This window comes from Notamacropus eugenii, chromosome 3 (assembly GCF_028372415.1).
Source record: "Notamacropus eugenii isolate mMacEug1 chromosome 3, mMacEug1.pri_v2, whole genome shotgun sequence".
In the NCBI taxonomy this organism is placed as follows: Eukaryota; Metazoa; Chordata; class Mammalia; order Diprotodontia; family Macropodidae; genus Notamacropus; species Notamacropus eugenii.
The window spans coordinates 130,783,211-130,927,389 of record NC_092874.1 but is presented as its reverse complement, the minus strand read 5'-3'; the positions used below and the strand labels follow the sequence as shown (position 1 = coordinate 130,927,389).

The following is a 144,179-nucleotide window of genomic DNA, read 5'->3' as shown; positions in this document are numbered from 1 at the left end:
AAGAAATGATGAGAGAGTTGGTTTCAGAGAAACAAGGGAGGACCTTTATGAACTGATGCAGAGTGAATGAACAGAACCAGCAGATCACTGTGCACAGTAATAATAGTATTGTAATGATGATCAACTGTGAACCCTTAGCTACTCTGAGTCATAGAGTAATCAAACACAGTTTTGAAGGACTCAATAAAAAAAAAGATTATCCACCTCTAGAAAGAGAACAGAAAAACTTTGAGTGCAAATTAATGTACAATCATCTCATTTTCTCTTTTTCCTGATTTTTTTTGGTGATATGGCTAATGTGGAAATATGTTTTACATGATTTCACATGTATAATTTTTATATTGCTTGCCTTGTCAGTGAGTGGGGGAGGAATGGGAGAGAGAGAGAAAATTTGGAACTCAAAAAAATTTTTTAAAATAGAATGTTAATAAATATCACATATTTTTCAAAATAAAAAGAGGGTAATAATGGCACCTATGTCAGAGCTGTGAATATCAAATGAGTTAACGTATCAATTGCTTTGCAAACTTTGAAGTGCTATATAATGCTATTATTATCCTTTACCCCTACACACATTCCATCCTTTATTGTGTATAGCTTTCATAAGCTCAACTAAACAAAAGCTAACATTTGTTCCTACTTCTGACCATGACAAAGAGCCCACCATTTCCCTACAATCCTGTCTCCAGATCCTCTTCCTACCCACCTAGCTGTATCCTCCCAGTACCCATTGCTGGTTTATCCTCCTTGGTTTTCAATAAGACAGTGACCTGGGACTTTTTCTTTCCTCTTTCCTGTCTCTCTATACTCCCTTCTTTGGTGATTTTATGCCCTCCTATATGTTTAATTTATATATTTAATATGTTTAATTTAATTATTACCCCCATGAATGGCTCCAAAGTCTAAATTATCTAACTCTAACATTCCCCCAGACGTCTCTTCCTGCTCCTCCAGTTACCTTCTGGACACCTCCTCCTGGCTATCACCACCTCAAATCCTATACTTTTAAAACAGAACTTGTCTCGTTCCTAAATCAGGGATTTTTTATTTGTAAACTTAATTTTTAAATATTTTGATAAATGTATTTCCTTTATAATCTTTGTACTTTATTTTATGCATTTAAAAACATTATCCTTAAAAGAAATCAATAGAATGCACCAGATTTTCAAAGAGGTCCATAACACACACACACACACACACAGTTAAAAATCCTTGCCCTAAATCTAGACTTCCCTCAAACTTCCCTATTTTTATTTATGGTACAGTATCCTCCCAGTCTCCAGGTTCTAATCTCAGAGTCACCTTTTACTCTTCACTCTCCCTCATCCCCCATCCTACAATGAATCAGTTGCCACAGTCTGCCAGTTCCACTAATAGAATCTTCACGTCTACTGGCTTCTCATCACAGACATGGCCAGAACCTTGGTTCAGGCCCTCATCACCTCTTGCCTAACTATTGAAAAAGCTTCTTAACTACACTCCCTGCCTCCAGCTTCTTCCTTCTCCAATCAATCTGCCAGTCAACTGACATTTAGTAGGCACCTATTTTGTGCCAAACATTCTGCTAAGTAGTAGGGATCCAAAGATAGTCTCTCCTCTCAAGGAGCTTGTAGTCTAATGCGGTGATAACATGCAAATCACTATATACAAACAAGCTAAGTAACAGATAAATTAGAGATCATTAAAAGAGGAAAAACATTAGCATTAGAGATCAGAAAAGCTTCCTATAGAAGGTGAGATTTTAGCTGGAACTTCAAAACAGAGAAACCAGGGAGCAGAAATGAGGGAAAATATTCTAGGTATGTGGGACAGCCAATTAAAAATTCCCAGAAACAACAGATGAAATTTATTATTCCAGAAATATCAAGAGGCCAAAGTCCCTGGATTGATAAGTATGTATATATGTGTATGGGGAGGTAGGGGTGGTAAAGTGTAAGAAGGTAGGAAGGTAGGTAGGAACTAGGTTATCAAGGCTTTGAGCACCAAATGATTTTATATTTGATCTTGGAGCCACTGAAGATTACTGAGTAGGGAAAGTGACATGGTCACACGAGTGCTTTAGAAAGATAACCTTGTCAGTTGAGTGGAAGATGGACTATAGTGCAGTACCCAGCAGCCTATTGCAGTAGTCTAGGTAAGAGGTGATGAAGGCCTGTACCAGGCAGGTGGAAGTGTCAAAGGAGAGAAATAAATGTATATTTAGTAAGTGCTATAAAGTTAAAATCAACAGGATTTGACAAATGATTAGATGTAGGACTTGAGAGAGAATGAAGAGTAAATGATAACACTAAATTGTGAGCCTGAGTGATTGGGAAAATGGTGGTGCCCTCAACAGTAATAGCAAGGTGAAGAAGGAAGACTTGGTTGGGAAGATAAGAAGTTCAGTTGTGGACATGTTGAGTATAAGACATCTAGTTTGAGATGTCCAATAGGCAGTTGGAGATGTGAAACTGGAGGTCAAGAAGAAGGGTTAGGGCTGGATAGATAGATTTGAAAGTCATCAACACAGATGATAATCGAATCTGTGGGAGTCAATGAGATCATGGAGTGAAGTAGCATAGAAGCAGAAAAAAAAGGGGAATCTATCTAGGAAAGAGCCCTGAGGATTAGCTGGTTAGCATGGTTAACTGGTCTGAACTGGATATTCAACAAAAGACTGAGGAGTAGTTAGGTAGGAGAACCAGGAGATAAGAGTATCAAGGAAAAGAAGGTGATTGACAGTGTCAAAAGCTACAGGGGACAAGATGAATGAGTATAGAACAAAGATCATTAGATGTGGCAATTATAATATTGCTAGTAGCTGGAGAGAACAGTTTTGGTTGAATGATAAGGTCAAAAGCCAGACTGTAGAGAGCTGAAATGAGAGTGAGAGGAAAAGGAGTGGAGGCACCTGATGGAAACATCTTTCTCAAGGAACTTAGTCATAAAAGGGAGGAGAGCTATGGAATGATAGAAGGAATGGTAGGGTCAAGTGATGGTTTTTGAAGACAGGAGAGATATGGGCATGCTTATAGGTCATAAAGAAGCCAATAGTAGACAGAGAGATTGAGGATAATTAGAGTGGGGATAACAGAGGGGGAAATCTGCTGGTGAAGATGAAATGGAATGGGATCACATGCAGGCAGAAGGGTTCGATTTGGCAAAGGAAGAGATAATGGTAGAAGGCATCTGAGTGATGTGAGAGGGGGGTTGGAGAGGATGTTCTTAATGAATGACATCAATTTTTTTTTAGTAAAAGATGAGACAAGTTTCTCGGCTGAGAGAGTGGGAGAAAGAGAATCATGGGAGGTTTAAAGAAGGATGAAGATGTTTGAAAGAATTGCTCTGGTAAGAGAATGAGCTAATTAGGGGGGGTGTAAACAGGATTGCCTTGCCATAGTGATGGCCCAGTTGAGGTTATGTAATATAAATTTGAAATTTATTTCAAATAATGGTCCAAATCAGCAATTTCATGATTTTCTCCAGCTTCATTCAGCAGCACATGTGTAAGAGTGATGGTAGCATATGGTGGGGGTGATCTGTACCTAGACTTGACAGGACAGCATCAGCAATAAATATAGAGGCAAGAGACCCAAGAGAAGCCCACAATGTAAATCTGAAATGGTTCACAAAAGGGTCAGGATGGAGAAGGGAGGAGAATATAGATACTACAGGGGTCATGGCTTGAGAAGGGTTGAGGAATTGGAGATTGGTGTGAAGGAAATGCTGGGTTTGGAGTTTCGAAGCAGAGGGAGAGGTAGAATGCCAATAGTTTCTTATTAGATAAAGATTTCTAAGTTCATGAACATGGAAATGGTGCATCTGTGGGTCAAAAGTATGATCACATTTGTGTGTGACTGAGGTGAAGTAGAGCAGTAGGTCATGGGAAATGGGTAAGCTGAAGAACTTGGAGGTTAGGGTGTTTGAGGGAGTATCAATATGTACATTGAAGTCCTCTAGTATGAGGGCATGAGCTCTGAAGGAGAGAAAGAATGTCAGTCAATGAACACACAGTTGCCAAAATAATTGTTCTAAGAGGCAAATCTAACCATGTCATTTCCTTCCTAAAAAAAAATTCAATAGCTATTTTTCCTTTCTTTCTTCCTTCCTTCCTTCTTTTCTTTCTTTCTTTCTTTCTTTCTTTCTTTCTTTCTTTCTTTATTCTTTCTTTCTTCCTTTCTTTCTTTCTTTCTTCCTTTCTTTCCTTCTTTCCTTCTTTTTTTTTTTTGAGGTAATCAAAGTTAAGTGACTTGCTCAGGGTCACAGAGCTAGTACATGTCTGAGGCCAAATTTGAACTCAGGTCCTCCTGACTCCAAGGTTAGTGCTTCTAGAAGCCCCAGATAGCTGTCCAGCTATTTTGAGGATAAAATACAAACTTCATAAGTTAACATTTTGGCTCTAACCTACCAATCCACTCTTATTTCATATGATTACATACTATCCACCCTTAGCCCCTTGCCATGGACTCTGCCTTTCAACTATTAATGTTCTCTGAACTCAACATGCTGTCTTCTAGCTCTGATCATTCAGATAGACCATACTCCATGCCTGTCATTTACTACCTTCTTTCAGTATCCTTAAAGTTTTTAAGATTCACTTCAGGTACCACCTCTGAAAGTATTCACTCCCTCCTCCAATTTTCCTAGAGCATTTTGTCTGGACCTCTTCTTTGCCCTCATCACTTCCTTACTTCTATCATATTCATCTGTGTATATACAATAAGCTCCTGCCATTCCCAAGAAAGGCATTTTTTGTATCCTCAATACATAGTATTTGTCTTGTACATAAGAGATAATACAATACAAAACAATAATGTTTGTTGGGGACATCAAGGTGGCGCAGTGAATAGAGTGCCAGACCCTGAGTCAGGAAGACTCATCTCCCTTAGTTCAAATTTGGCCTGACATCGACTAGTTGTGTGACCCTGGGTAAGTCACTTAACCCTGTTTGCTTCAGTTCCCTAATCTGTAAAGTGAACTGAAGGAAAGGCAAACCACTCCAGTATTTCTGCCAAGAAAACCCTAAATGGGGTCACAAAGAGACATGACTGAAAAATGACTGAATAATAACAATGACAAATGTTGTTAAATTGAACTAGTAAGGTTAAAGTCCAAGTCAGCTACTTCATCATGGTATGGAAGGAACCTTGGTATATGTGTATGTATATCAACAAATCAATTAACATTTATGAAGCACCTATGATGCGCCTGGCACTGTGTTAAGCTCTGTAATATATATACCTATGAATATGTAAAGGAATATATAAACGGTGAATGTGACACATAATAGTTGCTTAGCAAATACTTATTGATTAACTGACTGATAGTATTATGACTGAAAGGCTATATGACTTAGTCAGTATGCCAGCTCTTTATCAACTTTGTCACACTGCCTCTCACAAAACATTTATTTCTATTCTATTAGCAGACAGATAGGTATTGTGGTGGGCAGAATGCAAGATTTGGAGCCAGGACAATCTGAATTTAAAACCTGTCTCAGAAACATGCTAGCTTGGTAGCACTAGGCAAGTCACTTAATCTCCCTGTGTCTAAATTCCTCATTTGTAGAATGAAGATATGATGGTACCAACATCATAGGATGGTTGTAAGGATCAAGTGAATTAACACAGGTAAAGTGCTTTGCACAGACTTAAAGTACTATATAGAGGGGAGTCATTATTATGTATACAAGTTAACTATGTCTATGCTCTTTCTATAAAACTCTTGCTTACCTTTTTTTTAGGAGTCTCAGTCAGTTGGAAACTATAACACTGGCTCCTTGAATATTTCCTATAAAATATACCAAAAAAACCCCCAAAACAACAACCCTTTGAACTTTTGCATTTTTTTACTTTAACAAGACTTTTTTCTTTTGCTGAATACGAAACATGAAAATCATCTTTTTGTCCCTAAGAACTCTACAATTATCCAATTCGATGGGGGGGGGGCGGTCTTGTTTTCTAACTACTTATGGATTCATGTTAATTTTCAGATGACCATTATCTGAATTAAGCTCTCTAAGGATAGGAACTGGGCTTATATTTCTATTATCAGTGCTAGAAAAATGCCTGACTCATGGTAAGCATTTAAAAAAATGCTTTATTCTTCTTTTTACCAAATATAGACGAAGCTGTAACTTTTAGCAGCTAAGGAAGAAGCAATGTATTCTTGGGAAAGAATACATAGCTGCCAAAAGAATGTACAGATTTAATGTCATTCCACTGACTAAAAAAAAAAAAAAACAAATAAAAAAACTTCAGTGGTTCCTCATTCTCTCTAGCAGAAATTGACCAACTTTTTTGATCTCACATTTCATTAAAAAAAAACACTGAGCATGCACCTCAGTGAACACAGATCCCAATGAGTCTATTGATTTGTAAATTATATGTAGGTACCACTTTGATAATAATTATATGCATCATAAACCTTACACAAAAATGTTCATTTTTATAAAGATGAAATAATATTTCATTCTAAGGAACTCTTAGAGTCTGTTGAATTGGGGAGTGACATGGTCAGACTTGTACTTTAGGAAAATGCTACGTGGAGCAAGGATTGGAGTGAGTAGAGACCTAAGGCAGGGAAGACAATTATAAAAGCTATTTCAGTAGCCTAGGCAAGAAATAACAAAGGCTGTTTTAGTAAAGAGATAACAGATATGAGAGACGTGGAGACAGAAACAAGATTTGGGTACTTTTTTTTGTTGCTTATGTGATGCAAGGAATTGAGGATAATATTAAGACTTCAATACCAAGAGACTTAGCAGAAAACAGGAAAGTCCTCAAGAAACTTCAGAACTTCTTTGGGGTTTGGGGGAGAGACAATGAAATAATTTTTATAATGCATAATACGTGATCATCCCATGTGACTCACTTTCCCAAACAAAATGAAAAGTAGGAAGGGCTCATCACCCCCTTCTCTCAAACACAGGGTTCAGAGTCTGTCCTTTCAAGGGGTGCCTTCTTCAGCTACTAAGGGATTTTGGGGTGGGGTATAGGTATGAAGGCAATGATTTTGCCTGCTCAATTTCTGGTGCAAGTTGAGGATTGCAGATAGCTTATAGCCACCCTGAGGAGTCAATATTGAATGGATGAGGAAAGAGGTTGGGAACTTGCACAGCACTGGAAGTCAGGATGGGGAATGTTGGGCACATTATGGGTTGGTTGGTTTGTTGGTTGGTTGGTTGATTGTTGTCCTTCATTTTCAAAGAGGACCAAAATGACTTCACCACGATAAAGTGAATTTTCAGTGTGTCTGACTGTGGTTAATTGACCAATAGGACCTCAGAATGCTCTACCACAGGTTGGACACAGATAGTCCATATGAATTTTGGGAGTGGATACTCCAAATTTGTGCATCCTACATTTACTTTGTGTTGTCTAAATTCTGCTTTGCTCATAAAGTACAGCGCCCTTACTGATGTGGGTACGCCATGCTGAGCAATCCTGTGCCAGTGTCTCCCATGTTACATAGTCAAATCCAAAGTTCTTGAGACCTTGAGAGTGTCCTTGTGTCACTTCTTCTAATCACCATGTAATTGCCTGCCCCGTGTGAGTTCTCCACAAAATAGTCTTTTTGGCAAGCATATATTTTACATTCGAACAACATGGCCAGCTCATCGGAGTTGCGCTCCCTGAAGCATAGTTTGAATGCTTGGTAGCTCAGCTTGAGCAAGGACTTCAGTGTTTGATACCTTATCCTGCCAGGTGATTCTCAGAATCTTCCTAAGACAGTTCAAATGGAAGCAATTCTGTTTCCTGGCATGGCGCTGGTAGACTATCCATGTTTCACAGGCATACAACAAGGAAGTCAGCACAACGGCTCTATAGACCTTCAGTTTGGTAGTCAGTCTAACACCTCTTCTCCCAGACTTTCCTTTGGAGCCTCTCAAACACTGAGCTAGCTCTGGTAATGCATGCATGTCAACGTGTACATCCCTGGAAAGTATACTACCAAGTTAAGTGAACTTATCCACAGCATTCAAATTTTCCATTTGTTGTAATCTGTGGTTCCACGTGTGGATGGTGTGGCTGATGGAGCACCTGTGTTTTCTTGGTGTTGATTATTAGGCCAAAATTAGCACAGGCAGCAGAGAATTGATCCATACTTTGTTTCATCTCAGCTTCAGAGGCTGCATTGAGTGCACAATCATCTGCAAACAGAAAATCATGCACCAACACTCCCTCCACTTTGGTCTGGAGCTTCTAGCCTTTTCAAATTGAAGAACTTACCATCAGTATGGTAGTTGACCCTTAGGCAGGGTAGGATGCAACCCATCTTCCCATCTTCTTTTTGGTTAATCCACATTTCTTATAGTCATGCCACAGTTCCCCATGATGCTGGGTCTCCTAATTTGGTGATCATTGGACTAGGAGAGCAATTACAAATTCATTTACGTATCATCCAAGATCTTCCACAAATGAGTTCCAATATTTCCAGACTTTATTCCTATTCATTCACTCTATATTGGACTACTAGCCATCCCCTAGTCTTATCCTGCTTCCATGAACATGCTAAAGGTGTCACTATATCTGTCATATACTCCCTTGGTATACATACCTTTATAAATCCCAATTCCTTCTGACCCTAATCAAGTGCCACCTCTTCCATGGAGCTTTTCTCCATTCCCCACCTAAAAGTGTTCTCTCTCTCACATTTTTAAAAATGTCTAGATCTTTCCTTTTCCTTTGTTATAACCTATCTTTTATTACAGTCATTTGTGCCTATGTCCCTGCCCCTGTACCGTCAGATTGTGAGCTCCTTGAAGGAAAGAAACTGTGTAACCACTATACAGAGTATCTTATATGTTGTAGGAACATTGTAGGTGTTTGTTGAATTGAACTGAATATGTTCTACCATTATGTCTCTAATTTTATTTCTCATTTTCATTGTATTAATACTGTGGTTATGGTGATGTCCTTAACAGAAACAGGAAATTCCTCAAGAAACTTTGGAACTTGTTTTGCAGGGGAAGATAATGAAATAATGCTTATAATGCAAAATACATCATACCCCAACTCTCAGAAATTATATTAGAATGACAGGAAGGATGGTTACTTTCTTGATGCTTACAGTTTGAATTAAACTTCCAATTTTTTTGGTGAACATTAAAATGGCATTTAGTATTTGGCCAAGTGTAAGATCGTCAGGTCTAATGGCGCATAGCTTTCTATCCAGACAGGACATCACCTCCCTTAGTGTCACGAAAGCTGGCAGGCATTCAGTAAATGTCCACTATGACTACAGTTAAAAGTTCCCATAAAATTGTATTTACTGGACTCTTTCTCATTGTATTTTATGTTATGTTTTCTCCTTTAGTTTACATAAGGGGTAGGAACTCAACCCGTGGTTTCATTGACATAAGTATCTCCCAGGTAAGGAACTCCCTCTGTCAATGATTATTGGCTTCTTTTCTGCAAATCAGTATTTAAATTTTTCTAATTTAGTAATTATACTTTATTTTTAAATCCCTTTTAAAAAAATTTAAGTTCTCAGTTCTCTCCCCCTTTCTAGTTCCTCCCCCACTCATTGAAAAAGCAAGCAGTATATTAGTTATACATGCAAACTCATGCAAAACATATTTCCATGTTGCAAAAAAAAGGAAGAAAAATAAGTAACAAAAATGTTTGCTTCGATCTGCACTCAGTTCGTCACTCCTCTCTCTAGATGTGGGTAGTAGCTTTTAATAAATACTTTGAAATTGCCTTGGATCATTGTTTTGATCAGAGTAGCTAAGCCTTTCACAGCTGATCATTCCTACAATATTATTCTTACCGTATACAATGTTCTCCTAGTTTTGTTGACTTAACTTAGCATCATTTCATATAAGACTTCACAGGTTTTTCTAAAATCATTGCCTTCATCATTTCTTATATAATAGCATTCCACCACAATCACAACTTGTTTAACCATATCCCAAATGATGGGGATCCCCCTGATTTTCAACTCTTTGCCATTTCAAAGCAGTTTTATAACCCTATGGGTACAGTTCTACATTGTTCTCCAGAAGGGTTAGAGCAGTTCACAATTCAAACAGCTGCAAATTAATTTTAGAGGTTTACCTAAAGCACTGAGGAGTTAAATGAAGTATGTCAGAGGCAAGAGGTGAATTCAGGTTTTTCAGAGTAGAAGCCTTGCCCCACTGTCTAATACCCCACACTGCCTCCCTCAATTTTTGCTAAAAAAAGCAAACTCACAGAATCTCAGGTTTGGAAGGGACTTTAGAGGCCAACCAATCCAGCTCAAACCTGAACACAATCCCCTCTACAACCTACCCAGCAAGTGGTTGTAGGACTTTTTTTTAAGCCTTCCAGTAAAGCACAACCCATTGACATCTAGGACAGTCCATCTCACTTCTGGATAGCTCTTCAGAGGAGGAGCTTTCTCCTAAAATCAAGTCTATATTTTCTTTTTTTTAAATTTATTTTTAAGTCTATATTTTCTGCTTTTAAAAATTATACTAATTACTTGTTGTGTTGCCCTCTGCAGTCAAACAGAATGGGTTTAATTTTGCTTGCATGGGACAGCTCTTCAGATGTGTCCTAATTTGTCAATCTCTGCCAAATCTTCTCTTCTTCAGGCAAAATAACTCATTTCCTTAAACTAGTCCTTATACGGCATGAACTCCGTGGGACTCTTATACTACGTACTTAATAAATGTTGATTTTTTTTGAGCAGCCAAGGAAGACCTTGTGTTGAGTCTCGTAGAGCTCAATCAGGTACATTCAGAGAAACAAGAAGAAATGACAGTACTAATTAAGTGAATAGGGAATCAAATTGAACTGGAAAAACATAAACTGTTTTGAGGTCCCTGAAAAAATTAGGCAGTATAATTAAAGAATTGACCTCAAACCTAGGGTCATCTGTATTCAAGTCCCACTTCCTAAACATACCAACCATGTGACCCTGAACAAGACCCTTAACCTCATACCAAAGAAATAAAGAATTTTAAAGAAGTAAAAAGAAATCACTAAAAGCTCTTGAGCTCACTCAAAAAAAAAAAAAAACCCATGATAAATCCAAGGTAGTAGTTGTATTCTTTGGCCTCAAGTGAAATTTGGAATTTCACTCAGACATTTGTAATGTTTGGCTGAATGCTTAAGCTGTGCTGCAGAGCCAACTGGTATCCCCCTGATAGATTCAAGAATTTCTCAGTGATCTCAAGCCTCTGTCCCAGTGGCATTTGATTCCATTAATTGCTTTATTCATTCACTTAATATTTACCAAGCACCTGTTTTGTTAATATCACTATGCTGAGCTTATGGAGAATAAATAAAATAATTCAACTCGTACCATACAAAATACTATCATGCTATATAAAATGGTGTACTAATGATCTTTTCTACTTCCAATTTCCACAGAAAGTTGTGGGAGAAGAGAGAAGGTCTAGAACTGAGTAAGAGGAAGCAAATCAGGTGACTTGTACAGGTATACTCTAGAGAAATATGCTAGAGGTTGGATTTAAGGGAAAATATAGCAAAATTTGAGAGAAGCCTAGAAAAATGTGAAGGATAAAAGTCTCCAAGCCCAGATCCTGATCTAAATTCTGCCTTCCAGTTGAAGGAAAAAGCAGCATCAAAGACATTTAAGAAGGAAATAAAAGGTTCAAGGAGACAAAAAAGTAGAATCTGGATAAATTGATGAAAGGGGTTATATAACTGTTGTTAGTATCAAACTTTGTAGCTGATGAGGCAAATATAGAGGTTAAGTGACCCATCCAGGGTCACACAGCTAGAACACGTCTGAGGGCTGATTTGCACTCTGCTCTTCTTATCTCAGGACCATACCATTATCCCCACCTAAATGTCAGCTGAAGGGGAAGAGGGTACGTTTGTGGATGCTGAGCTATTGAGACAAAGGATAAAAATTTGAGCAGGGAGATCTCATAATTAAGAGGTGATAGTTAGCTGTAAGTCTTTGATCAGGTGCTTAGCTTAGAGATGATCTGTTCACACCTGCAAGTAGTTCAAAGAAATAAGGCTGAAAATCTGAACCCTTAATAAGAATATGGGAAATCATACAGCAATTTACATCAAGAATATAATGTTTCTATTTCTGCCAAGATACTAGTATCTGTGTTCCAAGTGCAGGCTGATCTCTCTCATGAAAGATGTGAAAGAAATTAAAGAATACCTTGCCAAGTGTAAGGGAGAATGAAATATTCTTAAACAATGAGGCTTTAACATGAGGGAAAGGGAAAAAGAGAAAGGGAGACTTACCCCTTTTCAGGATGATAAAGAATGGGACAATGCAGGAGAAAGAGAAGAGAGAGAAGAGAGGGGACAGAAGCACAGTTAAGGCTTAAAAACAGATTTGAGACAATAAACATATAAGAAGTGCCGATGTACCACATGCCAGGCATTGTGTAAAGCAGTGGGGATACAAAGACAGACCAAAAACAATTCCTGATGTAGAGGAGCTCAGGAAGGAAAGAAGTTGCATGTCCTCTAAACAATGGAACAGTAAAGCCACCTAAATCATCGTGCTAAGATGGAGTTCCAGAAGGAACATAAAAGTATTTCAAGTGTTTATGACGTCTTGGGCAAGAAACTGAAAACTATAAGCATACACAGGTTGTGTTTTCATCTCTGCTACCCATTGAAGAAAATGGGGTGAATAGAAGTTTTTTTTGGAAAGTGAACATCTGGCTATGAAAATGGTGTCTGAGAATGAGATTTGGATTTCTGCAGTATAGTTTATGCACATTCAGAGATAATTCCTAGACAGACGAAGCACAGCTAACAAAGGCTACTAAATCATGTGAAGTCATCATGATGCCAAGTGATTTGCAAATCTAATCAAAAGCATTGTCAGCTACAGTGATTGGAAGAGGGAGTAGACCATAGACATCCCCCAAGTTAGATCCCCTAGAGGGTAGCCATAAAGGAGTAAGATCCAGCATTTCAGCCAGACTAACCTCATTTCATTTTTTTGATGGGATTACTAATTTAGTAGATAAATGAAATGTTGTGGATATGGTTTACTTATATTCTAGTTGTTGTGGTTTGTCCTTTGTTCTCCATAGACCATAATATCAGGAAGATAATACCCAGACTTGCAAGTGAATTGGATTTAAGCGAGGGAGGGCTGTGCAAAGTCGTCAGTCTCACTTTCTCCTCTGAATTCATCTGGGTCCAGTGGCCAGATATAAATCAGGATGACTGGAGATGGCCCTACCTATTTTTTAGGAAAGATTTTTATAAGGTATCTCATGCTATTCTTGTGCAAAAGATAGAAGGATATGGATTCATAGATACCACAATCAGACTGATTGAGAACTGGTCCCATAGCAAGACTCAAAGCGTAGGTATTAATGGTTCAATGTCAGTGTGAGAGGAGGTCTTCAGTGATTGGTCCTTCACTATTTACCATTTTTATCAATGTCTTAGAAAAAGTTTAAATGGTATACCACTCAAATTTATGGGGGATGAACTTATTAAATGTTTATTGCCCTCTCTTCTTCAGAAACGTTTCAAAATTGTTTTTAGACTCTGAGGGTGTTGCTGTCCCCTTACTTCTCAGTCTGTTACCCTGTTCAATTCTTTACCATTCTCACAAGGGTCCAGTCTCCCTTCCTCTATCTCAGATCTGGAAGGGATAGCTATTAGGCTGATTCTAATAAGATAAATTTCAATAGAAGTAAATATAAAAGTCTTGTATTTGGGTACAAAAAGTCTTCACATATATAAGATAGAGGAGGAATAGTTATATAGAAGTTGCGTTGAAAACGCATGGCCTATGGCCAACTGACTAATGAATTCCTCCTCCTTGGAGACTTTCAAGCAGAAGCTAGATGACAATTTATTGGGTATGTTGTAGTAGGGATTCCTTTCACACATAGGTTAGGCTAGATGGCCACTGAGGTCTCTTCCAACTCTCAAATTCTTTGATTCTGTGGTTATCCTTGAGGAGCTTACCTTTTAGTAGAGTGACAAGACAAATGCGGTGAAAAAATCAAATAACATTATAAGGTATACATAGATGTCAAATGTATTATGTAAATATCAAAGACTATTAGATCATACGAGAAAAAGTCACTGTGGAATGACCAAGGATGACAATGAAAGAGATAGGACTTGAAGTGGTCATTAATAGATGTAGAGGGAACAGAAGGATATGAAAGAAAGATAAATGGAGGAGGTTTTTTGAGAAGCGTCTAATAGACTGAGACAAAGCTCAGAGCCAGGATTATACAGAATAATTTAGGCAACAGAGTAGACAAATCTTGCTGGAGCAGAGTATTGATGTTTAGAGTTAGTTGTTATTGTGGATTGGTGATTGGAACCGAGGTACAAGTAAGAAAATTCCCTTAACAAATGCAGATGAGTTCTTTTTCTGCAAGTTAAAGTATTAGGTAGTTGCTTAGATCTTTGAGAGGTTATGTATCAATCAGCAATGGAATGTAAATCCGGCCGGCTTTCTATGCACTATGCAAGCATTATTAAACTTTATGTTCTCTTTACATCCTTTAAAAATTTTGAGGACAGTTGCATACTCTTACTTAAAATAATATTTTATTTTCCCCCAATTACATGTAAAAACAATTTTTAACATTTTTTAAAAGTTCTGAGTTCCAAATTCTTTCCCTTCCTCCCTCCCTATTCCAGTCCAGAGTAAGCAATTTGATATAGGTTACATGTGTACGCAATCATGCAAAACATTTCTATATTAATCATTTTGTGCAAGTAGACTCAAACAAAAAAGAAAATGAAAAATAGCATACTTTAGCATGTATTCAGATAGTTTTGTATGCTTAAAAATTATTGAGAACCCTACAGAACTTTTATTTATGTAGGTTACACCTATTTTACTGTTTTCAAAATTTAAACACAAAATTTTAAAATAATTTGTTAGTTTATTTTAAAATGAACCCATTGCATATTAACAAAGCATATTTTGATGAAAATAATTATATGTTTTTTAAAATAAGTGAATTGTGGCTTTATGTGACAAACTTTTACAATATTTGTCTTAGGGGAAGAAAACTGCATTCTCTTATTGGCTTCTGTGGTTCATTTGTTGTAATATTTTTTTTCTGGTTGAAGTATATGAAAATATCTGATGTCACAAAAATATGTAGTTGGAAATTGGAGGAGTATTTTAATAGTCAAATAACAAGTTGATATTATTATGAAAAGGAGCAGCTAGGTGGCACAGTAGATAGAGCACTGGGCTTTGGAACCAGAAAGGCTCCTCTTCCTGAGTTCAGATCTAGCCTCAGACATTAGCTGTGTGACCATGTGCGATTCACTTAACCCTGTTTGCCTCAGTCTCTCATCTGGAAAATGAGCTGAAGAGGAAATGGCAAATCATTTCAGTATCTCTGCCAAAACAACAACAATAACAAAATTGGGTCATGGAGAGTTGGACACAATTGAAAAATGATTTAAAGTATCGTGAAAATGGTTTTGACCTTGCAGACCCCCTGAAAAGGTATTCGGTAATTCTAGGAGTACAAGGGCCACATTTGAGAATTGAAGTACTGCTTCTATCTTTGTTAAAAGTCCTAGGATATAATGGAAGAAAGGTAGTTTGAGTAAGACTTATTGCAATTCAACAAACATGTATTAATTACCTACTATATGCCAGAGACTGTGGAGGGATTTTGATAACAGTCTAATGACTTTGGATTTTATCTTGTTCTTATGCTGCCTAGCTCTACACTGAAAGCTGACCTAACAGCACTGAGGACATATAATAGCACTTTAGAAGATTTATCTTGAAATGGTATGCAGGACATAATGGAAAAGACAAAATCATAAGAGGCCAGGAGGTCAGTTAGAAATCTATTACAATAACCTAGGCATGAGATGAAGAGGGCGGAGACTAAACTATAGGTAATGGGAATGGCTTAGTGTAAGAAATGTTGCAAAGAAAGGATTGATGGGATTTGGTGACTTGGAAGTAGAGTTTCATTATTCAAACAAAAAGAAATTAACCTTTTTTTTCCTTCTTTTTTTAACAAGGGAAGGACTGCGTTTCTATAATAGATTATGAAAGGCAGACAAGAAAGGAAAAGTTGGAGACCACTTAAAAAAGATAAGTAAGTCAAGAAAAGGCTCTCAGATTCTTCACAGGTGTACATAAGACACATATAGGATACTTTATATTCCCTTTTTCTCTCTCCCTCTCTCTTCCTCATCCTATTCCTTCTCTCTCTCTCTCTCTCATTTCCCTCCCTCTGTCTTTTCTCTCTCTCTCCCTCTATCTCCTCTTCCTCCTCCTCCTCTCTCCCTTCCCGTCTCCATTTTTTTCTCTCCCCTCCCTCTCATGTGCAGAAATATCTTCTCTGTTAATTTGTCTCTTTTCTGCCCACACAACCAGGGCCCATCTCCAGTCATCCTGATCTATATCTTGCCACTGGACCCAGATGGCTCTTGAGGATAAAGTGAGACTGGCGACCTTGAAGAGCCCTTCCTCGCTTAAATCCAATTCACCTGCAAGTCAGGGCATCATCTTCCTGATGTCAAGTTCCTCTTCTAGAACAAAGGACAAACACCACCATTCACACAGCCATCACCCTAGTTCAGGCCCTTATAGGCTCTTTCCTGAACTACCGCAACAACATCCTAATTATATTCCCTGCTTTCAGTCTTTTCATTCTCCAATTAAATTAATTATGTACGCAGTTTAATTTTCTTAAAGCAATGTCTGACCATGGCACTCCCCTGATAAAGAAACTTTCTTTAGTGGCTCTCTAGGATAAAATTCCAACTTTTCACTTGAGCCTTTAAAGTCTCTCACAGACTCTAGATTACCTTTCAGGGCTTTGCTCCCTGTTCTCTCGTTCACAAATTCTCCATTCCAGCCTAACTGGCCTATTTGTAGTTCCTTAAACTTGGTATTTGTCTCCCACCTCCATGCCTTTGTATAGGTATATAATACCTAGAATATACACCTGTCTCTTTTCTACTCTTAGAATCCTTAGTTTCCTTGATGGCTCAACTTGAGTGCCATTTCTTGATGAAACCTTTCCTGATCTGCATAGTCATTGGTGCTCAATCCTTCCTCTAATCGTTCAGTTGTGTCTGACTCTGAGTGACCCCATTTGGGATTTTCTTGGTAAAGATACTGGAATGGTTTGCCATTTTCTTCTCCAGCTCATCTTACAGATGAGGAACTAAGGCAAACAGAAATGATTTGCCCAGGTCCTTGATTACATTGTATTTATTTATGTGTTTCTATGGTTTAACTACCCTCAATGAATGGAATGTAGGGTCTTTGAGAGCAGGTACTATCTTTAAATCTGCTTTTCCTCATCAGAGCTTTCTATTACATAGGATGAACGAATGAATGAATAAATGAATGAGTAAAATATGGGAATGTAGAAGTTGTTCTGATTTTTAAAAAAAAGAGGAAAAGTGGAGCCTTCCAACTATTCCTTGTATGCTTGACTTTAATTCCTGCCCTAAATTTACGGTATATTATTAAAGGATAATTTCTGAACAGAAAATGGAAGGGGTGATCACTAAGAGTTACATGGGTTCATCAAGAACAGGTAGCTCATGCCATACTGACTATATACCCTTTTTTGACAAGGTTACAAGGTTGGAATAGATTAGAACATTTTAGCCACAGCCTACGTGGGTTTCAACACATTTAAAAAAGCCTTTTTTGAAATCTGAGAAATGTGGGCTAAATCTATGATCGAAAGACCCCTTTCTAACCTAAACACATGATCAAAATTGCAGTATTTATATGCAGTCAATAAACAGTTATTAAGCACTTACCATGTGCCAGGTACTGTGCTAAAGTCCTGGTGATACAAAGAAAGGCAAAAGGACAGTTCCTACCCTCAAGGAGCTCAACAGAAGTGAAAAGGAATGGGGGGTGGAGGCGAATGCAGCAAGGTACCTACCTTAGGGGCATGATGAAATCTAAATGCAGCCTTGTAGAAAAGGAAGATATCCCTGGCCTTGGCTTCCTTCTTAGGTGGAGGTTCTGGCAGGAGCTTTCTGCTTTCTACCCTCCAGTCTCTCCTGTTAGAAGAAGGAGGGGAGGAATCCCAGGGCAGGGGTACCAATGAACTGTGAATTGCAGGGTTGATGCAATCTCTCAGGAAGATAAGGTTTCTGGATGCAGGATTAAATCCAAAAGAGTGAAGCCAGATGGGAAATGAATGAAAAGCACAGAATAACAGCACCTACCTCCCCATTTCATTGTGAGGATCAAATGAACTGATAATTCTAAAGTGCTCAGGACAATGCCTGGCACATCAGAAGCATTATAGAAAGGTCAACTATTATGATGATGACAAAAAGCTACCATGAATTTGGTAACACAAATTTTTAGATTTTATTAATATGAAATTTGGAGACAGGTGATAAAGTAGATAGACTTTTTGGGCCTAGAGTCAGAAGAATTGACTTTAAATCTGGCCTTAGACACATACAAGTATGATCTTGGGCAAGTCACTTTAATTCTTGTTTGCCTCACTTTCCTGTTATGTAAAATGGGGCTAATAATAGCACTTATTGTTGAGAGGATCAAATGAGATATTGTAAAGTGCTGAGCCCACAGTAGTTGCTTATAAATGCTCCCTTCCTTGTTAAACACAACAGCAGGTATATTTGAAAAAAGAGCTTGTGTGTGTGTGTGTGTGTGTGTGTGTGTGTGTGTGTGTGTGTGTGTGCGCGTGCATGAGTGTGCCCACATGTGAATGCACATGCACAAAACCTTTCTTCAGTTCATAGAAGCTAGATTCACTTACTGTACTAAGTCATTTAACGAGCTGGCTGGAACTGTCTCATGGCTTTCAGGGATTTGAAACCTAGTTTAAAGCAATGCAACTTTGCACCTTAAATCTGGTACCATATCCAACTTGCTTCAGTATTGAAATTTCTAAACTACAAGCACAGAAATTCTACTTTCACCACATTGTGGGGAGGGAAAAACTTCAGCTACCTCTCAGCTTGAGTTAGACAGCAGAGGATACTTAGGACAAATGTGGCCAGAACTAAGCCAAGTACTTCCTGCATGAAGATTACTTTTAAATAACTTTAGCCCTATTAGGCACAAATGATGCATCAATAATGAAAGCCTGTAGACACAAAATCCATTATTCACACTGCATATATTATTGTAGGCAAATTGATTTTTAAATGAAAATACTTGCTGTAGTTATAGATTTTTGAAACTCTTGCAACAACTCTGAAACTCCTGGCAGCTGTAGCCCATAGGTTGTGAACCAACAGTCTTGGCTGGTAGTCTCCAAATTGGCAGGGCCTGACCCCAAGGGAGTCATCCAATGAGAAGGTGGGAAGGTGTGCTGAATCCCACCTTTCCCACATTTGATTCATCATAGAGCCTGACTCCAGTACAATTATACCTATGCTTATATCTACCCCTACTCTTGCTCACCTCTCTTAGTAATGCAAATTTTAACCTTTTGAAGCCCTCTTCAAAATTCTTGAATTCCATCTGAGCACTAGCATTCTTCTAGAGTCCCAAATCTATAACCTTGTTGTCATCGTTTACTCCTCAATCTCCCTCATCCTGCACATACTCAGTTGTCAAATCTATTATTTCTACCTTGCCATCTCTCACATTTGTCCCCTTCTCTCTATTCTCCCAGACACCATATGTGTTCAGTACTTGGACTAATGCTACAGGCCCTTAATTATTCTCCCTTCTCTAGTACATGCTCCATATAATTGCCAAAGTGAGTTTCCTAAAGAGAAGGTGTGACCATGCCTCTGCCTTCTCAGTGGTTCCCTATTGACTCTAGAGACAAACATTATTTCATCTTTGTCTCATCCCTCAAATATATTTATTTTATTTTTCCTCTACATGTAAAACCAATTTTTTTTACATTCGTTTTAAAAATTTTGAGTTCAGAAAAAGAACAAATTGAAAATCCCCAAGTAAATACCAAATTAGAAATACTGAAAACCAAAGGAGAGATTAATAAAATTGAAATAAAGAAAACTATTGAATTAATAAATAAAACCAATAGTTGGTTTTATGAAAAAACTAATAAAATTGATAAACCTTTGGTTAATCTGATCAAAAAAAAGAAAGAAGAAAACCAAATTACTAACATTAAAAATGAAAGGGGTGAACTCACCTCCAATGAGGAGGAAATTAAAACAATAATTAGAAACTACTTTGCCCAACTTTATGCCCACAAATTCGACAATCTGAACGAGATGGATGAATATTTTAAAAAATACAAATTGCCCAGATAAACAGAAGAGGAAGTTGAATACTTAAACAACCCCATCTCAGAAAAAGAAATTGAACAAGCCATCAATGAACTCCGTAGGAAAAAATCTCCAGGGCCAGATGGATTCACAAGTGAATTCTATCAAACATTTAAAGAACAGTTAATTCCAATACTACATACACTATTCTTGAAAATTGGGGAAGAAGGAGTCCTCCCAAATTCTTTCTATGATACAAATATGGTTTTGATACCCAAACCAGGAAGAGACAAAACAGAAAAAGAAAATTATAGACCAATTTCCCTAATGAATATAGATGCAAAAATTTTAAATAAGATTTTAGCAAAACGAATACAGCATCTTATCACGAGATTAATACATTATGATCAGGTAGGATTCATACCAGGACTACAGGGCTGGTTCAATATTAGGAAAACTATTAGCATTATCGATCACATCAACAACAAAGCTAACAAAAACCACATGATTATCTCAATAGATGCAGAAAAAGCTTTTGACAAAATACAACACCCATTCCTACTAAAAACACTGGAGAACGTAGGAATAAAGGGAACTTTCCATAAAATAATAAGCAGTATCTATCTAAAACCTTCAGCAAGCATTATATGCAATGGGGATAAGCTAGATGCATTCCCAATAAGATCAGGGGTGAAACAAGGTTGTCCATTATCACCACTATTATTCAATATGGTACTAGAAATGTTAGCTGTAGCAATTAGACAAGATAAAGATATTCAAGGAATTAGAATAGCCAAAGAAGAAACTAAGTTATCACTCTTTGCAGATGATATGATGATTTACCTAGAGAATCCCAGAGATTCAAGTAAAAAATTACTTGAATTAATAAACAACTTTGGCAAAGTTGCAGGGTACAAAATAAACCCACACAAATCTTCTTCATTCCTATATATTAGCAACAAAGTCCAACAGCAAGAGATAGAAAGAGAAATCCCATTTAAAGTTAGGGTAGACAGTATAAAATACTTAGGAGTCTACCTGCCAAAACAAACCCAGGGACTATATGAACACAATTACAAGACACTTTTTGCACAAATAAAGTCAGATTCAAGTAAGTGGAAAAACATTAGTTGCTCATGGGTAGGCCGTGCTAATATAATAAAAATGACAATTCTACCCAAATTAATATACTTATTTAGTGCCATACCAATTAAACTATCAGACAATTACTTTCTAGAGCTGGATAAAATAATATCAAAATTCATTTGGAAAAACAAAAGGTCCAGAATATCAAAGGGACTAATGAAAAGAAATGCTTGGGAAGGTGGCCTAGCGCTACCAGACCTCAAACTGTACTATAAAGCAGCAATTATCAAAACCACTTGGTATTGGCTAAGAAACAGAGAGGTAGACAAGTGGAATAGACTTGGCACTCAAGATGCAGTAGGCAAGGAATATAGCAACCTTCTGTTTGATAAACCCAAGGACCCCAGCTTCTGGGATAAGAACTCATTGTTTGACAAAAATTGCTGGGAAAACTGGATAACAGTGTGGCGGAAATTAGGCATAGACCCATACCTGACACCGTACACAAGAATAAAGTCTAAATGGGTACATGATTTAGGTATAAAGATTGATACCATGAATAAACTGGAGAAGCAAGGAATAGTGTATTTATCAGATCTATGGAGAAGGGAAGAATTCTTTACTAAAAGAGAGATAGAATGCATTATGAAATGCAAAATGGATAACTTTGAGTACATTAAACTGAGAAGTTTTTGCACAACCAAACCCAATGCAACCAAAATCTGGAGGGATGTAGTAAATTGGGAAAAAATTTTTACAGCTAAGCTCGGGAATAAAGGCCTCATTTCTAGAATATATAGAGAACTGACCCAAATGTATAATCATACAAGTCATTCCCCAATTGATAAATGGTCAAAGGATATGAACAGGCAATTTTCAGAGGAAGAAATTAAAGCTATCTATAATCATATGAAAAAATGCTCTAAATCACTATTGGTTAGAGAGATGCAAATCAAAACAACTCTGAGGTACCACATCACACCTATAAGATTGGCAAACATGACAGAACAAGAAAATGATAAATGCTGGAGAGGATGTGGGAGAGTTGGAACACTAATTCATTGTTGGTGGAGCTGTGAGCGCATCCAACCATTCTGGAGAGCAATTTGGAACTATGCCCAAAGGGCTACAAAAATGTGCATACCCTTTGACCCAGCAATATCGCTACTAGGACTATATCCCCAAGAGATCATAAAAATGGGAAAGGGTCCCACATGTACAAAAATATTTATAGCAGCACTCTATGTAGTTGCCAAAAACTGGAAGTCAAGGGGATGTCCATCAATTGGGGAATGGCTGAATAAATTATGGTATATGAATGTAATGGAGTACTATTGTGCCGTAAGAAATGATGAACAAGAAGACTTCAGAGAGGCCTGGAAGGACTTATATGTAAGTCCTTCACTCTGATGCTGAGTGAAAGGAGCAGAACCAGGAGAACTTTATGCACAGCAACAACCACAGTGTGTGAGAGTTTTTTCTGGTAGACTTAGATTTTTGTAATAACACAAGAACTTCTGAAAAAAAAAAAAAAAGATCCCAATGGTGGACCTCAAGGCAAAATGCCTTCCACACTCAGAGAGAGAAATATGGAAGTCACTCACATAATGTAGCAGATCATGTTTGTGTATGTGTATCTGTTTGTGTATCATGTTCTGATTTGTTATACGGATTCTTTCATTTATCTTAGTCTGACTACATAGCATGACTATAGTGAAAATATACTCAATAGGAAAGTATATGTAGAATCTATACAGAATTGTATGCAGTCGTGGGGAGGGAGGGGGGAGTGGGGGGTATGTGGGGGGGATAAAATCACAATTGTATGGCAGTGATTGTTAAACATTACAAAATAAAAAAAAACAAAAAAAAATTTTGAGTTCTAGATTCTCTCCCTCCCTCCTCAGGGAGAAGGCAAGCAATTTGATATAGGTTATATATGTGTAGTCATGCAAAACATTTCTATATTATGTTGTGAAAGAAAACAGACCAAAAACCAAAAAAGAAATAAAAAATAAAGTTTAAAAAAAGTATGCTTCCATATGCATTCAGACTTCATCAGTTCTTTCTCTGAAGATGGATATGATTTTTCATCATAAGTCCTTAGGAATTGTCTTGAATTGTTGAATTGCAGAAAACAGCTAAGTCATTCACAGTTGATCATTGTACAACATTGCTTTTACTGTGTACAATGTTCTCTTTGTTCTTCTCATTTCGCTTTGCATCAGTTCTTGTAAGTTTTTTCAGGTTTTTCTGAAAGCATCCTGCTCATCATTTGTTATAATACAATAGTATTCCATCACAATCATATACCACAACTTGTTCAGCCATTCCCCAGTTGATGGGCATTCCCTCAATTTCCAGTTCGTTGCCTCTACTTAAACAGATGCTGTAAGTATTTGTGCACATATAAGTCATTATCTTAAAAAAAAAAAAATCTCCTTAGTATACAGATCATCTAGTGGTACTATTGCTGGATTAAAAGTTATGCATGCTTTTAGAGCCCTTTGGGCATAGTTCCAAATTGCTCTCCAAAATGATTGAATCAGTTCACAACTCCACCAAACAATGCATTAGTGTCTCAATTTCCCACATCCCCTTCAATATTTGTTATTTTCCTTTTCTGTCATATTAGTCAATCTGATAAGTATGGAGCAGTACCTCAGAATTGTTTTAATTTGCATTTCTCTAATAAATAGTTATTTAGAACAATTTTTCACATGACTACAGATAGCTTTGATTAACCTTATTTGAAAACTGTCTGTTCATATCCTTTGATCATTTATCAATTGGGGAATGGCATGTGTTCCTATAAATTTGATTCAGTTCTCTATATATTTGAGAAATAAAACCTTTATCAGAGAAACTTACTGCATATTTTTTCAGTTATGACTCCTAATTGTACATTTCCTTCCATCCTATTTTCCCCTCTATTTATCCTATTTTCTCTCTCCTTTCACCCTTTCCATTCTCAAAAATGTTTTGCTTCTGAATACTGCCTCCCCCAACCTGCCCTCCCTTCTACCAGCCTTGCCCACTTCTCTTATCCCCTTTCTTTCCTACTTTCCTGTAGGTAAGATAGATAGATTTCTATACCTAACTGAGTGTATGCTATTCCCTCATTGAGTCAAGTCTTATGAGAGTAATATTTAAGCATTCCCCACCCCCAAATCAGTTAGATGGTTCAGTGTATAGATCACCAGTACAGGAGTCAGGAGGACCTGAGTTCAAATCTCACCTCAGACACTTGACACTCACTAGCTGTGTGACCTTGGGCAAGTCACTTAACCCCCTTTGCCTCATCCTGGGTAATCTCCAGTCATCCTGATGAATATCTGGTCACTGGATTCAGATGGCTCTGGAGGAGAAGTGAGGCTGGTGACCTGAACAGCACTCCCTCACTCAAAACAAAGTCAAGTACAAGTCATGCCATTATTCTCTGATGGCATGGTCTCCTGGCAACGAAGGACGAACACACACCTATCCTCTATGTATACTCCTTCTAACTACCCTAATAATGACAAAATTCTTAGAGTTACAAGTTATCATCTTCTCATGTAGGAATATAAACAGTTTAACCTTATTGATCCCATGTGATTTCTCTTTCTCATTCACCATTTTATGCTTCTCTTGAGTCTTGTATTTGAAAGTGAAATTTTCTATTCTGCTCCCCGAATGGACAGGGTAGAGGGGTCACTGTTCCAAGCTTCAGATCTCTCTTACTGCTACTCTCAGAACTAGTTCTGGGTGTCTGTAAAGTTTTCAGTTCTTCCAAAAGGTATGATCTGGGAAAAATGTGTCTTTCCTCCTCTCCTGGCCTATGCTCTGATGTGTGAATGACCACAAGCACTCTTTTCTGCCCTGGAACTGCGACCAGGGTCCCTGCTCCCATGCAGCCACAAGTTCTAGTGTGCTAGTGCTCCTCCATGCCCTGGGATTTTGACCCAGGACTTGGTCCCTAACCAGCATATGGTCAATACAACAGAGTCCTGAACCTAGTGACAGTAAAGGGACCCTTGTAAGATTCTTCTTATCAGTTGTCTGACTTCCCTCACTTAATGCCTGTGGGCTGAGGGCTCCAGAAGCCACCTCTGCCACCATTGATGCAGTTACCCCCAAGGCTCACTGCAGGTTTGCAGGGGCACAGCCCCCAATGGAATGCACCCCAGTCTCACCCAATGCAACAGATCTTGCCTGCTGACCTAAGTTTTCTTCTTTTCCATCCTTATGTGAGTTTTGCTGTTCCAGAATTTGTTTTGAAATATTATTTAAAGTTTTTTCAGAAGGAAATTTGAGAAGGCTGCAGTGAGTCCATCCTTTTTCTCCACCATCTTGTCTCCACCCCGTTTCTCATCCCTTTAAAATATAATTGATTTCCTTTGAAAGCCTATGTATTTTATTTAAAAAAAAAAACAAAACAACATGATTCTGAGAATAGGTCTATAGGTTTCAGCCAGACTGCCATAGGGATTCATGGCACAAAAAGGTTAGAAACCTCTGTACTATATAATCTCTGGGATCAATTTAATCCACATTTTCAAAGTGCTTACTATATATGCAAGTAGTCTGGCAGGTCTCTGGTGATACAGAGACAAAAAAGACCAAGAATGAAACAGTTCCTTCCCCTCAAGGTACTTATATTCTACTGTAATGAAATGATGGATGTATACATAAATATATTCAAGGTTGTATGAGGAGGGAGTAAGCACTAATAACTGTGGTGGTGGTGGGGGAAATCAGCGAAGACTTCATGGTGAAGTGGCACTTGATCTGAGACTTGAAGGATAAGTATTCTGGGAGGAAGAGTACAGTTCATCAAACATTTATTAGTCACTATGAGCAAAGTATTATGAGATGTTACAAGAGCAATTCTTATCCTCTGGTACATCTTCCTAGAACAGGTGTGGGAAACCTCAAGGCCACATGTGGCCCTCTAGGACCTCAAGTTTCGCCTTTTTACTGAATCCAAACTTCACAGAACAAATCCCCTTAATAAAATGATTTGCTCTATAAAACTTGGGCTCAGTCAAAAAGTGGCACCTGAGGACCTAGAAGGCTACATGCAGCCTCAAAGCTGTAGGTTGCCCACCCCTTTAAGGATACAGTACAAAAACTGATGTAAAGAGATGTCTGTGGTCACTGTAAAAGGAATCCAGAAGACACTGCATTCTAAGCATTAAGGGGACAGCACGAAAGTGGTAGATGGAGTATTGAATATGAAGAACAGCTAGTAGCCTAGTTTGACTGGAATACAGAGTGCATGAAATCAAGCAGTGAAGAATAAGGCTGGCAAAGTGTGTTGAAGTCAGACTATGGAGGGCCTTAAATGCCAGGATAAGAAATTTATATTTTATATTCAGAGGTAATGGGGAGCCATTGTAAGGATTTGAGCAGTTGAATAATATAGTCAGACTTGTGCCACAGGAATTTTAAGCAGATATTTTGAAGAGGAGAGAAAGCAGAAGCAAAGAAAACAAAACAAAAATCAATTAAGAGAACAATATTCCAGAAGAGAAGTCATGGGGACCTGCATTAAGGTGTTGGCCCTGTGGGGATGGGGGAGGAGTTGGATCATTGGATCACAGATTCTGAGCTGGAAGGGACCTTCTAGACTGACAAGTCTCACCTGCTCATTTTGCAGATGAGCAAATGGGGACTCAGAGGATTTAAGTGACTTACCCAGGGCCACATAGCTAGAAACTGAGGTAGTCAGGGTTTGAGCTCATCTTCTTGATTCTCCTGCTCTATCCCTAATACCTAGCACCTTGAAGGAATTTGGGGACAGGTTCCTTGTTTGTGATTCTGTTTGAAATACAAAGAGAAACAATAAATATGTCCTGTCCTGTCCTGTCTAGGAACTCTTCTTTCACAGCTTTAGAATTTCATACTATGAAATTCCCAGTTCCGACTGAAAGAGAAGATGCCTAGGAAAGAAATGATAGGATTTACAGCCCCTAGAAGTTGCAGGTGCCTGCTCTTGGAGTTAGAGGATTTAGTTCTTAGCCTTTTTACCTCAGGTATCGTGACTTCAGAGAGCAAAGAACAAAACTCTGCAGGCCTAAAAATAAACAGCTCACAGGAAATTAATCAGTAACTGTGTTTAAAAAAAATTATCTTGAATTTTGATTTCTAAACTAGAAACAAGTGATTCTCAATGGAGATTTAAGCATATTGTAGGTTGACTCACTCTTATTTATGAAACACTTCCCCCCTTTTTCCTGTGTGTATATGAACTCGTCCTCCCTAATTCCCCCATACCTTAAAATCCTCAGAGCCCTGGTTAACACTTTTTTTTTTTGCAAAGTATCAAAATATGAACTTATTGAGCTTTATCGAATTTTGTTTGATCTCTAAAAATTCTGACAGATCTGTTACTTCAGGTTGCTACTGTTGTTAGTGCCCTTTAAAAAAATCTGCCGCAAAATCTGGTTTTTTTTTAAACTAAGTTCATTTATAAAACAATATTTGATTCTAGCTTTGTGTTGTTGTTTAGTTGCTTCAGTAGTATCCAATTCTTCAAGAATTCATTTGGAATTTAATGGTTTGCCATTTCCTTTTCCAGCCCATTGCAGGAGGCTAACAGGATGAAGTGACTTGCCCAGGGTCACACAGCCAGTAAGTATCTGAGGTCACACTTGAACTCAGGTCTTATGGACTCCTGTCCCAGGGCTATTCTTTGTTCTCCTACTTTTTCTCTGGACGGTTCTTTTAGCCAGTCTGGGAAACTCTTGAGACTGCTTTCCTCTCCTGTCTTCAGGATGTACTTGGCTTCTCCTTTCTACTAAATGTCATGTAGGGGTTATAATCTGCATCTGTGGAGTACATACTCATTTTGAAGAAATCAAGAACCTTTTGGAATTTTGAAGGAGAAAAATAGAAATCTGAAAAATTAACCAGAATATGAAAAGCATGAGGAGCTAAAATTTTAAAGGTAAGGTCAATTTAGCTTTCCTTGAATTGTGTCTTTAAAAAAAAAATACAAGATTAATGAAAGTTATGCTTGAAAGTAAATAGACATCTTTAAGTTCCTTTTGAATTTTTCTGAATAAAGGTACACATTCTTAAAAGGTATTCTCAGGCTTTGGAAAAGCTATCATTTTTCTTCCTCTTGTATATTTTCTCCAGGATTTATTCCAACAAAATTGTAAGAATGATATTAATAAGAATAGGGAGACAGAAATTACCATTCTTTACAAAAGGTTTATTGAAACTTGTTTTATTTTCTTTCAAATATTCCATTGAACATAGTACACAAAATACAGTAAAATGCACTTTTCCCATTTCAAATAAATATATTCTAACTTTTGTAGAAATCTCATAATTTGTGTAACCCCAGTGTCTTAATTGAAGTAATATAGCAAAAAAAAAAAAAAACAAACCTCTAATCCAACAATATTTAATTTATTGAAATTATACCCCAGGCATGTCACTGGTTAATAAGAATAGTATATTCTACAGACTGTTTGAGGACAGTAATAAGCATTTGAAAATGTGCTGGTTTCATGTAGAGCCACAGTTTGGAAAGGTACAGCTCTCAAGTCATACAGTATAAACTCAGTTAAGTAGAAACTGCCTTGTTAAAAATTTTCTAGTGACAGGACCATAGTCTGAAAAATAATGATACCTATTTATCACACTGGTGACTTTCCAAACATAGTGATATTTAATAGTTATAAAATATAGGGCAGAATTTTTAAAATCATCTTATAGAAAAGGCTAAAAATAAAGGTGCTGTGCAAAGGCAATGTTGTCCTTTTCACAATTGTTTTAACATTTATTAGGTGAAATCTACTAAAATATACAGACTTAACACAAAAAAAACAATCATTTACACAAATATCCCTGATTAGTTTTAAGACATTGGGTTAGTTTTTTTTTTAAGTGGTAAAATTCATTTTAGAAACTTTAAAGAAAGTCACATTTAATTGGTAAGCAACACAAAATTTTCTTCTGTAAAATCTTTTCAACACCTTCAAAATAATTCACCATCAAAGAGTATGGATCATTAGTACTGTCTACCTTCCTATATTAGTAATTAATCAATCAGTGCTTTTTAATCTAAATAGCCTGTGGATGTAAGTCAAATTTACCATAGTTAACTCCCAAACATAACTATATCTACAAACAATAAAAATCTTGCATGATATGATCTAAAAGGCCAATGTTATTTCTGCCCCGCCCCCCAACGCTATACAGGAGGTGCTTTTTGTTTCTGCTTTTTAACCGCACAGCCAGTTGGTACTTCTATTATGATATGAGATCATTTTCTATTTGGTTTAGGAAGCAGAAAATCAAGTCTTCGAGTATTCTTTAATGGAGATATTTCATAAACATGAACAAAGGATTGTTCAAAATTGCTCAAAGGATTGCTCAAAAAAAATATCACAAGTCCAATCCAAAAATTTTGTGGCCTCATCCTCTTGCATTATCTACAGTTCCTCCATTTCAAAGTGTGTATTAAAGCTGTTTGCCATGGTGGTGTGTTCAAAGATCCTTGACAGACTTGGTTTCAGCAGCTCTACTGAATGACATGACAGGTGTTGTGAGGTGTCATTCTTCAAGGACATCATTTGATCAGTCGCAGGATCTCTTCTGTCATAATACAAAGCCCACAGCAGGGTAATAGTGAGAATCATTGCCAGAATTTGTGTAACTCCAATAGAGATACCCAAGAATCTTAGAACTTGCAGTTGTTTGGTTCCTCTCAAGAAGGTGTACATTTTTTTCCCACAACCCTGTAAAACAAAGAGATGTGGTCAGTATCATTTGAGATGTCTCTTCCAATTCTTGTTAAAGACATCATGGATTCTGCATCAGTTAACGATGCCAAGTGATGTTTGTACGTCCATGCCTCTTAAGAAATTCATTTACTTTAGAGACAACTATTCTGGCCAACTAGAAATCAATCAAAAAGTTATTTATTAAGTAGTTACTATGTATCAGGCAATCTGCTGGGCAATAATGATTCAAAGAAAAAATAAACCATAGACTTCAAAGAGCGTACATCTATATTAACAACATGTACATAAATAAGCATATGCAAAGTTTATAATTCCATTTTGTCCTTTTTTTCACATGAAAAAATCAGTCTTTTCACTTCTATACTGTCAGTATGAAATGGAATAAGCATTTGTTATGCAGCTGGTAAGTATGGTCAATACTCTTTTGCCACTATTCTCAATAGCTAGCATAGCTTTTCCTAACCTACTACTTAAGTGGCTACAAATGCATAGAGATCTAATCTCAGCTCTAGTCATTAGGCCATGTGTCTTGGAGGAAAGACTAAGGGAAGAGAACTGTACTGGCCATGAGCTACTGCTCTGAGCAGTACTGGCTGCTAAGAACAGAGGAATGGGGCAATTCTCCCTCTTAGCTATTATTTATGCAAACCTGATCAAGAGCTTACTGCTATGCCATGTAATTCATGCCAATCTAGGGTTAGAATCCCTTTAAATCTCAAAATGTCAACCAATGCACTGAAGTATGCTTTAAAAAACAAACAATACACACAGGCAGAATTGCCAGTGTTCTCTTATAGGTCATTCCACACAGTAACTTTTACAATAACCTTTATTTTCAGGTGGCTGTAGAAGCTCTTAAAGAGGCCTGAGGAGAGGGAAAGGAGCATAAAATATATTTAAACAATAGATCATACAAAAGTCATTAATACATGGCTTTAGCTTACAATGACTTCTTTTTGTACCAAGTTTAACCTCCAGGCATATTCAGTCTTATCAGGTGCCCAGTCCAACAACCGCCTGGATAGGGAGGGAGAGGTCTTAACTCACAGCCAATAATCTACTAATTAATAACCTGTTTAACAGGTGTTTGCTGAAAGTCTATTTGTCTGTTCATACCCTAAGACTTTAGGTTCCTATCTTTCTAAGTGAAGGATCTAATTTTCATTTCTCCAAAGCAGTAGAGGTAAGTATGGGGAGGACAAGCCTTCATCAATTGTTCTCTGTTCCCTGAAGGGGATTCCTGACAGCCTAAGATGTTATAGCAACAAGCTTGAAAATATAGTAGGTAAGGATTTAAGATCATCTACTGCGTAGGGACCTATTTCTCTAAAACAAGGGTTAGTACACATTTTGGCCCTAAATATCATAAATCAGAGTTAAAACTTTAGACCGTTTAAAAAAGAGCAACCAGAACAGTTGAAGTACACATTTTGGAAACTTGTATTAGTTTTTACCAGGAGTTATGGATGGCCTTTCCTGACATTTCAAATGCAAAAGCATTCTATGAGAGTCAGGGCTATCTTCTTAGGGATCTTGTTACTGTATGTTTAAAATAAAACAAGTCTGCATTTATGTCTTTTCTTTTTTAAAACCATCATAGTTTTCCTCAGTGTCTTCCCCCCACTGCCCCAATAACATACAACAAACATTTTTTAAAGGCAGAAAAAGTGGGGAAAATAAGCACCAAATGAATACATTAAAAAAAGTTTGAAAACATGTTCAATACGCAATACACACAGAAAGGGAGGGGTTGGAGATGTCCTTTCATATTACTTTCATATTACATGCTTGATCTTTATAATTTTGGTACATTAATTTTGAACTTGTGTGTGTGTGGTTTTCTTGGCTACAGTTACTTCACTCTGCATCAGCTTATGTCTATCTCTTCAAGTTTCTCTGTGTTCATCATTCCTTAGGGTGCAGTAAACTTCCACTGTATTCATTACACTATAAGGTGTTTAGCCATTCCTCAATCAGTGGGTACTGACATTGTTTCCAGTTGGCTAATATCACAAAATTGCTTCTATAGATATTTTTATCAAGGGGTATAAGCCCCAAATAGACTTTCAGTCATGAATATATAATTGAATTTATGCAAGTGCTTTAAATTGTAGTCACTTTACTTGCATAATTCCAAATTGTTTTCCAAAATGGTAGTAAAAATTTGTAATTCCACCAACAATGTATTAGTGTGCTTAATTTCTTTCCCTTGTATTATTGCTTATTGGTAGCATTTACAGAATTATATCAAGTTACAGTTGGCAGCTAGATGGTGCAGTAGATGGTGACCCTAGGCAAGTCACTTATCCCTGTTTGCCTCAGTTTCCTCATCTGGAAAGTGAGCTGGAGAAGGAAATGGTGAACCACTCTAATATCTTTGCCAAGAAAACCCCGAATGAGGTCATGAAGAGTTGGACATGACTGAACAACAACAATTGAGTTATAGTGGGAATAACGGACATTCTAGCTTTATTTCTATATTTATTGAAAAAGTTCTAGTGTATCCTCATTGCACATGTTATTCGCTTTTGGTTTTAGTGGATGCTTTTCTTTTTTCCAGGATATTAAAAAAGATGTCTCTATGCATATATTTTGCAAGGTCAGAACATTAAAAACTGCCATTTCCTACCTCCTCTAATTTGCAGAAAGGTGAAACATCAGTGATGTTTTGATTTGCATTTCTTTTATCATTAGTGATTTGGAATATTCGTTCACATGGTTGTGAATACTTAGCAATTCTTCTTTTGGAGATTGTTCATATTCTTTGACCAATTAGTCTCAAATGTGTTGATTAATTATTTATATGTCTTGAATACCAAAGCCTACAGAGATTTGTGTAAAAAAAAAAATGTTTTTACCAAATCAGCTGCTTTCCTTCCTATCATATGTGCGTTAATTTTATCTGTGCATAAGTTTTTCAGTTTGATAACTTTAAGTTATCAAAAGTTGAGTAATAACTGAAGTTACCTATTTCTCCTTTTAGAAGTGCCACTTATTCTTCTTGGGTTAAGACTACTTGTGTTACCTATTGCTTGAGAGGTATGTGATTAGCTTCTGTATTCATATTTTTATGGTCTAATTTGAATATTAAGTTCACGTATCCATTTAGAATGTAATGTAGAATATAATGCAAGGCATTAGTCTCAGTCTGCTTTCCCAGGAGTTCTTGTCAAATATGGAGTTCTTTCCTAGGGAAGTCACGTGTCTCATCTTATCAAACATTGTGTTGTTGACTTCCATTGATCTAGCTCTCTTTTTTCTAACCATTGCCAGATGGTTTTAATGACTGTTGTTTTATAATATAGTTTAAGGTCTAGAAGTGCTATTCCCTCATCATGCTTACTTCTTTTCATCATTTTTCTTCATATTCAATATATTTAGTTTTTTCCAAATGAATTTTATTATTCAGTCAAGTTCTACAAAGTATCCCTTGGTAGTTTGATTGATGTTTTGGTACTATTGGCATTTTCTATATTGGCATAGCTCAGTCATGAGCACTGAAAATTTCTACAGCTATTTAAATTGTTCTTTATTTCTTTAAAGGGCACTTTGTAATCGCACCTACATATCTTTAGGGTGCTTCGATAGATCAATCCTTAGATATTTTACGTATTTCACAGTTATGTGCAATGGGAGTTGGCTTGCTATTATGACTTCTTGTGTTTTGTTGTTATTATAAAGAAATGCTGCTGATTTTGGAGGTTCTATTTTGTAGCCTATAATTTTACTGAACCTATTAGTTCTCAAACAGTATTTTTGCTGATTTCTTGGGATTTTCCAAGTACACATATCAGCAAAGAAAGTTTTGTTTCCTCTTTACCTATATTTATACCTTTAATTTCTTTCTCTTGTTTTATTGCTGTTGGTAGCTTTTTTCAGAATTATGTCAAATAATAGTGGGAGATTGGGTATCCTTGTTTTACTTCCCTATTTATCAGAAAAGGTTTTAGTCTATCCCCATTACTAATGTTTGCTTTTAGACTTTGATGGATGCTTTTTATGATATTAAAAAGGTCCCTTTGTGCCTTTATTTTGTAGGATTTTAGCATAAATAAACATATTTTGTCAAAGGCTTTTTCTGCATCTACTAAGATAATCATTTGTTTTGGGATGTTTGGGTTTTTTTTTAAATGATTATGTTGAGTATAGTTCCTAATGTTGAACCATCCTTGCATCCCACCTACAAAGCCCATTTGGTCACAATGAGTGATTTCTAAAATAAATAGTTGTCTTACTGATAGGATTTTGCTTTAAAATTGAGTCAATGTTCATCAATTATATTGTCTTATTGGTTTCATTCCTTGTTTGTAGTTTCTTCTCATTTCTGTGGATTCTGGCAGGGTACTTTCTCAATTTTTTGAGAATAATTTGCATAACATATGTATTAATTATTTTTAGAAGTTTGATAGAATTCTCCTATGAATCAGTTTGCTTTGACTCACTCATTATTTAGGGTTTCATTGTTAAGTGTTCATTTGGGTTTGTCTGTCTTGTGGTACTGAAAAAATGACTATTCTGTTTTTTGCTATGTGGTCCATAAAGGATTGTTTATTGCCTCTGTCTTTTGATATTTACATAGTATTACATGAAATGGTCAGTTTTTCTAAAGATTTCAGTGGTGCTAAGAAATACATATATTCTTTGATAGTCCTTCAAAAAAACATACAAATCTTTTAGATCTAATTTACCAGTCATTTGTTCAGTGCCTTATTTTCTCTTTTCTCTTTTTGTTAGTCAGATCCAAGAGAAGGGACATTGAAGACTCCTGTCCCTATTGTGATACTGTTTGTCTTCTTGTAACTCAGTTTCTTTGATTATTGCTATTTTTAAAAAATATTTTGCTTTGTCAAATAGCAAGAATGCAACTCTTATTTTTATGGATGCACTTGATTCACAGTAATTTTTTTTCCATTTCCCAGTTTTACTTTAAGTATTCTTTGGCAAAATATGTTTCTTTAAGCAATAGGTTGTAGGGCTTTGTTTTCTTATCTGATCTAACATTTTTGTTTCATTTTATTGGATTTTTTCAAGTTATGATTTTTCTCTCTCTTGTAAATACAGTTTTGTTGTCTCTTCAGTTATTTTTAGCTTAATATCTTTTTAGGGTGACCCTATTCCCACTGATTCTCTTCCTCTCACTCCCTGTTAGCTTTTTAAAATTTCATTTGTTTGGTGCTCCTTGCCACAGAGGCTCTCTCCTTCACTGTGTTCACTATCTACCCTCTCTTTGTATGTGCTCTAGACCCTCATTCTCTGGTTCATAGCCCTTATAATAATTTAGTTCTCTATTCTCTGTATTCTTCATAGAATCAAAACTTCCAAGGTACTCATCTTGACATCTTCCATTAAATCAGTTTCTGCCACTAATTTGCCTCCTCATTTCCAGAAAACTTCAAATTCCTATAGAAGACAGAGAGGATGCTGTCTCATCACAGGACTCTTCCATCAGTCACATTCTTTCTCCATTTACTTCAAAATCTCCAATTTGGGACCATGTCCTATTTTCCCCCATGTACTAATTGCTCCCCAGCAGCCTGCTAATAATGCTAGAGAAGTGGCCTCAATTGCCAAATTATCACAGACCACACCCAACACATCTCACTTTTTAACATCTGTCTTTACCCCTAGAAATACTCTTCAGTGGCATGCCCTCACACTTCTCAATCTCTTCCACTTCCCTGCAGGCTATTCTCTTTCTGAGAGATCACAGGAATCACCTTGTCCCCAGTCCTCCTGAATCTATCTACATGTAATTTAGTGCCACAAAAAAAAATATTAATTAACCTATAAGCAATGATTCAAAGTTCTGTCCTAATTTGGGACAGACTGTTTCTCAAGGAAATGTCACATGAGGAATTCTTTCCTAGGTAAATTTTGTTTTCCACTTTATCAAACATTAGCTTATTAAGTTCAATTATTCTCTCTCTAGATTTTTTTTTAATGACATATAGTTTTGATGACTGTTGCTTTGTTAGAGGTCTGGAAGTTCTTGGGAGTGGGGAAGTCAAAACGTTTAGTATCACCTGCAGGAATCAGCATTTTTCTGGGAGTAAGACAAATGGAAAAGGAAACACTGGGGAACAAGCTGTACAACACAGAGGGAGAAACTGCTTTGAAAAAAAACCCAAAATGGGTTACTTGGATACTTAACAATGAAACCCTTAATAATGTAGGGATAAAATAAAATGGATTTACAGGAGAATTCCATCAAAATTTTTAAAGAACCGTTAGTACTCATACTAGGCAAATTATTCTCAAAAATTGAGAACGAAAGAACTCTATTACAATGCTTTTGTGAGACAAATGTATTCCTAATACCTAAACTGGGAAAGGATAAAATGCGGAAGGAAAAGTATATGACAGCATCATTATTAACTCGAAATTTTTTTTAAAAAAATCCTGTCAAACAGACCAAAGCAATTTATCTTACAAATCACTGACCAAGTGGGATTTATACCAGGATGTAAGCATGATTCCACTTTAGGGAACCACAATCAACACAATCATATTAAAAGCCTAAACATCTAAAAGCAAAAATCATATGTAATGTGGATATATTAGAACATTTTTAATACATACGGGATTTTAAAAAGGATTCCCACTGTTACTTGACGTAGTTCTGGAAATGCTACCAAGAACAATATGACAAGAGAAAGAAATTAAATACTTGGAAAATCCTAAGGAATCAGAAAGATAATGAGACAATTGGTAACTTCAGGAAAGTTGCATGCTACAAAATGCACCCTTAAAATTGACAGAATTTCTATGTAATAATTACAAAACTCATTTGGAAAAACAAAAGACCTTGAATATCAAGGGAAGTTGTGAAAAGGAGTAAACATAAAGGAATAATAGCCCTTCTAGATCTCAAACCATATTATAAAGCTACAGTCATCAAAACTATCTGATTTTGGTTAAACAAAAGATAGGTCAATGGAATTCAATTACATAGTATTTGATAAAGTGGATTGTACATTACCTAGGAAAGAATTCCATATTTGATAAGATTTCCTGGAAAAACTGAAAAGTAGCCTGGAAGAAAGAATACTTAGACCAAGAGGCTGTGTTTGTCCTTCGATCTCAAAGAGTATCATGACATCAGGATGATGATGACATGATTTGCAGTTGACTTTGATTTGCATGAAAGAGCGCTGTGCAAGGTCACCAGTCTCACTTTCTCCTCCAAAGCCATCTGGATCCAGTGGCCGGATATTTATCAGGATGCAATGGGAGACCCTGGCCCTTTTAGGCTAAGGCCTTATCAGATTCTCACTTTGAATGAGATACACCCATTCAATAAATAGGCTTCTTTAAGTAGTTACTCAACTAACTGGCCCCTTTAATAAAAAAAAAAAATCAAACTGGGAGGGGAAGACCCTCAGAGTTCCTGGACAAAAGAGAAACAGTTACTATTCAGTATTTACATTCATTCTGTGCTGGGAGGGGTGGGGACTTGTTGTCCAACCTATGAGCTCTAGAGTGCATTAGGTTTAAGCTTTGTCTTTGCGCTAGAAATCTAACCAGTAAACTCAAAGGATAAAAAAGGTATCTTTTGGCCATTGAAGTATACCTTCCCCTAGGCAGAGTACCCCAGGCAAGGAAGGAGAGGAGACACAACATTTTATATATGTATACACATGCACATATACATATATATGTGTGTGTATAGGTATATATATGTCATACTATTTAAGATCATTCTATAAAAAAGAAGTTGGTCATATACTTCTCATATCTATAGCCCAGGCATGTATAATGTATTATTAACCTAATAAAAGATAGAGATATTAAAATAGATAACTTCGACTACATTGAACTAAAATGTTTACATGCAGTTTACATACCTATGATAAACAAGAAACAGCTGAATGAGAAAAAGAATCTTTGTATCAAATCTTTGTGATTAGGGTTTGGTATCCAAGATACATAAATAATTAATAAACATATCTGAGACTATTAGTCATTCCATAATAGTTGGTCAAAGGATATGAATAATTTTCAAAAGAAGAAATTGCTACATATTCACAACCACATGAAAGGATGCTTCAAATTTCTAATGACAGAAATGCAAATGAACAAAGGTAATAAAAATGGCAATGTTTAATGTTGGCAGGGTTGCGGGAGGATAAGATGACTAGTGCATTGTTGGTGGAGCTGAGAATTGATACAAACAATTTGGAATTATGCCAATAAAGTGAAAAATTTCTATTCTCTGTGACTCAGAAATTCTATTTGCTAGGTTTATATCCCAAGGGAATCATTAATAAGAAAGTCCCTACATACTCCAAAATATTTCTAACAGCACTTTTTGTGATAGCAAATAAATGGAAACAAACTAGATGTCCACTGATTGCGGAATGGCTGAAAACATCATGAAACATGATTTTAGTGTAACATGACTTTATTGAAGGATCTACCTGAACTAAAGCAGAGTGAAGTAAGCAGAGCCAAGAAATCAAAATAAAAAAACTAAAATGATATAAATGGAAAACACAACCACATTTCGAAAAAATCCAAAGTGAATGTAACAAACTTGTAAAGATCATGCATAACTCAAATGAAGAGACGAGAGAATACCCCTCTATAAAGGTGGCCAGGCCATAGCTGTTGCATGTTTTTGGACTTTTTCAATGTATCAACTGGTTGTGCTTATTTTTTCCTCTGTCTTTAAAAAATACTATTTGTTATATGGGATGGATCTCTGAGAGGGGCAGAAGTGATACTGGGAAAAACTATGATGATATAAAAACAGACATCAATAAAAACATATTTTAAGAATATTAAAGCTGTGTGTGTTAGTGGGTTGAAGAGGTCCAGGGCATAATATATAGTAGCAAAAAGGCCTCTGAATTTGGACTCAGAGGGCCTGGGTGTGAATCATGACTTTTTCCCTTACTTAATGATGTTGGTAAAGTTACGTAACCTCTCTGGGTCTCCTCAGTTCTGTTATTTGAAAAACTAAGGGAATATGTGTGTCTGGGCGGGGAGTGGGGGGGGGGCGGTGGTGTTGGCCTAAGGTCCTTTCAGTCTCTAAATCTATGACCCATAGCGGGAGAGTAGAGCCTGAGCTTACAATACCCCTTAGCAAACTCAGTAAAAGGTTAAGGTTATGCTTCTCCTTTCTTTAGGTACTAAATGTCTCTTCAATTCAAAATAATAGTTTATCTTCAGCTAATTCCCTCCACTGAAACAGACTCTTCAAGATAGCCTGGAGGAAAGGGGAGGGTGGGAGATTAATTCAAAGGACTGTGTTATCATAAAGCATGTGGTATAAGAGAAAGAACTATGTACTGGGAGTCAAAAGGCCTAGATCAAGAGTCATAGTTCTGTCATTAATTCACTGTGTGAAGGCAGAGCAACAGGAAGTCTAGCAAGTTTCCCATTCTCCCCCTCACCCCACTCTACCCCAACCAACTCCTTTATACAGACAACCAAAGAACATGTCAAAGTGAGTAACTTTTCCCCACTGATGTCTGTACGGGGAGATAGGGTCTATGAACATGCTAATGAGGTTACTGGACTACCTGAGTGTATGGGGGGGACAGAGAGAGAGAGTATCATCTCGAGAAATTTCAGAACTGCTTAGATCTCTTAGAACACAAGGCAAAATGAAAATGGAAAAAAATCCAGTCATTACTTCCTGAAAACAAAGCAAAACAAAAACTTCCCGAAACTGTATAGCCAAACTCCAGAGGTTTCAAGTCAAAGAAAAACTACTGAAAGCAGAAAAGAAGAATTCAAATACTGAGGAAGTCACAGAATTACACACTATTTAATAGCGATCACCATAAAGAAGTAGAGGAATTTGGAATGATATTTCAGAAGGTAAAGGATAGTTGCTTATAGCCAAGAAAAACTGATAATTATACAGAGGGGAAAAAAATAGCTCTTTAATGAAACAGAAGGCTTCTAAGAACTTCTGATGAAAAGACCTGAGAGCTGCAGAAAAACTGAATTTTAAACATGGGAGTTAAAAGAAACATAAAGACAAATAATCATAAGAGATAAAACAAGAATGAGATGCTTTTGATTAAAGATGATGTGTCCCCTCTGAACCCTATAGTCATCAGGAGTCATCTAGGGAGCCTAGTTTGAGAAGTCCTGAGAGTGATTCTGCTATCAAGGATCTGAAGAGAAGAGAAAGAGGAAAAGTAACACACAAGAAGGAGGAAATGAAAGGAAGGGGTAGGAAAATTCTCACCTAATCAGGGTACAAAAGTAGATATTTATACAAACATGGAGGAGGATGAGAGAACAACAGCTAAAATGAACCTCATTTTCAGCTGATCAAAAGAAGGGAGAATATATAGACAGTGTTGACTACAGAAATACATTTCACTCAACAGAAAAACAGAGAAAGGGGAGAGGGAAGAATTGGATAGATTAGGAGAGGAAGCAGTCCTAAGCAAAACAAACTAAGGATGCACAGTAATATTATACAGTTCCTTCTGAGGTGAAAAAGAATGAGATGAGGGAGTGCCCATAAACTGAGGAATAGCTAAACAAGTTATGGCATATGATTGTGATAGAATACTGCTGTGCTGTAAGAAATGATGGAGGAGATGGTTTTTGAGAAACCTGGCAAGACTTATATGAACTAATGTAGAGTCCATAGAAATCGGAAGAATTTACAATGACAATATGGTAAAGACACACAACTGAAGGAAATAGAACTCTGATGAGAGTAATGATCAATGATACTTCTAACAGGATTAAGGAAGAAACATGCTACCTCCTGATAGAGAAAGGGCCCAAAATACAGAATGAGACATGGTGTTTTGCTCATGGTCAATACAGAATTTTGTTTTGCTTGACTATACATGTTTGCAGCAGGGGGCTTTTCTTTTGTTCTCAATTGGCAATGGGGTAGGAGAGAGAGTAGATGTTTGCTGACTGGAAAAAAATATATTTTTAAAAATTAACTGTGTGACCTTGAAAAAGTGACTTCAAATTTCAGGGCTTCAATGTCTTCATTGGTAAAATGAGAAGATTAATTTTGATAACTTAAACAATCCCTTCCAAAATTCTATGCTTTGATGCCTATGACTGATTCTGGCAAACATAAAGAATAACAGAGAATTCTGAAAGAGAAAAAAGGGAATGCAAGAAAGATAAAGACAAAAAAAAAGGTAGATGGAAAATAGGAAGGATAATAGCTTGCCACTGGCAACTGGCTGACATGCCCTCCACCTATGCCACAGCTGGCTTGCTACTGCAACAGTATAATTCAGTCCTTGGAAGGAAAGTTATGCACAACAATTTCATCTGCCCTGAAATTAGAATCCATTCTAGGTTGGTGCTAAATTATTCTTCTCAAGTTAAAGTACAAATAATCTGGAATGAATGATCTTAGTAAAAACAATTCAAAATACGGTTAATGGATTGTAGAACTAGAAAAGAATCATAATTTATTTGGAGAAACAAAAAGGTCAAGAAATTCAAATAAAATACTGAAAAATATAAAGGAAGAATTTAAATCTATAGCTAAGTCATATCATACTATATCATAAAAAGTAGTCATCAAAACTCTTTAGTAATGGAAAAAATCCCAAGTAAGATCAGTAGAACAGAATAGACAAGAAAGATTCAGAAGCAAATAAGCACAGTAGTCCATTTATAATACAAAAATGTAAACTACTAGGAAAGCATTGCTAAGAAATCTGGAATACCAATCCAATCCAATTTAGCAAATAGTTTTTATGTATCTACCCTGTGCAAAATGACAAAAAGCCACATGAAGACCAGCCTCTATACTCAGAGGACCTTACATTCTACTAGGTGGGAGAAAGTCATTTATTACATGTAAAGAGTATCTGTGTCCACGATATTTTGAGGAGGGATTAGGGGGATTAGGAAAAGTTTCTCATAGGTACTTACGGTACTTGAGTTGAGACTTGGAGGAAAGCAAAGATTCTAGAGGGTGAAGATGGAATAAATTATAAGTATGGGGGGAACATCCAGTGCAAAAGCACAAAGGCAAATGAAATGTCAATCAATCAAAAAGCATTTATTAACCCCCTACTATATGCTAAATACTAAGGACACAAATAGAATGAACAATTATTTTTTGCCAAGAATTTACATTCCAATGGGGAAGACACGCAATATAGGCATACAACAACCACCTGAGTATGCAATATATACATGATATAAATGTAAAATGAATTAATTTACAAAAGTTACATACAAGTTAGTTTGAGAGGCAAGGCACTAGCAGTTAGTAAGCCTAGGAAAGGCTTTATTCAGAAGATGATACTTAAGCTGTGCCTTAAAGGAAGAGAGGGCCTCTGAGGCAAGGAAGAAATAAATTTCAGGAATGAAGTACAGTCAGTACAAAGACAAATAGACCAGAAATGAGTTGTAATGTGTAAGTAACACAGAAAAAGTCAGCTTGGTTGGATGACAAACAAGAAGTGTCATGTCTGATGCTAGAAATATAGGTTGGGGTCAGGTTGTATGATGTTTTAAAAGCTAAACAAGAGGAACTTATATTTTATCCTTAGGATACCAAGAACATACTGGAGTTGACTGAATTGGGGAATCACATCCAGATCTATATACTTTTGCAGTGATGTGTAGGACAGATTGGACTGCTAAGAGGATGACCAATTAGGAGGCTGAGATAGGAGAACTTGAACAAAGGTGGTAACTGTGAATGAAGAAAAGGTGTCAGGTAAAGAAATGGGAACATAGAACCTGCCAGATTTGGCAACTGAATGAATATAAAGGGAATGGAGACTAAGGTAAGGTAATGAACTGGGGAGAATGGACAGATTATGCTTCCTTCAATAGAAATAGAGAAGTTTAGAAAAAATATTTAAGGGAAAATATGAGTTGTTTGGGACATTCTGATTTTAAGATATTTTTGGAATATCTAGTTTGAAATGTCCAATAAGCAACTTCAGGGAACAACAAAGATCCAATTTGGTTGGAGTAGAAAATAAATTTAGGGGAGTAATATAAAAAAGTTCTAAAAGGTAGATTGTATCTAGACTAGAGGTTCTCAAACTTATTTGCCCTACTGTCCCCTTTTCAAAAAAAAAAATTCAAACCCCCGCCCCCGCCGGAAATCTACTTTCTTTAACTCTTTAATGTTTTTTTTGAAATTTGTATCATTTTAAAAAATAGAAAATATTTTATTAAGAAATGATGCATCTCAAGTTTAATATAAATTTGTGGGCTTTTTTCTGCATTGAAATTTTGATGATACAATGTTGCATCATGTAACTGTATGGTACTGTACTGTAAACAAGTCATCACACACACGCACGCACGCACGCACGCACACACATATTCCTGCCTATGCATGCTGGACTTCCTGACAGCGTGTGACAGCTCTCCTGCCAACACTTGCTTGTTAAGACATATGGGCGGAAATAACGTAATCAATATGACTTTAACTATTACACAACAGATGAAACATGTATGAGTTTTCAAAATTTTCTTCTCTTCTTTTGTTATGCTTCCACTGCCTCATTTTCTTTATTCAACATCCCCTAATTGCACCGGAAGCTAGTACCATGCACTGCCTTCCCCCATCATTCTAGCTCCCCCCGCAAGAATATCACCCACTTTGGGAACCTATAAACTAGACCATAGTCTTTAAATGCCACACTGAGGCGGTGAGTATCAAGTTGCCACTTAAGGTTCTTAAGCTTAAAAGTGATATGGTCAAAGGTGTACTTAAGGAAGATTATTTAGGCTTTAGTGTGGAGGGCCAGTTGAAGAGGGTAGTAACTAGAAGCAAGAAGTCTAATTAGGAGGCAGAGTCCAGAAGAAAAGTGCTGATGGTCTGAGCTAGGATCATGGCAGATGTGAATACAGAGAGGGAAGCAAAAGTAAGATACACAATGGAGGTAGAATTGATAAGACTCTGTAGCAGGGGCACCATCATCCTCTCAATGACCTAGGTCTACAAGCTAGCTGTTTTCCTCAGCTCCTCACTATTTCTCACTCCTCATATCCAATTACTTGCTAAATCCTGTTGATTCTACCTTTGTAGTACCTCTTACATACACTCTTTTCTCTCCAATGACACTACTGAGACCCTAGTGCAGGTTTTTAATTACCTCATACCTAGACTATTGGAGTAGCCTTCTCGAGGGTTTAAAGTGTATCCAATACTCTCCCCACTCTAATCTATCTTTCAGTCAGATGTCAAATTTATCTTCTTCAGGTACTGGTATGACCATGAAACAACCCTATTCAATAAACTGCAGTGACTTGCTATTAGCTCCAGGACCAAATATAAACTACTCTTATTTGACTTTTAAATCCCTTTATAATCTGTCCCCTTCCTATCTTTCCTTTCTCCTTACACTTTGTTCTACCAGGATCTACCAGGATCCAGTTACATTAGTCTCCATGCTATTCCTTGTTAGATACTCTGTCTCCTGACTAGGCATTTTCATTTGCTATCCCCAATGCCTGGAATGTCCTTTCTCTTTATCTCCATCTCTGGGTTTCTCTGTCTTCCTTCAAGTCCAGAAATAATCCCTCCTTCTACCAGAAACTTTTCCTGGTCCTGCTTAATACTGGTGCCTTCCTTCTATTAATCATCTCTAATTTATCCTGTATGTATCTTGTTTGAACACAGTTATTTGCATTTTATCTCCCCTATTAAAGCACTGGGTTGTATTTGTTGCCTTTGAAGCCGAAGCCCTTGGTACAGTTCCTGATACGTGGTAGGTACTTAATAAAGGTTTGTTGATTTGACTTCAATTAGCTTTAACAATTTATACAAATTTCCATTTCCATTTTTGTTAGATCTGTACCAGTTACTGTACCAAAAAAGTCAGAATAAATACTTGTTTAAATGTACAGTGTACTCAGATAAATGCATTTCTGAGTTTTGAAGACCATGCATTAAGGTTATATTAAAATGAAAATTTTGTTGTTGTTGTAGAAAAAAAAGCTTATCCAGGGAGACACTTTTGACTAGGAATTTAAATTCTGATTTAATCAAATGCACCTCCATCCTCTACACTTTCTTTTTTACCTCTTTTTTAAAAAAATGTTTATTTATTTTTAGTTTTCAACAGACACTTTCACAAGATTTTGAATTCCAAATTTTCTTCCCATCTCTCCCCTCCACCCAACCCAAAACAGTGTGCATTCTGGTTACCCCTTCCCCCAATCTGCCCTCCCTTCTATCACACCTCTCCTTTTTCTTATACCCATCACCTCTATTTTCTTGTAAAGCAAGATAGATTTCTGTTTCCCATTGCCTGGATATCTTATTTCCCAGTTGCGTGTAAAAACTATTTTTTAACATTCATTTTTAAAACTTTGAGTTCCAACTACTCTCCCTTCCTCCCTCCTCACCCATCCCCACTGAGAATACAAGTAATTCCGTATAGGTTATACATGTTATGCAAAACATTTCCATAACAGTCATACTGTGAAAGACTAACTACATTTCCTTCCATCCTATCCTGCCCCCCATTTATTCTATTCTCCTTTTTGACCTTGTCCCTCCTCAAAAGTGTTTACTTCTAATTATCCCCTCCTCCCATTTGCCCTCCCTTCTCTCATTCCATACACACACACCCCACTTAACCCCTTCTCTCTTACTCTCCTGTAGTGTAAGACAGATTTTCATACCAAATTGGGTGTGCACGTTATTCCTTCCTTAAGCCAAATGTGATGAGAGTAAGCTTGACTTTTTCCCTCTCACTTTCCCTTTTTTCCCCTCCATTGAAAAAGCTTTTTCTTACCTCTTTTATGAGAAATAATTTGCCCCATTCCATTTCTCCCTTTCTCCTCCCAGTATATTCCTCTCTCACCCCTTAATTTTATTCTTTTAGATATCATCCCTTCCTATTCAATTCACCCTGTGCCCTCTGTCTATATATATGTATATAATCCCTCCACCTACCCTAGTACTGAGAAAAGTCTCAAGGGTTACAAATACTATCTTTCCATGTAGGAATGTAAACAGTTCAACTTTAGTAAGGCCCTTATGATTTCTCTTCCCTGTTTACCTTTTCATGCTTCTCTTGATTCTTGTGTTTGAAAGTCAAATTGTCTATTCCGCTTTGGTGTTTTCCTCAAGAATGCTTCAAACTCCTCTATTTCATTGAATGACCAATTTTTGCCCCTGAAGTATTATACTCAGTTTTGCTGGGTAGGCAATTCTTGGTTTTAATCTTAGCTCCTCTGACCTCTGGTATATCATATTCCAAGCTCTGTGATCTCTTAATGTAGAAACTGCTAGCTCTCATGTTATCCCGATTGTATTTCCACAATACTCAAATTTTCTTTCTGGCTAGTTGTAATATTTTCTCCTTGACCTGGGATCTCTGAAATTTGGCTACAATATTCCTAGGAGTTTCTCTTTTCAGATCTCTTTCAGGAGGCAATCAGTGGATTCTTTCAATATTTATTTTACCCTCTGGTTCTACAATATCAAAAAGGTTGTTCCTTGATAATTTCTTGAAAGAGGATGTCTAGGCTCTTTTTTTGATCAAGGGTTTCAGGTAATCTAATAATTTTTAAATTGTCTCTCCTGGATCTATTTTCCAGATTAGTTGTTTTTCCAATGAGATATTTCACACTGTCAGCTATTTTTTCATTCCTTTGGTTTTGTTTTATAATTTCTTGATTTTTCATAATGTCATTCACTCCATTCTAACCTTTAAGGAATTATTTTTCTTCAGTGAGCTTTTGTACTTCCTTTTCCATCTGGCCAATTCCATTTTTTTTTTTAGGGCACTCTTCTCACTGGCTTTTTGGATCTCTTTTGCCATTTGGGTTAGTCTATTTTTTAAAGAGTTGCTTTCTTCAGCATTTTTGGGCGTCTCCTTTAGTACACAGTTGACTCATTTTTCATGATTTTCTTGCATCACTCTCATTTCTATTCCCAGTTTTTGCTCTACTTCTCTTACTAGACTTTCAAAATCCTTTTTGAGATCTTCCATGGCCTGAGATCAATTAATATTTTTCTTGGAGGTTCTGGATGTAGTAGCTTTGACTTTGTTGTCTTCTTCTGTTTGTATACTTTGGTCTTCCTTGTCACCAAAGTAAGATTCTGTAATCTGACTCTTTTTTCCAGTTTTTGCTCATTTTCCTAGCTATTTACTTGACTTTTGAGCTCTCTGTCAAGGTAGTTCTCTGCTTCCAGTGGGAGTGGGGTTGTACTGTCAGTCATCTGATCCCCCAACAATCTGTGGCTCTAGTGCTCCAGAAACAATGGTGGCTGCTGCTGTTGCCCCTGTCCTTGCTGCTGCTGCTGCTGCTGCAAGCTCCTCCTCTGTGGGCTCTTCCACCCCCTCCACCATCCTGGGGCTAGGGCCAGAACATTCTACTCTCTCACACAAGTCCCACAGGTTTTTTCCACTGACCTTCTGATTTGTCCTTTAGCATTCTGGAGTTGTAAAGTCTGGAAACTGCTGCAGGTGCCAGAGACTCAGCCCCCACAAGACCTACTCAGGTCCCTTCTGTGCCAGCGTGGTTCACACTGCACTGTGCTCTGCTCCCAGTGTGGCACAATAGATACTTCCCAGTCATCTTCTGGGTTATCTTGGGCTGGAGATTTGCTTCACTCCATCATTCTGTGGGTTCTGGACTCCAGAGTTTGTTTAGAGTCATTTTTACAGGTATTTGGCTAGGTTTGGGGGGAGAGCACTAGCAAGTCCATGCTGTTACTTTGCCATCTTGGCTCCACCTCCTTTTACCTCTTTTTTATTGGATATTTCTAGAGTTCATAGATTATTTTTTTTCAGAACAGATCTTACTAAAAACAAAAAAGGTAGTCCTAATATAAAAATAAATCAGGCATATGTCTCCCTAACACTTGGTTCTATAGTCATTTCCTATAATTCTTACACTACCATTCTTTCCACATACATATGTGCATATGTAGATTTGTTATTTTTATTATATGAACACAATCACTATATCCAGTGAAGAAGTAAATGAGATCCAATGCTGTGAAAAGTCATGGTCCCATTGTGCCCTCTGGAGCCACAACACTATGCTTAACAAACTTGGTGACATCAAAAATTTCAAATAACATCCCTATTACTCTGCAGTCCTACTCACTCATTCTTGTTGCTGAAACCATTCCTCTACCAACCAGTCAGATCATTCATAATTTTCTCAATTATTTTAGTATTTGACTCTTGATATTCCTCTCTATGCTATACCCTGCCATTATCCTCAGGAACATCAGCATTTACATTCATGACCTAACAACCTGAACACAAATTTCTTGATTCCTTCAACTCTAAAGACCCTTTCAATTCTACTTTGACCACTCATGTTCAGTTACAGTTTAGATATTATCTTCCCCATCTCTCATAAACATCCCATCTCAAAGATCTGGAAATCTGAAGTTCTATTCTCCAATGACAACTGTCAATCCTTTCACAAATCTGTTAAATTTCCCACAAAATCTAATCTTGGCCCTTAATGTCTTTATCACGACTTCTGTTTAAATTGCTCCCTTTCCCTCCCCCCACATTCTAACCCAAATGCTATTCCTCATCCATTCCATTTTCATCCACCCCATTCCTCATGCCCATGCCTAGAATGCATCCCTCCTCACCCCCAACTCACAGATTCCTTTCCTTTTTTAAAGACTCAGCTGAAATACCATTATCTATATGAAAATTTGTCCTGACCTCAACTGCTAGTACCCACCCTCCATAGATCCTTGTGTTTATTCTGTATCTGCTTTTGTAGATGCAGATACTTCTGTATCCATAAGAGATGGGGTGGTTTCATTTTTGTCTTTACATCCCCCATATTAAGCACAATGTGTGGAACATAGTAAACATTTAATACATACTTTTTGTCTAGGACCTTGACTAGTGACAATTCTACTAGTCTAGTTAAACTACTGCCTCTTCCCCATAAGAAGAAAAAGTTTGCTTTACCATTTCTCTTTTAGCTGAGAGCCCAAAAACTTAAGCTTTAGCTCTTTTAGGATAGCAAACCCATCCTACACCCATATCAAACTAGGAAAAAGATTTAGACACTTTTTCTGCATAAAGAAAATCTGCCAGTTCTCAAAAGATTTGGCTACTATAGATTTTTCCTATCCAAGTGGAAAATTTTCACTTCTAGAGACAGCTCTTTGGGAACACAGAACAATCAGCCAGTTAGGTAGTGCCTGCAGGCAATTAAGTCTGTTTTTTTTTTTAATCTTCCTGCTTGCTAGAAGTAAATTTTATGCCCAGGTCCCATTTGACTTAGGGTTAGAAAGCCCTTGCAAACCCTATTTAATTTCTGATTGCCAAAGGGAAAAAGAAAAATGGCTTTGGAGATGACTGGATTCCAAAATCCCATCTCTGACACTTGAAGTAACCTTGGGCACATCACTTAGTCTCAAGTCTCAGTTTCCTCATCTATAAAATGAGAAAGTTAAACCAGATGACATCTAAAGTCCCTGCTAACTCTAAATTGACCAACTCCTCAGGGCTGTCTGGTCTTGAGCACCTCCTAATTCACAGTCTTCTGTCTCCAGGTTTGATAAAGAAAAACTAAAACAAAACCTTAGGTGGAACCATCTGGAGGCATCTTCTCCCTTAATCATTTATCCTAAATTCCTGCTATTATCTTGTGGCAGGCAACAAATTATAATATTTGTATACATATATACTCACATATATATATGAAATCTTGCTGGGGATGGAAGCTCAATTCCATGTGGACAGTCTCGGGCGGGTAAAGGTGGGAACTTCTAAATCTTAGAGTTCTCACGAGGCCCCCCAGGAAACGACTGGGAATCGAGGTGAACCAAGCTATCTCATGTATTTCCACCTCTTCCCGTGAGAAACGTGATGGGAGAGAGCTCTCACTGCCCTCGAGATTGTCCCGGATCTGGGCACACCCATTGTTACCTAACAGGCACGGTATTCAGATGCAAACTATGCGGCTGGAGAGCTTAATTGGAGTCAGGAAAGCCTGAAAGTTCTCTTGGGCGGAGGGGCCACGTGTGAGGACAGAAGGCTCTGCTTTTCCTCTCTCCGCTCTTCCCTCCCCCTCTCTCCCCACTTACACTTCTGCTTCCAATCTCTTATTGTAAGATCTTTGCCTCCTTGGGAGATTCTTCGCTCCCTCCTAAGGAAGAATTCCCCTGCACTTGTAACCAGAACCCTGAATAAAGCTCAACCCTTGTTCGACTCTGATAGGTCTCTTCTCTCATATGAGTATCCGGTTTGGCCAACCGAAGACCTCCGATAGAGGTAAGGTAAGACTCGGGTAGCCCACAGGCCTCTAGGCCTGGCAAAATCTCATTCATTTGATTGATTCTTAAGTCTTGAGCCTATCTGAACTTAAACTGAATAGTAGAATCACCACAGTTAATGGTATTGTTTTTAAAAACTGAGTCTTCTCAGAATAACAGTAAATGCCTAAGAAAAAAGTTCCAATAAAAATTGCTTTAAAAAGCAAAAAATGACATTTTCTTAAAACACCTACTATATGCAGGGCACTACATGGGTCTTACAAGGACAAAAACAAATAGTTCCTTCCCTCAAGTAGTTTATATTCTAGTAGAGGATACAACACATATACAGATGAATAAATATAAAATGCATACAAAGTAATACTGTGTGTGTTTGTCCTTCGCTGCAGACAAAGACCACGCCATCAGAGAAACAACGACATGACTTGCACTTGACTTTGTTTTGAGTGAGGGAGGGCTGTGCAGGTCACCAGTCTCACTGCTCCTTCACAGCCATCTGAATCCACTGACCAGATATTCATCAGGATGACTGGAGATGATCCAGGATGAGGCAATTGAGGTTAAGTGACTTGCCCAAGGTCACACAGCTAGTGAGTGTCAAGTGTCTGAGGTGAGATTTGAACTCAGGTCCTTCTGACTCCTGCACTAGTGCTCTATCCACTGCACCACCTAGCTGCCCACAAAGTAATATTATATAATTTCAAAGGGTAAACCTAGTATCAGAGCTACAAGGGTGAAGAGGTAGGGAGGGGAAAGGAGGAAAGCAAGTGGATAAAATGTTGCCCCACCAAACTTGCAGCTAGTTGGCACAATGGTGTAATGGTAATTTAAATGGGGAGATCTTTCATATTCATTACTAGGCCGTGTGACCTCCCTGGGTCACATGGAAGCCTGAGTTACATGGAGCCTGTGGTAGGAGGAGCTTGCTAAATGGGTGGAACAGGAGGAGGCAGCGCCAGAGCAGAGCTGAGAGGAAGTTAGTCTTGGGAGCAGTCAGATCTGGGAAGGATGCAGGCTCCTGGGCAGCATAAGTGATTTTGGTGATTGTGATTTTGTTTAAGGAAGCCGGTTTGCGATTTGTTTAATGGACCTGGTTTGTGGGAAGCCTGGCAGGGGGATGGCTTGGGGCTGGTGTTGTTTTCTGCATTGTGATTTTGTGTAGATTTTTGTAGCTATGATAGATTTGGCTTTCTGATGTCTGAAGAAATGTTTTGGTTCTGTCTTCCATGTGGAGAGTCTGGTATTTTGAGATTCAGAATTGTGTTGGGATATTTGTGGCCACCACGGGCGCTGTGAATATCACACTGGTGCTACAGATGGCTAGAGACCTAAATTCAAATCTGACCTCACCACTTACTAGCTGTGTGACCCTGGATAAGTCACTTAACCCTATCTGCCTCAGTTTCCTTACCTGTAAAATGAGCTGGAAAAGGACATTGCAAACCACTCCAGTATCTTTGTTAAGAAAACCCCTATTGATGTCACAGAGAGATGGACATGAATAAATGATTCAACAACAATCCAACTTCCTCCATTACAGAGAAAGAGTAATCGAGGCAGAGGGACTATGTAGGGAAGACCCACCATCTGCCTCAGTGAACAGCAAAAGGAAGGATTCTGTTATTAAGATTCAGCTAAAAACTCTGACCCATTAGCAGTCAGTGAAAGTCATTCATCTAGAAAGGCATCCTTGCACTAGCAGTACTAAATATTTTAAAACAAAGGTGGACATAAAGATGAAAAAGTGAAACAGTGCTAATCCTGTCAAAAATACTATATATGATGGACCTTGGGGGGAAAAGCTAATAATCACCAAGGTTCAGCATTCTGGTTTTTTAAACAAAGTAGACATGATCCATATTCAGTGATGTTTACTTAAAAAGATGTTAATGCAAATTTGGGATTTTTTTTCTTTTCTTTTGTGAGGATGTGGGGATGGAGGAAAAGTGGGAGACTAGACCTGTGACTTCACTGACACAGAAAATTTATAGTGAAAAAATTTCATCTACCCACACAGATCAATACTTGTTCTATAACTTTAAGTTAGAGAGTTACCTGGGGCAATGAAGAGGTTAATTACTCTTCCTAAGGTAGGTCAGAGCACAGACTTGAACCTACATCTTCCTAACCATTTTTCTATCCACAACAGCTCTCAATACAAAAATATATAATGAATTTACAAGCATCAATGATATATAAAATGGTCAGAATTAGACAAAGGGAACATTACATTAGGAAAATAAAGTAGATACCATTCTAAATTAAATCAGAAAATTATAGTAATACTATATTTTAACTTTATCACATAATAAAATTCTAGGGTTTTCGTTCTTGTTGTTTTCTCTTTTTCACCTTTCCCCATTCAGAGGGCAGATAAGAACGTAAGCAAGACAGACCTGGGTTCTTCCCTGGTGGGAGAGAAGAGGCAGGTAGGAGTGGGGGGGACTGACACATGGATACAGTCCTTCTACCCTGCCCCCAGTCACTTCTTGGAGAGGAGGGAGAAGGGAAGGGAATAAGCATTCATGTGGTGCCTACTATGTGCCTGGCATCATGCTAAGCATTGTACAGATATCATTTCATTTGATCCTCGGAACAGTCTCTGTGAAGGAGGAGCTACTGTTATTCCCACTTTATAGATGAGAAAACTGAGACACACAAAGATTAGGTAATTTGTCCAGAGTCACAAAGCTGGTAAACATCTGAAGCTGGAGTTGAACTAAAATCTTCCTGACTCTAGCTCCAGTGTTCTGTCCACTGTGGCACCTGGTTGCCTCTTGCTTTCTTGGGGGAAAATGTGCTGAATAAGAATTTCAGGTGTTTATTCAATCACAATGGAAGGAAAAGTTCCTGAAAATGGAATTTTTCTATTCTAAGGAATCATTAATGGTTGCCTTGGGGTAGAAAAAAAAAAGGCAACCTGTGTGGTTTGAAATTATTGACAATATTCGTTCCTAAATCCCAACCTCTCATGATGAGGGTGTGGGGAGAATGAGGGCAAATGGATCTAAATTTCCTAGGCAGTACTTCTATTCATAACCATAGAAAGTAAAGAGATTTAGAAAAAGCCCCCAGTCATGTTGGGTTGTTCGCCCCCGACCCCATGGCAGTTTTTCAGGAGGATATGGATAAAAATGAGGAGGCACAGATGGCTTGCTACCTGTACATTAGGGAGATCTGTACATTAGGGAAACTAGCATGTCTACTTTCCTCCCAAGGTTAATTTTTGTTTTTACTGGGCAGTAATGACTTCCATTTATATTGGAATTTACAATTACAAAATGATTCAAGATGCTTTATAAATGCTTTTGTTCAATCTTTCATTGGGCGTACATATGTTTTTTTCTTCCTTACGATAATGCTGTATGAGGTAGGTAGTCCTGGCATTAGCCCCATTTGATAGATGAGGAAAATGAGGCACAGAAAAGTTAAAGTGTTCCCTAGTAAGTAGCAGAGCTAGGACCTGGATGAAAAGCTTCAGAATATTAAACTCTGGTAGGTCACATTAAGATGGAAAAGTTTTTAATGTGTACCTAGGGATGAATTTGATGTCTATTTTCAAGGACCAGTCCAGCTGTTTGAGAGGTTTCTCACTGACAGACGCCAAGCCTTGCAGTTCATTCTCCACATCTCTAGCACCCATCCCCTCCTCTTCACTAATCAAGCCCAGGCTGCCCTAGATTGTTTTATCTGCCCTTCTTCAATCCATTCTCCACTCAACTGCCAAAATGATTTTCCTAAAACACAGGTTGAAACTATATTTTCCCGTTTGATAATCTGTGATAGATCACTATTACTTCTAGGATCAAATACAAATTTCTTTATTTGTCATTTAAAGTCATTCAAATTCCAGCTACAGACTAGGTACAGGTATGAAAAAGAATAATGTGAAATGACACTCTGTAATCAATATAAAGGAATTAATTCCTCATGGTGGAATATCAAGCCCCTGTGGCAATTGTTTGTTTGAGAAATCTGAGTCAAAGTCCTTTTTCATGCCTCCTTACAAGGTAACACAAAGGTGATTGCTTGTTCTACTTAACTGTAAGGCTGGCTAAACAGTTACTCAATATCTTTTTTCTCATCTATCATATAGAGTCAAAAGAATGCAAATTATGTGCAAGTATTGATTATGATAATAGAAATAACAAAATATGTAGAAAAACATTCTATTTCTAATAGAAAATATAATAGAAATCTGTCAAATTGGACAGAATTAAATGTTAACACTTTAAATGTAGGATTTTTCAGTTTAAGCCAAAGATCAAGAAAACCATTGGATATGAGTTTATTTCTTGCTTTAATTTCTGAGTAAAACTTACCTGAAGAGGAAATGTTGAAGGAAGAAAGTAATTTTACTGCTAAGTCACAGGACTTTACAACTGGAAGGATCTTTAAAGGTCATCTAATCCAATTTCACGTTCAACGCCGGCCTCATTTCTATGAGATTTGTGAAAGTTGGTCACCTGGCCTCTCTGCCTAAATATGTCTCATTACAAAGATAAATACTTAGTAAGGGAGCCAGTTCAATTATGAAGCTTTATTCGGAGAATTCCAGTCAAGCCTTAAAAGTCCTTCTATATAAATTTAAATCTGACTCAATATTCTAGCTGCAATACCTAATTTTATCTTGGGGGTAACAAGCAGGCAAAAGGTCTAATCCAGTATTCATGTAGTACTCCTTCAAAGTTTTAAAGATAGTTCATTCTTCCCCCTAGTCTTTACATTTATAGGCTAAACATACCAAGCCCTTAACCATGCCTTGTTAGATGATTTCCATATTCCTCATCATCCTCTGGAAGAGATGTAGACAATAAATAATGGTAGTTCACACTTATAAAGTAATGTATAATTTACAAATTTCTTTGTATTATTACACTTATCTCACATATGAAGAAACTAACATTCAAATAGGGAAATTACTTGCCACGGGTCATGTAACTACAAAATATCAAAACAGGGCCTTGAATCTAGGGCTTCTGACTCCAAAATCAGGGTTAAATTCAAATTATGTCCTATATTTTAATTACTAATTTAATCTCTACTCTGAATTTTAAAAAATCTGTTTAACAACTACATATAAAATTATTTGTATTAAGTGCTTATTGATCATGTAATTACAATTACAAAGCAAATGAAAAAGTTGATTAATCTAATGAAGAAAGATCTACCTTTCTCAAATGTCTAGTTTAATAGCATAATAAAAATTCATATTAAATATGTATGCATATGTATATATGTATAATGCATTACATGTCCATAAACACACACATACTGTTTTAAGGTTTACAAAGCAGTTCTTCTATAACTCCCACCCCAGAAAGAAATTACTCCCCGGAAAGCAGGATCTGTCTTTGTCTCTCTGACGCCTAGTACACAGTTCTCTATACTTTTTTGGGGGGAGGGGGAAGGCAAGGTGTTATAAATGCTAGTTGAGAAATTCCCTCCACTAATGCAAAACAGCAGCATGCATGTAATTTATATGCTTAGAAAATTAACTATGACGCTGAAAGTTTGCGTAACTTGCCTCTGTTCACAGAGTTAGTACATACACTGTCAGATATGAGATTTAAACTCATTTCCCTGACTCCAAGGTCAGCTCCCTGTCCACAATGCCACACTACTTCCTGCCTTGAACATAGCTGGCACTGAATAAATCTTTACTTGAATAACCCAATCAGATGTAGAATGTAAGGGTTAGTCCAATCTGCTGATGAGAAAACTGACATTTAGAGGGGGTCTGTAACAACACCCCAACATTAGCATAGAGATGTAAAGCAAGAAGGGACCTCAGAGACCTATTTCAATTCTTTGTTTTACAGATAGTGCAGTGACTTGACCGGGTTCACTCAGCTAGTAAATAGCAGCTCCAGAATTTAAATCCAGATTACACTTCATTCTACCATATCAGTAGTTCTCATATTTATTTTTATTTCAAGAACTCTTTATTCTCTTAAATTATTGAAGACCCCCCATAAATCTATGAATATATGCAGTATTAGAAAATCAAAACATTATATTGCATTATTAGCAAAATAGTTTTGAATTTGTGGACGCCATGAAAGGGTCTCAGGGACCCCTAGAATTCTCCTGACCACACCATACTCTATCATGCTGCCTCTTTATAAAAGCACTTTACAGAGTTCTTTTTTTTTGTTAATTTTTTTACATATAATATGTCATTTGATTACAATACAGATTAAATGAGATATTACATGAAAATATACAATGGTAGAGTTTTTTAATTAATGCAATTTACATTACACTTCCTGTGCCCCCCTTTTCCTCCAACTCACCATTTTTATAATTGAAAAGGCTAGAATTCTGGACACTATAAACAGATACCACCAACTTGGAAACAGTAATCAGGAAAGTGCTTTAAAAAATGGACCAGACTTGTGATTTCATAAGTATAGGCAGCTCCCAAAGAGGAAAAATACAGCAGATCAAGACATGCTACTCAGTTTACAATTTTAGGTATCTGGGAGAAGTATTGAGAGACTATATCATTTGCTCAGGGTCAAAGAGCCAGAACGTGTCAGAAATAGAGCCACAGATCTCATACCCTCTTATCTCTGAGGCTAAGTCTCTATCTCCTACGCCACACTTAATAAATACTTTTAAAGTTATAATAATTAATGCAAATGTCAGTGATATCAAGCAATACAAGCATGACCTGGTAAAAACAAATCTTGAGACAGCCTTAAAAACAAGCAATGGGATTTCTGAAATGAAACAATAATAGCAAATTTGATTAAAACAATTTTAAAATAAAATAGATAAGGAAGGTGGTTCAAGGGATAGAATGGCAGGAAGACCCAAGTTCAAATTTGGCTTCAGACACTTACTAACTCTGTGACCCTGGACAAGTCACTTAACTCTATTTGCCTCAGTTTCCTCATCTATAAAATGAGTTAGGGAAGAAAATGGCAAACCACTCACTCTACTGTCTTTGCAAAGAAAACCCCAAAAGGGGTCATGAAAAGTCAGACACAATTCAAAAAAAATGACCAAACAATAACAAAATAAAATAAAATGCTGACATATTTGACTAAAATCTATACATGAGAAAAGTCTAAGTAGATCTATTCATTTTTGCCATTTTCATGATCAGTACTGATGGTCCCGATTAGATCAGTTAGTAGTACTGCCAGGAGACACTGAGCTGCCATATTTTAAATGCAAAGATTTCCATTAAGGAAAAGCCTATTCACTAGGTATACAGGCAGACACCTTTACTGCCTACCTCAACTGTCTCTTGACTAACCATAACTACTCAGTATAAGCTAGAAGTAAATAATGAGGTATTGAATTTCAACAAGTTTTGTTTGACTTTCACCTGTCTTGTCTTTTTCATAGCAAAAGCCAAGACTCAATATTTTGGCAGCACTTATCTGGGCTATAAATTTGTTGTTGTTCAGTTATGAACAACTCTTTGTGATACCATTTGGGGTTTCCTTGGCAAATATACTAGAGTTGTTTGCCATTTTCTTCTCCAGCATAGTTTACAGATGAGGAAGTGGAGCCAAAGGGTTAAGTGACTTGCCTAGGGTCACACAGCTAGTAATTATTAGAGATCAGATCTTCCTGGCACTCCATACATAGCTGCCCAGAGTATAAATGATAGTTTCTTATTTAAAATGTACATATATATCCTTCATCATGAAAAGGACTCAACTGTTGAATGTTCTAATGATTTTCCTTGCTTCAGACAATAAATAGCCTTTCATACAAAATGCAAAATCCCTAAACTCCTAGACACCAAGGTCACAAACTTAGAAATCGGAATGAAGACACCTAACTGCTAGTCCACCATCCTTTGTAAATCAAGTCAATTAATATTTATTAAGAAGTTACTATAGGTCAGGCCCAGTAGTAAGCACCTAAAAAAAGGCAACAAAAAAATATTCCCCATCCTCAAAGAGCCTAAGAGGAGTGAGGAGGAAGACAATATGCAGTGAATTATGGACAAACAAGATATACACAGGATAAATTGGTGATCATTTTATAAAGCATTTAGCATCAAGGGGAACTGAGAAAAACTACTTGCAGATGATAGGATTTTAAGTTTACATCCCTTAATGATAGATAATACGGGACAGAATGGGGGGGGGGGGAATTAGAGAACAAATAAGTTTTAAAGCATTTCCCTATAAACAATGCTTCACAATACACTCAATTCAATTCAACAAGCATTTATTAATTGCCTACTAAGGACCAGGAAGGAACTGTGACAGGCAACGGGAATACAAAGACAAAAATTCCTCTAAATATAAAATCAAGATCAAGAAAGAATGAACAATAAATACATCAATAAAATTCTGTAAAATTACACAATGTTAAATCATAAAGCGAATACTTCTAGTTGAGACCCTTCATTTTAGGGATGAGGAAAATGAAGCCTAAAGATTAATGACACAACCCAGGAGCAAATAGGAAATTAGCAGAAGAGCTAAGACTGGTTGACTCTAAGAACTATTACTTTTCTAGTATATAATGCATAGCCCTAACAACAAATGTCCCTCATTTGGGAGGGGGTGACTATGAAACAATTTATAATCCAAATGAACATCATTCCTTGCAAAATTGAGAAGCGATACACTTTATCTGATGACTCTACCACTGCTTAAAATATTTAGGAATGCATTTTGTTTTTTTAGAATAGCTTTCATAGTGAGTGGCATATTCCTTTCAACAGTGGAAAATTTTTATCCTTTGAGGGTAGATTTGATTTCTGAAAACAGCCCAAAATCATTTAGAGCCAAGTCTGAATAAGGTGAATAATGAAACCAGGCAATACAGCTGTTGTTAAAAAAATGTAGTATGACTATATAGTAATGACATGGAATTTCCTCTGTGTCTGGTAAACTGCCTCTGAAGACAATTCCAAAACATCATGAGTAATGGCAGTATTACTGGCCTAATGCATATCCCGCTAATGTGACTACTTTAAAGGATAGCACTTATTCTGCAGCATAAGCTCTAACAAGCATTTTTAAAAATCACTCCTTAATATTCACATCTCATATTATATGAATTCTTGGATGAAAACTGTTCTTAACTTTAAATGAAAGGTTGGAACATTCCTGCTAGTGTAAAAAAAACCTGGAAGAATTTAGAATAACTGCATCTGAAAAATATACAATATAAACTATGGGGATTTTAAGAAATTACACTCTAGAATATAGGGGTAAGCATTTAGAGCTGAAAGAGAATATCAAAGGCATCTAGATCAACCCCTTCATTTGGATGAGGAAATTGATGGCCTATATCACTGGATATTTCTTGTCAATATATTTCCAGTTTGATAATTTCAAAAATCCCCAATTTCTGGAATTTGAATATTCTTGTTTATTGAGGGCTACCCCCCGTGAAACAGATTCTAAATGCTTCTTGCTCAAATTGTATCCCACTTCTGAACATCTAGGACTGTATCTTCAACACAGTGGTCACTTTCCACCCCTCATCCCCCTTTTCCCCTACCAAAAAAAAAAAATTTGTTAACTAAATGAATAACTATATAAAGTTAATAGCTTTAATCATTAGCCAGCAGGGGGAACTGGAGAACAACTCTGACAGCCACTGGATTTTTGTTTGTTTGTTTGAAAGGATCAGAGGTTTCAAAACTTTCCATGCCTCTATATGACTCCTTTGCTATGTATAATTTTCAAATAACCTAACCCTAGGTACAATATTAGTAGAGACCAAACACAAATTTACCATGTACATGTTGTTAAGGAAACTTTTTAAAATACCACAAATACCCTGTCTTTCCATAGGACAGAATCTGAAATCCATTTAATAAAAAATTTACTTCTAGCCAGGATCAACATTTTTTTGTTGATATGTCTTAGATCCAAATACAAGTTGTTTATATGTTTACATTTTAATGTTTAAACATATTTTTCATTCTTTGACTGTTCTCCTCCACTCTGGCAAAGAAGAAATTCTAGGGTAAAGCACTTTTATAAATGTTATCTCATTTAATTTTTGGTTGCTTGATAGGTTTTTTTTAAAAGTATATTTAGAGTCAGTAGGAAAATGTCTATATAAATATTCTTCAGTCAAGTATTGATTTTCAGATATCCTTTTCATTACCAAAATGTTAAAATCATAGAATACTTGTACTTGAAATATGGTTTCTTTCCTTACCTCTTGAAAAAGGTCACTGAGGTCTTCACGATTTGCCTGCTTTGAACATCCTGGAAACTCCTTAACACAGCAGGAATCTGGAGGCCAGTCCATTTCTGTCATTTCTAACCAATCTGTGAAATACACCACTCCACAGCACTTAAACTGCAAAAAGAAGACCAGCCAGGATCAGGGAATACAAGAAATTTCCTTTACTCAAAGGAGATAAGACAGTCACACTTCTTATATGTCCATAGCAACATCCAACTCTATTTCTGCTATCCATGACTTATGACATATATTCCATATTCATAATGATAGTGTGGTCAATTACAATATCAGTATACTTCTGAAAAATAATATGCATGATATACAAAAGCTGCCAATAAGGGTATCCCTTTTAGTCCCCAAACTCTGAGAGATTTTTATTTTTTACAAAAAAATCTTACAGTAATGTCAATTTAGCAAAACAATAGAAACAATGTAGAATTTGATCATTGTAATTTAATCTCTAACCACATTTACTTCCAAGTCACTAATTTAACTTCTGGCTAGATTGAAAGGTTTCTTATGTCTATATTAATAGATTCTGTGATTTTGGTGGGTAGATCCAAATCCACATCCAAGTTTTCTATATCCTTTGAAATTTGGATGTCTTTTCTCCCAGCTACACATATCTTTAACAATATCCTTGAACCTCCCTTTGAATTTGCTATTTCTAACATGCTATGTGCTAGGGAGAAAAAAGATAGCCAAGTTGTTTGTTTTTTTAAAGACTCTTATGTTAAATAAAATCAAGACCTACAAAGAAAAGAGAACACATGGAAAAAGAAGATTGTCAGAAGACTGCTGTGTGAACTAGGGAGAGTTACTTGCTATCTCCAATGAATGGAGGAGGTCAGAGAAAATGATCTCTACAATCCCTTTTGATTCTATTCTGCAGTTTTTGTGTAGGAAACTTGTAATAATTATTTCAGGGTGTCTTAAAAGTTTTTTTTCTTGCTCTCTATAGGATGGTTTAGTGATTATAATGAAAAGCCCAGAAGACTGACCTCTATATAGAGTTAGCATTTTAAATATCATATACCTTGGCAATTTGAATGAATTAATGCCAAAATAAGAAACTCCATTTACAACGCCAGATGGTAACATCTTGCATCTTCAATCATCAGAGGAAAAAAAGATTCATTAATTTTTGTCCAAGTGGGTTTTTCTTTTTGGCTTTATTGGGTTGAAGAGAGTAGGGGCTATACTATGATTTTGTAGTATGAGATTCTACACTTTCAGGAGAAGTTTTCTTCACAGACTTTAGCGCTCTCATTGGTTTTCTTTATGTTCTTTTGTAGTACAAACACAGACTAACCAAACAAAATTAGGAAGCCTTCAAATACATAGGAAATCTGTGGTAGTGCGAGCCTGAGCATTTCAACAAATTTAGCATAATGAGCCAGATTTAGCCCTGAGCTTGGAGTAAAGAATCCCTGCTTGTAAAAGGGAGAAGTATCTGAGTGTTTTTGATCCCCATCTTGGAATCTTAAGATCTGGACCCCAGTTCTAACACTTACTAGCGATGGAAATATAAACAACCCAGCTAATCTCTCTGAGTCTCAATTTCTCAATACGTAGAATGGGATAATAATATCTGTATTACCTTCATCACAGGGTTGCCAAGACAAACTTCATAAACTTTTAAATACTTTATAAATATAAGTTATTGTCTTATAAATTACCTCCCAGATTTTGTCCTATACCTGAGCCATTGCTTCTATAAAGGAAAAAATTACAAACAAAAAAATTGATGTCTGTTATAAATACTGCGATTACAAAAATTTCTCAATGAAATAAAAACTTCCCTGACAACTGCTTCAAAAGATCAAGTATGTGCCACTTCGTCTCACTCATTTATTTCAAAAGAGTTCTTACCTCTCTCTGAAAGAAGTTCCAAGCATGAGTCAGCCACCGGTATCTAGGTAAGCCATAGTTTGTCATTCTAGCTTTCAAAGTGACCATATCGGACCACTGCACTGGGACCTAAAGATCAAAAACAAAATAACACAACCAAATTATGTTCTAGTCTAAACACCCCATCCAAAATATGCATTTCTTAGAAAAAGTCTACATTTGTTTAGTGACTGGATTATACACAAATTCACTGAGTGTCTATACTGTCAGCCAAACAGGGATTCACTGAGCAAAATACTAACTGTAGAAGGAAATGGAAAAACTGCATTAGAAATAGCTCTCCTTCCATGCTTACATTTTAACTGAAAAAAAAAAAACCAGAAGTAACTACCTATAATCACAATAGATAAAAATAGGAGAGTTTTAGTTAACAAACTATATACATTTCTACAGAAAAGGACACAGGAGTTTTAGTCAATCTTGAGATTGGTTATTGTAGTTTTTCAAGTGACTGAAATTAGGTGGGATTAGACTGAAAAGGAAACATGGAAAAGAAACCATTGCTGAATTTAGAAGAGAGAATACTGTATATTAGAAGTGTTGTACAGATCACCAATTTCAACGACTCAAAGTCATTTCACAAGGAAAGTGCTTGCAAGCAACAAAATGGAACTGATTCGTCTACTTATCACATCATATTTATTATGTCATTTCCCTGATTAAAACAAAACAAAACCTGACTTCAATTGTTCCCTAGTTACTTACACAATAAAAGTCAAATTCCTTAGTGTAGCATGCAGAGCCCTCCACAACTTGTCTGTACTTCCTTTCCAGTTTCGTTTTCAACTATGTTTCTTTACAAATTTATGTTCCAAATAAACTAGTCTAGTCACTTTTTCTTAACACACTGTGCCCATTCTTGCCTCTATGCTTTCATTAATTTCATTCTTTTAACCTGCATTTTAAAAATGTTTCATTGATGTTCTGTTTTTGCTTTATGTATAATTACCCACAAATCACCAGCACTACCACTCTTTCTTTGTAGAAATCTTCTCATAACAAATATGTGTAGTCTGAGAGAATAAATAAATACATTAGCCATGTCTGATGATAAAACATATGTCTTCAGCTAAATTTAAATTCTTATTTATAACTGTTTTCCTAAATAAACCTTTTGTTCTAGCTAGACTGGTCTCCTTATTTGTTAAATCTATTATGCTGATTCCCATTTTTAAAGGTAATATAACTACAACAACTAGAGATAAAATTTTGTCTAATATCCCCAGAAATGATGAGCAAATTGATAACCACAGATTTTTTAGAAAAGGAAGGAAACTTAGAAATCATCTAGTCCAATTCTGGTTTTACAGTTGAAGCAACCTGTACCTACAAAGATTAAGTGACTTGCCTCGCTCATACTGCTAATTGGTGGCAATGCTGAGGGTAGACAGCAGGTCTGACTGCTATGCTTCTACCACTAAGTCATATTAACTCACAACTTTTGAATTGTTCTTTCATTATCAAGACTATTTTAATTATTTAAAGAAATTCTTTAGTTAGCAAATGAGAGAATTTATATAAAGTGCTTTGCAAACTTTAAAATGTTATATAAATTATTATTATTATATAGCTTTATTTGAGCTCCAGGAAATATCCCAGGAAGAAAGAAATATCCCAGTGAATATTAGGTTTATGCTATGTTTGTCTTTCCTGTCTTTTTTTCCTGTCTTGATAAATTATATATGTATGTACAAGCTCTTTTCTAATAGCTCGAGGGAAAGATTAAAAAAAGGTCTTTATTCTCTATCTTTTGGTCAATGACAGAGTCCTAGCTAGGACAGGGAAAAACAAAACAACCCTAACAATCTAAGGAAGTCAGGAAGAAAACAAACTAATATCAAGAGGCTGAGGAGCAGAACAGAACACAGAGAAGAAAAACTGAACTGGAATGAAAAAAAGACATGAGAAAAACAGAATTTATATGGAAGAAGAGTATTCTGTTTTACAAAAGAACAAGGAATATCCATAGATTCTACCTAATTGTTGAGGGAAATGTCTTATTGGCACCCAAATAAAATGTTGTGGCTAAAGAATCCAGCTGCGTACAGAGACAGAACCATGAATTAGGTAATATGACACAGTAGTTGTTTTCAGCATTATTGCTCCAACTGAATAACCTCAAAAAGAGGAAATAACAAGCCAAATTTATAGTATTTAAGGCTGAATCAACAAGATAAGAAGTTAGAAACAACATTCAAGATCAAAGCCTTGTGGAATAAAATCAGAGCTAAAATACTTATAAGGTTCCACTCATCTTCCCCACCAGCAGGTCAATTGGCATGCTAAATGCAATTAATGTAGGAAACCTCAGAGGCTTGTATTCCAAGGTCTGGTTATGTAGTGGCAGCCCTTAACAAATTCCCCCCTCCCCCAATCCATGACAGTGACTCTATCTGACCCCACAAAGTTGGAAAATACTGATCCTGACCAGTCTTAGGAAGCAAAGGGAGTACAATTATTTGAGTATGTGTGTATGTTTGGGGGTTAGTGGTGGTAGTGAGTGAATGATGTGGTAATGAAGTTAGGTAGAGGGAAAGGCAATTCTATGATCAAGGGAAAAAGAAATAAAATCCGACTTGTGATCATTTATTTGTCATGGAATTTACTGTAGCCTGAGAAGAACAGAATTCCAGACACCCATTCTTAGGCAGGGTGATGGGGGAGGAGAGAAGGAGGGGTTCTGAAGTGGATGCCAGAGCAGTGGAAAAAGGAGGGCTTGAAGAGTGAGAAAGGAAGCCAAGATAAGCTACTGGGAATATAATGGCCAAAACTCAAAATCTGAGGAGAGAAAGCCTAGATAAAAACTTAGCTCCAGAGCAGATAACACCAACAACAAAACTCATCAAAACAGAAGAAAAAATGAGTGAGAATGTCCCCCAAAAGGATATAATAATGAATATGTTTTGAAGAAAGTAACATAAAAAGAGAACTATACAGATTCCTCAAAGAAAATTCAAAATGATTCAAAAGAGGAATAAAACTTTTAAAAGATAAAGATTAGGTGAGAAATCAAGGCTCCCAAAGAATAAGGATAAAGTAGAAAACTTACAGCACATAATGGAGATTCCAAAACAGTAGCTCTAAAAGGCAATGAAGGTTTGGAATTCAAAAATACAGAAGTGGAAAAAAAAATTGGCAAAGACAACTTTGTTATTAATTCTATACTATATAAGCCAAAGTAAATAGCACTAAAGATGGGGTTTACAGAGTTAATTTAAGGATTGCAGGCCTCTCAGGAAAACATGACATTAATAGAAACCTTAAATACCATACATTATGGGAAAAATATAAAATAATCATCCAGAAGTTTTGGACATAGACAGTAATGATTAATGGAATCCAAAGATTTCTGTTAAGAGAAAAAATCCCACTTCTGAAATGCCATAGCATATAGTTATTAACGTTCAGAATTTCAATACCAAACAGAAAATTTTTTTAAATCTGTGGGAAGAAATGGCTCCATTCTATGCAACATGACCAATGTGAAAATATGCTTAATAAGATCTAATGTGAAGAAACCATATAAGATTGCATGTCCTCTCAGGGACGGAGGGGGAGAAAATCCAAGACTTATGGAAATGATTGCAGAAAATGGAAAACAAACAATAAAATACTGCAAAAAAAAAAAAAAAAAAGAACATAATAGGACCTGAATAGATCCTTGTTAATTAATTAATTAATGGTGATTAAATGGAAATTTTAAAAAGTGCCTCCATTTATGGTGAAATGCCAATTCAAAGATCCTAAGATCATTTCAGTTTCACTTTTTGGAAAAGAGCATCATGAAAGAATATTGCTGAAGCTAAGAGATGGGTTTTAGCGAAGGGGAAAGGGAGGATTTTGAACCACATTCCTATCTATGGGAGAAAGGAGGATCAAAAGAAGGTGAAGTAAAAGACAACTTATAAAAGAAAGAAATGTAAGCAACTTACATTCATGAAGTAATGAAATTCAAGTAAATTCATGAAACTTGGGGTAGAACAATTGAATAGGAAATAATGGGGAGTCTGTGGGAATGGACTAGCCTCAGATATATTCACAGTGCCAATCTCTATATACAACAGAAGACAGATATAAATTTGATCTCTCTGGGTCCCTACATTTCATCAATATGGTTTTGGCATAATCTTAGATGGCAAATGCTGGAACTACTATTGGCATGACTTTTGTGAAGTTAGATGTACTGACTACATTCAATCTGATTCAGTACAGAAAGGGAGATCAGAAACAAGGAATGAAAAAAGTATACAGAAGAAGAATTAATTAGAGATGACATGAGACATTGTGGATGAAATTAATAATTAAGTTTTTTAAGGAGATTAGAATTATGACAGAGTTTTTTTTTTAAATGAAGGGATGATGTTCATCTGGAAGAACAAAAGGTCCAGAATATCAAGGGAATTAATGAAAAAAAAAATTCTAAGGAAGGTGGCCTAGCCATACCAGATCTTAATTGTGTTATAAAGTAGCAATCATCAAAACTTCTTGGTACTGGCTAAATAGAGGGGTAGATCAGTGGAAAAGATTAGTTACACAAGACACAGTAGTTAATGATTATAGCAGTCTACTGTTTGATAAAACAAAGACCCCAGCTTCTGGGATAAACACTCACCATTTGACAAAAACTGCTGAGAAAACTAGAAAATAGCATTAAAGAAATTGGGCATAGATCAACATTTGATTCCATATAACAAAATAAAGTTCAAATGGGTACACAATTTAGATATAAAGGCTGATTCGATAAACAAATTAAGGGAGTAAGGAATAGTTTATCTGTCAGATTTATGGAGAAATTTATGACCAAATAAAAGATAGAGAACATTATGAAATGCAAAGTGGATAATTTTGATTATATTAAAGGTCTCATTCTAAAATATATAGAGAACTGAGTCAAATTCACAAGAATACAACTGATAAATAGTCAAGGGATATGAACATACAGTTTTCAATTCCCATAGTCATATGAAAAAATGCTCTAAATCACTATTGATTAGAGAAATGCAAATCAAAACAATTCTGAGGTATCACATCACACTTGGCAGACTGACCAACAGGGCGTGATGGAAAATGCCATCTACATCCAGAGAAAGAACAATGAAGTTGGAATGAAGAGCAAGGCAGACTATTTTATTTTCTGTTTTATTTTGTTTTATTTTTCTTATGGTTTCTCCCATTTGTTATAATTCTTCCATGTAACATGACTAATGTGAAAATATGTTTAATAAGAATGTATGTGTAGAACCTGTATTGGATTGCATGCCATCTTGGGGAGGGAGGGTGAGAAAATTTAAAACTTATGGAAGTGAATGTTGAAAACTAAAAATAAATAAACTAATGTAAAAAAAGGAAAAAATGAAGGGATGATGGAGCTATTATCCAAACCATTCACTGATTCCCTTATTTAATGGTTGACTAGCAGGTAATAAATGTTTGTTTACAGCAACTCATGAAGACAGTGTGATACTATCCTGTAGAGAAACCGCCTCACCCACACTAAAGGAAGCACAGATCTTTTGAAGTGTTACATTCTACCTGGATCTACTTTAAGTACCTATGGCCTTATAAAAGTTCAACAAATCGTCACAAATTCATCCTAATGGTCAAGTGGATTAGGAATGCTCACTAGAAATTTGCCATCTAAAACAGACTATGGAGGCAAACATCTAAAGACAACATGGCAAATGAAAACTAATAAAATTCAAAGCACAGATATACCAGAGGGACACAGAGGACATCTAATATCAAATCTCTTGCTTGAGACATCAAAACACATCCTGTTTCACTGAATAAAGTCTTATCAACAAAATGTACTTGTCATCTCACATGACCACAATTAGCTTGAGTTTTGGAAAAAACAAGATAAGCCATTGAGGATCTGATGTAAAATGTTGGGATGTAGCCAGATATTAGTGTACACTTTCATTAGTTTCCCATAGGGAACAGCAATCACCACAAAGCATACTTTAAGTGGAGTTTGGATTCTATAAAATTAAGCAGTTGTTAGAGATCTATGGAACTTTCATTCTCAGTGCCATTCGTGTACAAGTTAAACACAGAGTAAAACTGGAAATGAGAGAGCTTTGGAGAAACTTCTGTAGGATCACTGGATCCAGGTTTATCATTTATGGCTCATAAATAATAAACTTACAGTTGGAGGGGGTGCTTAGAAACTATCAATTAGAGTTCCTTCATTTTATAAATGAGGGAATTCAGAGATTAAGTGGGTACAGCTAGGTGGTACAATGGATAGATAGCTGGCCCTGCAGTCAGGAGGACTGAAGTTCAAATCGGGCCTCAGACACTTGACACTTACTACCTATGTGACCCTGGGCAAGTCACTTAACCCCAATTGCCTAGCCAAAGGGAAAAAAAAGAAAAGAGAAGAGAAAGGGGTTAAGTGACTTATCCAAGGTTATACATGCAATAAGAAGTTGAGGTGGAATTTCAATATACATCCAGAAGCAGAATTAGAATTTAAATCTAGGTCCTCTGATTCCAAAATCAGTGCTCTTTTTGTTAAGGGGGTGTGGGAGATTTTCTACACATTTTTATTACTAACCCTTCTTCCTAGTGAGTAAATAGGGGTAAATAAATGCGCAGGTATCATAATAAAACATCTCTAACTGCTTTAATAGAATTTTACTAATATATATCTATCTATTCAGGACCTTTATGAGGCATTAGTACCATCAAAAATGCCATGAGCTGCTACAGATGGAATTATATTGTGTTCCAAATTAGGAAAACAGAGGTACAAAGTTCAACTTTCTCAGTAAAAGCTAAGACTCCAAAGTGGGGAATGGCTACCCTTTTATAGTTTTGGAGGAAGTACAGAATAAAGAACAGGAATTCATAGGCAAGGAACAAGTTATGATTGGTTAAATGAGTTCTACAACATGAATGGTGAAACCAATACGATTGGTTACAGAGTTGAGGCAAGGGAGACAATATGATTAACTGGAAACTGGGAATAACGAGCTAGCAACAACCCCCTCCTTCCTCCTTGTGGTTAAGAAGTGGTCATTGTTTGAGGTCAGCTGCAAGGTGAGATATAGTGGACCAGACTTCTTTAGATAACAAGCCAGACATCCTTGAAGGATAGCTTGGTGGTGTAAAGATATTAGACCACATCCCTGGTGTCCACCTGCATTCTTCAAGGGCAAGAGATTTCCTTGACACAAGAACAGAACAGTGATTAACAAGAAGACTGGATTTCTAAATTTAACTCAACAAATTAAAGGCCAGCTAAATTCTGAGCTAAGTTCAGAGACAAAGAACCATGACTTGGGGAGATAACAGGACAAACTCAATTAACTGTAAATAGGGTCAATTAAAAGATGATAGTATATCAATCTGATTGTTTCAATATCAAGATAGGAAGAGATCATAGAGTATCTAAACTATAAACTGGCATTTAGTTCCACAAGTTTGTGTGTGTGTGTGTGTTTGATACAGTTGGTGTAAAAATATCTCTTGTAAATATTTTAATTCATCTTTAATTTTTAGTAATTCATCAGAGATGAGTCAAATCTCACTAAAACTATCCATATGTAACATTACATGTGTGAATATTTACACATCTAATGTACAATTTAACTTTAAAATCAGGAGGCAGAGTCAACTCTGACTTTTAAAAACAGCATAAAGAGTACAATTCAAAAGCTACTGCTAGAACAAGGGTAGTAAGTTTATTTTGAGAATTGCTCTCCACTGCATGAACACTGTTGATAGATTTCTTTCTGAGGATGAGGACAATTTTAAAAGAGCACTGACTTTACTACTATGTACACAGTAGGAGCAAGATTAATTCTAAGAATCAACCAGCTTCATCTCACCCCTCAAGAGGTGCTACCATCAGGACTTACAGTGAGAATGAGACTTTTTAATATAAAGCATATACTGATATTTTCTTTCAGTTTGGTAAACCAATACAATTATATAACATTTAGTTTTTAAGAAACAGTTTATTATTTTACATTAAACAGAGTCTGCCCTAGCTTTTTAATGTTGCGGATGGAAGAAATTAGTCATAAGTTCTTCTTTCAAGCTTAGAGCTGTCATAAATTGGAAACATGCATATTTATACAGGGTCTCAGATCTGTACAGGTGCCAAAACATACTCTGCAAAAAAAATCAGTTTAATCTGTAGTTTTCACTTAGTCTTCAAAGCTTTCTTACATCATGGTAGCAGATTCACCATCAAATCTCTAGTCAAAGAAACAATACTGCCCAACTACGAATATGCAACTGCCAAAAATTCCTCCTTTCCTCCTACCTTCCCCTTCTATCAGGAACATAATTGCTATGTGACACCTATATTTTGGATGATAGGCTGAAAATACCTATCTTTTGGATAGAGTAAGAAGGTCCAAAAAATTCTTCTTTTTCTCTTTTTCTCAGATGTGAGTCTTAGGAAAACAAAATTATTCTTTCATTCAATCATTTATTTAACAAGCATTTTAAAAAATCTACCATAAATAAATCAATTCTCTGAAGTATACTGAATTGGAAAAAAAAAAAGATTATACAAAGGTCTCAATCCTATTCTTATAAGAGGTATAAAATAAAATTTTTTTTATTAAATACTTTTCCAGGATTTAATAAAATCTACATTTACTGATTTTACTAATAAGTCAAAAAATTAAATCAACAAAACAAAACAAAAACCCTGAGTAGCTTGTAGAGCTAGTCTATCAGTTTGTATGTATATTTTGAACAGACACCCCAGATACACCATAAACTGGGTACACAGAATTAAAGAGGAGGAGGAGAACCAGCTGAATTGCATTTGGTAAATTGTGCAGTGCTTTTAATACCTTCAGGCTTCCCTCTGAAACAAAGACCCATCTCTTTAACACTAATATTCTTTCAGGGATGCTTTGTGGCTATGGAGTATGGAATATCACAATCTCCAACGCATAAGAGTTGCACATCTCCCAAAGGACAACAGAAAGTCACATGGTGGTCATAAGCTGCAGCATACTATGATAAAGCACACAACAAAATCAGATAAGGTCAATGTATTGATTTGTTTTGCTTATAAGGGCGGATTTCTGTGGGTGGATAAAGGGTAAAGGGTGAATTAGTAAAAAATTAGAGAAATATAAAAAAAGGTAATATTAAAACATTGTCAAAAATACACAGAAGAATCAAAAGATGTTGTAGAAGACAACACAAAAAACAATTTTCTTACTTTTTTGTTAAATGTCTTAATTTAATATGTACTTGAAAAAAAGCCACAAAGGAAGTCTCTTTCTAGTCCTTCACTTATGGAAAGGTATTATGAAATTCAATATATATTTGAAAATCTACCAAGAAGAAGCAGCTTTCTTGTTCTTTTTATATTGAAACATTTTATCTGCTGATTATTGCATTCATAATTTTTTCTAATTTTTAAAACATTTACCAAGGAAAGGGAGCAAAATCATTGTTGAAGAACTGTATGACCAGGAAAGGCAGGGAGTTAGTCAAGAAATGAGAACAAAGAATAACTTATTAAATTAAATAAATTCATGTACAGATTATGCATCCCATTGGCAACCACACAATGCTAAAATTCCCAGAATGGCAAGTGTACCCTTGAAGAAGACTTGTAATAGGAGGGCACAGACAAGTTACATGGGATGAGAAGGGATGGATGAGGAGTGAGCTGTGCCCCATGGAGACAATACTTACATTGAAACTAAAATATCTAAGAAAGAACATTGCAAAAAAAACCACTCCAAACCTACCCTAAAAATTAGTATACAATTTCATCATCCAAAACTTTCTATTAAAAAGTCTAATAATGAATGGCTGACAAGTCATACAAGCTGGAGGGCTTAGGAACATGGTGAAGCAGATTAACACTACTGCAGGATGCTTTCCAAATGATATAGGATTTAGTGTGACCATGAGACTGAGTGATTCTAACTTCAAGAAAAGGATGTAAGAGAAAAGAAAAAATAGAAGTAAACTGAGACTTTAAAGACTTCAAGAGATGGAACTTGGTAAAGATTTGAGGCCAAAGGGGATATGAAAAAAAGATGCTCACTACTTAACAAATGCCACTGCAATGTCAGATAGAATTGTTATTACAAGTTTTGGAGCAAAAATCTCCCCCCACTGCTGTTGCAGATACTCCTGACTCAGCTACCAACAATTAGCCAGAGCATCAGAATTTGCATGAAGATGATGTCAAAGAAAAATTACTTCAACATAATGCAATTTTAATTTTGAAATCTATAAAATTCTTCGCCCAGAAGGGCAAATAGCAGCAAAGGCATAAAAGGCAAACATATTAAAGACTATATATTATGCTGAAATGTACCCAAGTACATTTTGACTTTGTACCCAGGTTTGTCTGGATTTTTAAAAATTTAACTTAAGAAGTATATTTGATTTTTTAAAAATCATTTCATAGTCATACTGTGTAAATTATGTAAATATCACTAATTTACTACTAAAATAGGTACTTGTAATGAGAATATGTCATGATGTGTATAAAAAAAATGATCACCCAAAAAACAAGGTTAAGGCATTAAAAAAAATATTTTGTACTTAAAAAATATGCTTACACAAAAGGACATAAAGAAAACATATATTTGCATAATATCAATAGCTATGTAAATAAAGTCTTGCATTATTAACAAGTGTTTACAAATACAAATAGTGGAATCTATATCGGGGAAGAAGATATATCAAATTAAGGAAATATCAAAGCAAACAACTTATGATGAAGTTTAAATAAAACAACATGTCCCAAAAGGGGAAAAACACTTTTCAAACATATCATAAAAAAAGCAAATACTATTTTGACTTTGAAAAAAAGTAGTATCTCCATTTCTCTAAACCACATCAATTGAAGGGAGAAGGAAACAGAGGAGAGAAAGAAAGAAGGTAGAATTATTTTCAGACAGCTAAGATCCAGATAATGAAATGTTTACACAATGAAACTAAAAACTCTTCAAACCACACTTGTTAGCAAACTGAAAGATAGTTAAGATAGTTTGACCTGTGCTTTCTACTGACAAGTACTCATTTAGCACTAGTTAGAATCACCAAGTAGTTTTTGAGGAAAATCCAAAATAAATTCTATGTTAAAACCTTCTCAGAACTTTACCAAAGTTATTTTTAAAGTAGATGTTCTATCAGGTTATATATATATATATATATATATATGTGTGTGTGTATGTGTGTGTGTGTGTGTGTGTATATATATATGTATATATATATACACATATATATGTATATATGTACATATATTAAGCAAATCCTAAATGAGTGTACCACCCCGAATCAATAAGTATTTATTAAGTACCTACAATGAGCAAGGAAAAATGCCCTAAATTATCTATAATATAAACTCTGTAAGCATATACGCAGCAGGGAGGACCTCTTTTCCAGGGGAGAAAAAGATTTTTATGACATGTTATTATTACATGTAATTAGAAAAAAATGTACCTTCAAATTAATGATAGCACTCTTAGAATACTACATTTTTTTGAAAGCTGGTTTAACTCAAATTTTAGAATAGTTTAGTTTCCCCCTTTGAACTTACCATAACTTCCTGCTCATAGGTCCAAACACCACAGGCTAGCTCCACGCAGAAAATCACAAGCAAACTTCCAAAGTACTACCAAAAAAGCACAGGACAAAAGTATTATTAGTGGAGAATAATTAAAATGTATTTCTATTATTAAAACCAGGCTAAATATCTTCAGTGCCATGTTTATCTAAAGGAAAAGAAAACAGATGCCCAATCATTACCAAAACAGGGAGCCACTCTCATCAACAGATGGGGGAGAATATCTTACAAATTTAAAGACATCTGCAAAGGACGTTCATTCTTACCAAAATAGGCCACTGTTTATTAATCACCTCTTGGGATAAATACCCTTGAAAAACTCCAGTATTTCATTAGTTTAACATCTGAACTAGCATGTTAAAGTCTAATAAAACTATATATACTGAATCCAAATTGTGGGTCAGAAAACCATGCTTACATAAAGCAAAGCCTAAATCTAATGAGGTATGATCCAGAGATTATGATGTTTGCTACCCTCATGGGTGGGCTCTATTCACATCATTGCATATAAGTGAAGATCTACCTATTCTTAGAAGTTTACAAGCCACAGAAAAAACCGAATCAACTAACACATCATTATTAGGCAAGTCTGCTATGTGTGTGAATCACATGCACCTAATAATGATGTGTCAGTTGATTGAACATGATTAGTTCTTTGGCGTGTGGCTTGTAAACTTCTGAGAAATGGAAAACATTGCAAAATAAATAACTGACTCAAGTGTGAGACAGCTTTTCCTCCAGTTTGATTCTCTTCTCTAATTTCCTCCTTCACTTTCTGTATCTCTATCATTTGACCCCAGCATCTAAAACAGTCTGTATTTCTTTCTGCTTCAATAATACTACATACTGCTTCAAGCTCCATGCCATTTGTTACCAGCTGCATTATTTGCAAGCCTTAATTTGAAGCCTTCAAGGTATGAGTATGTCAGCAGAAAAAAAATTTTTGATAATAAAAAGTCACAAGTTTTCTCCAAGTTTTCTTTAACATTCTACTTTAGAATTCCAGCCAGAAAGCAATGTTTTAAAATGTAATTTATGTTATAATGCAATCAAAAGTCCAGGTTGAACAGGTTTCTTATGCAATGTATCCTGTAAAAACATTTCACAATTTGATTACTCTAACAAGGTAGGTCACACATGCCACCCTCTCCCCAAACCCTAATATTTTAAAATATGTCACATCTGAAAAGGAACAACAGATTAAAATGTCACATAATTGATTAAAATGAAAATCAAGGATGGCCAAAGGAGTAGTGGGTAAAGGCAATTTCATTTCCTTTGCTTGGCAATGATGTAGGGCATTATAGGATGATTTTGTGCAGAATTACCTTTCCTTCCCTTTCATTTCCCTTCTCTCCTCCTCCCCTCTAGTTAAGCCACCCCTTGTCTGGTGTAGTAGTAGCCTCCTTTTGTCACTGGAAAGTTACCAGGTGCGTGGTTCCTAGGGCAGAAAGAGTCCCTCAAAAGCACAGGGCCATGACACAATTTGCCACAATTCCTTATAACTAGATAGTGTTCTGCTGGTCCAGAAGCATAATCAATGAGGTAACAGTGGAAGGCATAAAGATTACAAACCTATTTCCTTATAGTAACTTAGATTGCTTTGGGTATGCTCTACATTTGATTAGAAGTAAAATATCTTTATTATTCATCTAAGTCTTCTTCTAAAATATTCTTTCAGTATAGATACAAAAATATGATGGATCAAATACAAAATTCTTTCTTCACATGCAAATATATAAGCCTCTGAAAGTTCTCACATGATTCCATTCTCCAATTACCAAATGTTTAATTTTATGTAGCATTAGCGTATGATCAATATATCCTTCTTAAATTCAAATCCCCAGCTGTATTTTATTTACTCGCATCAGCTTTGTCAAAAGTTTTATCGTTCTGATTAGAAGCCATTTTTTTTTTCAATTTAATTTCAAGAAAATCCACAAAATTCTGTACTTCAGGTCATCAGGCTGGTTTTTGTTGGAGTTTTTTTTGTGTATATGTTTTTCTAGAAGATAGATCTAGTCTACTAATTCCATTACAAATTATAAAGGTCAGAGCCATCCTTCAAAAAGTACTCATGGCACAATCAGCTATACTTACTTGTAAAAGTGTTTTTGTCTTCTCAACTGTCCAGAAACCAGAGCCAGAGTTACTCTAAGACTGCTTATTTTACTGAGAATGGCTCTGATAAAACATAATCTATGTGCTATTGTTTAGGCAGATACAGATTATGGCTTTACTTAATAGTTTTATAATAATGGAGGTTTTTCTTTGTGTAAACATGAACCCCATCCTATCCTGCTTCAAGACTGGAGGTAGGCAAATCAGTCTTCTGAAAAGAATTCTCTCTGATCAGCAGAACCGTTTATTATTAGCATCACTGGTCTGAACTTCTGGCTACATTTAGGCCACTTCTCTAGACCAAGAGACTAGTCCCAAATAAAACACATCGACTGTTTTGGCTGCTCCATTAAATCCTAAGTCATTAAGTCTCTCCATGGCAGCATGTGTTTCCTTGAATGTTTCAGATTTGACTTCTGTATATCACTTGATGTATGCTATATAGTTATCCAGGTTGATTTCTTGATACTCTGTAAAACTGTCATGAATGTCTTCATAAGTGACCTCCTTATGGACCCTAGTCACAGAGAAAATTTCGTCCCTGACAGTGCTGTAGTTCTACGTCATCACTTTCCTGCTCCATGCAGTCATTTCTTTACTTTTTTCTTAAGTTTGCTGATACTTTGAACCCCTTCTTCATCCATGTTGAAATCTTCCCTTCCAACTCCATGAAGCACTTTATCATCTCACTTGTTCCTCATCACAACTCTGCAAGATTAATAATATATTATCTCCATCAAATGGATGAGCAAATAGTTATGCAAAGTGATTTGAAGTGTAACTATCAAAATTTTTAATTACAAGGCCTTGTGATCCTAGATATTATACAACAAACAAGGCAATATAACATATCCTCACTCTATACTTTAAAGGTTTTTGTTCCTTTCCAGACACAAAATTAGACCATAAACCCATCTTTTTCACAAGTCTCTCCTTTCCTGTTCATTACAAATATCATGTCCATCATGGGGCAGAATAGTTTGTACTGTACTTCTGTGTCAGACACGTACTTCCTTTCCCTTTTGCTGCCGTATATGATTATGTTCATAACACAAATACTATGATGACTTTTCTTCCCTCCTCTTAGTTTGCCTCAATCACACAATGCTGCCCATCTGTTTCCCTCTTTCAAACCTTTGAGCTGCCTTGACACTTTGCCCTGTGTATTCGGAATTTTCTCCTCCACCATTCACTTGGACTTTTCTTGTCTATTTCTTAACTGCATGATCCATTTACATAGCTTCAAAATGCCCCAATCCATTATGCCTTACCAAATTTAATACTACTGAACTGGTTGACCCCAGAAATAGAATATACAGAACCTCCAACTCTGTTTACCAACCTCCTTTGAGTCAGAAGGAGCAAGTTCCCTGTCACTGGAAGTCATCAAACAGACACTAGACAACTCCTGGCCAGGAATATGTTAAGAAGGGATTAATGCTTCAGGGTACACAGTTAGACCTTTAGTCCTCTAAGGTCCGTTTAAACTCCAGTGGAGTTTAAGTAGAGTAAACTAAAGTACTTTAAAGTAGAGTACTGGGCCTAGAGACAGGAAGACTTGAATTCAAATCCATCCTCTGACACTTACTAACTGTACAACCCTTCGGGCAAGTCACTTAACCTCTGTTTGCCTCAGGTTCCTCATCTGTAAAATAGTGGTAACAATAGTACTTACCTCCCACGGTTGTTTTGAGGAACAAATGAGACAATGTTTGTAAAGTGCTTAGCACAGTGCCTGTAACAAAGTAAATTCTACATAAATGTTGGCTATAGACATGTAATTTGTTGTCATGTAAGGTAGATTTTGTTGTTGGTGAATGTGTTTTTTTTTCATCTGAACTTGTAATTTCATCACTGTAGGAGCTGCCAATGAGGAAATTCTATGCCAATAAGGATTTGCAAACTTTTTTGCAATTTAGGGGCTCATAAAATACACTGGAGGTATGGAAAGATTGGCTGAAAGCCAGTATGTGTTTGACACAGAAATTGAACCCCACATCACCTTGACTCCAAGGCTCACTCCTCACTGCCACGCTGTTTCTCATTCTCTCATTCTCTCATCCTCTCTCTCTCTCTCTCTCTCTCTCTCTCTCTCTCTCTCTCACACACACACACACACACACACACACACACACACACACACACACACACACTCCCCACATAAAGTTTTCCTTTTCTACCCATTCTGCCAACATCCTTCCATATCAATGCTGATATTTATAATATGTTGTCCACACAGCACCATATACTCTGCAATTCATATGACCTTCACCAGAGTAGTCACATCAGAGTCACATCAATCAAAAACTGTTCCACCTCTGAACTCTGAAATTCCTCTTTCACCATAATCTCCTGTCTTACTATCTCTTCCAAACAAATACTCCACTCCGTCTTTACTCTCATTGTTCAGTCCTGTCTGACACTTTGTGACTCCATTTGGGGTTTTCTTGGAAAAGATACTGGAATGGTTTGCCATTTCCTTCCCCAACTCATTTTACAGTTGAGGAAACTGAGGTAAACAACGTTAAGTGACTCGCCCAGGGTCACACAGTTAGTAGGTGTTTGAAACTAGATTTGAACTCAGGTCCGCCTGACTCCAGGCCTGGTGCTCTATCCGCTCCACCACCTAGTTGCCCCTTTTCTCTCATTAAATCAGTCCTTTTTCTCCCAACCTTGCAATCTCTTTCGAACTCCCTCCTTTTAGCTTTTATCAGGGAGGTGTTAAATTGTATCTTATTCTGAGTCCCCTGACCACACCTCCCACTTCTAATCAGTACAATAACTAAGTTTATAAGTAGCCAGTATAAAGTAACAAGGCAGGAAGTAAGATGGCAAAGGGGAAACTAGAAGTCACATATAGATTGTACCAAAGAACAAAGGAGCATCATTTGCAAACTGTATCAGATAGTGACCAAAAGTCACATTTTGAGATTATGCGTTAAAGCAGGGGAAGCCATCTAGGTTTTGCTGACAGGACACTTTGGTTCCATATGTTAACCTCAGTTAAATTCCAGAAATCCACAGTAAGACCAACAGGACACCAATTTTTTTTTTAAATATATAATTTATTTTTCAGTTCTTAACATTCACTTCCATGAGAATGTGAATTCAAAATTTTCTTCCCATCTCTCCCCAACCCCCAGGACAGCATGCAACCCATCCACCCCTTTCTCCAGTCTGTCCTCCCTTCCATTAGCCACCTTTCTTCCATCCCCCTTTCCCTCTATTTTCCTGTAGGACAAAATAGATTTCTGTACTCCATTGCCTATATAGCTTAATTTCCAGTTACATGGAATATCATATTCTAAGTCCTTCGATTCTTTAGTGTAGAAGCTGCTAAATCCTGTGTTATCTTGATTATATTTCCACAGTACTTGAATTGTTTCTTTCTGGTTGCTTGTAATATTTTCTCCTTGACCTGGGAACTCTGGAATTTGGCTACAATATTCCTAGGAGTTTCCCTTTTGGGGTATCTTTCAGAAGGTGATTGGTGAATTCTTTCCATTTCTATTTTACCTTCTGGGTCTAGAATATCAGGGCAGTTTTCCTTGATAATTTCTTGGAAGGTGATGTCTAGGCTCTTTTTTGATCATGGTTTTCAGGCAGACCAATAATTTTTAAATTATTTCTCCTGGATCTCTTTTCCAGGTAAGTTGCTTTTCCAATGAGATATTTCACATTATCTTCTATTTTTTCACTCTTTTGGTTTTGTTTTGTAATTTCTTGGTTTCTCATCAAGTCATTAGCTTCCATCTGCTCCATTCCAATTTTTAAATGTGGCCAATTCTGCCTTTTAAAGCATTTCTCTCTTTGGCTCTTTGGACCTCTTTTGCCATTTGGATTAGTCCATTTCTTCATCATTTTTGGGGTCTCCTTTAGCAAGCTGTTGTCTTGCTTTTCATGCTTTTCTTGCATCACTCTCTTACTGACTGAGCTTTCTTACTGACCTTTGAAGCTGTCTTTGGCATTTATGGGTTGAGAAATCTGGGAACTACAGAACACCAAATATTGCTGATAACTTTGAGATGATATGGATATATTAATGAGCTAAACCCAAGGTGGCACAGACAAGAGTTAGTCTGATCCCAACAAAACCCTATAAAGATAAGAATCCAAAGAGCTACCTCTCCCTAACCCACCTCCCAGCACTCTTCTATTTCCATCAGGGTTCATCCTACCAAGTGGTCCCAACTCTAATCCAACGTTAGGTAACTTACTCACTGTGCCTCTCCCCCTCCCTATTCTTTTCCCTATGCTGTCTTCCTTCACCACCTTCCCATGCCAACTGCCTCTGTACTCCACACTTTTGTGCCACTTGCCTCTGTTCTTTTTGTGTATTTGCCATAGCACCTTCTGTGCCTCATTAGTGTGATTGAAGCATTACTTCAAGTACCCCTTTCCCTGCAAGTACCCAAAGAACTAGGTGTGCCTGCCCCCATTTCATAATCCCATCTATTAATTAGCAATTCCATGACATTTTAATGATACCTTTTACTCCACCTTTGAATCCCTTGCCCATTTGACTCTCGACAATTCCCTCCTAGTAACCCAAGAAATACGGAAATTTTTACTATCTCTCTATTAAATTTCTACTGCAGTATGGATTAATGCTGCTGAAGTAAATCAAAACATAATACTCTATGCATATGACTCCCTCCCCTCTCTACCCAGAATCACTCCTCTGAGTTTTAGTCCTGAATCCCACCTTCCTGCTGGATATTCAACCAGCACTTCAAACTCAACATATCCAAAATTTTCCTTCCTAAACCTGCCCCCTTCCCATTTCCTCATACTGCCCGTCATCAAGTTCAAATCACAGTCATCTTTGACTGTTCCCTTACTCCTACTTCCCCAATATCTGGTCAATTTGCCAAGATCCGTCCATTCTAATAGTATAACCTCTCACATCCTTCTTTCCTCATAGTCTCACCACCTCTTGACTATCTATTTAATAGTGTCCTAATTTGTCTCTCTGACTCCAGTCTTTTTGCTTTCCAATTCAGTCTTCCCACAGCTGCCAAAACAATCTTCCTAAGGCACAAGGTGGACCATATCATTGCCCTACTCCAAACTTTCAATGGTTCCCACAGAATAAAATGCAAAAGGACTTAACCAACACGAATTTAAGGCCATCAGCAATCTGGCTCACTATAAGCCACACCTGTTTTAATGAGCAAGTTTTCTCAATGAAGAAAACTTATTGAAAATAATATAATTAATGCCAATAAATAAATACAAATCTGACCACCTGTGAATATTAGCTTTTCTGTTCATTTATTTTTACTGATATGTTGGCTTAGATGGGTCTGGATACATGTTTCCGTACAGCTTATTTCATCACCTCAGCATCTGGATCCAAGTCAGCGAGCCTCTGAGCCTCTGCCTCACAGGGCTTTTATAAAGAAAACCTTTGCTTAAGAACCTTAAATGACTTGCAGAAATATGAACTATTATTATGCTACTATGGAAGACGCTAAGTATGGTCCTCACAGTCACTAGAAGTCTTGTGAAGCAGAAAGGTCATTTAGTAATCTTGGTGGAGGCTATTTTTTTAAACTTACTTTTATTTTAGAAAACAATTACAGTTACAGCATTTGCAAATTCTTATCTTTTTTATCATTTTAAATTAAAAAGAAAATCTTATTTCCTGCTTTGAAAATGGTGGGGAGGGGGCAGATTGGATCTCATTTTGAAGCTTGCCCAGGTTAATTATCCCCATCCTGTAAGCTTTTAATAAAGAACTACTTGACAGAAAAGCAATAGATAAGAAATGCAAATGAGAAATGCATCCTTAGGCCTGGTCACTGTGTTGATTTGCTTTGTGGAACCATACATATTTAATTCAAGAAAAAGCTTCTGGAAGGGGGGAAGTGTGGCAACTTGGTGAGTATTGTTAGAAACAAAAAAACAGCATCAATAAAACTTCCATAATGAACAAAAGAAAACAAAAATGCAGAATAAGAGGGATACAAATAGCAATTTTAAAAAATTATACTGTAAAATTATATGTATTATATATGTACACATGCTCATTTCTTAAAAAACAATTTATGTAATAGTTCAGTTTCTTATACAAGTCTCTTGTTCTTGATAATTAAATTCATAATAAAGATAATTTAAACAAGAAGAATTATTAAAAATTTATTTTCATCACAATGTATTTTTATAACTAGAATCCTCAAATAATTAAAAAATCTAATTAACTATATTAATTCCCCCTAAAGAAACTGAGGTGTTATTTTTTTTACCCATATTGAGATTACATTATTTTTATTCCTCCACCCAAGGTATCCTCATGTATATTTTATATATTTAAATATTTTCATTAGTTTTTGTTTTCATAACACCTTAACATTTCTGAAAATATCCTTCTTCCTCCCCTACCCAGCAACAAAAAAATAAAAAGAAAGGAAAAAGGACAGTTTAGCAAAATTAATCATATCAACTGAGCATAGCATTATTTGCAATTTCCCCCACCCTGAAAAGAAAGGAGGGGGTGGAAAGTAGTACATTTTGTTATCTCTTTTTATTCAGTTTTGAGATTTTGCCCTTTTTATTTATATTGTTGCTTATCATTATATACATTGTTCTACTGATTTTACTTCATTCTGTATCAGTTTATAACTCTTTCAATGCTTCTCTGAATTTTTCATACTCATCATTCTTTATGGTATACATTTTTTATATTCACGTACCATAATTTGGTTAGTCAGTCAATGGGTATCTACTTTGTTTCCAGGTTTTTTTTTAAACACAATAAATACTGCTATGAATATTCATTTTGAATGTGAATATTTCTCTCTTTGAACTCAGTGGAGCATGTACCAACCACTGGGATCTCTGAGTCAAAAAATTACCACTGTATTTTACCCATATTAATTAATAAATAAGAATATCATAGGTCCACCTCTGTCACTAGTCACAAAGTCATAAAGATGGTTGAAAAATAAAAGTAAATCATGTTAGGACCCAGAAGTACAGAATGACACCAAACAGGTCTAACAAACTACCAAAGCAGGGGTGAGGAAACGTAGGGAGTAAAGAAGTTTTGTTGTTGTTGTTTTAAAAAGGAATAAATATGGTAGGCAGTAGTGAGCACACCAAAATTGCTTTAAGTACACTCACTAAGTAGCCCTAGATATCAGCCTTGCTCCCATCCCTGACAGGCTATTCAATCACAGTTAGAGGCTGCCCTAAGAGATACAATGAAATTCTTGAGAAGTCAAAAGTCTTACATATACCTTAGAAGTGTAACTAGGAGATTTTCTACAGGGTAAAAACAGTCAATGAATCCCCTCACAGAATACCACCATTACCATCACCACCACCACCACCACCATCACCCCCCAAAGGAAAAAAGAACTAGTCACTGTATATATCTGTTGGGCAGGAGGGCAGGAGGACAGGAGGGCTGTAGCTGCCAAGGTTGAATGGGGGGTGGGATGTAGGTTGGGGGTAGGAGTAAACTTCAAGGTTCTGAACCTTCGACAGATTGCTCAAGAGAGAATGACCAGGAGATAGCAAAATAGAGAGAGCATTACAAAGTCTACAACATCCTCCAAGAAAAGGAGTTGAGTTGTTCTAGGGAAGAGGGGCCATGCTTTTGCAGAGTTCAATCCTAAGGGGGTGAGGCTTCTCTAAGTAAGCAGACTAACTCCTTTCTATCAACGGTGCTACCTGAGGAGACAGAATACTTTGGTTCCACTTTCAGACCCTCTAGGAAATCTGGGAATGAGGCATTTAAGAAAGAAGGAGCGCTTAAAAATTGATTCACCAGAATGACATCCATTATGCACTAGAGTATCATCAATGCCATCTACTTGTCTCCTAGTTGCCCTGCAAGAGGGAGCAGAAGTATCTCTCCTTGCTCCACTTCATTCTCTACTGGTCTGCAACCCTTGTCCCTGGCACCCTTTTAGGACCTACTTCCTGAATTTCTGTAGGGATATAGTAAGGGGATAACCTGAGGTACCAGGACTGCAAAGAGTCCACCAAGGAAAGAAAGCTTCATACCAACAGAAGTGTTCTCTCCCATTATAATGTTGATATAAAGTTAAAGATCTTTCTTCCTCACCCATCAATAGGCCTCAGGTGGAACCAATTAAAGGGAGCTTGATTAGGGGAGATTTCTTTCATAGGAAGGCCCACGCCTTTTGTTAATTTCTAATGAGGCACAGGTTCTCGAGTAGAGAAGCCCTCTCATGCTAAAAAAGTGTATATATACTCTGAGGTGAGGTTTTGTTTTGGGGCTTACACATTGGAAGTGTTTGTTTGGCCAGATGAGACTCTGGGCAGCTGCTAAGGAACCCCTACCCTCTGTGAAAATCCAGATGCTGGTGCTTCTCACTCTTGTAACTATGTATGTATGAAAAGTGAGACAGCTGGATCTGTCTGTTGATCTGTGATGTACGTATTGCTTATGGTCAAACAGTTGGAAGCCCTGTCTGATACTCTTAATTTTTTTGCTTATATTTTCTTTGTTGGTATATGTGTTTGATTAAAGTAGATTGTTGACCCCTCAAAAGTTGATTTCCTTTTAGAAAAGCAGATCTAAGAACCTATACAGCAGGCCCTTCTGGATGTGGTGGGAGGCTTGCTTTTACATCTACCTACACCAAGATGTTGGCACTCCTGGTAAACATCAGATTCTTTTCTAGCGGAGTACAGAATTAAACTTCTAACTACTGATAAACTCAAATTGTTTGGTTGAATTTGTTTTGGATGAATTCGAGATTTTTTATACTTCACTGATAATATATGGGTATGCATAACATTTTAAACAGAAATTTAAAATTAGTATTGATGATGAAAATATAACTGCAAAGTTAATTCATTTGAAAATATGTATTTGAATATTTCTAATTTAATAATTTTTTGTCTAACTCTTGCAAAGGACAATACTCAACATTTACTGAGCTCCTACTCTATAAAGACTAGTTAATTAGTAAGCAAAGATGAAATCAAAAGAAAAAATACTTAGAAAAACATTTGGTTGATGTATCACAAATATTAATGTATCCCATATGTTTGAGATTTTTTGGGTTTATAGTCCTGTGAAATATAGCGCATCTAGAAAAAGAGTATTTTTTTCATTTATAAAGATTCCACAAATGTTGAAAGATAGTTCATCTTATAACTTGGTTTCTGAATACATTTCCATTAGCTTAAGTTTCTTCATATAAAAATGTTTCAGTTTCTTCATCCTGAAGTCCATAGGATTTTGCAGTTGAAAGGATGAGGAGCACAGCAATTAGATGATTTGCCTAAAGTCATGAAGTTACTATCTGAATTAGGATTGAAATACAGGTCATTACCAGTGAACAGCTTTAATTTGGTTTCTATGCTAATTGTTGTTGTTATTTGTCCTTCCTTCTGGAAGAGGACCATGACATCAAGTTGGTTGTCCCATGACATTCAAGTGAACTGGATTTAAGTGAGGCAGGGCTATGCAAAGTCACCAGCCTCACTTTCTCCTCCAGAACCATCTGGGTCCAGTGGCAAGAAGATATAGATAAGGATGACTGGAGATGGCCCTAATGACTAATTTGTACATTGAAGCCATCATCCTAAATCCTAAAAATCCTAAATCCTAAAAAAAAAATCATAACAGTTATTGTAATCTACTTTTAAATGGATTTATGTTTAAAAATATGGCCTTTTCATTTAAAAACTAAAAATATGCTCTTTACTATAACTTATTTAAAACCACAGGTACCAACATAGGACCAGAGATTTAAAGTTGAAGGGGACATCAGAAATGGTCCACTCCAACCCCTTTATTTTACAGATGAAGAAACTGGGTCATATTGAAGCAAGTTATTAAGGTCACTAAGGCAAATAGTAGATAGTAAAGCTAATGTTTGAATGCTGTAACTCCACATCCATCATGACACCAGGGAAGCAGATTATTCTGCCTGGAAACTTGCTACCAGCTTGAATTCATCAAAGGCAGTGTGTACACTACATAGAATTCTGGGCTTTGAAGCAGGAAGATATGGATTCAAATCCTGCCTTTAACACTTACTACTTATGTGAATGGGGACAAGTCACCTAACCTCTGTGTACCTTAGACAATTTCCTAAGACTTATCTACATACAGGTATTCACGTCTTCTTCAATTCAGCAGCCATCACATGTGCATATTTACCTACATACCCATGCACCCACACACACATAGCCCACTCTAAAATATAATAAACTATATTAGGGGAGTTTAATATTAAATAAATTCTGTGCCCTTTTCTTTCTAGCCATACTTTAAATACCTACACTTTAATAAACAAAAGGTTTGATTAAAGACCTGGATTGTGAAAATGATAAATGATAAACTCCAGTCTCTATCCTGTCTAATGCTAAGCTTTACAGACTTTTAGTGTTAAGTAGCTCTCTGGCAGTTGCTTATTTTTCTTATCCCCAAGACAGGAGATTTAAAAATATGACATTTCTTGTAGTTAGTAAACAATAGAATTCCAGTGCCAAATATTTGTACAAGGTAATGGAACAGCTGTCATTTTGTTAAGAATCTGAGACTAGGATATACAGAACATTTTCATTACATTGGTACCTTGCCCCTCAGAAAATGCAAGAGATAAAAATCTCAGTTTTTTCCTGTGCTCAAAAGGAAATTAAATCAGTTCTTTATAAGTGCAATCTGTGACAAAGTTCAGCATTTTCAGAGGAAGGATAATGCTGAATGACCTTTTCTGAATAGAATGAAATGGGAGTACCCTAAAACCTTAATAATTGGGAATAATTGAAGGGAGAGTTGGTCTAATACTAAAACATTTGAATTATAAAATATTTTCAAATAAATAAAACGTTGCTACTTTTAAGAATATGTTGTGTCAAATTTAGACATCAAAATGCTGGCAACTATGAAGTTCTTCAGACTTACTTGTCTGAATGCACAGACTTTTTTTTTTTGGTCTGGCTATAGTGCTACAAAGTGCTTAAGCAATTCTCTAGTAAACAGGTCAACTATTCCCTCTGAGACTTTTATTTGTTCAGCTAATTTGCTTACCTTAACTTTCTCCACTCCTCCCTCTTCCCACCTACCCCTACCCATGCTCCAAAGTACAAAGTCAAACACTAACCAAGTCTTTATTTTGATTCCATAGTTATGAATTTCAATCAATCAAAAACCATTTATTATATGCCTAGTAGGTGCTGGAAACAAGTACAAATAATGAAACAATCCCTATTTACAAGGAGCTTGCATACTAATGCAGTTCAAGTTAAAGAGGTCTTTTATAATTTGGCTCAAACTTTGTTTTCAATGTAACAGGATAAAAGGAAGGTGATATAATATTGAGAGGGCCTGAAATCTTTTTCTGATTCTCCAATATTTTAGACTATGGTATCCAATGTTACTCTGTAAATAATGCGTCTAGATTTTGGTCTCATTTTTAATTAAATTTTATGTCTATTGCTTTATTTTTATTTTTTTAGATGCCTGTTGTTAAAGAAGGTAGTGTCCAGAAAGTTTACAAAGCAGCAGCTGGGATTTTAAAGGCTGAAAGCTAAATTGAGAGTTTTCTACAGAAGCCACAATAGGTCTGTGGCAATAATTAATCAAACAACTTGTCTTATGAATTCCGCTACCTTTTATTTTCTTAGGCCTGTCCTATTAGTTTTAAAGAGTCTTCACTGTTCTCCAACAAATCTGCCAGGCCTAGAGGCCTGTATTGGGCTACCCGAGTCTTTCCTACCTCACCTCCGAGGTCTTCGGCTGGCCACGCCAGATGCACATATGAGAGAAAGGACGTTCCAGAGTCGAACAGGGGTTGAGCTTTATTACAGGGTCTAGTTTACAAGTGCAGGGTGATCTTCCTTAGGAGGAAGAGGGGGAGATTTCCTAAGGAGGCTAAGCTTAAGGGATTGGAAGTAGAAGTACAAGCGGGGAGAGAGGGGGAGGGGAGAGAGGAAAGAAAAGAAGCGGAGCCCTACTGTCCTCTTTGGCTCCACACGTGCTAAGAGAGCTTTCCGGCTTCCTCAATCCTACTTAACCTTCAGCCACACTATTTGCATCTCAATACCGTGCTGTTAGGTAACTAGGTGTGCTCCAATCCGGGACAATCTCGAGGGCAGGGAGACTCCACCCATCACGTATCTCCCAGGGAGAGGCGGAAATACCCGAGCTAGCCGAGCTAGCTCAGTCTAACCTTCTCGAACCCCCGCTGTTCATGGAGGGCCTCGTAAGACTCTAAGATTTAGAAGTCCCACTTTTACCCGCCCGAGACCGTCCACACGGAATTGAGCTTCCAATCCCAACACAAATCAATCTGCGGGATAGATATTTTATATGGACACATAAGTGGAAGATAGGTAGGGGAAAATGAAAAGGAGGCTACAGTTCCCAGTGGGGTGGCTTGGACCTGTAATTGTATCATCCTTCTCTACTACATCTACTACATCTTCTCTACTACATCTAAGAACTGGGCCCACTCCAGTTATCCTGATTTATATCTGGCTGCTGGACCCTGATGGCTCTGGAGGAGAAAGTGAGCTGGTAACCTTGCTCAGCCCTCCCTCACTCAAATTTAATTTACTTGCAAGTCATGGCATCATCTTCCTGATGTTACAGTTCTCTTCAGGAGCAAAGGAGAAAACACCTAAGAGATCAATATCACCTAAGAGATGAATAGGAACCATGGTCAAATGGACATTGAGAAAATGGACCAAATAATAATGATTTTCGCTGAATTAGCAAAAAAAAATAATGCTAAGTTGATGGAACACACACTCTGGGTATCCTGGGGACCAGGATCCAAGCCAACCTTGCCTAAAATCTTCTAGTTGAGGTTCTTTATCAGTAACATATGCCTAACACCATCCCAGATTCAAGAGAGAAAATAAGGCCCATTATTTTATATGCCTATATAATATCCTATATGTGATAGGTTAGATAAAAAATACAAAAGATAGGAAGAAATAACCTTAATTATTTCTCAAACTATTCATTAATTCTGATCCTCTAGTGCTTCAGAATATCATATCCAATGTTATTTTATAAATATTAACTTCTGGATTTTAGTCATTTTTCTTATTAAATTTTACAATTGTCAAAAAATATATTCACTTTAGTTTTCTTCATACTTATAATATATATAGAAATATACAAATATACATACATCCTCAAACAAAACTAAATTCAGTCTTCTGAAATTACTTTTCAATAAAAGGAAAACTTTTCCTTTTAATTTCAATAACTTTATGATACTAAGAATGCTTAACTAAATTTAAAAAGTGAGGCATTTTACCAGAAAAGATGTGGAAAATTTAACAGGCTGCCATTTCCCTCTGTATTCTTAGGAGAGTACTTTAGTTATAATGCCAAAGACTTCTTATTTTTAAAAATAATTTCATTCAGTTCAATATTTATTAAATAATTACAATGTGCAAGATACCATGCTAGACATTGGTGACATAAAAACTGACACCCATTCCAAGTCCTCAGGGAGGGTACTCTACAGGAAGGCAACACTGAGAAAGAAATACAAAGGAGTTTGAAGTAGAAATTACTAATAACTGATGGGAAGAGAGAAGACTTCATGGAGGAGATGGTGTCTGAATGGCACACGCCAAAGGAAGATAGAAATTCTGAAAGACAGAAGTATACCTCAGGCTCCCTTGAATGTACAGTGGCAGAAAAGGCAGGCTGAGTATTGGGAATAGCAAAGAGAGTTTGCCTGAAACACAGTGTGAAGCAGAGTAATGAAAACTAATACTGGAAAACTAAATTTGAGCCAAATCATCTAAGACCTCAAATACCAGGCTAAGGAGCCTGCATTTTAACTTATAAACAATATGGAACACAGGAGATTTTTTTTTTTATCAAGGTATATAATCAAACTTGTATTTTAAGAATATTATTTTGGCAACTGTATGAAGGATAGATAGAAGGAATGAGAGATTGGTGGCAAGAAGATCACTTTAGGAAGCTATTAAAACACACCAGGCAAGTAGGGATAATTGTGACAGAGAAATGATGGAGTGGAAATGAGAAGTTATAGTGGAAAAACTGACAGAACTTGGCAACTGATTGGATTTGAGAAGGTGGGGAGGAAGGCAAAGATAATAACTGAGTTTATAAATCTGGGTAAAAGAGAGGATGGTAGCATTCTTGAAAGAGACAGGGAAGTTTGGAAGAAGGGTAGGTTATCCAAGTTTTGATATTTTGAGTTTGAGATACCTGAGACATCCAGGTAGAAATGTCCATCAAGTAGATGGTGGTAAAAAGACTGGAGTTAAAGAGAGAAATTCACTAGATATGGAGAATTGAGTGTTATCTATATAGAGATGATAATTAAAACCATGAGAATAGAGATCATGAAGAGAGATAGTTTAAAGGAATAAATGGATACGGACAAGATGGTGGAGTAGAAAGACCCACATACACTAGCCCATAAAACACCTGTGAAGAAAGACTCTCAACAAATTCTAGAGCAACAGAAGCCACAGAACAACGGAGTAGAGGAGATTTCCAGCCCAGGGTGACCTGAAAGGCCGATGGGAAAGGTCTGTTGCATGGGTCACAGAGCAGAGCCCTGCCCAGCTTTGGCCTAAGCTGCACCATGCCTGGAGGAGGACCCAAGGCGGCCTCGGGACGGAATCTGAAGCAGCAGTATCGGAGGTTTGCTGATCCCTCAACCCACAGACACCAAAGGTCAATGAGAAAGTTTTTTCAGCTGACCAAGAAGGGAGCAGGGGTCTTCCCATAGCTCTGGCCTCAGGCAGAGATGGCAGTGGCACATCAGGCCTCAGCAGCTCCCACAGCAGCCCACATCCACTGTTGGATTGTAAAATCCCTGGGGGAATTGAGCAGCTGATTCTTACCTCAGTCCTACGTAGCAGCCCTGCCCCCACCTAATGCCCCTAGGGGATTTCAGCAGCTGATCTTTATCTCACAATGAATGGTGGCCCTGCCCCCACTAAAAGCCCCTGGGAGAATTGAGCAGTTTATCTGAATCTCAGTCCCCAGTGCTGACTTGGTGGAATTGGAGGCCAGATGGCTGGGGAGAGGAAACTATTACTTGCAGATTTGGGTCACAAAAGTTTCTTGTTGCTCCCAGACGAGTATACATGCTTGACTGTGCCACCTTGGAGGAACTGAGATGTTACAGATCCCCAGAGTATACCCTACTCTTGACAAAGGACCCAAAAGTCAAGTAATTGGCTGGGAAAACGCCCAAAAAAGGGAAACAAAATAAGACCATAGAAGACCAAATAAGATCATATGTGTTCTTCATGAATACATATCTTCTCCCATTCTTTCGGATGAGGAAGAACAATGTTTACCATCAGTGAAAGACATAAAAGTCAAGGCTTCTGTATCCCAAACATACAAAATAAACATTCAATGGTCTCAGGCCATGGAAGAGCTCAAAAAGGATTTTGAAAATCAAGTAAGAGAAGTGGAGGAAAAATTGGGAAGAGAAACAAAAGAGATGCAAGAAAATAATGAAAAACAAGTCAACAACTTACTAAAGGAGACCCAAAAAAATGTTGAAGAAAACAACACCTTTAAAAATAGGCTAACTCAATTGGCAAAAGAGGTTCAAAAAGCCAATGAGAAGAATGCTTTAAAAAGCAGAATTAGCCAAATGGAAAAGGAGGTTCAAATGCTCACTGAAGAAAATAGTTCTTTAAAAATTAGAATGGAACAGATGGAGGCTAATGACTTTATGAGAAAACAAGAAATCACAAAACAAAACCAAAAGAATGAAAAAATGGAAGATAACATGAAATATCTCATTGGAAAAACAACTGACCTGAAAAATAGATCCAGGAGAGACAATTTAAAAATTGTGGGACTACCTGAAAGCCATGACCAAAAAAAGAGTCTAGACATCATCTTTCATGAAATTATCAAGGAAAACTGCCCTGATATTCTAGAACCAGGGGGCAAAATAAATATTGAAAAAGTCCACCAATCACCTCCTGAAAGAGATCCAAAAAGAGAAACTTCTCAGAACATTGTAGCCAAATTCCAGAGTTACCAGGTCAAGGAGAAAATATTTCAAGCAGCTAGAAAGAAACAATTCAAGTATTGTGGAAATACAATCAGGATAACACAAGATCTAGCAGCTTCTACATTAGGAGATTGAAGGGCTTGGAATATGATATTCCAGAAGTCAAAAGAACTAGGATTAAAATCAAGAATCACCTACCCAGCAAAACTGAGTATAATACTTCAGGGGAAAAAAAATGGTTTTTCAATGAAATAGAGGACTTTCAAGCATTCTTGAAGAAAAGACCAGAGCTGAAAAGAAAATTTGACTTTCAAACACAAGAATGAAGAGAAGCATGAAAAGGTAAACAGCAAAGAGAAATCATAAGGGACTTACTAAAGTTGAACTATTTACATTCCTACATTGAAAGACAATATTTGTAACTCTTGAAACTTTTTTCAGTATCTGGGTAGTTGGTGAGATTACACACACACACACACACACACACACACACACACACACACAGCATAGAGTGAGTTGAATAGGATGGGATCATATCTAAAAAATATGAAATTAAGGGGTGAGAGAGGAATATATTAGGAGGAGAAAGGGAGAAATGGAATGGGGCAAATTATCTCTCATAAAAGAGGAAAGAAAAAGCCTTTTCAATGGAGGGAAAAAGTGGGGAAGTGAGACAGAAAACATGAAGCTTACTCTCACCATATTTTGGCTCAAGGAAGGAATAAAATACATATTCATTTTGGTATGAAAAACTATCTTACAATACAGGAAAGTGGTGGAGAAGAGGATAAGCAGGGTGGGGGGGATGATAGAAGGGAGGGCAATGGGAGGAGGGAGCAATTAGAAGTCAATACTCTTGGGGAAGGACAACATCAAAAGAGAGAATAGAAAAATGGGGGGCAGGATAGGATGGAGGGAAATATAGTTAGTCTTATACAACATGACTATTATGGAAGTCATTTGCAAAACTACATATATGAGGCCTATATTGAATTGCTTGCCTTCCCAATGGGGACAGGTGGGGAGGGAGGAAGGAAGAGAAGTTGGAGCCCAAAGTTTTAGGAACAATGGTTGAGTATTGTTCTTGAATACAACTGGGAAATAAGAAATACAGGTAATGGGGTATAGAAATTTATCTTGCCCTACAGGACAAAAGAGAAGATGGGGAGAATGGAAGGACGTTAGAAGGGAGGGCACATTGGTGATACGGGTAATTAGAATGTTCAGCATTTTGGGGTGGGGAAGAGGAGAGATGGGGAGAAAATTTGGAACTCAAAATTTTGTGGAAATGAATGTTGAAAACTTAAAATAAATAAATTTAAATAAAAAACATAAATGGATACAGGATGGCACTTTGGAGAAGTTTCCCATGTCTGAAGGGAGTAAGGGGGGAGGTATATTACAATGATTCAGCAAAGGAGATTAGGGTGGTGCTACCAGACAAGTAAGAGTAAAATTAAGTGACTTGTGTCTTGGAAGCCAAGGTAGAAAAGAGGGTCCTGGAAGAGTGGTTTTTCAAAGCCAAAAGTTACACAGAGGTTAATATGGAAGTAGATTAAGAAAATACCATCAAATTTAGCAACTGATATCTTTACATTAGTAGCTAAAGAAAGGATAATTACAGGCTGATAGATTGAAGGGATGGTACAGTCAAGTAAAGAATGAGGGAGACTGGATCATATTAGTAGAGAAAAAGAAAAGATAGAGAAACTGAAGATGACAGAGAAGGAATGATCAGAGGGACAATCTCCAGGATGAAGGCAAGAGGAATTGATGGAACTGAGAGTATGTGGAGGGAAAGTGCAAAACCCATGTGCTGGGAGTTTGGGAGAACATCTCCCGAGACATAGTAGCTTTAAAAGTCCAAGAAATGTAGCCTGAAGGGATGTGTAGAGACAAGACCCTCAATCTATATTCTATTCTGATTCTATCTCAAAGGGAAATCCCACTGTCTTAGAAATCCAGCTCCACAAGGATGGTTTGGTGAGATGAACAAGGGGGAAATATGCCAATCTGGAGCAGATCTGACCTTTGGCAACACCAAGGTTACTCAAAGTTTACACATTCTTAGAAAGAATCAAGTGCATTAGAAGCAAAAAAAGCAGTGTTGAAGGTACCCTTTGTGTACCTGCTTTAGTGACTACATCAGAATGATCTATTAAATAGCACATCAATTGTATGTATGCAAATGGGCGTTTTTAAAATAATACATTTGTTTTCAAATAGCACACTTCAAGTACAATCTTGTAATTGTACATTTGCTTAGGAAAATCCTTTTTCATGGTAAAAGAAAAAGTCAACCTCGATCTAGCCCATATCAGACTTTCACAAAACCTTAACCACATAGCTGACAATTATATTGAATTATAAACTTTCTAAAGTATTTTATGTGTATTATCTCATTTCAGCCTCATATGTTATGTAGGCTGGTGCTATAGGTATCATTACTGCCATTTTACCGATAAAGAAACTGATAAGCCAGTCCAAGAGAGGATTCTGGGAAGATGGCAGAGTAGGTGAGAAAATTCTAAATTTAAGATTTTCCTCCACAAGAGATAAAATAGTGCTTCAGGGCAAACATAGAGCAGTGAAAATTAATAAGATTGAGGCAGAACCCTAAGCCACCTGGGACAAGTGGAGCAGATCTGAAGAAAAATCCCAGAAGAGGTTTGGTCCCTGCGCAGAGTAAACACCTCCAGACTATGGACAAGCAGCAAGCTCTGGGGTTACCTTGGTTGGGAGGCTACCTCAGCCCCAGCCATTGGAACTTTTACCACCACCACCCCAAGAGTGAGACGAGTTGGGCATTTGAGCTGGGGAAAATTGAGGGAACCTCTGCTGACAAGGAATACCAGATCCAGCAGGGTTGTGGAGAGTGAAGGGGTGGAGGGGGCAGGGCAAAAAAAACCAGCACAGGCCTGGTGAGTGCAAAAGCAGTGGAACAAGGACATTGTGGGCACTTACAGGAGGCTGGGGGTCTTGGTTTGGGATCAAAGTTAGAGAGGAGAACTAAAGGAGAATCTGAGGCCAGAGGCACCATTCCCCCCTACCCCAAGACTAAAGGTGATTACCAAAAATTAAGTTATTACCACAACAAAAAAAATTTTTAAATGCACAGGCAAACTAGAAAGAATCCAATCATAGAGAAATATTATGGGACTACAGAAGACTGGGGATTGTCTTCAAAGAAAGATAGTGAACCAAAGAAACCCTCTTCTACCCCAAAGAGTAATGTCAAATGGCCACTTGCCCAAAAAGATTTAATGGAAGAATTTTAAAAAGACTTTAAAAATCAAATGAGAGAGATTGAGGAAATAGTTTAAAAAAAAAATTCAAGAAAAACAAGAAGATTATGAAAAGAAAATAAATAAATTAGAAAAGACGATTTGCTAGGGTTGGAAGCTCAATTCCATGTGGACAGTCTCGGGCGGGTAAAGGTGGGAACTTCTAAATCTTAGAGTTCACACGAGACCCCCCAGGAAACGACTGGGAATCGAGGTGAACCGAGCTATCTCGTGTATTTCCACCTCTTCCCGTGAGAAACGTGATGGGAGAGAGCTCTCCCCGCCCTCGAGATTGTCCCGGATCTGGGCACACTATTGTTATCTAACAGCACGGTATTCAGATGCAAACTATGCTGCTGAAGAGTTTAAGTAGGATCAGGAAAGCCTGAAAGTTCTCTTGGGCAGAGGGGCACGGAGCGGACAGGACAACAAGGCTCCGCTTTTCCTCTCTCCTCTCTCCCCTCCCCCTCTCTCCCCACTTACACTTTTACTTCCAATCTCTTATTGTAAGATCTTTGCCTCCTTGGGAGATTCTTCGCTCCCTCCTAAGGAAGAATTCCCCTGCACTTGTAACTAGACCCTGAAATAAAGCTCAACCCTTGTTCGACTCTGGAATGTCCTTTCTCTCATACGAGCATCCAGTTTGGCCAACCGAAGACCTCCGATAGAGGTAAGGGAAGACTCGGGTAGCCCTCAGGCCTCTAGGCCTGGCAACGATTCAGAATCTTAAGGAAGAAAATGACTCCTTAAAAATCAGAATTGGGCAAGGGGAAGTCAGCAAAGTCATGAGATCAAGAAATAATAAAACAGAATATAAAGAATGAAAAAATAGAAGAGAATGTGAAACATCTCACAAGAAAAACAACTGATCTGGAGAACAGATCAAAAAGAGAAAACATAAGAATAACTGGAGTACCTGAAAGCTATGATCAAAAAAGGACCTTGATACAATAATATAAGAAATAATTAAAGAAAACTGTCCTGAAGCATTAGAACAAGAGGGGAAAGTAGAAATAGAAAAAAAAAATCCACCAATAACCACCTGAAAGAGATTCTATAAGGAAGACAAACAGGAATGTTATGGTCAAATTCCAAAATCTCTCGCTCAAGGATAAAATACAACAAGTAACAAAAAAAAAACCCGAAAAACAATTTACATATGGTGGTGCCAAAATTAGAATCACACAAGACCCAGCAGTGGCAACACTAAAAGACAGAAGGTCTTGGAACATAAAAGAGCAAAAGAACTAGGCTTCTAGCCAAAAATCTCATACCCAGTAAAGCTAAATATAATTTTGAATAAAAGAAAAAAAAATGGATATTTGATAAATTGTCAGACTTTCAGGACTTTGTTTAAAGAAAAAAAACTAAACTTAATTGAAGATCTGACATACAAGAGCCAAGAGAAATATCAGGTACATACCAAAGACTGATTACAAGGGACTCAATAAGGACAATTTACTTTTTATGTATATAAAATATGTGCCTAAGATTTTTATTAGCAAATATGTAATTCATAAGAAAGATTGTGGTAGACCTAAGCATGATATGACTTTAAAAAGCAAAAATATTCGGAAACAGCTAAAAAGAGTAATTATCTGATACAAATGAGGAAGAACTGACAAAGAGGAATTAGATGGGGGAGGAGGGCTGGTAGTTCTGGAAACCTATTTTCATCAGGAATGGGTTCAAGAAGGAGCAATATATATCTAGAAGAGTATAGAAGTCTTCCAAATTTAGAAAGAAATAAAAAGCTAAGGGGATAGGGAAGGGGGAGAGGATAAGGGAGGATTCTTTAGAGAAAAGGGTGAGGGAATAGGTTAAAGGGGAATATAGAAAGATGTTTAGATTAATGGGAATGGGAGGATAAAGGAAGGATCTTTGGAGGGATGGGTAAGTTAAGTAATAGGAGGGCAAGGTAGAAAGTAGAGGAGCCAGGAGGGATAGGGAATAAGACATACAAATATAAAAACAAAGATTAGAAGTAGACTTTTTTAGGGAAAGTATATATATATATATATATATATATATATATATATATACATATATATGTATGTTATGTATGTGTATATATTTTATGTGGATGTATATATCTATATCTAAATATATCCACACTTAATTGTAGCCTAGAAGGAAGGGGAAAGAAGGGGGGCGGGAAACAAAGTGAAAAGTGTAGAGCAGAGAATAAAAAAGGAAACCTACAAGGAAGCAAAGAAAAGATGGACAGCTTTTAACACAATGTGCAGTATTTAATATACAGGCTTTCTTGAAATGAAAATTTATTGCTATATATTTTTAATTCTCTCACATTCTGCTGTGCATGACTTGTTTTCTTTTCTTATTTTAGGTTTTAATATTTAAGTTTACAGTGTTTCTTTTTCATTCCTTATTATATATTTAAGCTTTTGTATTCAAGTCTAAAATAAAAAAAAAAATTTTAAAAATTAGCATGCCCATGGTCACAATAAGTATGTATCAGAGGCCAGTCTGAAACCCATGTCTCTACTGACTACAAGTTCAACACTTTCTTTTACATCATGAAGCCTCATGAGATTTTACTTTGTAAATCTGAAGAATATCTGATAGAACAAATGCCTTCTTCAAATGTACCAATAGCTATTCAAAAATAAAAGCATATCTGTTAGTTTACGAATTCATAGCATGATGTACTGAGTTTCCCTAACCAAGGGGTATTGAAGTAGAGGCCAGATTTGTTGAGAATACTGAAGAAGGGATTCATATTTCTAGTCCCAGGAATAACTTTCACAATTTCTCTTTGAAATCACTACTGGTGCTTTACTAAAGTCACTAAGTTATGAAACTATTGCCTTTTTTTCCCCTCAAGAACATGCCCCCACTTAGAAAAATTAGGCTTATCAATTTCATGATTCCATTATTCTTTTTTGCTGTTTATTAGGCAGTTATTAAGCTACATTTCCTCATGTATAACAGACCCCTTTAAGATCTTACTTGCACTTTTAAAATCCTTTAATGTGCTAGCTTTGCGGGAAAGACACTTTAACAACAAATGTTTTTTCTACTTAACATAAAACACATTTTACACATGAAATCATTAATTAACAAAACCCCAGGGATGAAAAGAATGGCTAATAGAAAATACATATTACCAAGTCTTCTTCCCCAAATATCTTTACAGCTTAAATCACATTGGAAATTAAATATTAATAGACTTATTATTAATATATTTTGGGGTTTTTTTAAAAATAAACTGTGAAAGAAGGCATAGAAAACTCAGACAAATCAGAATCCCCTTCCCAAGTACATGAAAAATCCAATTTGTTAAATAATACAATTCATTACCTAGAAGAAATAAAGTAATTCATGCACATATTTGAACTGAAGTTTAAATTATTGCTATTCAAATCCTAGAGCTACTACAAAATCTTATCCCTACTTTTAGGTGACAAACAAAACTTACTGCTACCTCCTGTCTGAGAGGAGGAAGAATCCCAATAATCAAGAACTGTGATTTATGATTTGACAAAGTTTTGAGAAAAAAGCATTACCTTATTTATCAGTTTCTTTTGTTAGCACCCTACATGCTAAATTGTGGGGGAGAGAGGAGTGGGAGTGAGGGAAGGAGTGAAAAGAGGGGAGGAAAGGAGAAGGGAGGGGAGGGGAGGGGAGGGGAGGGAAGGGAAGGGAAGGGGAGGGAAGGGAAGGAGAGAGAAGGGAAGGGAAGGGCTTATTATATGCTAAGCATTGTGCTAAGTGCTGGGTATACAAATACAAGTCAAAGAAATATAGTGCCTGCCTTCAAGGAGCTGACATTCTAATAGGACAAGACAACACATAAAAGGGAGCTGAAAAAGGTGCGTGAGGAAGGAAGTCAGAAGAGGAGTAAAGGAGTAGTAAGTATGGGAACTAGGGCATTTCTTTAATGAGATCCTGAGGGAGAACTCACCAATCAGAGGAGTAAGCTGCAAAAGTGCAGGTACCTTCTAGACTGGGAAGACCACAGGAACAGGAGCTTAAACCTCTACAACATTTACTGGATTCGTTTCACATTGGTTTAAATTAATTATCTAATTGTCTCAATTTCTTATTAACTTTTATTTAAACTGAATACAAAAAAGGATATAAAGCCAGTGTGACACAGTAGAGAGAATGGAAAGAATTTCTACCCTAATAAAATCTAATTAGTATCCAGGACACACATAGCTTTTTCAAAGCCTCACAGAAAATGGTGTGATTACTTAAACAGATCTTGTTTTATGTTTGCCAGATGTAAACTATATGTTCATTTGGAACCAAATTAGATGAAGAGTAAAAATACTGTGTTCTTGGCTCAATACAAAGTGATGAAACAAAAATCATATATACTAATAATGTATATGATGCCAGAGAATTTCAGTTAAACTTTGAGCATTACATACCTTAACAACATACCCAATAAGAGAAGAAAAGACCTATGCAATTATCTTTTTTTCCATAATAGCATTTTTGCCAGCATGCAAATCAAAATTTTTTAAAGTTCAAACTAGTTATTCTACAGCTCATAATGGTTAATTGTGTGACAGAAAAAAAAATACCAAACTAATTTTTAAATGTACAACATATCCTCACTGCCACAACTGAATCTGAGCCAGCTTTTGTTGTTGTTCAGTTCTTTCAATCTCTTTGACCCCATTTGGGGTTTTCTTGGCAAAAATAATGGAGTGGTTTTCCATTTCCTTCTCCCCCTCATTTTACAGAAGAGTTGCTGAGATAAACAAGGTTAAGTGACTCACCCAGGATCACATAACTATTAAGTGTCTGAGGCCAGATTTCAATTCAAGATGAGTCTTTCTGATTCCAGACCCTGCACTCTACCCACTGTGCCACCTAGCTGCCCTTTGAGCCATCTATTGGTTTTCAACCCTTCACCACTGAAAACCAATTAGGAAGAAAGATAGCACTGTTTAACAAACCCAATGCATGTGAACTTGTGAAAATATATATTCCTCCTTCCTTCATACTGGATTTTAGACTCAAAAGTCAAAAGAGACAATGCACTGACAAAAGCATGACTTTTGATAAGTTTGTAGCATTAAATATTTGCCAGTATTTGTATTGATGGTTAATATGAGATGACAATACATGTACTCATAATATTGTAACCAAAAGCTACCTCAAATTTGTGTATATATATGTGTATGTGTATGTATATACATACATATAATACACACATACACATATATACAAACTATATGTGTAGCCCTCTATAGATGTGTATTATATATAATACATACATATAACATGTGTATATATGTGTGTATGTAGATATCTATATCTATATATCTATATCTACACACATATATATGCACATTATAACTATAGATATAGATGTAGATGTAGGCAAACACAGATTATTTTTTTGTTGGTCTGAGATTTCATTAGTGTAAGAGTGCTGCTCCCTGTGAAGAATAGCCTCTTCCAATGCAGATCATTGCCTTCTCTGTAACTTAAAGTCTTAGAGGAAAGGGTACACTGAAAGGTAAAATGACTTTCCTAGGGTCATTAACTAGTATGTGCCAGAGTAGGGGACACAGATCTGACTCTGCAAATCCACTACAAAATGATGTTTCTTGTGTCAATCTATTTTTGTATCTATCTGGCTGGTGGCTATCTATCTAGAGATAGACACATAAAAAATTATTTTGTTTTTCATATGTACATACATATACACATATGTATGTACATATACACACACACCTATACACACTTATACAATTGAGAAATGTGTGGCAATATAAATGACGGATAGATAGATGTGTGTATATCTATACCCCAATATAGTGAAAGTACTGGAAAATATGCTTAAGATAATACAGAATTCTGAAAACATCAAAGCTCTGAAATACAGCCTAGCCCCAAATGTAGGAGAAAAACCTCCGTAAGTACCCCAAATAGTGCTTAGTAATTAAAAAAATCTAGTATTCTTTACTCTAATAAGCCTGATATCTTAGATAAATAATAATTATTTATTACTGGTACACACCAGATTCAAGGCAGAGTTGGAGTTGATGTTCAAAAAAGACAGGAGAGCAAATAATACATTTTTAGGAAGATACTCGTCAAGAGTGCTTAAAGTAAATCTGGCAATTAAACAGGTAAGCTTAACTGTACCATTACTGTAACATGCAGAATTTTGATTATAAAAAAGCTTACCTACCATCAATATGATATTATAGTTTTTCCACTAAAAATAATAGATTTGCTGTGAGTTAAACCACACTGTTTTCTGCTCCCTTTTTTATGATATACTGTGTGGTACGTTGGAAAGAGTACTGAGTTGGGAATTGGGATATCTGTGTTCAAAAACTACTTCTACCACTTTACTTTTGTGTTCTTGGATAAGTCATTTTGCTTCTATGTGTCAGTTTCCTCAGTTTTTCTGTAAAATAAAGGGCTGGACTAGAAGACCTCTACTGTCCCTTCCAGTTAGCTCTGCCTCTATAATCACTGAAGCTGCATCTGTGACATTGTGGACAGAGTGAACCTGGAGACTCCAGGTGGGCAAAGAAGTTTTTCTTTATGCAAAAATGCCACAACCATGGTCTTGCTAGAATCAAAAAGTATACTAAAGAATTTATGGGTTTGCAACTACCACTGGGGAAGCACAAAACTTCTCACTTTTTGAAGGAATTTAAATGCTTTCAGAACACTATTATAAAATTTACTGTGCTAGTGAAGTAATGAAAATTAATGTACTTATAAAAAGTAAACAATTTTTCTTTACTGCCAATTTTAATGCCCAATTTATAAAGCTCCTGCTTGTATATGAAAACTGTGATCAAAATTTTTTTTCTTTTTTAATAGCAGCATTATTTGTAAATGACAAAAACATGGAAGCAACCAAAATGCCCAATAATAGAGAATAGCCAAATAAGTTTTGGTGATTCTTATAAAGAAATATCATAATACATCTAAAAGCAAAAGGTAAGAGGAATACAAAGAAATCTGCAAAAATCTTTATGAAATAATACAAAGAGAAAAACGCAAAACCAGAAGAAGAGTACATATTAATTTAAAAAACAAAGAAACCTGATAGAGACTTAGAGGGAATGAATAAGAAAATTATAGCATTTTGGGTATTCTAATTAATTTATTTAAATATAAATTGTTGTAAAAGCTACTTTAATTTACTATATTGACATTAATATTAAATGATGGTGCTGAGTCTAGGTTTTTTCTTCACAATATAGATTTCAAAGTATTTTACATCATGTCAGATTAATCCTGAATATTAAATGTTTCGTATCTACAAATATGATGAATTGTAAGAGGAAAAATTCACATTAATCAAACCTGTGTTATAAAGATGTAATTCAGCAACATGAGAGTAACATACCTTGAAAGTTAATTTGTAAGGATAGCAACAAACAAAAAAAGAAAAAAAGTCATACAAAAATATTTTCATCATTGAGAAATAAAATAGATATGTCCCATGTTTAAAATTCACATCTTAATGACATAATTCTGAAATGTATAACCCATGTCATGTACTCCTGAGAAGATCTTAATGGAGAATTGAAGGTCTTACTAAGAAAGGAATCATTATGAAAATATACTCTAGCATCATAGTTTAAAATAAGAATCATAAAACTAACTCTACTAACATTCATAATAGCCTGGGTTTCATTAATCAGCCAACTCCTGTTCTCTAAACTTGTGGATTTAAAAAAAAAGAAAAAAACTAAAACCAAACAGATTTTTTTCAATAATGAAAAATATGGAAAAACCCTAGAACAGTCAAAATGAGAAATGTATCTCCTAGTTAAGTATAATAGGTTAATCTGAAATGTTTACAGATTCCTAAAACTTTGTTTTAGGTTTACATTTTATTCCTTAAAGTTTGCCTACAACTGAATATACATAAAGTATGACAAAATGACAAATGATGATTTCCTGATGGTTACATTTAGCTGCTGCTGAACAGGGTAAACATGTCAGTTCAATTTGTTTACATCCCCACTGATCTAGCAAAGCTTTCAAAATACTTGTTTTAATGGCAAAGTAAAATTGAAATAACAAATGAATTCAATGATTGTCTATAAAGCTAAAAGTTTTCAGTAGTACCAATATGCTGCTTTCATTTCTAAGACAAAAACAATTTCCACTTAGCTCCAATTTCTCTTTTGAAAAAAGAAGGAAGTTCTGCTAGCAAAATTACTTTTAAAAAAACAATACTTCATTCTAGGTTATTTTTCTAATTGCATTTTTGGTTTTTACTCTAATTATGATGGAGAAACTAGGATTTCTTTTCCCTCAGTGTTTCACTGATAAACATGTTCTGAAATAGTGTGCTTCTGTTTGGTAACTTCATATTTATTAAACAAAAATGTGATTAATTAAAGCTTTTTTAGTTATTTAACCTTTATTTCAACAAAAGGGTCAGATTAATTACTATAGTTCACTATTAATATTTTATGAGAGTTTGCCTCTTACATATGACTTTATCTGATTTTATTTTATAAAAATCAGCTCTATTAATTTCTTACTTTTTCAACTTGTATTATGGACAACATTTTTTTTTACTTTGCTTCAACATCATAACAGTTCAAGAGGAGTTCCTTCTTAGTACTTAGTCAAGAAATGTTCCGAAACCCACAGATAATTGTTGGTTTATTTCTTTAATCAGTTTGTTCAGACGGTTTCCCAGTTTCAAAAATAAAAATGCCACAGAGAGGTATTTCTAGTTTTATGTATTCTACTTGCATAAAAGGCTACATGCAAACTGGCAAGCAAGAACTTTCTAAAAGTAATATCAGTTTATGCAGAACAGAGCATTTGATTTATCTTAAATATTTGCTTTCCCTCAACTGAATTAGTAAGATACCAATGTAAACGTTCACATGGTGCCCTTTTGAGTACCTTCAAAGAGTTTCCAAATTTACCAATCAAACATCAATCTATCTTTTACAGAATTTTAGCTTATGAAACTAGAGTTTTTAAAGCTAGAAGGAACCTCAGAAATCATCTATTTAAAGCTTTTCATTTTATAAATGAAGAAACTGAAACTTAAATAGGTAGCTTATCCATAGTAGTGAAGCTAGTTAGTGGCAGAAGCGAAGCTAAATCCCCATTGACTTCTTTCCATTCCAGAGTTCTGTCTACATCACATTGATGTATTTGTATTTTTGGTGTTTGTTCAAAGCAATCTGATGAATAATATGGCTTCAAGACAATTTCTTGAGGCCCCTCTTACTTCTTGGTTCTCCGGCCTTACAGCGCCTACTTGGTGGCAACAGCCTCTGAGAATAAAACAAAACTTGCTACTCCAAATTGAGCCTGAGAGAAACTGTTCACATTTCTACAACTCCTCAAATGAATATGGGACTTAAATATACTAATTTCAGTCATATCTCTCAGGAAAAGAATGTGTTCTTTCCCACAGCATGTTTGGCAAACACCACATGGAATCACATTGCTATCACAGATCCCTAGGCATTTTTCTTGTGACAGATTTAAAAAAACACATTACTATTTAGTCTTTTTAAGGGTAAAATGAAGGAAGATGTAAGAACCATACCCATGCAAGAAGCAACAAATTTCTTTTGACTGTTCCACAGTATCCTAACATCCCCACAATGATAAGGAAACAGCATACAGCAATCATGATGGGATGAACCACAGGAAAATAAGTCAAGATGACAGCCTCCTCTACCCTGAAAAGAAACCAAAAAAAAAAAAGAAAAGAAAGAAATACATCACAAAAAAAGAAAGAAAAGTTAAAGTTTTTAAATATCACAAGATAAAAATCACTATATTTTCATTAATAATGTTGTCAGGTGTAAAGGTAATGCTGTACTTTTTTTCCCCTATCAAATGAGATGATCTCTCCTTCAGCTTAATATGAACATATTCTTAGGCAAAGGTCTCTCTTAAGTGACAGGCTCGAATCTAGAGGAAAACCTTGATGACTTGCTAGCAGAGCTCCACGGTGGCTGACCTTAGCATGATACTTTATTCACACAGAAAGGAACTAAAGGAATGCTGGGTCAGTAAAATATACCTACCCCTGCTTATTATCCTTAGCCTACCCTCTCTTCTACTGTCACCAATGAATCCAAGGTTTTCAGGATATTATAAATTGGTCTATCTAACAAAGTAGGCATAGATATGAATGGCCCCATATCAACAAAAAAAAAGTAAAGTTGGGGAATGGACCATGAGAGGAAAGTGGAAGACAAATGGAGAGAAAGGTATAGGTCAAGAATATCAGGGAAAAAAGAACTAGTAGATTTTTATACTGTCTAGGCAAAAGAACTCACTGGTAAATATGTAGTCCCTCATATACAGAAATGATACTACTAATCCAGCATCAGCAAGATATGTGCTTTTCCAGAAGTGATGATAGTCTGCTGACCCTTGCATACATGCATTCATTTGGTCCTCTCTGTGACAAACTGATTTATAAAATGGTTAGAATGAGCAAAGGGCCAGTGATGATATGGGGAAAAAAAGTGGTAAGGGCACATATAAACAGGAGACAATATGCCAACAAGTTCCAAAGGAGAGGGGGAGAAAGAAAAGTCCTTCATGTGTGATCTAAATGTCAACAGTGTGCTGTACAAAAGAGATTATTAAGATGATAATTTGAAAAATAGCATAGCCAACAATACTGAAATATATTACTGCATAATTACAAACCCTACCTTGTTTCTGCAGTTAAAGTGAGAACATTATTCAGATAATCCCTCATCCAGGCAGAAACTGCCAACACGCTGATGGACATCAGCTAGGGAAAAAAACACATTTATTATTAAATATTTAATATAATGATACTGGTGAGTAATTATAAAATACATGATTTAATTTAATCAGAATATTTGTGCCATTATCCATAACAGCCACTTCTTACTTCCTGAACCACAATATTACTTATTGAATATTACTGCTATTATATATATACATATATACATTATAATATAAGAATCATGGAAGTTGTTTTTCTGCACTAAAAATATTTACTAAACATCACAACTAGAAAGAAATTAAGATCAATATTTTAAAAATCAAAGTCCAAAAAGGAGAGTGCCTCAGGTTGAGTGGGGGGACTGAAGTGGCGCCCAAGGCATCATCAGAGAGCCCCTGGGTGCTACTGCTACAGGAGAAGTTCAGTTTCCAGTGGGGGTCTTCCTGGATGAATTACAGATCAGAGTGGGAGAGAAGGTCAACTACAGCCCCCAGGACACCAGTCCTTGTGGGAGACTTTCAGGTTCCTCCCCCCTCCCTAGCTAGAAGGGGCCTTAGAGATCATCTAGTTCATTGGCTCGAAATTATTTTAAGTATTCTTTTTTATATCCAAAACTTATGGAATCTTCCCATGACAGATTTAATACATGGCATAGACACTGATACATGACAATATTTTCATTCTTCATCAACTCACTGAGAGATGATAGACTTTTATCACAGCAGCTTTATTAAACCTTTTCCAGTACCAATTCCATCCTCCACCTTCTCAAAAAATGACATTCATCTACTTTATTATGAAAATCAAAGACCATCGGACATTAACTCACTCATCTCTCCTACTCCACATGTCTTCACCCACCCTCTTCCACGGCTTCAGTGTCTAAGGGAAAGGATCATTTTCTCCTTGCCAAGGCTAACCCCTCAACTGGTAACTTACTCTTTACTGTATTCTACTTCATGTTCTCTAGAAGCTTCCTCCTCAATCACTCACTTCCTTTCTCACATCTTTAATCTCTCCAGCACTGTGAGCTAGAAGAACTAAGAAAGTCCTCCTAAAGAAATAAGTTATCATTTATCCTCTGCTTAAAGACTTCTAATGAGGGACAGACCAGTTTCCCGAGGCTGTCCTTTTGACTTTGGGTTAGCTTCTCTACTAACTCCTTTCTTCTCACCTATAGTTTATAGTTTGCCTCTATGTCTCTCCCATTCATAAAAAAACAACAATAAAAGCCTTTCATTTGACTCTGATATCCTGTAATCATCATTCTATAGCTCACTCTTCATATTTTGGGGAGCTAATAGAAATTAAAATCAATGCCTGATGTAAATATGTTTGCAAAAATTCTTTATAATATTTCCTCCACCACTCTTTCAGGGCCCAATATCCATAGGTTAGGAAACACTGATATGTTTCAATCATTTCATTTTGTCAATGAAAAAAATTAGAATTAGAGAAGATAATTATCTTTTTCAAAGTCAAATTGCTAGTAAGGACAATAACAATTTTAAAGGAGTTAGTCTCCTAACTCATTGCACAGTGATTTTTCCTCTATATGATGCAGAATCAGAGGAAATAAGAGTTGAAAGGAGCCTGACAGTCCATCTCGTCCAATCAGTAGCTGATAAATGTCCATCCTATTCAGTCACTAAGCATTTATTAAGTGTTCTATTTGCCAGGCACGAGGATAAGCACTGGAAATAAAGAGAAAGGCAAAAAACAGTCCTGCCTTCAAGGAACTCGCCTTCTAATGAGGGAACCGATATGTAAATAACTAAGTATATGCAAGATGCATGCTTAGAAGTTTGTTTGGTTTCATTTGTTTTGGTCACAGCATCTCAGTGAACTATCCACTAAAGCATGGAGGGGTTTCATATGCAGCAGTGGAAGTACCCACATTGATGAAGTCACAAATTATTTCAAGTATTGACTATGATAACTCAAAGTCATCAAGAATGTTAGTTTCTGTGATGTGCTCTGACAGATCCGGTTGGTTTCATGAAGTGAAGGACAATGAACAAAGGCACTAAACTGAAGGAATTTGGCTAAATAATAACTCATATTTCTAAAATTCTTTTTATTCTTAAAGTTCTTTCTCCAACAAGAAGCTTGTGAGGTACACAGAAAAGGGGTAGTATACCCATTTTACAGACGAAAAACTCCAGCTCAAAGAGGTACGATGACTTGACCAGTTATACAATTAATAAGTTTTGAATGTAGGATTTGAACCCCTGAAGTACCTTCTACCACATCATGTGGCTTCACAACTACATTATTTTAAAGGGCCTTTTCTGCTCTAAAATGATAGGATTCTATGTAATATGATTCATGATTCAGGAGACATGAGTCTATAATTCTGACATTAGCCTTGCTTTTGGTAATTTGCCTTTTTGTCACAAAGTTGGAGTGAAACAAAGGCAGCTGCATGACCTCCTAAAGAGAATAAAATGGTTCCTTTTCTGAAAAAAATTAACAGGTGAATCAAAGGGCACCCTTCTCCCAAGTAGTATTCTTGTCCTCCAGAAAATCATAACCTTTACTGTTAAGATCAGTGTTCTTGAGCTTGTCAACACTACTCAAAAGCCTTACTAAAATTTCTGTATCACAGATGAAACAGAACAATAGAACTGGATATTCAGCTGTCCCCTATTTGTATTATTTTGTAGCAGTGAAAGAAGAAAGAAAAATATCTCTCACCATTTCCAGAATTTGTATGTCTATATGGAAAAAAAGCAAAGTGTCGCAACTGATAAAATGTTGAGTTTCAAGTCCCTCCTCAGACACCGTATGAGCTGTGTGACTCTGGGCCAGTCATACCACCTCTCTATGATTTAATTTTCTTACAAGTAAGGAGGGAGTTGTAATTCTTGACCACTAAGGTTCTTTCCAGCCCTAAATCTATTATCCTGTATGTAAAGTGATACAGAATGAAGTAAGCAAAACCAGAAGAAAAATATACAAAATGACTACAACAAATAAATGAAATCAACATAAATCGGCAGCTGAATCTGATTAATGGTAATGAACCATCTTGATTCAAGAAAACAGATGATGAAAATACTTCCCTCTTCTTGGTAGAGAAATCGAATACCACAGTTGCAGAATGAGACATACTACTACACTGTTAGATGTGCTTACTGTTTCTAGTGTTGTTTTGCAGAAGCATTACTCCAACCCTATAAATTCCTCATTCACAAAAGACACTTCATCTAACATGTTGTTCTACACTCTGGCATCATGCTTCCTTTCTAGCGGTATCTCATACTAACCACCTCAATGCACTCTGCTCTCTGGCTACCTGGACTGCTCTCTACCCTTAAAAATACATGACAAGCCTGTCCATCTCTATACGCCTTACTTTAGCTACTATTCTCTATATTTGGAACACCTTCTCTCTCTTTCTTCACCTTTTGATTTCCTTTCTTGTTGTTCAGTCTTTTCAGTCGTGCCTCACTCTTTGTCATTCTATTTGAGGTTTTCTTGGCAGAGATACTAGAGTGGTTTGTCATTTCCTTCGCCAGCTCATTTTACAGATGAAGAACTGAGGCAAACAGGGTTAAGTGACTTGCCCAGAGTCACACAGCTGTTAAGTGTCTGAGGCCAAATTTGAACTCAGGAAGATAAGTCTTTCTGAATCCAGGCCTGGCACTCTGTCCACTGCACTACCTAGCTGCACTAACAGTTTAGTTTCCATAGATCCTTTAAAATGTCACATCCTCCAGAAAGCTTTTCCTGATCCATCAGTATTGACCACTCTCTCAGACTTTTAACAGACTTTTGTGTTTTATCTCCCTAAAATTAACTGTCACATAAACATATTATATAGTAACTGCCTATGTGTCTATGTACAATAAACATTTAACAAATGTCTTGAATTGAATGATAGCAGTGTATGATTTTTCTCTAGGCATAAGAGACTTTAAAAAATCACATCTTTAAGGCTATAACAACACCAAAAAAATATAATATATAATGTCTTCTGATGACCTCATCATCTCTCACAAGTTCATAAGATCATGTATTCAAAGTTAGAAGAGACTCTAGAGGCCATGCGGTACACTCCCCACCCCATTTTGCAGATGAGAAAAATGAGGCAGAGAGAAGTTGTGTATGGGTCACACAGCTGATAAAAATTTCAGTGATCATCTCTAGGCAGATGACTCCAGGATCTATTTATTCTACATCACCAAATACCAATTGGAAATTTCATACTAGATACTCTGTAGGCATCTCAAATTCACATATGAATTATCTACCCCCTTCCAAATGTGCCTAATAGTATAGATTTTATCTCCACAACACCTCTTCCATCTTTCCCATTCCTTTACAGAGACACAGTCACAAGCCTGGTTCCAGATTCTCATCACCTGTCACCTGGACTGCAACAGTCTCTTAATTGGTCTACCTGTCTCAGGTATTTTCCCAATGGAGTTATATTTCTAAAGCATAGATCTGACTATGTCATTTCACAACCCGATAAATGACACTGGCTCCTGCAGGTTTAAATACAAGCACCACTGTTTAGTATTCTAAGCCCTTCATAACCTGATCCCCTTCACACAAACTATGGTCCAGCCAAGCTGACCCTCTTGCCATCTTGGTCCTTACATGAGATACTCCATCTCCTGTCCTTTCCCCTCCCTGCTGTACTTCTCACTTTCTGAACTTCAACACCATGCCCTTGTACCTTCATCCTTGTACCACCACCACCCCTTTCTGCTCCTTTTGGTGTGCTATCTTGCCCCATTAGGATATAAGCTCTGTAAGGATCAAGACTGTCTTCTTTTTCTGCTTATATTTTATCCTGAGTTATGCAAAGTACCTGGTACCTAGTAAGCACTTAATAAATACTCTTTGTCTTGCCTTGTTGCCTATCCATAGCTTTTTATAGACTATCCCCTGTCTCTGGTGCCTGAAATATGCTCCTTCTTCAAGTATGCCTGATAGAATTTGTAGTTTCCTTCAAAACTTGTCTCAAAATTCAAAATTCTACATAAAGCCTTTCTTAACACTATCCCCAGTTAATACCTTCCACCATCATTCCTCTCCCCCATCTTACCAAAAAACCTGCCAGACCTTGTACTATTGAAATGGTGTACTTGTGTACAAAATACTTGAGACAAAGTGAAATAAGTTTATTGACAGAAAAAAAAATGTTACAACTCGTTACATCTTTTGGGCTTGAATGATCCTTGAAATGGTAGACTTCTTCACAACTGCAATATTTCGAGCAGTCACTGAAGTGTGCTCTTTAAGAGACTACTTTGCCCATTTCCTCAGAGAAATATCCATTCTTAAAAACTACGGAGTTAAAAACACAACAAAAGAGGAATTAAATGTGTAGGTTATTGATTCCATAACTTGACTGAAAGCAAACTAACTAGAGGTGGAGAAACCAGCTCAATCCAGTTTCTTATGATTAAAGTCAGCATCAACAAAAGTACACACATGGCTATGGCTTGTCACAAAATGAAACTAAGGCAGAATTCTTGCTTGTCCCCAATAATCCATACATTACTGCATATACCTATGTATTTGACTCCTATTTCCTTTGATAGAAGCTTGTTTCTTAGCTTGTTTCATTTTTTATATTTTCCTTCCCAGTACCAAAACAGGAAATAGGTGCTTAATAATTGTTTGTTGAATGATAAGATTAAAAGTGCTGTGTTATAACTGTGTGAAGAATCGACTCTCTGAAAAAAACAACTTTAATTAACATTTCATATTCTGAAGAATAAGCCTAAATAAACTCTGGTATATAAATTAAGTCAATGAAATAACAATAGCCCTTTAAAAAAAACTACCAGGCACTAAATAACCATCCTCTTCTATGAACACTGTCTTATGACTAACATATCTTGTACAGGACAAACTAATTTTATTCTCATAGACTAAGATCAAAATGGTCTTTTGTCCCCATCTATGTTGCTAAGTATAGCATTTTTCTAATCTGTCTCCGTTTTGGCTATGAAATTATCTACTCTTTGCCATCCTCACAGCCACTGCTTCTAAATACTACAATGGCCACTATCACCACCAATCTTCACAGCTCTCTTCCCACTTTTCTCTAGTTTCCTTCTTGACTTTTTCAGTCCTTTATTCAGTTTTCCATTATTTTCAACTTCCATGCAAAATAGCTAATCTGTAGACAGCAGCTACCTCAGCAGTCAATCTAAGAGATGTCTGATCTTTTGTTGTTCAATCATTCAGTCATGTCCACCTCTCTGTGACCCCATACATGTCTGTGGGGTTTTCTTGGTAGATCCTGGAATGGTTTGCCATTTCCTTCTCCACTATGTCCCCATTTACAAGTGAGGAATTGAAGCAAATAGGAGTTAAGCACTTTCCCAGGGCACATAACTAGTAAGTGTCTGAAGCCAGATTTTTAACCCAGATCTTAAGCTACAAATACCTCCAATAGAATTCTTGAATAAATATACCTTTCAAAAATCAGTTCCAGCCAACTCATTTCTAGCACATTGAGAGGCAGTGTAGCAAGGCAGAAAGAGGAAAGGACTTGAAGACTGGAGCCCTGGCCTCAGATCTGAGGATCCTCAGATCCTCAGATGTATTATCTGTTTGAATAGACAACTCACTGTCTCTGAACCTCACCTTCCTTCCCTGCAAAGTAAGGATAATGTTATCGACACTGTTTACCTCACCAGGTTTTTGTGAGGAACATACTTTCTAAACCTTAAATCACCGTATAAATACCAGGTAGGGATAGGGATAGGGCTTGGACATGTAATTTCATTGGTGTAGGCAACTCCTGGATATGGAAATTTCCTCTCCCAATGGAGGTCAACAACTTAGCTGCAACTAGAGAGTTACCTTCATCATTGAAAGATTGTGATCTGCTGAAGGTAGAACAGCCACTCTGTGGCAGAAGCACGATTTGAACCTAGGCCTTCCTAGTTTGGAGGCTAATTCTCTATACATGTCACACTTCTTCCTAAATGCAAATTATTATTATCTAATACTTTAGGACTACATCAGCTTCCCTGTAGTATTAGGTATGAGGAAGTTAAATGATTTGGATTGAATTCAATCCATTAAATTCCTATCTCCTCTGAGCCCAAGCTCTGATTGTTTTGTTTAACCACCACTTAAAGTAATGAAAAATAAAATCTTGGGGAAAAAACCCTAGATGTCAATTAATTAATACAATAAAAAGAAGATTTGATATCTAAATCTGTCCCACGTGTTCACATGATGTCTAAGTGGTGAAATTAATTTCCCGTCCCTTCTCCAAGGTGATATTTTGCTTAGCCTTTTTTAAAAATAGGGGTTGTTTCAAACCACACTGTAATAGACAGAACACTGAACTTGGCATCCAGAACACCTGTAAATCCCACCTCAGACACTTAATTAGCTGTGGGGATATGGGCTAGTTACTTAATCTCTTATAGACTCAGGATATAAGAATATAATCACATATGAGTTGCAATCTTTCCTGATGCAAGGAGTTCTTACATCAATGCTACTGATGTTTTAAAAGCCAACATAATTTCCCATTTCATCCCATTACACACTGAATTCAAATCCTCCTTGAATTCTCCTATAGCATCTGACATCTAGTCCTTCTCATAACTCTTTCCCTCCTTAGCTTCAAAGACCCCTCCCTCTTAGTTCTCTTTTGATTTGTCTTACCATTTCTCTAACTCCTTTGCTGTTTTCCTGTCTTCTTTCTAATTCTTTAAGATTAATATTCCCCCTATGTTCTCTCCTTCACACACACACACACACACACACACACACACACACACACACACTCTCTCTCTCTCTCTCTCTCTCTCTCTCTCTCTCTCTCTCTGTTATCTCCTCCCACTTTGGACCTCTTATAACACTTTGTTTTCCAGCTCTGACACAGTGACCATGTGGTTTTGTATATTGTTGCAATATCCTCCTACTAAACAGGAGGGCAGGGGCCTTTTTTCATCTATACTTTCTGTCTTCCCTAGGACCTAACCCCCACTATTCTACAGTCAGTAGACATGTTAATGTATCCAGATCTATAAATGTGTTAAAGGAAGAATCAAATGACAACAGTAATAGTTCTGTCCTCTTACTAGCTTTTCATACATAGTTTGCTTCTAATATATGGACACAAGGACCTAGAGATGACTGCTAGGACCAATCTGATGGCTCTTCCCCAGTATCTAAAGGGTTGTCCAATGGAAGATGGATCAGAGTTATTATGTGCTGATCAGAGGAAAGACGTAAGATCAATTTGCATATGTCTGTCTCCCACTTCCTCAACCCCAATTTAGACTACAAGCTTCTAGAGAACAAGGAATTAAGACTTTGTTAGCTTCGTATTCCCAGAGCCACATACAATGCTTTGCACATAGTAGACACTTAAAAATGTATACTGAATCAAGTTACCGGGAAGATTTTAGTTCAACATAAGGAAAAAATTAAAAACTACAGCTGTCCAAAACTGTAATATGCTTCCCTGAAAAGTAGTGAACTCCTCATCACTGGAAATGTTTAAACAGAGGGTGGATAACTATTAGAAATGTTGTAAAACTACTGAGTATATGGGTGGATTTGATGACCTCTGTGATTCCTTCCAATTGTACTGTCTTTGGAAGTCAGCATTACATAGAATAAGTACTGTCCTAAGTCATAAGACCAGTATTCAAGTTCCAGCTCTGTTATTTACAAGGTTTATGACTTTGAGCCAGTCTCTTAACCTCTTTTAGCCTTAATAGCCTAACCTACAAAATGCGAACAACTCTATTTGCATTTATCTACCTACTAAAGCTTCTTGTGCTTTCCTTCAGTTTATCATTTCCAATTTATTCTGTGTATAACTGATTTGTAAATAGTTGTTTGCATGTTGTCTCCCCATTAGAATATGAGCTCCTCGAGGTCAAGGACTAGCTTCTTTTTGTTTGGGGTTTTCTGTACTCCTAGTGATTAGCATAGTTTATGACACATAGCAGGTGCTTAATAAATGCTGATTGACTGACTGACCTATCTCAAAAAACTGTGAAAAGGACCAAATGAAAAAAAGCATACACAAAGCACTTTATAACCATAAAGTACTAAATAAGTATGAGCTTTTATTTTAACTGGGTCACAGGGACTCTATAAAAATACTGCAACTATATATACCAATAATGTTAAACATAAGTACTGTAAATAAACACCTTGACCCCACAGTAGATAAGATGCTCTCTGAGAAAGTAAACTCATCCCTCCTATGAAGTCAATTAAATGCCCTGAAAAAGAACCGTTTAATTCCCATTATATTTTCTTGATCTAGAGTAATAATAACAATAATAATACAGGTCTAAAACAAAGAACTAAAAAAGAAGAGACCAGTACTTCAGTAACAATCTATGAAGGGAATTACTGCACACTATTAAATCCAGAAGTCCAGCTTATTTGGTAATTTCTGAACTTTTTACAATAAACCAACTTCTAGTATGCCTTCCAGCTCTATGATTGAAAATAATTGCTCAACTATGATCTGCGTTTACCGAACTTCTAAAACACTGTGACAATCTTATTTACCTAGGATCATGGCTCCTTATACTTTGCAAATATTGTAAAAAAAAAAAAATTTTTTTTGCACTCCATCTCAGAACATTATTTGGAAATGACGCAAGGAATATGTGCTAGCAGTATCTTTCAATGGTCTTCTCTAAAGAGGTTAACTGTGTCTTGTGTAGATAATATAGGAAAATGCATTTGATGAGTAAATTAATGAAAGACTCTAGATGAATTTTCAGCAACATGGCAATTTGCTACACTGAAGTCATGATTTAGTTTTGAAAATAATAGGAAAAAAATTTGAATTAAGGTATTTACTAATTTTGGGTTATACTCATGCATATTTCTTGAATTTGTTGATAAAATTAACATACTTACAAGAAGAAGAGAGCATGATCAATTTCCAAGCCATTTAAGTTTACAAGCACAGGAGATAAATAATAGACAGCAAAGAGAGCATATCAATAAGACCACAGTGTTACTTGCTAACATTTAAGATTTAGGGGAGACATGATAGCTGTATTCAAATATGTGAGGGTCTGTCACAAGGAAAAGAAATGATCCTATGATTCTATGATCCTACATAGAATAACCAGTAATAATGCCTAGAAGTTGCCAATAAGTTAATTTAGGCTTGATGCAAGGGAAAACTTTCTAAATCTTAGAGTTAACATAAAAGGGAATTGATTGCTTTAAGGATTCATCTTCACTTCAAACAAAGATTGGATGATTTTTTTTGTCTTGTATACAATAAGAGAGAATTTTTTTTCAGGTCTAGGTTGGAAAAAAATAGTCTTTGAAACTCCCTCTAATTCTGAGAATATGACAGTCTTTGATTTTCTATAAAGGACTGATGGAGAGGATGACTAGATTTGACTAAAGGCAGAATAAAATAATAGGAAAATCCTTTATTTCTAGGCTCTCACCCTTACTGTGTGATCTTGGATAAACGACATCCTCCCTGAGCTTCATTTTCCCTCCCTGTAAAATGGGAATAAAACTATTGGCACTAAGCAATACATTGGATTGTTGTAAGAAAATAACAACATTTTATGAGGAACCCCAGTCATGTACACTTCACTCCTAGCTTGACTCACTCTTCAAACTTCTCCACCTTCTAATAGTCATAGATCCATGTGAGTACCTTCTCTTCCCATCTTTCCCTCCTGAGTTCCAGTTCTTCTTTATAAATTGTCTCCTCTTACTATGCTGGAAGCGTCTTTACTTCCTGGCATGTAATAAGTGCTTAAATAAACACTCTATCTAACTACCTATCAACTGTGTAAATTATAAAACATGGAATAAAAATGTAAATTTTTATCAAGATGGCTAAAATCAGATTTGAGAATTATTTGTGGCTTTCTTTAAATGGGATCACAGATTTAGAGGTGGAAGGAAACTCAGAGATCATCTAATTCAACACTCTCATTTTACAGCTGAGGAAACTAAAGTTCAAGGAAGTTAAAAGATTTGCTCAAAGTCACATACATTATAAGTGACAAAAAAGAGATGTTAACCCATGTCCTCTAATTCAGAGCATGTGCCCTTTTCACTGTATTACATGCCTGCTAATCATGAGCTGACTTAAACTTAAATAGTGCTTTATAGCTCCGGAACACTTTCACATGATTCTCAGTTCCCATTTCCTCCTCATAATAACTCTGTTAGGCAGGTAGAACATAAATTAACCCCATTTCATGAATGGGGAAGTGAAGGTTAAAAAGATTTGCCCAAGGTTACAAAACCAAGTTAGTGATAGAGCGGGTATTCCAATCCACATCTTTCTTATCCACCCTCATCAAATTGAGAATGCTTTCCAATATACTACACTACCCTACAGGTGTGAGGGGGAGGGTTATGGAGGAGAGAGGATCAGCAGGTTGGGGAGCTGAAATGCAAGAAGTTTCAGCAGCAAAATAATAGATTTAAATAATCCTCAGAACTCTTTCAAAAACTCCTCTTATGAAGCTGACTGTGGTTCACATAAGCTACTCCATTGTGAGCTATGCTACATTTTATTAGAGAAATAGCCAGCTTAGGCATGGAAAATTAGGGAATAAAACATTACTTGAAGTAATTGAGTGATATCATTACTCCAGGGAATGTGCAGTGAATTTTAATTGGTTAGTAGTAATGGTAACATTAGTTAGAGGGCTCTGCATTAGCCTACAGTTTGATTCCTTAGATGCAAAATAAAGGTCTTTACATTATATTGAAAAAGTTGAAGAATATCAAGCATTTTTGCATAAATTTATGAATCAAATGTGAATGCAAATTCTGATTTATCTAAGATTATTGAGATCTCCAGTCCTCCAAATCAATAATGATTATAGAAATTAAAATGGAAGAAATTCTGAGGTCCCACCTAACATCCACCAGATTGGCAAAGATGATAAAAAAAGAAAGTGATAAATATTGGAAAGACTATGGAAAAATAGGAACAATGACTTACTGTTGGTGGGCCTGTGAATATGTACAACCATTCTAGAAAGCAATTTGTAATTATACACAAAATATTCCAGAACAGTATAATAAATGCCCTTTCACTTGGCTATGCCACTTAAAGTCCTACGATTCAGAGAAATCAAAGAAAGAGATAAAGGTCTTACACATATAAAAATATTTATAGTAGCTCTTTCTGTGGTGGCAAAAAAACTGGAAACTAAGGAGATCTCCATCAATTGTGAAAGGGCTAAACAAATTGTAGTATGTGAATGTAATGAAATAGTACTGTGCTATGTAGGATGTGGATAGATTATTTCAAAGAGACACAGAAAGACTTGAATGAACCGATGTAGAGTGAAGTGAACAGAAACAGAACAATTTATACTAAAACCACAGTATTATAAAAATGAGCAATTTTGACGACTTAAGCCAGAACAATTTACACAGTAACAACAACTCTATGAAGACAAACAACTTTGAAAGCTACAACTCTGATCAATGCAATAACTATCCATAATTGTGGAGGACCAAAGATAAAGCCTGTTATTCATCTCCTGGCAAAGGGGTGATGGATTCAGGGAGCAGAATAAGATATATTTTCTAAAAAATACAACCAACGGGGAAATTTGTTTTGCTTGACTATTAATATTTGTTACAAGATATTTGTTTTTTCTTTTTTTATGGGTTGGAGGATGGGAGGAAAACAGAATTCTTTTCATTAAAAAACAAAATTTAATTTAAAAATGAATACCGAGCTCTAACTCTTCATTGTCTGTACCAGTTAGAGGACTAAAGTATGGATGAATAGACAGAAACAGAAAATTGAGTCTACGGGGAGAGAGAAGTTTTCTGGATTTACTGTGTTCGACACTTCTTTCCTGATTTCATTGTGCAATAAATCAGGCCTTAACTCAACCCTGCTATTGTATGTTCCAACAAACATGCTATGATAGCTCTAGCCAAATTGTGTGTGAAATGCAGGCTTTAACAAAACTGCAGAAAAACTATTATACTTTTTTTAAACAGAAACAATTACACAAGAAATGTTAAGTGCTATCAATTTTCAGGCATTTTCAAAGGGAAAGAAAAAGGAGAACCTTGCTTCTAATTCTGCCCACATTGGTAGTAGCAGAAAATTACCATCTGAAAGCTATTTGATAATCTGTAAAATGAGTAGATAATTCTAGGACTATTGGGCAGATAAATACTCACATCACAAAGCCACCAGTTTTAGCCCTAAAATCCAAAGATAGTTAAGAAATTCAAAGAATACCACCACGTACATTGGAAGTGTTCCATAAATGTTAACGGATAATGACAGTAATAGGAAGGATTTTCACATGCCCATTAACTCTGCCCATCATCTTTTGATCAGAGTGAAGGTGCCTCTAAGGTCTTGGTTTCCCTGCTTTATGCACTTGCTTTTACTCCCCATTGTGAGCAAACTGAAAATAGGAACACTAAGAGATATCTATGGCAGAAATCTACTTCCTTGCACCAGGTTCTAAGTACACCTCTCAGAATAGTCACAAAGTGCTAATCACAGACCCAGATGTGGTTCAGGACTTTGGCCAATTACTTGGCCCCTCCACCCCCACCACTCACATCTTTTGCCAATCCCACGTCAGCAGCCCTGAGCTCATGTTTCCCCATGCCTTGGGAAAGCACACTGAACACATGAAAAATCAAGCAAAGCAAGGCAATTAACTCAAAAAGAGAGAGAGAATAGTACATTTCTAACCTTGAATCATAAAGATTGTTTCCTTTTGGGCCTATCTTATATGAAGATATAGAACTATCAGGAAATCAGGTTTTCTCTTTGAATGCAAAGGTATTTCCACTGACTCCCCACTCTTCCCCTAATAACTCAACAGGCTAAATTCTAGACATCCACAAAAATAAAACAACACATTATAGCACCCAGACTTTTGAAGAGGAAGATCTACTTTTCACTACCCGCAATTCTTGAGGGGGGTGAAGTGACTGACATTACAGCCACTGATGGAATTGGGGTGGGACTACTGTAAAGGTGCTTGAGCCAAGAGGAAGGGGTGTGCCTCCAGCTATGAACCACAAGGCCAGATTCCCTGGTTGAAGAGTACACCCTGAAGAGCCAGCAAAAAGGAAAACCCTCCTTCCTCTGCCCCACATTCAGCATGTGATGTCTGGTTCAAGTAGAAATCAGTTAAGCTGTAGCTGTCAAATTACTACACTGGCCAGCTATGATATTTCCCATGCCTAAGAGATATAAAAGAAAGTGTTGAAGCAGTTATTCAAGGCCATGGCTCCAACCCCAGAAAATGACCAGAAGTCCTTACAAATTGTGCTGAAATACAAAGATCATACACATACACACAATTGGAAACTACTCCATTCCCTCATTGGGTATTTCCTATATTCTCCTACCTGTCCCTATTGAGAAAACAGAAATTAACAAATGTAAAATATAACAAAATGTCTCTTTGTGGCTAAGAAGAATTATTACAAATGAAGGAACTTCAAGTGGAGAGAAATATTTAGAATTAATTAAGAGACTGCTTGTCATACTTAATATGTACAATAATTACATTCTGCTTTGGGAATTCCTCTTTTCAGTGTGGCCTAAGAGAGCAAAGAACCTGAAAAGAAAGTATAAAGTACTTATCATCCCTTTGTGGAAAAACCCACATATATTTCTTTTCACAGTGAGTAAGTTTCATAGTCAACAATGGCAACAAAACTAAAAAATAATGTGCCAAGTACTGGACTCTGTGTATTAGCAGAGCAGTCAACAGTAGAGAAAAAATTATGTAACTTCTAAGAAATATAAATTTTTTAAAATAAGGAGTTTTAGTATATATTTTAAGATAAATTTAACCCCTTACTACTTTAATTCTTGTGAAAGAAATTTCCTAAGGCTTTCTTGATAAACATTCAACTTAGTCACTTCACAAAGGCTCCATTCTTGGGACTATGTCTAGATTTATCTAGGAGACTAATCTAAACTTATCTAAGAGATCACCCTCTATTCGAAAGTAAAGCACCATAACTCAGAGGAGAAAACATGAGTGAAATTTGCACTTTAAAAAAAATATAAAGTGTTTTGAATGCAGGCTATATTATTGCTATCATTTCTAGGTTCCATTTTCTTACAAAAGATTATAGACCACAAATTATCAAGAACCCATAACAAAAGACACCCAGCAGAGACCACTTTTCAACAGAGCAGCCACTGGTCTCTCTCTGAACTGGTTTCACAGATGGTTTTTATGTTTTGCCACTGATTTTTAAAAATAGCATTATGATGATAAGTATACTTCATGAAAACTCAACCTCAAAAAAAAAACTAGCACAAGGGAAACTAAATGTATCTTCACTCATTAAATTTTCTATTGTTTATTTTGTTAAACAGCATGTGGTATTTTACACACACATACACATTCAGAAAATGCCTTAAATTTTCTCTAACATGAAATGGTTACATGAGAGCTATTTTTAACTTGATTCTCAGCCCCCAGAAAAGTCTTCCTAAACAACATACCCAGCTAAAACTTTTTTTATAAGATACTGTAGGTAGAAAGTATATATACAGAAAGAATTTGCATGAAGCAGTAAGATTTTTTTTGTTTTTGCAGCAAGAACTTATGTGCTTAAATTGACTACAACAATTTATGGGTTACACAGCTATCTGTAACTCATGAAAGTTCCCTCAGCAGTATGTCACAATTTTCTTATCTGTAGCTACAGGCACATGTATTTATTTATAACTCTAGATTAACTTCAAACCTAATTTTACTGCAAGGGTGTATAGTGATTTTGTTTTAATTACTGAATGGCACCTGAGGTGGATCAAACTTACTAAGAAGGGCAACCTTTACAAGTCTGAAAAATAGAGGGAATAATCCCATGTAATTAATTAATGCTTAGCGGTGCCCTTCGGTGCATTATCTGGTGACTGCCTGTAACTTGAGTCCAGACGGTGCCACCTGTTTAGAGAAGTACTTACCCAAAAGAGTAGATTAAGGGCATAGAGAAGACAGCGAAGGCACTTGACGGAATCTTCTCTAGCCATTGTGAGCTCTCCACTGGAGAAACCCCATCCTCTTACCACATCCTCTGCCACCAGTCAAGGCAACAACAATCTGCAGTGGGTACAAGACAGGAAGACAGGAAAAAGGAATCAGACCATTGTCTTTTCTTAATTCCACCCACAGACATCCTCTCACTGGCCTCAGGGTAGGATGTCTTGTCTGACCAATGGGACACAGTCACTTCCCCTCATCAACAAAAAGCATTTGCTAAAGACATGGAGTTGAAGGATAACCTAAACTACATAAAAGTTCAAACTGGGTCCAGATTACACCTGCTGGAAAGAGAAAATATTTGCTCTGTTAACAAATGAGTGCAGAGCAGACTTATTATCTTGGGACTGTTTGTTTTGGGTTGCTGTTTTTCCCCCAGCATGTTTTAATGACATGCTTTCAAAAACTCATTCAACTCACATCTCCTTTGGGACTGCCACTTCTTGGAACAGTCCTGAAGATTACAGATCATAAGTCCCTGACCTGTAAAGGGAATTATAGCAAGTAGCTGATGTATGGAAGGGAGTGAATGCCCCTTCTCATTAGGGAAGTCACATTTCTTTAAATCACTGTTCTCACTCACCCACCTATCACAAAACGTCATGTGTGAAAGTGTCTGGAAAGGGGGAGGGGAGACAAGAGTTAGCTGTAATTCCGCTCTGCGACTTGGGTTTCTTTGAGAGAATGTGAGAAATGATGTTTTCTGCCCTGGAATGATGGATTATAAATGGGGAGGGGAGGCACATAGGAATGAAGTCCAAGGCAGCTGTGCAGACACCAAGTTTCACACAGTCTCTCTCTCTCTCTCTCTCTCTCTCTCTCTCTCTCTCTCTCTCTCTCTCTCTCTCTCTCTCTCTCTCTCTCTCTCTCTCTCTCTCTCTCTCCTCTCTCTCTCTCCTCTCTCTCTCTCTCTCTCTCTCCCCACCCTTCTCCACCTCCCCCCAGTCCCCCGCCCCTCCCACAAGGTTACACAGATTACAGCTGGCACTATTCCCAATCCACTACCAAATGCCCACTCCTAATGCCTACTCCACGGACCTGGAAAGAGGCAAAGGAGAAAAGAGCCCAGGAGGAGGGCAGCACAATCCAAGAGGAAAACGAAATCCCATCTTTAAGTACTTTAGCTTGCTATTCGGAAGCCTTCCCACACCTCCCGGGAGGCAGGAGCTGCAGACTGGCCGGTGGCGAGGGTATGGAGAAAGGGGAGGGGGAGGGGTGAAGAGGGAGAAAGACCCCGACACTCACCGCGTGGGCTGGGCTCCGTCCCCCACTCCCGCCCAGGGGCTGTCGGGGACACGGTGCGGGGACTCATCGGGGCAGCAACGCGCCGCGGGCAGCCCTGCAGCGTAGCATGGGCTGGAGGACGAGACGCTTCCTCCTCTTCCTTCCCCGCCAGCCGCCGCCTGGGGAAAAGCGTTGGGCAGCAGTTGCTGGAAAGTGTCGGCAGCTCAGCCGCCTCCCAGAGCCGCTGTCCCTCCCCAGCCCTAGCCAGCTCTCCAAGTCCCGGCCGGACGAGACGACGAGGCAGCCGCTGCAACAGCCGTGGCCAGCTGCACAGAGGCTGCAGCGCATGCTCCGGGCAAGCCGCTGCTCCTGCTTGGGTCCTAGTGGGCGTTCTTCTAGTTGCCCCCGTCCTGGGAGCAAGCATCCCCAGGACACACCTTCTCCCAGCAGGAGCAGATCCCAATGGTAAAAAAAAGAAAGGAAACTGGGAGGCTTAGGGAAAACCAGTCTAGTGGGACCCCTTTGGAGAGCTGGTCTTGAGGGGACAGAATTAATACCTGTATGATACCCTAACTTTGTGACAACGGACTTCTACTTGTAGGTATTTGTAGGGTGGAGATGGAAGTACAGCCAAATCTCTGCAAAAACGTATTTGTCGATCCCTAAAACTGCGAATTGCTATTGTAGGTGGGATCCCTCTTTTGTTCTTGATTCTTTTTTCATGCATTTCAAAATATTTTAGAACTATGCCTGGAACGAGGCCATCTAATTCAACTCTTTCGCTTTTGAAGATAAGTAAACTGAGGTCAGGGAGGCCAAATGACTTGCCAAAGTCACAGTGGTAGTAAATGTACACTAATAACATTTACATTAATAAGAACTGGTATTGTTTTGTCTTTGTATGCCTCACATTTCTTGCACATAGTAGGTTCTTAGTAATTGCTTGTTGAATGACTGCTTGATTGTTGAGGTCTTTAACACCAAGTAGGGCAAATCCTTTTTATTCCTTCAGATAAGTAAAACATCAAATTACCCCCCCCCCAATAAAAACGTCAGGTTCTCATAATAAGTTATGTTGGGTTCTAAATTTAAGCTGCTATATTTATTTGAAGTTTGTACCCTGTGATTGATCTTTGGAAATCTGAATTATTTCAAAACTGGAAGCATAATTTATTAATGTGATATTAAAACAAGACACTATCTCCAAAACATACTGTGTATTGGGTTTTTTTTTTTTTTTTGGAATCTAAGAGTTCTGTGTACACTTCAAAAAAATCACTGCTCCAAATTATGTCCTTAAATAGTTGAAGATTTTACTGTTAAGAGGTGATACAGTGGATAGAACTCTCAGCCTGAAGTCAGAAAGACCTGAGTTAAAATCTGGCCTCAGACATTCACTAGTTGTGTGACCCTGGGCAAGCCACTTAACTATGTTTGCCTTGGTTTCCTCATCTGTAAAATGAACTGGAGAAGAAAAGGGCAAACCACTTCAGTATCTTCAAGAAAACCCCAAATGCAGTCAACAAAGAGTCAGTCACACTAAAAGGATCAAGGATCAAACAATAAATAGTTCTTATGGCAAGTTTCTTCCATTGGGTCTATCTCATTAACTTTCATAAAAAATCCAATTCTCTGAGGCACAGGTGGGAAGTAAAAAATCTGTAAGCCTTTAAAGGAAAGCCCTCTTTGATATTCTGCCCAATCCCTCCCCCCAGACTCCCCCTCTCCCCAGCAACAACCACCTAACTCACTAGATCTCCAAATCCCTTCAACCTATAACCTACCTTTCAGAGTCAAAATCCTGGAAAATGTTCGCTTCCTCACTTCCCATGAACATTTCATCTCTTTTCTATTTGGAATCCAACTCCTCACGCCAAAGTTAATGTTAATAAAAATTTCTTAATTGTCAAATCTGATGGTCTTTTCTCAGTCTCCGTTTCTTTTTTTTTTTCAGTCAATGTTTTCTTGACCTCTGTGTAACACCTGACACCACTGACCACTCTTTCCTCCTGGAAATTTTTTATTCTCTGGGTTTTTCATATTGCTTATTCTCTCTTGGTTCTCCTCCTACCTGTGTGACTACCCTTTCTCAGTCTCCTTTGCTGGTTCATTATCTGTCTAATGCCTCCTAAACTGTGGCTGTTTCTGGACTAATCTGAGCCTTTCCTTCTCTCTCAACATTCTCTTAACGTGGTGAGCTCATTGGCTCCTATAGGTTTAATTATCATTTCCATGAAAATGACTCCTGAACTCCTGTCCTGAATCACAAACCACCTACTGGACATTTCAAACTGGATATACCCTCCATATCTCCAACTCAACATATCCAAAACAGAGCTTATCCTCCCCCCTGTACCAAATCCACCACTCTTCAGAACTTCCCTATGTCTGTTGGCCATGCCACCATCCTTCTAGTGACCCTAGGTTTACAGCCTAGATGTTATCCTTCGCTGCTTCCAATCTACATATCCGGTAGATTGCTAAATATTGTTGTGTCTACTACCACAACATCTCTCACATCTGTATCCTTCTTGCTACAAATAGCGCCAGCCCCAACCCCCACTTCTAGTCCAAACCACCTTTCTCCTGAACTATCTCAATTGTGGTTACTGTTGCTGTTCAAACATTTCTCAGTCATGTTCGACTCTTTGGGACCCTATTTGGGATTTTCTTGGCAAGACACTGGAGTGGTTTGCCATTTCCTTCTCCAGTTCATTTTATAGATGAGGAACTGAGGCAAATAGAGTTAATTGACTTGCCCAGGGTCACACAGCTAGCAAGTGTCTGAGGTTGGATTTGAACTTAAGTCTTCCTGAGTCCAGACATAGCACTCTATTCCACTTTGCCACCCAGTTGCCCCAAAACTATTGTAATAGCTTCCTATTTAATCTCCCTGCCAAAAGTCTTTCTTCTCTACAATCCAACCTCCACACAGCTGATTTTTCTGAAAGCATTGTTCTGATAATTTCAGTGACCTTATTTGATAAATTCCAGTGACTCCTTATTGCCTCTCAAATAAATTATAAATATCTTTGTTCAGAATTTAAATTCCTTCACAACCAGGCAGCTACCTACCTTTCCAGCCCTAATATTCATTATTCTTCTTCTCATACTCCACAGTCAGTCAACAAATATTTATTAGAAAGTTATCATGTACTTAGTTAGTGCTTTAAAAACCTGGGATACAAAAAAAGCCAAAAATACCTCGGTGCTAAAGAAGTTCACATTCTAATTGGGGAGATAACATGCAAATGACTATAGCAGATAAATATGGAAGGTCATTTTCAAGGGAGGGTGCTATCAGTAAGAGGGGAGAAAGTGAGAAGGACCAGGATATGGGATTTTAGCTGAGGTAGAAGGGAAGCCAGGGTACTCAAGAGGAAGAGGTGATGGGGGAGAACAGTCCAGGGAGGAGGGTGGCAGGAAATGGAGAGTAATTTTTGCTGGGTCAGAACGTTCAAGCACTGAAGGTTAGGACTAGGAAAAGTTCCACTAAAGTGAAAACTGAAAAGGGACAAGTTTGTGAAGGATTTTAAATGCCAAACCAATTGTTTCATATTTGATTCTGGAGGTAATAGTCACTGACCTTTAAGGAGTAGGGGTGGATGACCTGTTCTTAATGGGGTGTTTGGCTGAATGTGGTTGGGTCCCAATTCTAAAATCATATTTCTCTTTAAAAGTGACATTTCTCCCTAGCCTCAAAAGACTATCCCAGGCAGTTTCTCCCCAGCCCAAGGATACAGCCTGCAACAACCATTATCTCCCTTCCTGATACAGCAGCCAGTTGCACCTACAGAATTTATTAGTCTGAACCAGCTGCATACGGATTGAACTGGCTGTGCACTGGGTCATAATGACATTTAGTACTCCCTGACTAATCATATGTATCCTATACTTAGATGTATGTGTACTCCCTTTCCATTAATCTTTCTAACAAGACATTGATGAGAGAAGTCTGATTTTCCCTGGTCAGCCCTGACCATTAGTTGACTTAGTGATGTTTCAGGCCTAAAACCACACCTCCATGTAGCCCCCCTTGGCCTATTTGCCAATGAATTCTGAGTAAAATACCTGCATAGTAGATATCAAAAGTACATGTTCCTTTAAGAACTGACCACTCCTTAACCCCTCCCTAATCCCACCCTAAAACACCTAGTTAGTATATTTGGCACATGCTATACTATATATATATATATCCTATATAAACTTTAGCTGTACCCCTCTAAGATTTCAGATTCCCTAAGAACTCTTGCCCGCTGAAAAGCATATTAAATCTTTACCTTGATCTCAACAATGCTTGAGCCTGTGAATTTCTTCCAGGTGACCTGCCCCTGGTACCCCAGTCTTTGTGGGGTCTCACCCCCCACTTCCAGCCCTCATCATTCTGACCTGTACTTTATTACAATCACTTTAGCATGCCAATCACACTAGTCCCTCTTGCTCTTCCTTAACCATGACATATCTCTCATCTCTATTCCTGTGCATTAATTATTCCTCATTCTTGGAATGCACTTCCTCCTCACTTCCACCCCTAAGAATCCTTTGTTTCTTTCGAAATTCCACTCAAGTACCACCTTCTACGCAAAACTTTTTCTGACCTAAGCTTTGCTCCTCTTCCAATTTACCTCGTGTTTATTTTGTGTATATCTATGCATTTATGTTTGTATGCAAACATACACTTTGTCTCCACTAATAGAATGTAACCTCCTCAAAAATAAGCAGCCTTTTATTTTTTTTAACAAACAGAGCCAAGCACAGCACCTAGCACATAGTATGAACTTGATTGATTGATTAATTGAATGATTGATTTCCAGGTTCTGTGGAGACTACCACCATCCTTCCAGTAAGCCAGGTTTACAACTTCAGCCATTTTCCACTCTTTACTCTCTCTCATCACCTACATCCAATCAATTGCCAGGTCTTACTGATTCTACTACGCCAACATCTCTCCTAATGATTCAGTCAGCCCTACTTACTCTCCCTTATACATGATATCTGTCACCACGGTTTTGCACCGCTGTCTATTCCTCATGCTTGGACTGTTTTCTCCCTTCTCTGAGAAGTCCCTATCTCCTTTCAAGGCTCACCTTTTGAGTATCTAATACTTGAGTGTCTAATACTGGCTTTCTAACATCCTCATGGAAGTCCTCCAAATAGACATCTCTTTACATGTGAGTGTATGTATATAAAAATATATCACTGATTATTAGATCTTTCCACTTCCCCCCCAGACAGCTTGTATTTATTTTTTATGTCTTTTAAACTTATTTATCTGTATATAAGGTGTGCCCCTCCAATAGAATCTAGAGTCTGAGGGCTGGATCTTTTCATTTCTTTTTTCTCATTTTATTACCGTATGCCCTCAAAAACAGAGTTTTTTATTTTTATCTTTGTATTCCCAGCTTCTAACACAGTGCCTTGTACACAGTAGTCACTTAATAAGTGCTTGCTGAACTAAATTGCTCACATAGAATTTTCAGCTTGGGTTAAACTGAAAATTGCTTTTAAAAAAAGAAAGAAAAGGAAAGAAGAAAGAAAAAACTCAGAGGCAATAATATGGGCTTGTTGCTAGTTCTAATGCTTCTTTCTAAAAGTTATTTCTGAAAGTGACAGGGAGAGATGATATGCACAGTTAGTAAAATCCATCAAGAATGCCAAATGGAAGCATATGTTCCTTGTGCTAGCTGCACAAAGTTTCTTCACTCTTAAGGGGATAATTCAATATGCTGTTCTTTAGAGACACAAACTTTAGCAACCTAGTTAACCAATATGGATATAATCTTAGAGCTTAAGAAGACTTTAGCAATAATCTCCTTCAGATCTCTCTTTGTATAGGAAACTGAGACAGCCTATGTAATCCAGTGATTTTGTATCATTTTCCCATGGTCACACAAATGGCAAATGACAACGTCATGACCATAACCCAGTTCTCTTTTCTACCAGCCCAGCACTTTTCCCACTATGAAATGGATCCTGCAAAACTTCTGTCTCTGAGATGTTGAAACAAGTCCTTCAAAGTTAAAAAAAAAAAAACAACAGTGTATTAATGACAAAGTTAGCAAAAGAACTCCTGATTCCAAGTCCTGAGCAGAATATTAAAGATCCTCTACCTCTCTGTTCTGTTAAAATATGCTATTATGTAGCATCAATACATTTTACATGTTCGGTTATGGAAAGTTGGGCAGTGCTCACCAATGAATTCTTGGAAAACCTTAGAGTGCTCTAAATATATTTCAGGTTTTATTTAACTTGGCTTCAATATGCAATACCAAATTATGCTATTCCTACTACAAATGAAAAGATATGAACTCTGGGAAATAGTTATTGCTTCTGGCAAAGGAAGCAGGGGCTTTTCAAGTGACACTGTGTGCTTAACCAAGCTAGACATTATATAATTCTTAGGTTTTCTGCCATTTATGAATGGATTTGAGTAACAAAATTCTCATAGATTTAGATGAGTAACGCACTCCAACGAAATCAGCCTCATCAATATACATTACTGTGATCTAGTTGACCTTTCAGATAGTTCTATCTATACATATGGAAAATGAAATACAGAATTACAGCATTTGTTCATGATTCAAGACCTATCAAAGAACAAGAAAAACACTTCCTATACACGTTTAAACAAATCAGTCCCTGACATTTTTGTGACCTACATTATCTCCCTAATTATCTGAATTTTGTACATCATTTTGTGCGTAAAGATAATCTAGACTTGGAATTCTTTATGCGGCTAATGTAGTTCTATTTTGGACTGGATGACATGAAAGATATATTATTTTCAGTTATGGGATTTTAGATTTAAAACTGAAAGGAATCTTATTTATCTAATCTTCTTTCCATAGGTAAGGAAACAAATAGAAAAAGTGACTTGTCTGGAGAGAGCCAGGATTTGGACCCAGTTCTGATTTTCCAGCATTCACCAAATCAAGCATTCTTTCTACTACAGCAAAAATTTCCTTCCTTTGTAAGTCAAGGAAGGCACATTATCTCTTTTCTTTGAAAATCAACTCCGTGGGTTGAATGATTAATTTTCTGCAATTGACTCTCAAATTTCTATATACAACTCTAGTGACTCTACTGAACTCTAGGCTTGCATCACAAACTGTCTGCTGAATACTAAAAACTGGATGTCACTTAGTCTTTTACACATCTCAGTCTCAACACATTCAAAAGAGAACTGGTTATCTTTCCTCCAACTCCCAATCCTACTTCTCTTCTGAACTTCAATATTACTACCAAGGGCATGACTTGATGAGCTGGTCACCCACTTCACCAGTTTCTTCCTCAACTCCTCACTTTCACTCGCCTTCAATATTCAATCAATTGCCAAATCTTGTTCCAGCTTTCAAAATATCTCTCATATGCACCTCTTTCTCTCCACTCACACAACAACCACTCTAATTCAGGCCCTCATCACCAGGCCTGAACTAAGGAAATAACCTCCCAATTGATCTGACCTTGAATCTCTCCCCATTCTGGTTCATCCACCACACAGTCAACAAAATTATGTTCCTCAAGTGTAGTTCTTACCAACCTACCCTCCTGCTCAAGAAACTCAAAAAGCTCCTACTACCTCTAGGATCAGATATAAATTTCTGTTTGACAGTTTAAAGCTCGTCATAATCTAACTTATTCTTACCTTTCTGATCCATTAATCCCTCAATTTGGTATATGTCCTAGCAATCCTGGCCTACTTGTTTTTCTCATACACCACACTCTCTCACCCTTCTCTGTGCCTTTGATCTGTCCAGGAATGCTCTGTCCTCACTTCTGCCTCTTGGAGTCCATAACTTCTTTCAAGACTAAGGTCAATCACCATTTTCTGTAGGAGGCTTGTCCTGGTGGTTTAATCAACTACTAGTATCTTCTCCTTTAAGACTCCTTTGAATATATTTGATTTGTGTTATGTATATACCTACATATGTACATATTATTTCCTCTGTTAGGATATAAACTTTTTTGTATGTCCATTAATATTCTATTTTTTTCCAATACTGTACAAATTTTTTAACATTCACTTTTTAAAATTCTGAGTTCCAAATTTCTCTCCCTCCCCACCTCTTTTCCTGAGATGGCAAGCAATTTGATATAGGTTATACATGTGCAATCATGCAAAACATATATCCATATCAGTCATGTTGTGAAAAACACAGATCAAAAAAAAAAAGAAAAGAAAAAAACATGTTTCAAACTGCATTTAGATTCCATCAGTTCTTTCTCTGGAGATGGATAGTATTTTCATCATAAATCCTCTGGAGCTATCTTGGATCATTGTATTGCTGAGAATAGCTAAGTCATTCAGAGTTGATCATTGTACAATACTGTTTTAACTGTGTGTAATGTTCTCCTGGTTCTGTTCACTTCACTACAGTTATATAGTCTTTGGGCATAGTTCCAAATTGCTTAAAAAAAGGTTGGATCAGTTTACAACTCTATCAACAATGCATTAGTATCCCCACATACCCTCCAACATTTGTCATTTTCTTTTTCTGTCATATTAGCCAATCTGACAGGTATGACATGGTACTTCAGTGTTGTTTTAATTTGCATTTTTCTAATTAATAGTAGTTAGAGCATTTTTCATACAACCATAGATAGTTTTGATTTCTTTGTCTGAAAAATGCCTGTTCACATCTTTTGACCATTTATCAGTTGGGGAATGGTTTGTATCCTTAATTTGACTCAGTTCACTCTATATTTGAGAATGTAAACCCTTGTAGGGCAGGGACTTTTTTTCTTTTTCTTTCAGACTCAGATTCCTAATTTGTAAAATGAAAGGCTTAGGAACTGGTGGCCTCAACCATCCCTTCCAACTCTAAATCTATGATCCTCAAAGTCAAAGTAAGGATTTGAATATCTGTCTTCCTGACTACAACCCCAGATTTCTATCTACTGTATACAAAGCAGACTCTTTTTAAATAGCTGCATGACCTTGAATCATGGAACAATCTTGAAATGACCAAAATAACAATGGAGAACATGAATGTATTGTAGACATAAGTAGGATATTTTCAACTTGTCTTCTGGTTCTGACTACTGGGCAATTTTCTTTCATGGTTTTGAAATATGATGTGTGGATTTGTTTTTGCTTATGGATTTCTCATCGTGCAATATTTCTTAAATTATCCTCTGACCTGGTTACCAAGTCAGTTTTTTATATGAGATACTTTACATTTTGTTCTGTTTTTCAAACTTTTGGATTTTTTAAAATATTTTTGTTGTCTTATAGAGTCATTAATTTCTATTTGGTCCATTCTGGTTTTTTTTCATGGTATCTATTTGGATAAAGTTTGACATCTCTTGCGCTAAGCTGTTAATTCTTTTTCCAAGTTTCTCCTTCATAGCTATTATTTATTTTCTCACTTCTCTATTCCTCTCACTTAATTTATATAATTTGAACTCTTTTTAAAGCATTTTTTCTAGGAATTCTTAAATACTCTGTGTTTTTCTTTGAATTTTTGTTTGCGTGATATTGGAGTTATTCTCCTCTTCCAGATTTGTCTCTCAGATATCCCTTGTCTCATAATATTTCCTACCATTTTTGGTTAGTCATTCTTCCAATGATCTGTTCTGAACTAGCTTGGAGTTCTAAACTCTGAATCCATAATCCCAGTCTACCCCCATTCCACAGCTTCTGCCATGGTCACTTACCTGTAACCTAAATTTCTTTTCTTGGTCTGGAAAGATGATCTACTGCAGTTTTTACCTCAATTTCCCAGTCACTACTTGGCCAACTGTTCTTTGATCTTTGTTGTCATAGTTGTGGGGGAAAGCTATACTGCTATTTCCTCTCTACCACATTTATCACTTACCCCTATATCTTTTTCAAAGAACTGCTTATCAAAGCATCTCTCCCCATAACATATTTATGTAGCAAACTTAGCTACTGTAATAAACCTCAGCAAACCTAGCTACTATAATCAAGGATTTCCTTTCAATTCAGCAGGGCATTGTCAAGCAGAGTTGTCTTATTCCAAGGGTGATAATGTTACCATTAGAATTGGACTGATACCTCTAGAAATGGCAATGGCTCTAGGGACCTGGAAGCTACAGATGAACATAGTATTTATGAGCATGGTGGGTAGAATAAAACACTCTTTGGTCTATGGGGAAGACAGAGATTTCCATTCCCATCCCTGCTCCCCAGATAACCTGAGGCTACCATAACTATCGCAGTGGAAAGAACAGGGGTAGATGTCTTTTGTATCATAAATTCATACTGCAACTCAGAATTTAAATTATTATGGAAATAATATTTCAAATAGTATGTGTTAAGGCTGTCCCATAATTGTCTATCAATCCATAACACAACTGTAAACATCTGTAGCACCAATGTGATATTCATAGAACTGATGGCAGCCATGAATATCCTAGTGCAATTCTGAATTGCAAAATACCACAGATTCTCCACATGGAAGGCAGAACCAAAACATTTATTCACCCTCCAGAAAGCCAAATCCATCATCCTCTATATACAATAACAAGGCAGAGGACAATGCCATCCCCAAGCAACCCCCCTGCTAGGCTTCCCCCAAACCAGTTCCATTAAACAAATCACAAACAGGATCCCTTAAACAAAATCACAAACAAGTTATTTCACTAATGCTAGCCAGCTGACTGATTGCCTGCATCCTTCCTAGCTCTGACTGCTCTCATGACCAAATTCCCTCTCATCTCAGCTCTAGCTCTGCCTGTTCCTATTCCACCTTTCCTGTTCCACCCATTAAGCAAACTACTCCCACCATTGGCTCCATGTCACTCAGACTTCCATGTGACCCTGGCAGGTTCCATGGACCTATTAATGAATGGGAAAGGTCTTCCCATTTAAATTACCATTACATGAAGTCCTAAGATCTTTTTATATTAATTACATAGGTCAGTGGGGCAACTGGTATTAACAGAACTTTAATAGGGATAACAGAAAATAAGCACATAAAACAATATTTTAGGCAACTGGTGTCAACAGAACTTTACAACAATATAATAGGGATCACACAAAATAAGCACATAAAACAATATCTTAGGGTGGGAATTGAGCACAAGCACCCCATCACTCCTTTGAGTAAATGGGACCTAAAATCTTGGGGCAAGAGATGAAGGTCTCTTCTTCCATAGCTACTTTTTAGAGCCAGAGGTGGTAGACCTCTGATCCAGTGCCTCAAGAGAAAAAATAAAAGGCACTTGGGACCCTCCTACAAAACAACTCCCCTAATCAAGCTTCCCACAATGGGCAGGCCCATCAATGAGTGGGAAAGATCTTCTTTAATCATATTATTCAATCAAAGGCACTTTTTGCAAAACAAAAACAGCAAAAGATCCTAATTTGATTGCCATCACAAATTCCCCCCTCTCACCTTTCCAGTCTTCTTACACCTTACACTCACACACATACTTCCTAGTCCTCACATGACACTCCATCTCCTAAATGGTCATTTTTACTGCCTGTTTCCCATGCTTAGAATGATGTCCATCCTCATCTCTACCTCCTGGCTTCCTTGACTTCCTTCAAGTCTCAGCTAAAATTTTACCTTCTAGAGACATTTATATACCTGGCAGTGAACTTAATGTTTATTGACACTCCAGTCTCCTAGAGATGTGGAGGAGATATCTATTTATAACATCTATCTATAAAAATCATATGGGCTTCCAAGACTCAGTTCTATATTACCTCATATTATATATATACATACACACATTCATGCATGCATAGTTAAATGGATAACCAGTACTGCTATTTCATTTTATTTTTTTATAAATGAGGAATACTGAAGCATGGTGATGTTACAACATCTTCATTGTCATTTGGTGGATTATATTTTCTCTTTTGGCAGCAAACTGAACAGATTTTGGGACATCAAAGAGTGATGGACCATCCTATCTGTAAATACTCCTTTGCATAGAAAAATAACAGCATAAAAGAACAATCTGTGTTATTTAAACACACCTTAAGAAACAAGAAAAAAAGGAAATATACCCTTTTGCTGCAGAAGATCACATAACCAGCAGGAAAATTCCTAGTGTGCTAGAAGTGATACCTTCTCGGAGGCCTATTTTTTTTCTCTCCTATTCAAGTAATAGATAAATTCCCCACTACATAAAGGGCCATTATCTACTTTTATCTCTATGACAATCTATCCCCCTAAAGAACAAAGAGAGAATTAAAAAATGATTCCTGTTTAAAGTTTCTATTCTTTAATTTTTTGCAAATCAAACTTCTGAGCCTAGTCAGAGATTCAGATGCATTCCATATTTTGACATTAGTACCAATAATTCAATTCAATTCAACTCAACTTAACAAATACTTATTGAGGGCTACTATTGTTCACTACAATGTGATATGGTGTTGAGATACAAAATCAGTATATAACAGTTATAATCCTCAAAACTGCTTTTTCTACCCCCTAAGCTTATTTTCATTAAAAAAAAGGAAACTCTTCAAATAGAGAAAAAAGGTATCACTTAAAATAGCTACTTAAACCTTTTTCAAAGAGTAGTTCTCAAGGAATATGTTATTTACCACTTGAAATAATCATATATATGTATATATATATTTACACACACGCATATGTGTATGCGTGTGTGTTTCCTATGTATATTAGACACTCCTCCCAATGCCTATGCTTCTATCAGTCCCAGGTTTCTACTTTTAATTTTTAGGTTATTTCAGATTGGACAAAAACTGCATAAAAATAACACATCTGTATAAATTACTGGGACAGCTCTAATTATTAGAAAATTTTATTTCCTTAAAATAAGCTGAAATCTACCTCTCTGAAATTTCTACCTATTGATTTTAGTTTTTTCCTTCATCTTGTCCCTGCTTCATAAATATAAGTGCTCCACATGGTTCTGTCCTAGATTATCTTCTCTATTCTCCCTATACCTACTCCTTTATTGATCTAACCATTTCCCAGGGTTTAAATAATTTCCTCTATGCAAAGATTCTCAAGTCTATGCTCCATCCCCATCTCTTCAGAGAGAAATTTTCATACTTGAAAGATATTCACTTGGATGTACAACAACTCAAATTCAAATGTACAAAGCCAAAACCATCATCTTCCCCTCAAACTTAACTCTCTTTAACTTCCTTGTTTCCAATGATGACAGCACCATTCTTCCAAGATACCAGCCTTAAAAACTAGGAAACTTTTTTTACTCTTTTTTTCTCCTTCATTGCAAACATCTAGTCAATTACTAAATCCTGTCATTTCTGCCTTTGCAATATCTCTCATATCAAGCACTTCTCCATTCCACTGTGATCATTATATTTCAAGGTTCTATCTCTTTTTGACCAGGATATTAAAAAAGCTTCCTAATGCCTTTTCTTACATTATTTCTACAATTTCTTCTCCACACTGTTGCCAAGTAATCTCCCAAAGGCACTGATCATGTCATCCTTCTGCTCAAAAAATTTCAGTAACTTCCCATTGTTTACCAAAAAAGGTATAAACCCCTGGCTCTGGCATTCAAGGTCCGTTATGAACTGACTTTCACTTCTTCAGAACTGACTTCCATTCCAAGGTTTTTTCTTAGTGTTAAACCAAACTATGTTCTTATAGAGAAAATAATGTTCCATTCTGCTGAACACAAGGTGCAATATGAGAGCTGCAAATTATATTATAGCTATTTAAGCTATTAAAGTTTTTTTTTCAGTTAGAACTAAAATCTTGTGGATTTAATTTGTGCAAAAGTACTTAAAATATATAAGGTTGTTCTTTTCGGTAAGTACTATTTAATACAAATTATGCTCTTGTATTCAACGGAATGCCTATCTCCTAAAATTAATGTGTTCCTAAAGAGGGGGAGGGGTGAAGAAGGATGAAAGGAGGGAGAAAGAGAACTCTTCTGTTGTTTGTTCTTTCAAAAATTCTGGGGGAGGAGCCAAGATGGTGGTGTAAAGGCAAGGACTTACTGGACCTCTACCCCAAAATCTTTCAAATAGCTTTAAATAATGATTGTTAACAAATTCTAGAGCAGCAGGATGCTTTTAGAAAAACCTGGAAAGACTTACATCAACTGATACAAAGTGAAATGTACCATGTACAAAGTAACAGCAATATTGTAAGACGATCAACTGTGAACAATTTAGCTATTCTCATCAATACAATAATCCAAAAGAACTCTGAAGGACTGATGATGAAAAATGCAATCCAGTCCCAGAGAAAGGAGTGAGAGTATCTGAATACAGGTTGAAACAAACTTTTTAAAAGTTTGAGGGTTTGGTTTTTTTGCCTGTATTTTCTTTCACAACATGCTTATTATAGAAATGTTTTGCATGACTACACATGTATAACCAATATCAAATTGCTTGCTTTTTCAATAAAAGGGTAGGGGTAGGGAAGGAGGAAGGGAGAGAATTTGGAACTACAAGTTTTAAAAATAAATGTTAAAAATTGTTTTTATATGTAACTGGGGAAAAATAAAATAATAAATAAATTAATTTTTTAAAAAAGAATAACAATAACAGTTCTCCAAGAGACCTGGATTGACACTTCTTAAATAAATAAAAAATATTTAAATCTTCCATGTATATTTTAGATATTTTTATTATTCACTAGAAGATATCTTTCTTTCTGGCTTGGAGAGCTGTATAAATTGGAATATTCTATAGTGCTAGGTATGTACCAGTCCAATGTTAGTACTGTTTTGTTACACTGAAATAACTCACCATATGTAAAAAAATATGAATTCATTGTGACTACTTCCAGTAATCTTTATTCATTGAGTTCTTTTTTTATAATTCAGAATCTTACTTGTTTAGTGCCTCTTGGTGCCTTTGGTGTGATATCCTTTTATGCGCAGAAGTAATATGACAATACTTAACACATTTTTGCAACTAAAATTTATCACAGAATGATCCCTATATCAATATTCAATGATACATGAGCATACGTGCTTTGGATGGACCATTTTCAAACAAAAGTTTCATTATTCCTGCAGAATCTGATAGAAAGATTTTGTGATTTAGTATAATAATCCATTAGCAACTGGAGTGGAGATGATAGGTTCATTTAAATTGGTTCATTCAGAAAGGTGTTGCCATTTCTTTATCTCTATTCCCATTCCCACCCCCAAAAGAAGTATTCAACATGCAACAAAAAGTGCTACAATTATGTAATAAAGGAATCATTAGTTTGTCAGAATATATTAGAATAGATATGTGAACAGCTAATTAAACTAACACTATAATTATCTTTCATTATAGAAATGATCTTAATGTAAAAATGATAAAACAAATCATGAGTATTTGCTTAGTTTAATTAGCTAGCAGTACTAATGTAGATTTGGTTTAAATTAATCTGTATATACTTCTGTATTCTTTTCTCAATTTCCTATTTTCTTGACTAATGGAGATATAACTTTCAACATTTTTAAACCTGATTAACATATAGTTAGAGTGTAGAGTGTTACACAAACTTTTTTTTCTGCCTTCCTGACCTTCATCCCCACTTGATAAACAATCCTCTGGATTAGTCATTGCAAGAGTCAGATGTTTTGGAATGGCAAGTCAAATTGGAGCAGAAATACAGAGGGGTTTGAAAAGATAGCAGGGAGAAAAATCAGACAAAATGGAGAATTGGGAAAATAGCAAGAATGCAGAAAATGAGGAAAATAATATGAGGGGAAGCTCCAAATGAATAAATAGTATTTATACTTCTGTATACCCCTATTACTGTCAAGTTATCAATAAATACTCTGTTATTTTACAGATAATATATATTTTGTATGAATGAATCAAGAAATCCATAAACACAGACATTCTGAAAAGAAAAAGACAGTTTTAGGAGCAGAGATTCATATGCTTCCAAAAGCAAGCAAAAATGATCTAATTTTATCCATGTTTCTGGGAAGGAATATTTAAGACAGTTGCCCATATTTTCCAAAGTTATCAAGGACAGGTGATTATAGAGCTTTCCCTGGCAACTTTTACCTTCCTTCAGGGAACTAGAATACCTTGTACCACCCATATTGTTTTATATTTGTCCTTACTAATAAAGTTCAATCATGGGTTTATCCTCTAAATGAGCCCAGCAATTTTCCATAGCCAAAAATTCCATGAAGCCCAAAGCCCAGCCAACTATACTAATACTAATAATTTATATGTTACTATACTTTAAATTTTAAAGTTTAAAGATGAATAAACCTTAACCTTAAGATTTGCAAAGCACTCTATAAACATTATTTTATTTTATCCTCATTATTTCATTTTATCCCAGCAACTTTGAGAGATAAGCTCTATTATTATCCTCATTTTACAGACAAAGAAAATGAGGCTAATAGTGTTTAAGTGACAGTAAATATCTTAGGCTAGATTTGAACATAGGTCTTCCTGAACCTGGGTCTAAAAATGTGTGCTCTTAGAGGAGGGGTGCTAGGGTGATGGAACACTGTATAAAGTATCAGGTTCAGTTGTGTTGATTGCTTTTATTGAACTATTTTTAAAATTTTCTATTTGTTTTGTTATTTTAAAATTTTCTTTCTTAAAAAGGGATGGAATAGGGACATATTAGGAATTTTAAGTGATATTAACACATTTTTTAAAAATATGTTCTTGGTCACCAACAAGGATATTGAAAGAATCTGAAGAATTTCGAACATTAACCAGAAAGTCTTGTATCAAGGGCAAATTCAGTTGGCATTGTGGCCTGTGATTTCATTGGTATAGGTAGCTTCCTATGAGAAAATCCCCTCTACTAATTCAGATTACAAATTCTCTTTATATAACAGTCTTAGGGAGTTAGCTAGGGTATTGAGAAATTGTATGATTTGCCCAGAGTCATAGGTACAGCATATATTAGAGATGAGACTTTAACTTAAGCCGTTTTCATTTCAACACCTGTCCTTTATCAGCTATTCTATAATACCTTTAAGAATGATGTCTTATTAAATTTTATTTTATTAGATTAAGACCAATATTGTAGCCTATCACTATCTACTTCTACTCTCTGCTTTGTGTCATTTAGTGTGTTAATCAGCCCTCCTTTTCTTGTGCAAGTTTGATAAACCTTTATCCAAGTTAGTGATAAAAATGTTGAATAGCAAAGATCCCTTGGACATTCTGTTAGACACTTCGTTTTAAGCTGACATGAAATGACTCTTTGAATATGGCTATTCAACCATCTCCACATCTTTGTAATTTTACTATCACCTATCCCACATCTCTGGGGCATCAAGGTAGCACAGTGAATACAGTGCCAGGCCTAGAGTCCAAAAGACTCATCTTTCTGAGTTCAAATCCAGCTTCAGACATTTACTAGCTGTGTGACCCTGGGCAAATCACTCAATCTTGTTTACTTCATCATATGTAAAACATAAAATGTATGTAAAATGAGCTGGAGAAGGAAATGGGCAAACCATTCTAGTATCTTTACCAAGAAAACCCCAAAATGGGGTCATGAAACACAATACTATTGAAATGACTGAACAACAATAAAAGCCCACATCTCTACATTTTCTGAAATGTTTATCAAATGCTTTGCTAAAATCTAGACAAACTACAGCTACAGCATTCATCTCATCCAGAAGGTAAATAACCCAATCAAAAAAGAAAGTCAAGTTACTCTAACATGATCTATTTTTTTCTTAATGAAACCATCGTGGTCCCTTTTAATCACTGCTTCCTCTCCTAATGGTGATATCTACTAGTCAACTCTTAACACATTCAGGAATTTTCCTAGGAACTGAAGTCAAGTTCAATGACATAATTTATATACCTCATGCTCTTCTCTTTCTCTTTTTTGAAACTTGAGGTAACATTTGTTGTATTCCAATCTTATGGTACCCTGTCCATTTGCCATGATGTTTCAAATATCATTGAGAATGGCTGAGTACCCATGTCTTCTGATTCTTTCAGTAACTGAGGATGTAGTTCATCTGGCTCAGGTGACTTGAAGCCACCAAGGATAGCTAGTTGCTCTAGCAACATCTCCCTATTCAAATATATTAGGTGTCAATTCCCTGTTACTCATTTTTGTCCTGTTCTTTCTCAGCCAGAGGTCATATTCCTTGATACAGAAAAGAGAAACGAAATGAGAATTGAGCAACTCTATTTTCTCCCTGCTGTCAGTTATCATCATTTCATCCAAACTGGGAAGCAATCCTTTCCCTTCTCTGAACCTCTTCCTTCCTCCACATAGTTGAAAAAGCAAACCCTTCTGGTTGTCCTCACATTTTCTCACCATTCTTATCTCTCTCTGAGCTTTAGCACTCCTGACACCATTCCTACAGGCCTGTGACACATTTTGTATTCATTTTCTGTTAACTGCCATTGCATCTGTCTTCTATAACACATATATCATTTTTGGAATCTAAGTTAATTAGAGAATTCTCTGTGCATCCATGCACGTACCATCAAAAAACTCCCAATTTCTCTTCTCATCAGTATTCAGTTTGTAATTTGCTTTTCTAGGTCATTATTGTCTTTTTCACATATGGAGGACAACATACAAATTCATATTTTAACAAATTGCTATTGCTACAATCATGAAGAAATTTGGCTTAAAGATCAGTGCTTCAAATTATCTGGTTTTCTGGGGTTTTTTTTTCAAATAAAAGAAAGGTCTGGAACAACTTGGGCATGAGGAAGAAATATATATACATAGACACACACATATATAGACAGCAGAACTGGATACACTTCAGTCATTTTTAAAAATTATTTTTATAATTTTCCAGCTGAGTTGTATTTTGATATGTTTTATTTGATTTTTTGTTTGCTTAAAATTTACATTAGGAAAGCCTGTACAAGTCTACTCACTCTATACCATGTTCCTTACCTGGGGTCCACAGATTCTCAAGAAGTCCAAGGATTCCAGAGATCCATGCATTTGGATGGGAAAAATATATTTCTTTATATTTCCACTAATCTTTAATGAAAATTTAGTGTTTCCTTCTATAATTTAAAAACATTATTCTGAGAAGGGATTCAGAGGCTTCACCAGAATTCCAAAGATATCTGTATCTACATATGATATAGTCTCTAAAATATTTCAACTTTCATGTGCATATTAAAAAAACATTAAGTTATATTGCAATTTTATGCATATAAAAAGATAAAAAACTCTTTAAAATTTGTTTTATAACTTTCATAATTATTTTGAAAGTACTCCAACTTGTACATACATATATATATATATACAGAAAGACAACTAAAATAAATATATCTACAAAATTTCCTCATCATAAAAGTTATTAATAAAATAAATTGCAAAGAGATGGTCAAAAAATCTACTCAAATTAATTCAGGCAATCGATTCCTAAAAATACTTTGTATATCACTGACTTAAGTTTATTGTTACTGGTAACATTTTCTAAAGCATAAGTAAAAAAATGTTTTGGAAGCACTTTGCCTGAATGTATTTTCTTCCTAAGGGAAATACATCCTTCCTATTTAACACACATAATCATTTTATCCTATTTACAAAAATGTCTGAAATTACTAGTTGACATAGTTCTTTGAATGGCATTTTTCTTAATTCAGGTAATTTTATATTACATGTGAAGTAATTTCAGAAATAGGCTTTTATTATCTTCTTGTGTCTTTTGTGGAATTGTATGTGTTACTGATTGACACTTACTGAAATACATTACGTTGTTCTTCAATGTCCATTTTAAAGATTTCAAGAAAGGACAGACATGATAGATCACTGATGTGCTGTTATGTTAAACTTTCCCTTTTCTTCTCAGCACTAAAGAAAGCATTTGCTTTCCACTTAACTAACAAATCTTTCTTTTTTTGGAAACTTGTTGAACTTGTTTTTTAACTCAGTAATTTAACAATGCTGACCAGGGATGCTTAGATTTTCATCTCTTTTACCCAGAGTAGACGAGGAAACCCTTAGCTTTCATTCAAGCAGAGTAAGAAGCCTAAACAATTTCCTATCGAATTAAAAATTATTACTACTACACACATATTATTATCTCTGCTGTTTAGTGATATGCTGATTAAAAACAATTTTATTTTAGTTTATTGTTAGTAGTACACGTGCCTCTTCTATGCAATGCCATGTTAGATAGAATAGATAAATGAGTTTTTTAGATATGCTACACTTAACTACTAGTCTTTCAGTCAATAAGTATTTATTAGGCACCTACTATGTGTCAGACACTGTGCTAAGTGATGGGGATACAAAGAAGGGCAAAAGATATCTCTGTTGTTAAGAAGCTCACAGTCTAATGAGAGAGACAACATGACAACTAGTTGATAACCTGGAAAAATGTGACTCGAGACAACAAAGTTATTTTTGCACTTTGCTGAAGGAAAGACACAACTGTGTATCAAAAGTAGTAACTCATTTTTCTATAAAGCTTTTAGGTTCACAAAGCAATTTCCTATGAAAGTAAGAAATATAGACATTTTTATCCCAATTTCATAGATGAGGCTCAGGTAGGCTAAATAACTTGTTCACATTCACATAACTAGTAAGCACTGAAACCAGGATTCAAATCCAAATAACTCCTGACTCCAAGTCTGTTACTTTCTCTTCTATACTGTGACATTTCTTAAGAGATAGCTAACATTAATAATAATTTTTAAATTTTCATTTGATAGTTACCTAGAAGTAACAAATAAAGATATTTCATCATTAACAAGTATATATCTGAGGAAGAGAGAATGCATGTGCCCTATCAAACCACCACCACAACCTTGACCACCATCTCCTCTCAAATTTCAAATTGAGGTGGGACCCTGAACTCAACTGCCTTAATAGAAGTGCTCTCCAAACTACCAGACTTGCTTCCAATCCCATCTCCATAGCCATTGTTTAGGGGAGAAATCATTGCAGAGAAGGGGGTCCACCTTCTCCAACTGGAGCTGACTGGCTGCCACCAACAGGCAGATAAGCATAGAAACTTTGGGAGTGGTAGTAATCCTCAGACCACCTGTCCTGCTTCCATCCCAGCCTTCATAGCCATCACCCATGAATGTAACCCCTATAGAGAAGGAGTCCACTATCCCCACCAATTAGAAACCAACTGCCACTCACAGGGCAAGAAAGCTAGTCTTGTTAAAGCAGCAAGGCATCATGCAGGAGAGACAAAAGATAGCAAGCATCAAATATATTAA

At 36.5% G+C, this 144,179-nt stretch overlaps 1 protein-coding gene across 1 annotated transcript; it reads right to left on the bottom strand.

Moving 5' to 3' along the window:
* Positions 1-28,406: 28,406 nt before the first annotated feature.
* Positions 28,407-123,456, bottom strand: TSPAN12 (tetraspanin 12). Its single transcript, XM_072652912.1, has 8 exons — positions 123,128-123,456; positions 121,807-121,942; positions 105,835-105,917; positions 104,709-104,844; positions 73,771-73,845; positions 62,193-62,300; positions 60,291-60,434; positions 28,407-29,941 (listed from the first exon to the last, which is right to left on the bottom strand). The coding sequence occupies exons 2-8, from the start codon at positions 121,870-121,872 to the stop codon at positions 29,636-29,638; spliced, it is 918 nt and encodes a 305-aa protein (XP_072509013.1). The 5' UTR covers positions 121,873-121,942; positions 123,128-123,456; the 3' UTR covers positions 28,407-29,635.
* Positions 123,457-144,179: the final 20,723 nt, after the last annotated feature.

What these genes read in the sequence shown, in the direction of transcription:
- TSPAN12 (XM_072652912.1), bottom strand. Translation starts at nt 121,872, where the DNA reads ATGGCTAGAGAAGATTCCGTCAAGTGCCTTCGCTGTCTTCTCTATGCC. An exon ending in ATTTGTTGCTTCTTGCATGG is followed by an intron (nt 73,846 to 104,708) that starts GTATGGTTCTTA and finishes CTTTTTTGGTAG; the next exon opens with TACTTTGGAAGTTTGCTTGT. An exon ending in TCAGTGACCTTTTTCAAGAG is followed by an intron (nt 29,942 to 60,290) that starts GTAAGGAAAGAA and finishes TTTGTTTTACAG; the next exon opens with GGTTGTGGGAAAAAAATGTA.